This window comes from Adiantum capillus-veneris, chromosome 3 (assembly GCF_014529385.1).
Source record: "Adiantum capillus-veneris isolate H3 chromosome 3, ASM1452938v2, whole genome shotgun sequence".
Lineage (NCBI taxonomy): Eukaryota > Viridiplantae > Streptophyta > Polypodiopsida > Polypodiales > Pteridaceae > Adiantum > Adiantum capillus-veneris.
This window is the reverse complement of record NC_140933.1, coordinates 85,870,837-86,015,015: the sequence shown is the minus strand read 5'-3', so window position 1 is coordinate 86,015,015 and position 144,179 is coordinate 85,870,837. Positions and strand designations below refer to the sequence as shown.

Sequence of the window (144,179 nt, the reverse complement as noted above, 5' to 3'; positions counted from 1 at the left end):
TTAGCTTTACAATAATGGCAATGCATCTTCTTTTTGCCCTTATCACCAGAATTGCCAGATGTAGTGCTGCCAGCAGAAGCATTTGGAACATAAGTTCTGCCACTCGCAGAAGAACCATAAGAAGTGGCTGCATTGTTGTTACCACCCTTTCTTTGAGAAGCAATAAAAGTCTGTTCAACTGCATGCTGTCTAGTCATGTTTTTTCTAGAAAGCGACTCTTGCAACAGCAATGTGCATAATGCACCAAACTTGACAACTTCTGGATTTCCTTGGGTCATAAGTCTCCAAGTACGAGCAAAAGTCTGGTAAGAATCTGGTAAGACATTAAGAACAGTCTGCACAAGGGAACTGTTTGAAATAACTTCACCTGTAGAAATAAGTTGCTCATTGATATCCTTGACACTAGCAAGGAAAGTGTCCATATCATCTTCCTCATGCATAATCTTCGACTCTAGCTCTTTACGCAGCAAAGCAATTTTAGCCTCATTGCGACTTGCATAAAGACCAGCCAATATATCCCAAGCCTGTTTTGCAGATTTTGCTAAACGAATGTGAGGAACTGTTAACCCTCAGGGCTCACGGACACCCTATCACCTACGATGGACATTGTATTATTTACTTGGTAGAGTCACGTACCGGGCTTGTCGGTCCAATAGGAAAAGGGTAAGAGTGATCGTCGATGAGAGGCGCACTCTAACTGGAACATTCAAGGGATTAGTTGGCTAAGCATGGGTGCCCAAGTGTGAATGGGACGAGCTCATATAAAAGTCAACTAAACCTAAAATTCACTCATGCTCTCATTTGTGCAATTGAAGAGTGGTCTTGCTCCATCTCCATCTTCTTCTTCTTCACCTCCTTGTGTGTGTGTGTGTGTGTGTGCGTGAGAGAGAGAGAGAGAGAGAGAGATAGCATTGCGGCGGCACGACGGCGGCGAGGTGGTTGAGCGCGGTGTAGCAGCATCTCCCTCTTCTTCGCGGCGAGGAATCCTCCACGAAGAAAGCGTAGAGCGGTGAGTGACACACCAACGCCATCTTTGAGCTTACTAGTTTAGGCTTATTGTGTGCTTAGAGCCATTTTTGGCTCGCACACAGTGTATCGGTAAGGTCCTTGCATTGACACATGCGACATACGCGCACATTTTTGGCGCCGCTGTTGGGGAATGCCATACACTAAGCTTGAATGGCACTCTGTGCTTCTTTTGTGGTGCAATTTTAATTGTAGGAAAGGTAAGGAAGGAGGGTGTGTGTGTTGAGAAGAAGGATTTTGTGTTATACTGTGTATTTCTTTTGTTAATGGAGTGTTCAAAGGTACTGTGTTTATTCTCTGTGTATTAAGGTTGTTAGTTTTCTTTGTCAATGGAGTTTTCAAAGGTACTGTGTTTATTCTCTGTGTATTAAGATTGTTAGTTTTCTGTGTAATGTAATGTACAGTAAGTAGGAAGTAGATGTGTGAGAGCTAATAGAGTGTGTTAGTGTGTAACAGCAGGTGTATTAGTTAGAAGTAGGTAGATAGAGTGTGTGTGTGCTCTCACGCAGGCCTCGGCGACCTTATCCTTAAAATTAAAAAAAATATTAAAAAATTAAAAAAATAAAATAAAGGTAGAACCGGGATCGGGAATATCTCCCAGACCCAATCCCAAGCTCACGCTCAAGCCTAGGCCTCAGTCGCCTTTTAAAATTACAAATTTTAGCTTCACACGTAGCTAAAAATTGATTTTTGGAGGACCAACGGAACTTCAGATGCCCGAAAATTGTGTTGTAAAGCACACAGCGAGCCTCTAAGTGATACGCTTGTTTCGAGCTATCACACACTTTAATCAAAAAAATCAAACATTAAAAAACATTAAAAACGTAAAAAACACGAGTGAAAACGAACGCTTAAAAAAGGTAAGCGGTTAACCTTCGAGGTTATTCGTCGATGCTTGTAGGGTCCCAAAGGCACATGCATCTGCGCTCTGGTCGTGTGCTAGAGACGGAGCAACTAGAGAGAATTTTCACTTACGCGAGTTCTCAATATCCACCTACTTTAGGTTCCAGGCCCTCGGCGGGGACCCAAGGTAGTACAAACCAAGAACCGAACATAGCCACTAGTGACTCTTCCTCTGACTACGACTTCATGGAGGGTTTCCCAATGCCTAATATCGATAGCTCAAGCCAAGACATGCATGCCATCGGCCTGCGGTCTAGGCCGAGCGTGCTTAGCTGCCTGAAGGAAACCTTTAGTAGAGCCACTCGCTCCGAACATGGAGCTAATGATGTAAATGAGGGGGGTGGGGAAGTAAATTCTCCATTCGTGACCAACGTAGACCCTATACCGTTAGAGAATGTGCACGTGAATACTTCATTCACTGCACCTCCTGACTCTTCAGAGTTATTTCCCTCCGAGGTCATATTACCCGATGGTAGAAGCCTTGCCGAAGTGCAAGAGGTTGAGCGATATATCCTTGCAGCGAGGGAAAAGGAAGTCAACAGCTTACGTAAGGCAGAGCAACAAAGAGAGTTAAAAGTGAAAGACCCTATGACAATATCCTTGCTAAGAGAGCAATCGAGTGCTCCTGACTTAGCAACTGCTAAGGGCCAACCCCTAGAAAGCAACATTGCATCTAGCTCAAAGGACACCCCTAGCACCTCAATCCTAGATGGAGTGTTCTTAAATGAGAACTGGGAGTACGAACTACAAACGGAAACTCTGACCGACCTATACACAGGTCACACCTATCACGTGGGTTGGTTAGATGTCCTACAATCCACAATGGGCGCTACTAGTGTGGAGGATCAACAACAAAGAGTTTGTGAGGTCATCCATAGGGTCATTGAGTTAGAGAGACAGAACAAGGGGATCAACATGCCTTCAACGGGTCTCATGAGATTCTTGGATACAGGAAACGCTAAACAACCAACCTTATCGCAAATGGACACTCCCTCGGTAAGTCTGATGGATCCTCCATATGTTGTTTTTCCAGGGGTAGCAGTGCAATCTGATCCCACAAGTGATAGCTTTACCTTTCCAAGTCTAGCTCATCTTTCCCTTGATGACACCACAGCTACCATGCCTACCCCAATGATGGGCATGTCGAGAAACATGCCATGGACCTCATTTGTTAGTAAAGCACCGCTACATGGTAGCTCAATGCCTGCAACAATACCTACAAGTGTGTACCAATCGTATACACCCATGGGTCCTCGTACTCATGTAGTCCCTACCCCTCCCATTGTTTCCACAACCACAACACCCAAGTTCTTATTTCCATGGGACCATACCGGCTAGCATTAGCATGTCACATCCGACGTCTGCTATGCCTAGGGCCACCCATATGAACTATGAACCACCACATGGCACAACATCATACCCAACGTGGAACCCAAGGGCTTCCTATGTGCCAAGCCCAATGCCAATACCTACTCCACATGTAGTCCACCCACGGTGCCTGCTCACTTAGGTGACTTGGCAACATTTTCTCAAGCTATCGGTCGATCTATTGTTGAGCATATGCGTAACGCACCTGATAGAGAGCCTAGAAGTAAGGCAGTACAAATAGCCAAGCTCACACAAAAATTTAGTGGAAACGGGGATGTGAGGAATCATATCGAAGTGTTTGAACAAATATGCGATTCTCTAGGAGAACACAATGACCTACATAAGAGCAATGCTTTAAGCTTAACCTTAAGTGGAAAGGCTGGGGATTGGTATAGAATCCTAAGGGTGGAGGAAAAAACGATTTACCCTACTCTTAGGAGACTATTCTTAAAAGAATACTTACGAGAGGGAGTACTTTGGGGTGTAGCCTCTCAGCTCCAGAAAGCCCAACGAGAGGAAGGAGAGTCGGTGAGAGACTTTATTAGTCGCTTGAAGCATTTGAATTCTCGTTGTAATACAAATGAACACTTCAATAATAATCAATTGCTTGATAGATTCATAAGGGGATTACGACATGAGGATATCTACAATGGCTTAGTCATTAGAGGTATCACCACTTGGGAAGCAGTCACCACCAATGCGATCCAATTGGAGGATAATTTAATGATTCAAGGAGAAAGAGTGTCTGTTGAGTCTAAATCTATTAGCTCACAAGCATCGGGGCATCAGCCCATGATCCTAAAGCCTATTGCTAAGGAGCCAAAGATATCTGAGATGACTTTAGCAGATCTCACCAAAGCTATTCAAGAGATTCTTAGAGACAATCGTGCTCTGCAGAACAATCATATGTATCCAAGAAGGGAGCAACAATGGTGTTCAGTATGCTATGGACCGCATAGTACCAGTGAATGCCTTACTTTTAGAGTAAAATTCAATGGGAATTGCAATGTGGGAGGTATGGTCATCAAGCTAAGGATTGCATAGTATTTAAGCGCGTGATGGCCAATAGACCAACCTTAGCATGGATAGACACACCTCGAGTGCCTGCATTGATGCCGGCCCCACCTCTTGAACAAACAGCACAACACATGGTCCCTAGGGCCCAAAATGTTGTTCAAACAACACCCTTACCACCTCCAGTGCTAGGACCGCAACCACCACATCCGAGAATCACTTCTGTGAATCAAGTGGGTTGTGAGTCATCTATTTTTTGTTTGGAAGGCTGTGAGGAAGATATAGATCCTAATATTGCCTATGGGATGGATGTGCTTGAAGAAAGTCCACAATACTATATGGAGGACTATTGGGGACAAGTCAAACCTGTATATCAACTAGCTGCTCTTGCGGCAAGAGGCCAAAATATCAATTACACTGCTAAGCGACCACCTCTTCAATGCTATGAGTGTGGAGGTCCACATCGTGTAGCCGAGTGTCCTATTAGGCTACAAAAGAATGCCACACTAATGCAAACCAATCAAGCGAGCACGTCTACAATGCCAATACTCATGTGTAATCGATGTGGCCTAGATCATTTGATTGCCCAATGTCCAAATAATCCAAATGCAATGAAGATCACACCATTAAACTTGATTGAAGTTACCGAGGAGCCATCACAAAGTACACCTGTGGTACCAGTAAACGTACTCACATGATCGATGCTCCAAAAACAAAATTATATTCTTGAGGAAAGAGACACGACATCAATTGCCCAATCTCAGAAAAATAAGAAAACACGAAGGAAGATATCGCAAACAGTAGCGAAGTCAGACCCCAGTTCAAAGACCAACATAGGGACTGGTGACGACCCCGTATATATGAACGACGCTGAAGAGGATTCTGATTCAGGTGAAACCATGGAGACCAAAACGACCACTACGATAGAAACCAATAAGGAAGATCTTCATGAGCCACAATGGCCAGGATCCAAGAAGAAGGTAGGAACTTATCCAAACCCTACAGAGGAGATTGAGCGAGTCAAGCAATTAAGGAGTTTGGTAGAAGATACCCAAAGGGATCTAGAACCAGCACCTAGGAAGATCCAGATTACAGACACAATGTTCCCTACGCAACAAGAACCTCACCAAGACCATAGAACCTTAGCCATACCTAGTGTCATCCAAGAAGAGAGTTACTTAAAGTCATGGGAAAGTGGGTGTACTCACTTCTTGATGGAAAGAATGTTTACAGAGGGACTACTTGATCCTATTAAAGAAATGGAGATCCCATCTTCCCCACGTCAAGGGACTCAAGGCCAAAAGGTGCCGTTAAACATTGCCAAATTGATGGATTTCATGTCTTCAGAAGTTAGAACCATCATCATGTCCAAACTATATAAAGACCCTGAGCTAGTCTCAGCTCTTCGAGTCTTCCTCAATGGAGAACTGAAGTTTGGGCTACCACAATTTGCACAGATGGATGGAGCTAGGAAGATGCCAATAGAGGAGGAACACTTAGATCCACAACCCAACTTAGATGAGAACCTTGTTATAGAAATACATATTAACAAGTTGGGACAATACTTTGAGGGTGATGAATCCAATGCGACCATACCAATCACTACTAAGGGATTAACTGTGAAGGGAATCCTTGATGGTGGCGTTGGGGTTAGCATTGTGACTAAAAATTGCTGGGAAACTATGGGAAGACCTCACCTTGCGACCACAACCATAGTAGTGAAGATGGACAATGGGTCTATTGTTAAACCTATTGGGATGCTAGAAGATCTCAAGATCAAGATCTTTGGACATAAAATAAGAGTTACCTTCATTGTTATGGATTTTTCCAAACACACTATGGCATCAGAGATGATCTTAGGACGTCCTTTCATGAGGGAAGCAAAAATGGTGCATGATTGGTCTACAAACCATGTCTACTTGCAGTTCCAAGATTCTGTCACTGGTCGAGCACTGGTCGAGCACATCTTGTTACTGGTCGAGCACATCCTCTAGGAAACAGGTTTGTAATTGATCATAGATCTGATACCACATTTCACTCGGCCCCATTACAGTATTGTTACATGTGTAAAGCGGACACTGATGTTGGGGAAGATTCTCCTTATATGGATGTACTACTTGGGATGATTGAGTCGGACAATGTGGATTGGGTCCACCTAGAAACAACCATAGACACGTGGGGAAATAAGGGGACAACCTGGGTAACACCTGAGGCCCGATGAAATGCCCGTACCGTTAAATATGCTACAAGCAATGCATATAGCTTCTAACAAGACTCATCCTAATATAACAAAGAAAACATACAAGTGGGTCCCTAAAGCTTCTTTAGCGACCATAGCTAGTGCTAAAAAACAGAAGCCTTGTAAGAAACGTCCCACTCGCTCCAAGAAATGTAAGGACACATTGCGTTGGATACCTAAACGACTATTGGAAGCGCAAGGCTACTATCAAGGAAATGATCAAATCTGGGTGCCAAAACGTAGATTGTGTTCTTACTTGTCACCTGGTGACCCATGTGAGCCCAATCTTGTAGCTCCAAAACGAATCAACGATCACGGAAAGACAAAAATCACAGAATGCTACACACCCGCTCCAGAGCTAGTTTGGGTACCAAAGAAAGAACAATTTGTTCCACCTAGCTGAGGAAGGGGGGAGTCCGATGAAGCTTCTAGCTCCGCATGTAATGCATCCATAGAGGTAAAAGCTTCTCCACAGCCTCCACCCACAATAATGGACCTCCATGAAGCTACAAAGGAATCCACACCTCCCAGTGTTCAAGAATCACCTGATGAACCACTTCAAGTTCGATCCTAGGAGAGTACCTTACCACCCTTGCAACTCGATGAGGCACCTAAGGTAATAGAAAACTACTGGCACCTATTACCGACTGGAACAATTGGTTTCAAAGGGTGGCAAGCACATTTCAAACGGTATGATCTACCCAAGGAAGGGGGGAGTGTTTGCTGACAGTCATCATTCACTCACTCCCCTCTCCACCTTCCTCCCTGACCTCTCAATCTCCCAATCTTAGGGAATGTATATATAAAGCCTTATACTCACAGAAAACATCAATAATAAAGAAGAAGAGCAATTAGCAAACGAGTATGCACAACAAAAGTCAAAACATTGACCCAGACCTACACATTCCATCCGGTACACTGAAACAGAAACCTATGTCATAAAACACCTTTGATCCACATCACTCGAGTGATGGAGGGTAGGTAGGATTAGTACGATAGGAGTGTTTCTATTTGAGAGTTTAATGATTAGAAAAGTTCTTTCTTCCCACTGACTTGCCTCCTAGAGGTATTCTTTGTGTTTCCTAGTGTGTACAGGAAGGTGTTGTTGTGGTTAGGATTTGGACCTTAATGGGATCTTTCTCTCGTTCACACTTCAAATCAAGCGCGACCATCAACACAAACAGGTGTTTCTTGTCCATTAGCATTGTCCCTTATCTTTTTTGCATCCATGTTTGTCTGCCTTGATTGTGATTGGTAGCATAATATTCAGCGCATTTGCTTAGTACCAAACATTAAATTCAATGTAATTTTTTGTCATAATCACTTGTCTAGGTTTAAAAATCAAGCAGTCCGACTAAACTAGTTTGACCAAGCTAGGTGTTAGAGATCTTCTCTCAATACCATGGGGAATGCCTTCCTAATAATCAACGGTTACTTAGGTTCTTAATCCGATTTAGGCAGCTTACCCATGGTATTAATAGTCGATCTTTAGTGCCTTTCGATCGTTAAATTCCCAACGAGCTTGTTCTGCCGTAGGCAAAACAACTCTAATAGAAGCAATCCTTGCAGCAAGACCTGCAACATCCTCAACATCGCCTACATCCTCAGAACCAGGACGTACATCAATGCCCTGATTAATATTCCAGACGCCCTTTGACACAAGAACGTGTTGCATTAGATAAGCCCACATAGGGTAATTGTCCCCATCCAGCCTATCCTCAGCAACAAACATCTTGAAGACATCTGTGTTGTTGTCAGCCATGGTAAATGCCGCACCTGATGTGAAAACTGCTCGAAAATAGGAGAAACGGAGCGAGAACAACACGTGCTATATAGCACAACCCGTAGAAGACTATGAGGCACCTGTTATGAAAAAAACGGCACTGACAGAAATTTTGCACAAAATGACGAAATAGCCTACGTTGTACTGCCTGTAGTGGAAACGGAGGCCAAAATGACCCCGAATCAAAAATCTGAGCAGACTAGGCTCTACGAGTACCCCCGAAATTTTTGTCGACCTGCGAACGCTTGCCAAAGCTCACTGAAATCGGAGAAAGTGAGCAGGCGTGTGCTGGAGCAGCTGGCGACTAAGCCCGGGAGGACGCAACCTGCTCTGATATCAATTACTCGAATTAGGGTTGCAGAGAAACGCACACAGCTAGGAGAAGCCGAAGGAAGCTCAAGGCATACAAAAGAGAGTGTGTTACTTAGTGTGCAACAGAGCGATGGGTGTATATACAATTCTCGGGGGAAAAAACCTCCTAAAGAGGGAAAAAATGCCCCGGTGGTCCTAGTGTTTTCACACACATCACTACCACATGTATATGGTAACAACAATCTCTCAAACTGCTGGGCCTAGGGCTTAAATACATTCCGTCCCCTTCCCCTTCTCCTCCTCCCCTCTTCTCCCTTCTACACTCCTCTGATTTAGAAAGAAGCTACCAACTCTTTTTTTAAAAAGTTTCCCCCTCCTCTCCTTTCTCTCTAACCAACTCCTCTTGGTACCCTCCATCTCCCTCACCTAACCTCAAAAATATTTTCGTCTCTCTCTCATCACATCTTAACGCTCTTTGGGATACTTCTCTAACTTCTACAAATAATCCTTGTGACATGAGCAAAAGAATTTCCTCAAACTCCAACTCTAGTGATCATTTTCCTGAGTCGTGTTTCACATATGCTAGCTTGCGTGTAAGGGGGGGTCGATGATCCAATAAAACAAAGGTTTCATATTGTGTACATTATCAACACAATAAATGGACAAGTGGGCCAAACACTCTCTCTCTCTCTCTCTCTCTCTCTCTCTCTCTCTCTCTCTCTCTCTCTCTCTCTCTCTCTCTCTCTCTCTCTATCTATATATATATATATATACACAAATAATCCTTGTGGCATGAGCAAAAAAATTTCCTCAAAACTCCAACTCTACTGATTTTGGCAAAGCTGGAAAAGCCCCTCCTTGACCTCCACCTTCAGAGATTACCTAAGCATTCATGCTTAACTCCTTATAATAGGAAATGAATATTTTTTTGATTTTTGTTAGAGGTTAACCCCAGCATGTGTGAAACCACCCTAAGTCTTAGAGGTTAACCCCAGCATGTGTGAATCCATCCAGGTTGCCCCGAGGCAATCATCCGAGTTGTGACATTTACCTATCACATATTTAAGCTCCTCACTTTCTTGTATAATCACTGAGGAACTAGCCACAGAAAGGTCATTATTAAAGACATGGCAATTCCTTGCCTTCCAAATATTATGGAAGAAGAAAAATCTTACAGTTTGAGTACAAACAAGAGGGGTAGGACTTTGAAATTTTTGCCCCCTTACACACAAATCATTCTTGAAGAAGCCTACCTTCCACGTTTTTGGTATCCATTTGCACACATTCCCCACCATGGCTATTAGCACCATGTCTCTAATAGCCGGACATACGAGAAAAGGTGTGAGATCTTTGCGAGTCCCTTGGCACCCTAAGCACCTATCGAATCCAATGCCTTGTGCTTGAATCTTGACGCCCGTCGGCAAGGCCCCCCATAGCACCTTCCATAGAAACACCTTTCATATACTTTAACCTTTAAGACTTAGCCCACACGTATATAATCTTAGCCCATAACATTAGGAAAGCGGAAAATTTGCACACTTGAATATGCAGTCCAATCCTACACAAGCGCCCCTCTTCTTTTTCCTCGCCGGCCTTGCCTACAATTGGGGTCTGCATAGGGAAGTTACAAGAACTTAAAGGTTTTTTGAGGGTCGGATATGTAGTTTCAGGATTGGCTTTGGAATGTGTGCATGAGTGGTTGATTTCAGCTTGCTATGGTTTTGATTGATAGCCTCTTATATGAGCTTTGAGATGTGCTTTACAACGTTCAAATTGGGCTTCAATCGGTCAATTTACGCTCATTATAGTCATGGTTGAACTACTTAGTGGGGTTTCATTGGATGAGGAACAATCAATGCATTAGGGATATTTTTCAATTTGTGGGTTAATACTGGTGCCTTGGTGATGTATGACAAGCTCTAGATCAAGTCCTACTTTTTAGGGATTAGTTTTGGCTTTAAGGAGGAAAAATGAGTCAATTTTTGGTTGCATTTGGTGCCATTTTGGAAAGCACGAGCATGCGAGAGTTGCAAAAGAGTTTGCCGGCTATATATAGAGAGGGATGACATATTACATAGTGTCTGAATGGGAGCGATAGAGTGTTGCTCTCCCCATGGCCATGATGACCCATTGCAAGCGATGTTGTGAGCCAACCGGTGTTGTTGCCTTGCTACCATGGCTATCGCTAGCTATCACTACACATTGCACTCCATTGGTGATGTGTTTACATGTGGCTCATGGGACCTTCACCTCCCCTTGATGTTAGAGGCAATACACACAAAGTATTCAAGTGGTAACCCTTGGTGAGAGCTAGGAGTCGAGAGGCATAAAAAAAATAAAGAAACCCTACTTTTTGGCTATTTTTGAAAAGTGATGGCAGGGCATGCAAAATGGAAAAAAAGGGGTTTTCAGGTAGTTTTCGAAAGTTCTTTTTGCTACAAGCAAGATTTGCAAAGGAAGCAACGAGAAAGGGCACGTTTTCGTGCATAAGTTTTTGGCAAGCAAGCTTCAAGCAACAGGAAGAGGAAGTTCTTTTTGTGGTGTGCTTTAAAAGAGCATGTGTCAAGCAAGGGCAAAGGGGCACACATCGAGTAAGGGAAGGGAAACAGAAGAAGAAGCTTCTTGGTTTTTTTTCTCTCTTGAACAAGAAGAAGATGAAGAAGATCAAGGATCGATGATTTCCATCACCTTGTTCCTCTTCTCTAGTGTATGCCGCGTATTGTGAGCTGCATAGAGGGAGAGCTAACCCTAGTGTTTGCCACTTGAAAGGAACATACATAGGGTCTCGTTTGTGGCAATTTCTTGTGGCTAGTTTGTAATCTCGATTAGCAATTTAATTATTGGTTTCAATTTTCACTCTGTCTAGCAACTCTTCTGTTTTGATTTGTCCCAATCACTTTCTCACAAATTTAAGCCCGGTACTTTCCCCCTAATTGCTTAGTTCCCGACAGTGTCGTTCGTGCCAATAGTAATGGCACTTGTAAGTTGTGATATGGTGTATCAGAGAGATCAGTCGATAGGTTGGCTTGGACCGCTAGTATTTACTCTATGTCAGCCATACAAATAAAAGTTTCACAACGGGATAATTACAAGGATCAAGGGATTGTAAAATTCGCATGTGCAAGCTTGTGTGTAGGGGGGGGGATCGATGATCAATGATGGAAAACTTGAAAAGAAGATTTGGGGACGAGGGTCATCTAAAAATGACCGCTCACAATTTTATAGAAAAGCTTTTTGAGGCAAGAGTATGTGACGACAATTATGAGAAAAGCTTATTGAGACACGGAATCCTGACAAAGGCTGTGCAAGATTGAAGAGGAAAAGGGCATGTGCAGAGTAGGTGGTGCGAAGTGGAGATGAGCTAAGATTGGCTCTTTTTTAATGAAAAAAGGATACACAATAGGCAGCCACATAACACAAACTCATTAGGTGAGTTGGGCAGCAAAGTGTGGGTTGTGGAACAAAATGAGTCTACAAAGATTTTGTCCAATAAAAATTGAAAAAGAGCCTAAAATAAGGGGAGCAAAACGTTTTCTTGGGATGCCGTGTTTCATTAATCTATGCTCGGAGGATTCAATTATCTCCATGCTTATAAAAAATGATTATGTAATCAATTTTTTATTTGGACACAATCTCGCCCAAAGCACAAGTATATAACTCAAAGCAATTATGCCCAAAGCAGCACAAGTGCACAGTTGAATATGCAGTCCCTCTTCTTCTTCCTCATCGGCCTCGCCTACATGGGCTATCTGCAACCCCCCAAAGGCTTCGACACCTACGGCAATTTCTACTCTACTTGGCCCGTCGGCCTCTCTCTCACACACACACACACACACACATGTACACATATATGTGTACATCATTACCTGCAACTATGCTTGCTTCTGTCTTGCGCTATGTGGCATCATCCTCCACTTCGAGATGAGCATCCACCATGACAATGCCGCCGCTACCGCTGCCACCGCCAATAATATAGTGGTTCTGCTCGCCCGGTTCGCCATGATGACCTTGCTTATTGGCTTTCACATTCGCAAGCATAGCCGCCTCTCCGCCCTCCATGCTCCCTTTCCTTTGCTCACTCTCGATCGCAGGAGGCGCTGCATATTGCATAATCCAAGTAACTGCTTTCTCTTTGCTTTCAGCTGGACGCGCTCCTTTGGTGGTGGCCACCGAACCATAAATGGTCAAATTACATTCAATCACAAGGTTGTCTTGCAGCCTTGTGAATCTGTGATGTCTTGTTTTTGTCTCAAGACAAGCTTGTGATGTCTTGTTTTGTACTCTTGTTATCCATATGTTTCCTTTTTCAAGTAGAGTCCTCTCACAAGTTTCCTTTGTCTCCACTTCTCCATGATATAAATACAATCAATCAATCATAATTCCACAACCACATAGAAAAAGATTCATAACTTGGTGTATGTGTGAAAAGTGATGTGAAAAAACGCCTTTTTTTTCACTCAAAAGAATAGTTCCAAAACTTCTTGTGACACATAACATTCTAGAGATTGGCAATCTAAAGGGTTCACATTGGCAATCTAAAAGAATAAGATGAAAGAAAAGTCAACTTATCTAAGGCCCCTTAAAGACGGCAGTTTTTAAAGACATCTATAGAGGATGCTTAATATGCTTATAGAGCCAAAAATCATCTCTTTTGTTCATCTAATAAAGGAGATACATCAACTCTAAGTGAAGGTGCTAGTTCAGTACGTGCTCTTTCTACCCCGTGTTCGAAGCTGTGAGGCAGCCAATTAGGGTTTTCTCTCTTCAAATTAGCTAATTTGTTTGTATAATGAAGTGTCTAATCTTCCATGATGGACTTAGTGAAGAATTAAAGTGAAAACGTAGGGTTTTTAACTTGGCAAACAAGCATTGTATATATGCAATTGGGAGCCAGGCTACACAAATAAGAGTTTTAAGTTGATCTTGGTTCTTCTAAAGAACGAAGCTTTCATGGCTGGAGTTTTGTTCTTTTCAAATCTGTCTTTAGCTTCGAAGGTTCTACAATTCGATTGATTTTGCAGCAATCTTTAAAGATATCTATAGCGGATACTTAATATGATTATAGAGCCAAAAATCATCTCTTTTGTCCATCTAATAAAGGAGATACATCAGCTCTAAGTGAAGGTGCTAGTTCAGTCCGTGCTCTTTCTATCCCGTGTTCGATGCTTTGAGGCAGCCAATTAGGGTTTTCTCTCTTCAAATTAGCTATTTTGTTTGTATAATGAAGTGTCTAAGCTTCCATGATTGACTCAATGAAGAATTGGAAGTGAAAACTTAGGGTTTTTGACTTGACGAACAAGCATTGTATATATGCAATTGGGAGCGAGGCAACACAAATTATCACACATATAAGAGTTTTGAGTTGCTCTTGGTTCTTTTTTAGAATGAGGCTTTCATGGCTGGAGTTTTGTTCTTTTCAAATGTGTCTTTAGCTTCGAAGGTTCTACAATTCGATTGATTTTGTAGCACTCTTTAAAGACATCTTTAGAGGATGCTTAATATGCTTATAGAGCAAAAAATCGTCTCTTTTGTCCATCTAATAAAGGAGATACATCAGCTCTAAGTGAAGGTGCTAGTTCAGTCCGTGCTCTTTCTACCCCGTGTTCAAAGCTGCGAGGCAGCCAATTAGGGTTTTCTCTATTCAAATTAGCTATTTTTTTTGTACAATTCAATTGATTATGCTCTTAACTTTCAGTATTAGAGGCCTGACGCTTTCCTCTCTGCACTAGGTAGTTTGCGACATAGTTTTTGGTGAACCCGATGCGAAGTAGGCAAGGGTGAGGGTTAAAAATCTTTATTAAATGTTATAAACTTTCAAAGGTATGGAGCAACAAGAGCAATAGGGGATGTGGTTCTATCCGATCTCAATGCAAATGTTTCACGCCTTTGTTGTGTTTATGCAACAACAACAAACTCCTGAAAGAAGGAAATTTCTAAATCTATTCAATTAGTGGTGAACAAAATGGACCAATTTGATGGTTCATATGTAACAAAGTTCCTTTTAATGTGTATGTAAAGGAGATGGAGCTACATCGAGTACCAAAAAAGTAGAGATGGTACAAAGTTTTGAGAGAGCAATGGTTCCTTAGTGAGATCAGAGAGCATGTAAGGGGAATTAGAAACAAACATGGGGGAACTTGGGAATCATTCAAGTTATCCTTGAATGAAGAGTATTTCATGCAGGACTCTAAAAGGGTGACAAAGAGAACATTCTAGAGTAGGGACTTAGGTCAAAAGAGAGACATTCACCTACGAAACTTCTACAAAACAGTGCTATGATCAATGAGTGACCAATTATCAAGGAATGAAATGGCTACCCTGAAATGAAAAAAGATGAAACTCTTTTTTCAGGCTAGAGAGAAAGAGACACAAGAAAAGTTATAGATACTTCTTGAAGACAAAGATGTGGAATAGGTCCTAAAGTTCAACTAGAATGAGGTCAAGTATACAATATCACTACTAGCTAAGCAACAATGACAATGAGACAAGATGTTGGCCAACACTATTCAAGCACCAAGCGTTCCCGAGAGTTTCATAAGACATGTTATTGTGGTTTCAAATAGTCACAAATCCATCCTAGATGATATTGGTTAAGGAATGCAAAGAATTGTTAGTTGAGACTTGCAAGTCTAGAAGAGAAGGGGCAATGAAAGAGAAACCATCGTTTGCAAGTCTGGTGGTTTTAGCAGCTTTAGGGACAATTCATACCTTATAATCCTCAAAGTGATTGTTGGGCCAAATATTTTGCTATCGTATGTACAGAACCCCGTATAGAAAGCTTCTTCAAAAGGTTGCATGTGATAGCTGGGCAGAAACATGATTATCTGATATAGTAAATGTAAAACCTCTAGAGATGATGTTTTGAAAAATCATATGTCATTGCAGTGACAGTGTCGCCCATTGATAGGTGTGTAGAATCCATGGCTTTGGAAGGCGCAAACACCTCAATGCAACCCAACAAAGTTTTACAGATTTTCCTGATCATGACACACGTCAAGTCTGGAGAGCCTGTGAAGATCTTAATGGTGCCCTTCAAGGTTTTCATCATATAAGAGACACATATTCTCTCTCCTTCCGTGTGTGCAGGCATAGATGGGTAGTTAAGCCAATTTGGATGTGACCTTTATGATTCTGAAATGATTTGCCCAAGTGTGGACACGAGGGACTAGGAAAAATAAGAGGTCATCTCGGATGGCCTCCACAAGGTATTTCAAAAATCTTGGGTACTTTAGGAGCCAAGATTTTCTCCATCTTGGTTGAGAGTCCACCACTTTACCTGCAACCTCTGTATTCTTGACATCTCCTTGATAGATCGGCTCTGTGGATTTTGCTTCGACTCTCTTTCTTATTATTATCACCTCATACTTTAGGAGAGGATATGGGAGTGTGGGTTGCACCCATTCCTCCCTAAGCACATTTGCGACCAGCCCCTGGACTCCTACAGAATGGAGCATCCTTGATTTCCATTCCAAGGCTGCCTTATGGTCTTCTACTGTGGTCTTTTCTATCAGAAGCTGGAGGCGTGTATCCTCCTCTACAGTCAGTGGTTGTGTTTTTTCTACCACTGTCTCCTCCTGTTCTTCTTGATGTTGTATATCTTCACCACCCTCAGGAATTTTCATGGGCTCATCTCTAGCATTTGTCTGCGTTTCACTCGGCCTTGGTTCTGATTCCTATGTCCTAAGTCCGTGATCTGTCGTTGGACAAGTCTCGTTGAGTAGCTTTCTCTGCCATGTCAACCATTGCCTCTTGCAGTGTTGCCAAATTCTTTTGAAGTTCTTCATGTTCTTTCAGGAGAGCTTGGTGTTCGGCTCTCATACTTTCTTCGGCGGCTAGAGACCCTTCTGCCATATGCATTTGTTTTATTTTCTCTAGCCACAATTCCTTCTGTAGGGTGGTGATTTGTGCTTCCAAGGCTTGTATAACTTGACATCTACCCCTGCACTTGCCCACACCGCCCTTGGTGTTGCCCTCAGTATTTTGATTGTCAAGTCTTGGAGCTCTAATTTTTCTTTCGGCTCTAGGACTTCGTCTTTTGCTGCTTCTAATTCATCTTCGACCTTATCTTTTTGCTCTTGGAGAGTCTTTATTACTCTCGAGGCTTCAGTTATCTCTAGTGAGAGTGTCTCATTTGCTCTCAACCTCCCTTAGTGTTGCAGTAAGAGTTTCAAACTCCTTCTCTGCTTCTTTGGCCTTCAGGTGGGTATCTTATACCAGGTTTGAGAGGTTATCATGTTCCATTTGCATGTTATCATCCGTGGTATGCAACATGTTGTTCTCTTCAGCAATGGTAAGAGACCGTGTCCTGACTCTGTCCAGTATTGGATAGGCGGCTCTTATGTCATCTTCATTTGCTGCTACCAGGTTTCTAGTTGTTGGCCTATTTATCGGGCCAGTCAATGGAACCTAATAACCTGTACTGATCATTACTCCTGCAGGTGGTGCTCGGCATGGTTAGCCAAAGGTCTGCATTGAGGCACTTGAGAGACTTGAATCAACCCTGGCACTCCATGTTGTGGGGAGTATATTTTTGGAGTTATTCTTTGAGACTCTTGGTCTACCCTCCTCTCTTCAGATTCATCATCTCTGTCCTGGCCCCCAGGGAGCTCTTGTCTCTCTTTTTCTTCCTTTGCATCCATGGTGGGTTAGGAGTTTCGTAAACAACTCTCGAAGCCTCTGCCATTGTATATCCGGCTTGAATGAGGTCTTCATACCTTTCATCTTTTTCCTGATCCCCATGTGCAGATGTGGCCTCTTCTGTTGCTTTTGGTGATGATTGGGATTCGGGTGTAGATGTTTTTGGACTTGGAGGAGGAGTGGGAGAACTTGGTGGTGAAGGTGGTTTTTCAACTTTTGTCCGCTCTTTCTCTTGATCCTTATTCACTGGTGTTTGCAACGTTTCCTTCAGCTTCTTCTTGATATCTTGCACTTCCTCCATTGTGAAAGGCTCTAAGTTTTGCTGATCAATCACTCTTTCCATCTCTTCATAAGCTCGGATGTAATGATCAAACTGGTCCTCTAGTGGTTTAGAGGAGCTTCCTCCAACTTTGGTCAGGTCTGGCACCCAATACTCTTCAAAATATCCCTTTAGTGCTCTTTCTGCTTTGAATTGTTCTATTAGCCTCTCAATCTGAGCAGCTTTTTGCCTATGCGTTCGCTTGGGTCTGGATTCCCTGGTCAATGCTGCTTTTCCTTTCTTACTTGGTGGCTCTACAAGCTCTTCTTCACGCAAGGTTTCCAACTTTCTTCTTAGCCTTGTGGTGATTGGTGGAGCCATTTCTTTCACTGGCTCATCTTCGATATCAGGCTTTAGCTTGAACCACTCGTTCTGTGTTGGTGGCTCTGGCCAATGTCCTCTAGTGCCGATTGCCTCATACGCAATCTTTGTCAAGGTTTCCTCTCCTCCAATGTACTTGGGCTTTTCCATGCCCATGCCAACCACTTCCTCATGCAAAATATTGGACGTAGTTCATTTCTTTGGATATGCTGCTTTTCAATTCCCAGGTTATAGTTGTTGCAACTGCATGGGGAGGAGTGGTGTATTTTTGTGGCTGCATGTTACATACGTGGAAGAATTTGTTGTAGAGCTTACATATCTTTGTAGCTCTTGGGTCCACCAGGTCTTTGAATGTTTGATTAAACTTCTTTTGTGCATAGACCTTTACCTGGTCTCTCCTTTCCCGAACTGAGCTTCCTCTATTGTGGAGCCAAAGTGCATCTTCTATGGTTTGAAGTGTGATCACAGTTTCAATCTTCTAGCCATCCAAGGCTGTGATCACTACCTAGCCATCTTTTTGAATCGAGCTAACTAGCTCATATACTCTCTGAACATCCACACCTGATGGTGGTGCTGTGTACAAGTTATGAAGTTCCGCTCTTTCTAGCCGATGGAGGGTTTCTTCTTGGTTTGCCATTTCTAACATCTCCCGTGGATTCATTGGGATATCCATTGTGTTGCCTTGTGGGTCTCTAAAAGTGCCCTAACATACCGCAACTCCTTCCTTTTCTAATGTGGCCTCGTCTACCCACGCCTTAGCTGGCTTGAGTGTCTCCTTTGGTAGTGTATAGGGTTCATTGGCCGCAATAAGTCTTTTATGGACATCCTTTTCTTCTTTGTTGGTGATTTACTAGACTCCATAGATCCTCTCATATAGTCAATCAAGAAAAATCAAGATCCGATCGCTCTAGGTCTCTCAAGCTCTCTCTCACTTGTGAATAAATAGTGAAAATGAGCTATTAAGTGGGTCCAAAAGAACTTATATCGGGGTTCTTGGACCACTTTTTACCAAATTTGACATGTGCTCCTATCTTGTTGTGAAATGTACTTTAGGCTCAGAAATTTCTTCACTTGGACTCTGGTTACTCTATGTTTGAAAGATTTGTCAATTGGGCCAAAGATCGGCCAATTTTGCTTTCCGCAACTTTTCACATATTTGCACCCCGTCTTCACCATAAGCTTTCGATCACTTGTTGATCACTCCTATATTTTTCTTTTGTCCCCATGTTGTCATTTCACCTACTTTTTGTATTTTTCTTTGTTTTTGGTTGAACAAATAATCAAAAATAAAGGAAAATATCCAACTTGACCCATAAATTATCAAAAATCCATATAATTAGGCAATAGCATAACAAACCATCCTATATATCTATCCGTAGTATTTTTGGCCAGAGTGCTCCATTTTCTCACTTCTTCTGCATGAAAACTGTAATTTTTAGATATATACACACACCTAGAGGCTCATCTTGGTGTTTGTCATCTGTCATCTCTTATTACACAATATTTAATGACATATATACTCAGGTTTACCAAAATACTCACAATCAAACACAAAAATCCATAAAATCAAGAAAAAAAATCCCTTTGTTTACACTTTTAGCGTGTCGGTTCCTGCCCCCTCCTAGTCAAAGTCCTCCTAAATGATAGTGTTGCGTCCTCGGACATGTGTTGTGTATGAGGCTTAAAAACTGCTAATGTTGGCCATGTAATGTGGCCCTATATGCATACTCAAGCTATGCATGGAAAAATTAATGTTGTGCAAGATGAAGGTACAAGCCTAATGCTTATTGGCATTCAATGTTGAAGCTTTGTATGGAAGTATGCTCCTGGGGAAGTTGTTTGAACAATAAGCTCTCCAGTATTCTTGCTCTTTCTTTGATGGTCAATAGAGTTTGTAAAATCGTGCTGCTCAGTGTTTTGGTATCTGTGATTGTTCTTTGCTTAGGTCTCCACATTTGAACCTTGGGTGTGCGTCGATTGGAACTTGCCATTTGTTGTTTGTAGAAATTGTGTACTGGCAGTTCTTGAGGTTGTTGCTTTCGAATCCATATTTTGGTATGGTGATTTTGAGCTCTGAGTAGCTTCTTTGGTACCCATATTTGTTTTTGGAAAGGGTTTGGTTTTGGCTTCCTGTTTGAGATGTCGTTGGAGAGTTAATTGCAATTTCTGATTGCTCCTTCTTGGTCATTTGATCCTCCCTGACCCAAATCTGCTTGATAGTGTTGTTGTACAGACCATGTTGTTTTTGTTGGGGTGCGCTTTGGTGACTTCTGTGCTTCGGATTATGATATATCATGCTCCCATTGTATACTAGGGTCTTTGCCTTACAGACTTGCTCTTCCTACCTTGAATTGGTCTTTAAAATCCATTGTGGGTCAATGGGTGCTTGTAAGGGCTGCTTTCCTTTGTCCACCAGTTGTAGTACTGATTGTTTCTTTTCCGCCCTTGTAGCAAAAGGAACGCTGTTTTTTCGAATCAGATTGTATACTCACAGTGGTTTTGTACATTATATCTTCAATGCCAAGGTTGTCCTAGCAATAAGGCGTGTTGTGTGCATGTATCTTCTACCACATAAATTTATACAGATAGACATGTTGGTTGACTTGTACTATGAGCACTGTGCATTCCAGAACCTTACTCAAATGTTCTAAATAACTTTGGAGCTTGTTTTTCGTCTCCCGTAATTGGTCGTCAAGTTGAAGTTGCTTGTAGAGGGTGTAGGAGATAAGTTGCCTTGAGCTCCTGGATCAAGTATCACTGTTGTCTTCACTTGATTGTGTCCAATTTTGACATCAATTTCAGGCTCCTATATGGTCTCCTTGTCAAATTCTATGACTTGAATTGCATTTATCTTCAGAGGTGGTCCATGTTGTTATTGTCGTCGAAGAAGCTTCTTTTTTGCTATCCTTTCCTTAGCCTCTGCTTGAGCTTCTGCAACAATGTTCTGTTTTTCTTGCATCCATTTCTTTGCGTGATGGATTTGTTGAAGCATATGTGGGGTTAGTGGTAGGTGAAATCTTTTTAGTCAGCAACCTCTAATCCAGTTAGGAATTTCCTCCCCATCCAATGTAGCAAGCTTGATAGTCCCACTTGGTGATAAGCTTTTAATCACAAAGGGTCCCATCGCTCGCTTTTTAAGTTTCTTTGCATGTTGTTTTAACGTGTAAACCAAGACATAATGGCCTGTTTGAATTTTTTTGGAGCGTACATGCTTATCAAAGAATTCTTTTTGCCTTCGTTTTTGTGCGTAGATAGAAGCTACTGCTTTCAAGCGAAGCTCATCTAGCTTTTGAAGGTCATCTATACGTGAAAATATTTCATGACCTCTCCACTCTAGACATTTTGATGCTCTAAGGGTTGGGATTAAGAATTCTATAGGCATTATAGCATTAAGTCCAAACACCATGTTCTATGGTGTTGTGCCTATCGAGGTTTTGTAAGCAATCCTATACGCCCATGAAGTTGAATGTAGTTTCTAATCCCAATCCGTTCTAGACTCTGATACTATCTTAGTTAATATTGTGTATAGAGTCTTACTTGTAGCTTCTGCTTGGCCATTAGCCTGTGGGTGGTAGGGAGCTGACTTCTTATGAACTATCATGAAGTATTCAAGAAGATTTTCAATTATCTCATTTATGAAATGTGTGCCTCGATCACGGACAATTTCTATAGATAGTCCATATCTAACAAAGACATTTTTGTATAGAAATTGTGCAGTAGTCCTGGCATTAGCCGTTTGTGTAGCTTTAGCTTAGACCCATTTTGTGAGATAATCTGTGACTACAATGATGTACTGGGCATGCGTTTTGTAAGTAGGGGGTGATATTGGTCCTACAAAGTCTATTCGCCACTTGAAAAAGGCTCTGGCTCCGATCATTGGCCGTAAGAGCATCTCATCCCGTTTTATTGGTACGTTGGTTCGGTGACAAGACTCACATCGTTTTGTATACTCGTTTGTGTCCATATGTAATGTTGGCCACCATATTCCCGAGGTGTGGACAATTTTTGTTGTTTCCCCTGAGAAATGGCCCCCACTAATCCCTCCATGTGCTTGTTCCAGGATTGGAACGTACATGTTCTCTGTTGCACACAGCCTAAGATGGTTATCCTTTCCCCTTTTATAAAGCTGCTTTTCAATAAGAGTGAAATCACGAGCTTCTATATTTATCGTTCTCTGTCGTGCTTTGGTGATATTTTCAAGAAACGTTTGTCTTTCCAAAAAGTCAACAATGTATTGACTCCATTCTAGCGTAAGTGTTATCTGAAACAATGTCGCATGTTCAATGGGTGGGCTTCATCTGCATTTGATGCAACTAGTGACATATTCATGAACATCACTGTGCATAGTCCGCCAATAAACTCCTAATTGTCACAGTCGTTGGAAAGTTTTTGTGGCTGAACAATAAATGTTAATGCCTGAATATGTGCTTCTCGCAAATATGTTTCATATTCCTTAGGGTTTATGCACACTCTTACGATGCCGTCAGAGCCTAAATTATATAAACATCCTCCGACCAACTGAAACTTCTTAGCTTGGCAAATCGTTCTTCTTTTAAGGTCTAGGTCTGTTTTGTCGAACTCCCCACCCTGTGATAGTAGCTTGACGATCTCTTGGGACCACTTAGGTACCATTTCTATATTGAAGAGATATGCATCCGATAGATCATCATCCACATCCTCTGGATCGTCTTCATTAGGTAATCAAGAGAGGTGGTCTACTCGAAGATGTGTCTTCCCCTTCGTAACCACTACGATAAAGTCAAACTCCAGCAATATGATGAACCATCTTACGATTCGTCCTGTGTTGCATGGTTTGTTGACAAGTTATTAAAGGGCTTGACGGTCTGTGAAAAACACAAACTTATTTGCGAGAAGATAATGCCGAAATGTCTTAACATCATAAATCATTCCAAGCCCCTCTCTCTCAGTGGTTGTGTAATTCCTTTCAGCATTATTTAGTTGTCGGCTTGAATATATGAGTAGGAAATCCATGGTTCCCTCTCTTGGTTGAGCAAGAATATATCCGATAGCAAATGCAGATGCATCTACATGGACGTGAAAGATTTTTTTCCAATCAGGTGCTCGTAGCACTGGAGCGGATACAAGGGCATCTTTTAATTTCTTAAAGGATTCCTCGCACTTATCTGTCCATTCAAATATCACGATAATTCTATACAGTGGTTGTGCAATAATTTCATATATGTGTATGAACCTTCGGTAATAACCACAATGCCCCATGAAGCACTGTACTTGCTTTGCATTGATCGGCTTAGGCATTTCGATAATCACCTTAATCTTATCCAAATCTGTGGAAATTCCATGTTCCGAGACAATATGCCCCAAGATTCGTCCTTATCTTACCATGAAAACGTATTTTTCTGGATTAAGGCAAATCCTATATGTCTTGCATATCTCGAATACCTTTTTGAGGTGTTCCACATGTTCCTCTCTTTGCAGAGAGTGTACACATAGGTCATCCATATAGGTTTCCAAGAAATTCCTCAAGTACTCCTTGAAGGCATGTACCATCAATATTTGAAATGTGGCAGGTGCATTTGTTAACCCAAATGGCATGACCCGATATGCAAATATGTCCCATTATGTGGCAAATGCCATTTTATATTGGTCCTTGAGTGCATTGCAAGTTGATTGTAGCCAGAGAACCCATCCAAGAGAGAACCCATCCAAGAAGAAATATGCATGGTTTCCTGCCACTCGTTCAAGGACATGGTCCGTAATTGGCAAGGGATAGTTATCCCTTATTATGACTGCATTGACTTTTTTTAGGTTGACACACACTCAGAGTTTGCCATTATTTTTGGGTACAACAACGATTGGGGATACCCAACCAGTGTGTTCTATCTCATAGATAAACTCCACGTCTTTCAATTTATCAATCTCTTCCTTGATACACTTTTTTTTTTCGAGAAAAAGATCCTTCTATTAGTTAATGAAAACTGCCCATAGGGCTACATCCACCTCTGCGAGAGAGGGCTACAACAAGCATGATGGGGAGACTCTCCCAATGAAAAAAAAATGGCATATATACAATGAGGCTAAATCAAGAGATGGGAGGAGGGAAGAGCCACACAGGTGGACAGTAGTGCCATCTGAGCACCCCCTGGACTATGGTGTAGAAAGGCCTAGGGCGCCAGAGTCAAAGAAAAGCCTCGCGGAGCTCCCGCATGCGGTCGGAGCTGCCCTGTAGTCCCTCAAGCTGTCCTCTGAGAGTATGGATCAGCTCTAGTCAAAAGTCACAAACAGTCTCTGCTGGTGGCACAGGACGAGCCTCAAAGATGCGGAAACAGTGGGCCCGCCAGATGAACCAGAGAACTAGGCCGCTGATGAGCTCCCAACACTCCTCTCTCTCACTGCACCACTCCTGTGGAGTAATCTCTGTAGCAGGCTAGAGTGTAGGTCGCCCCCCCTGTATCACTACTATCGTGCTGGTGGAAGATAGCTCAAATTGAAGTGCTGGGCTCGTGAGGGTGTACCAAGCCACTGCCCCCCAAGTGTAATGTCGAGCCGTGGAGAGGTCAGGCATCAGCCGAAGAACACGTAGCCACACCTGCTGGGCCGAGGGACAGTCCCAAAGACAGTGACGCTGACTCTCCACCAACTGGTCACAGGCTGCACATGCCGCCGAGAGACCACTATGCACCAGCCAGCTCCCTACTATTGTGGCTCTATGTGCAACTAGCCACTGGAACAAGGTGACTCGCCTCGGCTGTCTGGAGTCCCACAGCCTCTGCCAAAAAGCTGCCAAGAACTCGACTGTGAGGCCCTCCTCCTGCCAATGACGTGCTGCAGCGAGGCGGGTCTCTCTCTGTGCTGCGAGTATATGACGTCCGAGATGAACAGTGTACTGAAAGAAGGGGACTCCTGGGTGGTCGGCAGAAGAGAAGGGGTCCCTCCATAGCCACTCACCAAGATCCCATTGTACTCGTGTCAGTGGACAACACTCCCAATCCCATAGCCTCCAGTGTCCAGTCTCAAGAGCTGCTGGGACAGGGTCTATGATGCAAGTCCTCCCACAGATGCCCACAACTCAGATCCTCTGGAAACAGCACTCTGCTACCTGCGGGGCCTCTACTGCGACTCGCTGTAATCGTCCCCTACCCTGAAGCTCGAAGAACAGGGCTGGGACAGTCTCTGAGCAAGCCCTGACTGAAATGAGAACCTCCAGTCGTGTGAAGGCTCCCATCCACCGGGGTGCTACTGGCTCGAGAGGCGTGAGCCACTCAGCTGGAACTGACTCTGAGATGTCCTTACACATGCTCTGCACCCCTCTCATGCCCTGCAGCTGGACAACCTGCACCTCCTCTGACAAACCTGTGAACTCTATCCAGTCACCTAGAGAACGCGTTGGACCTGCCGCCATGGGACCCCATGAAACATGAGGCCGACTCCCAACCAAGTGGCCTCTCTGAGTGCACGTCGGCTGTCTCTGCTCTAGGCCATGCCGTAAGAGCTCCCAAGATCGAAGCAAACTCACAGCGAATCTGTCCTCCAGTCTCCTGCTCAAACCAACTCGTCGCAGCTCTGAAAAGATCCATCTGGTCGAAGGTTGCCAAGGACCTCCTGACTGAGGCACCCTGGCACGAAGCCTCTGCAACAAGAATTCCTTCCAAGGCTCCTCTCCTGGAAGAAGTCCTCTGACGAAAAACTTCCCAAGAAGGGCTCTGCTTTGCTGTGCAGGATCAATGATCCCAAGCCCTCCCTGAGAACAAGGAAGTGTGATGACTGACCAAGCCACCTTGGCTCGGGCAATCTGAGTATCGCGACCTGACCAAAGGAAGTTCTTGATCAGCCTCTCCACCTGGCTGATACAAGAACTCGAGAAGATCCAGCAAGAAGTGATGTACCACATAGTCGCCAACAACACCTGGTTGGCAACTACTACTCTACTAGCCAGCGAAAGTCGTGCTGAGCTCCAATGTAACAACTTTCTCCTGATGGACAGGAGAAGAGGAGCAATCTTCTGCTCGGGGGACAAGTCCAGACCAACTTGACAACCCAAGTACCGAACTGCAGTCCCTGGAGGAATCCACTTGAAACCCTCTCCTGGCATCCAATCTGGCACAGGAGCACTGCCAACCGAGAAAGCCACTGTCTTTCTCCAGTTGATCAATGCGCCAGATGCACAGCAGAAGGTCTCCAAAGCCTTCTCACATCTGTGTAGATTGTCCTCCTGGCCCTCTAAGTACAAGGCTGAGTCGTCGGCAAACTCAGCGTCCAGAAGCTCATCTCCCCGTATAGGGAGTGCTAAGCCTCTCAAACCAACCTGCTGTGACACCAAAAAGCTACTCATCGCCTCCGCATAGAATAGAAAGAGAAAAGGGGCAAGAGGACAGCCCTATCTGACCGAACGTGTGAGCATGAAGCGCTCAACTCTACCTCCTGCCAACAACACCTGACTGTGAGCCTGTCTGTACAAAGCTGACACCCCTCTGATCCAAGCAGCTGAGAAGCCCATCCTGCGTAGCGTGCCCTCTAGAAAGTCCCAGTCAACTCTGTCGTATGCATTCTCAAAATTGAGAAGAAGAATCACAAGGTCCTCCCCACGCAGCCGTGCAAGGGTAGAAGCCTCCCAAAAAGTGAAGATGTTGTCAAGGATACTGCGTTCCTTGACAAAACTTGTCTGAGTCCCATGTATAAGGCTCTCCAAAAGTGGCTGAATCCTCAAACTCAGAGCCTTGGCAAGAATTTTGTAGGCTGAGTTGAGAATGGTGATGGGGCGCCACTGTCGAATCTCATCCAAGGAGCCACCCTCCTTTGGAATGAGGTAAATCAGGCCCTCACTCATGCTATCTGGCATCACTCCTGTGTGCAGAATGTACTGAAAGGCACTACAAAGATCTGGGCCAAGCAGGTCCCAGTACTCTAAGAAGAAGCTGGGAGTCAGCCCATCCTCACCTGGACAGCTACCACGAGGGAGGGCCCTAAGAGCCGTGTGCAGTTTCTCAAGCTGAAGAGGTATCTCTAGCCTCTGGCGCATCTCCTCAGTCACAAGACAAGGCATCTGTGCCCAAACCTGCTCCCTGCATGCAACCTGTCTCTCTGACTCGGGCTCAGCCGACAGTAGCTCACGGTAAAAGTCAGTAGCAACTGCACGCATATCCTCTGGCTCACAAACAACCGACCCATCTGGTCTCCTCAACTGATTGACCTTGGCATGCGAGTGCCGAGGTCCCACTATCTCAAAAAAAGCAGCTGTCATTCTGTCACCCACCTGAGTCCACGGAGATGCCTGTCGATGAAAGGCAAACTCATGGCGCCTCTCCTCTTTGCAAGCAAGCTCCTGTCGAGCCTGCTGTAACTGCTCCTCCAACCATGGACTGTCAGGATGCTACTCCTCCATACTCTGTAGTGAAGCAATGCCTCGTCTAAGACGCTGCTCTTGCTCTCTCGCTGTAGCTCGTCGAGCCAGAGACTCTAGGAGAAAGAAGTGGCTAGGCCGAGCTAGGCCTGAGGCCACTCTGTCTGCAGGTGGAGCCTGGCTGTCCTTGCCCTCTGTCCATAGAGCCTCTGTCTGCAGGTGGATGCGAAGCATTGTGCTCCCACTCCTCTGCCTGTTTGCCACTGTAAGGATCACTGGTGCATGGTCCGAGAAGGATGTCCCTGCCAGGATGCCCACTGATGCCCCCAAGTCACTGAAGTGGTCACTAGTGTAGAAGCGATCTATGTGCGATAGATTCACTCCTCCCACTTTGCGGTCCGATCTACAAAAGGCAAGACTCTCTGGAGGCCTCATAAAGCCAGAATGCTGCTATGTATCCGAGACCCTCAAAGTCATACACAACCTCTCCCAAGCTGCTAACTCGACTCCATGCACAGTAGCATGGCTGCCTCCGATCCTGTCAGAAGGGTCCTCCAACATGTTGAAGTCCCCTCCTACACACCAGTGGTCAGCCTGTGGCAAAGACTCAACAATCTGTGACCAAAACTCTGCACGAGCACTCGCCACATTGGGCGCATAGATGTTCAGGAAACCCACATGGCCACCCTGAACCTGCATAGTAATCCACTGAGCCCTGCCTGGCACAATAATCCCTCTGCCCACAATGGCCTGCTGCAATGAGTCCGCAATAGTCATACATACCCCTCCCTGGATGCCTCCAGGTCCAAAGCAGCTGACCAAAAGGTATCATAGCGTCCACGCAAAATCTAACCACATCGCCGAATGCGGCTCTTAGACAAATGGTGCTCCTGAAGCATAAGGAGATCAATCTCTCCTCCCACAAGGCAACGCTGAAGCTCCTGACGCAATCGGCCCCACTGTCGCTGAAATTGGGGCCCACCTAGTCCCTGCAGGTTCCACGAGACGATCCTCATGGGGAGCGAGAGAGAACAGATGCTGCCGCAGCAGCAAGACGAGCTATCTTTGAGGCTGGCTTGGATGGGGAGTAATCCGCATCCGAGCGTCCTCTAGATAGGCGAGATTGCAGTGAGTGCCTGGTCCAAGCCCAAGCAGAGCGAGCCGTGCGTAAAGCAACCTCCTCTGTCCAGAAGTCCTCATGGATGTATACATAGCAAGGCAAACACTGCGTATCAGCAAAAAAGTACACCACAATGTGTCTACATCCTGGTGAGTCTGGGGGTGTCACCGCAAACTTGGCCAGTGGCCACAAAGTCTGCAGCAAGTCTGTAACGCCAAGTTCTCCCATGTGGTGAGAGAACTCAAGAACCTGTGTATGCAACCATCCCACCACTGAGTCGAGGGACCACTCTGTCTTAGTCCTACCACAGAGGGGGAAGGAGAAACCAACTGCTGAGTCCAAGGCCTCTATCCCCCTAGTGGCGAGGAACAAAGCGTGGACTCTGAAGCAGGCTGCCTCGTGGTCTACTGCGGAATCGTCGAGAAAGCGAGTGAACCCGTAATCGAAAAAATCCCAACGGCGTCGGAGGTCAATGCTCGTCAAACCACGAGGGATAGTTGCAAGAGAAGATGTCTGAATATGCAGAGGGGGCCGCATGAAGGGCTGACCCTCTCTCGCTAGGCGACTCGTGGCAAAGGCGCTGCCAAGAGATCTCCTAGCCGCTGGCGAGGGACCAGTCTCCTGAGCCGACTGTGGTACTGAAGCAGGAGGAGGGGGAGAAGGGGCTGGGGGGGGGGGGGGGGGGGGGAGAAGAGAAACGGGGTGGGGCGACAGAGACATGGGGGGGGGGGCGAGGTGGGGAGTGGACGGGAGCAGAGGGCGGGGGAGGGGATGAGGAGGAGGAGGGAAGATCGGAAGGCGAAGCGGCTGGCGAGGGTGAAGCGGAGGTGGAGGCTGGCGTAGGGGGCTCCTCTTGCTCAAGAGGACCAAAGCGGTTCCCCGTGGGAACCCACTACTACTGTGTAGGCACGTGAGGGCCACTCTGAGTGCCAGGCTGTCGCTGTGGCCCCTGGCATCGACGGCCACGGGCCTGCTGCCACCCCTCCTCCGCTGGATCCCCAGGCTCAGAGGGTGGCACTGAATCTGTGCGCTGTGTCGCTGGCTGTGGCTGCGGCCCAGCCTTGGCAGGCTGGGGCTGAGGCGGAGGTGCGGGTCCTGGTCTCCTCCGTGGACAGGCCTTCGCTAGGTGGCCCATCTGCCTGCAAATGAAGCACTGGTTCGGGAGACCCGAGTACTCCACACTCTGTCTAAACCAACCCCCACTCACCCAAGGTAGAAGGATCACCTTCGGGAGCGTGTGGGTATCTCCGACCAAAACTCGAACTGAAGGGATGCCAGCCACCTTGGTAGCTACTGATGTTGCCGTACGAGGTGTCTCCAGGACAGTCCCGATGGCGGAGCCAATCCTGGAGAGAAGTGGAAGGTACTCCCTCCGTAAACCCGGAAAGCAAACTGAGATGGGGATGTCCGCCTCCTCTACTAGCACATCCGAAGTGGGGGTCAAAACCATGTCGCCACTGTCGAAAGTGGGCACGTGATGCTCGGATGGCCAATGGACTCATAGCTATGACCTTGGATGCCATCTCGAAAGTCTCGAACTCAATCTGGTAGTACCCCCGTCCGAGAATCTGGACATCCAAGATCTTGCCCACCTTTGCGAGGAGGCGGTCCTGGAGAAGGTCTCGCAGCTCTCCTCAGCTAGGACGAGTGCCGAGAACCTTGCAGATGACAGAAGTTGCCTGCAAGCGTTCTACCTCTGCGGAAAGGCTCGCTTGCTTTGTCGGCAAAAGAGCAAGTCGAATGGTGGGCTCAGCGGGGTCGGGCGAGGGGGCTTCAGGCGAGTCCCTCTGTGGTGAAGCTGGAGCCTCCATCTGTGTCTACTGCTAAGTCGAATAAGCGGGCGGTGAAGAAAAAACCTGCAAACAAGTCAGCCAGGCACTTTTTCCGAAGAGAAAGTGCTGCCGAGCCAGGTGCAGAGGGCCTTCGGGAGCGAAGAGGATATGGGGGGGGGGGGGGGGGGGGGGGGGTAATGGGGGGACGGCGAGGACAAAGAGGGCAGCCGTGCAATGTATGGGTGCACAAGCAGTAGCGAACGGGGGGAAGGAAAAGCGAGAGGAGGGCAGCGGGCTGCGGGCAGCCTTTGGGGCAACGCGCAGATAGGGGGGGGCAGCGGGTGGGCTGAGGGGCAACGTGCAGGGGCTGAAGGGGGATGGGGGACAATGTAGGGGCAGCGGGTTGGGGGGGGGGGGGGAAGGTAGCGATGGCGCAGCAAGGGGGGGGGCGAGCAACAGTAGCGAGCCGGATTCCTCTTTTCTCAGCTCTACAAGTCAATGATCTCCCTTACTTTTCTTCCTTGATACACTTAGCAAAGGTATCATTGTACGTGTAAGACCTTTGTCTGCTTGGTTTCGCATCAGGTTTTAAAGGGATAGTATGGTGACATATTGTTGGATCCACTCCCTTTAAGTCCTTGTAAGACCATGCAAACACATCCTTGTATTTTCGAAGAAGCCTGAGAAGCTTCTCTTCCTCGTCTCGGCTCAAGGTCGGTGGCTATATATATGGGTTGCGATATCTCTTCAGATTGTGCTAGGTCTACTTTCTTTGCATCTTCCAGCCCATCATAAGACTCTTTCTCCCATCGCTCTCTTATGGGCTGTGTCAGCACTATCTTCCGGTCTTGAATAGTGAACTTTCTATAATAGGATGGTACACTCCTATGCTTTCTGCTATTGTCTTTCTCATCCTCTCTGTTGTCAGTTTCGGTTGTCCATACTTCCCTCAGAGTCTTCTTGAGCTCTTGGTACCTTTTCTTACATTCAAGTTTTGTCAATTTCGGTTCTTCTAATTTCGATTCTGTTTCTATTCTTTTGGATTTAGCTTCTGCCTTCAACCTCTGTGTTTGTTTTTTTAGATCCCTAGGACTGTCTTTTGTCCTAAGGTTTTGATCTTGAGAGAACTGAGCTGATATTTCATTTTTAATGCAGTATTTTGCCTTTACCAGAGATAAGAATTCCATTCTGTTTTTTATGTTTGGCAATGGGTTATCTCTGGCCTTTGAGCTTCCTTCCATTTTCTATAATGTGCTTGACGTCTCGGTTTTTGTTTGGAAAGTCGTAAAACCTTACATCATGTATTATTTCCTCTAGCTCACTAGGGTTGTCAGAACATTCATTATCTGTATCATCATCTCGTTCAAGATGGTCTGTAGAATCGTGGAACAGCTTCCTATTCGTTTTTTGCTTAGTTTCAATTTTTCTTGATTGACGTGAGATTTGGTAATCATCATCTTCTATTAGCGCAACCATGTAATATGGAACTACAACATACCCATCCTGGTCACAAAACTTAGTCGTGGGTCCCTCCGCAATAGCACACACATCTAAGGTTGTTAGAATATGTGTCCATTCTAAAGGTTCTAAGGACTCTTCTGGAAAAGGTTCTGGAATGTATTCCATATCCTTGATCGCTCTATCTAGAATACATTCTTTTCGTTTTAGGCTTCCAAAATTGGATGCCCCACACATCCATAACTCCTTTGGTTTACCTAGCCAGTTGGGGAGTTATGACCCTACTATCGTGGAAGAATTGAACTCTTCTACCGGAATTTTGTCAACATCTTTGTAGCTATTGTCTTTAAGGTTTATTCTGTAGTAGTCTCCATGTGTCTGAGGTATATGTGATTGTAGCCCCAATCTTGGACCATCTTTAATTGTCGCATGAAAGATCATCTAAGTATTATGTCATAGTTATTTTTCTTGCCAAAATCCACGATTGCAAAGGTATGCTCGTACTCGATTCCACAAGGCTTAACTATTTTCTCCAAAAGCCCTATGGGCCTCTCCATGTAACCGTTGCAGCTTCATTCTAGTGGTTTTCAAAGCTGGTTTTCACCATTTCTTCCATATATCCTTTGTCGCGATGGCTACACCAGCTCCACTGTCAAGAATTGACATGGTGGTAACACCTTCTAATTCAACCGGGAGCGTGGTATTGCCATCTTCCCCTTCAAAGTATTCTCTTACCTTGTTTAAAGGCACTGGTGGCATGTTTGTTTTTCTAATTCCTTGATTCCTTCCTGCATTCGTGAATTCAGATCCCTTACTCCAAAAATTTTAGACATTTTCCTACCGTATTTCACATATTAGGTCTCAATCTGAGAAGCTCTGCTAGAGTAATGGTACAAGGTACCGGAGTTGATAAGAGTGTTATCAACCCTTGGGAGTCCATACCCTTCCTTGTAGCGATTTGCTGTGATGGTACAAATTTCACATATGATTTTGCTCCATACTCTCCCATATATGAGGGTAACATTTTCAGCGATACAGGTTGGCTATCCCAAAATTTCACAGATCCCTTGTCTCCCCAATAAGAGTGCATCTCAAGATCTCCTTGAGGTCCTGCTTCAAATTCTTCAATAGGAGGAAGGAAATCATTTTCTCCCATGCTGGTTTTGTTAACCCTTTGTCTTAGTTTATTAGCTTCATTGGCTTCCCTTATCTGTCTCCAAAGATCATTTAAGCCCTCGTTGCTTTTATACAATTCAGGTGTGATAGGTTGGAACCATTCTAATGTTGAGTCTGTTGTGTTTAACACTATCCCTAGTTTTTCTATTGAATGTTCAGGTTTTAATTCAATTTCTGGACTAACAGTTAGTCTTTCTGATCCGTGTGTTGGAGGGTTCCTCAAAATTCGTACTAAAAGTTCTACCTCCTCCACCTATTTCCTTGAAGTTGGTTCTAGTAAGATTTATGCAGTTTGGATCATCTTTTGACACGTTTCCAGTCTCTGTTTTTCTAACTGAGCATAGGGATATGTCATCCATTTTTGTTCCTGAGTTTTCTGTCGAGGGGCCTGATGTGTCTCAGAGTAGAAGATGATGTCTCTCCCACTAAAACTTTCCTCAAAAGCACCCACATCAAGACGCATAGATCCATTACAATTCCAAAACAAGTTGAGCCTTATGGCGATCGATCTCACCATCCGGCTTGCGTTTCAATTTGTAAACCCACTTCATACCAATGGCCTTCTTGCCAGGAGGAAAATCACATAAAGTCCGTATGTCATTTTCTATAAGTGCATCATATTCTGATTGCATGGAAGCCATCCAATTTTCTGAATTTTTTGCTTTATCAAAAGATAGAGGTTCCTCAATATCATGTAAGCTAGACACAGGCAAAGCATAACAATCTGATGCATAAGATGCATGGCGAGAGCCTGAACGAGTACGACTAGACAAAGGTGCATCCTGTTTACTGTCATGCAAAGTGTGCTCCAACGATTTTGGCATACCTCTAGCCTGCTCATTTTCAGCCCTTTCCTCATCAAGTACATCATGTACATCTGCATCAGTAATAGGCTAATCTGTAACATTTTCAGAAACCCCTATAGGCTGTACGTTTGCCTCATTGAAACTTACATTCGTATTTCCACCACTAAAAGGAGGCAACAAAGTGTCATAAATGTCCTGTGAGCTTACATTATTGTCTCTAGTACATGACAGCAAGGGTTGAACAAAATCTTCCACAAGCACTATATCCCGTGAAACCAAAATACGCTTTGTTTGTGGATGATATAACATGTAACCTTTGCTTTCAGCACTATAACCAACAAAAATACATTTGACAAACTTATCATCTAATTTTCTACTCTATGTTTGTGGCACCAAAGCATATGCCAAACAACCAAAAACACGCATGTGCTCAATAGAAGGCTTTCTATCATGCCATGCTTCATATGGAGAAATAGACTTGCAAAGCTTTCGTAGAACACCTATTTCGTACATAAGTGGCACACATGATGGCCTCAAGCCAAAAAGAATGCGGCAAAGCTTGACTTTTGACCATACATCGTGCCATTTCCATAAGTGACCTGTTTTTCCTCTCAGCAACACCATTTTGCTGAGGTGTATAAGGCACTCTACATTGGTGTTTTATCCCACGACTAGCTAGAAATGCATTTAATTCATGAAACATATACTCCCCCCCTCAATCGGAACGGAGGGTGCTCATTGTACATTTCGAGAAATTTTCAGCCATAGCCAGAAATTGTTTGAAGCACATAAAAACTTCGGACTTCGCTTTAAGCGGAAATACCCATGCATGCCCGGAGTAATAATCAATGAAAGTCACGAAGTACAGGTGATTGCCCAAGGACGGAGTCTCTATGGGCCCACAAACATCACTATGCACAAGCTGCAACCTGCATGTGGCCCGAACTGAACCATCCTTTGGAAACTTAGAACGCTGCATCTTACCTAAAATACAGCCTTCACAAACATGTTTGACAGGTGCTTCAAGAGGCGGCAAAGAAGAAACCATATCAGATTTCTGCAAACGCAACAAACTGGCAAAATTCAAATGACCAAAACGTGCATGCAAAAGCTTTGCATCTGAATTAGCCCTTGAATCTGCAACAACATTTGCAAAATTTTGTCCACACTTGTCATACAAAGTGAGCTTATACAACCCACGGCACAAAAGGCCATATGCAACAATTTCATCACCAAAACTGAGATCATGAACTGTACATCTGTCATCCACAAATTTGACTACAAGTCCAAGTCTATCAAGTGCAGATATAGACAAGAGATTCTTCTTGATCTTAGGTACATAAAGTGCATCTACAAGTGTGAAGGAACTGCCATTTGCAGTAGTAAGCACAATCTTCCCAACTCCCCGAACCGGATAAGAGGCATTGTTGGCACAAGTGATTGAATTCCCATAAGGGACAGACTCGAGAGAGGTAAACAATTCACGATGTGAGGTAATGTACTTTGTAGCACCACTATCAAAATACCACACATGTGAATCTGCAACAAACTGACAAGCATGCATCATGGACAACAGGATTGTAAGTGACTCTGCGCTAAAAGCCCATTCTGCATCAACATCAGCAACACAGTCTCCTTTCACAGAAGACTCAACAATGGCTGCATTTGTAGTGGAACCAACATTTGCAGTGGAACCACCCTCTTTCTTCTTAGCCTCTTTGGCCTTCAACTTAGGACACGACTTGATCAAGTGATCATTAGGTTTACAATTATGGCAACGCATCTTCTTTTTGCCCTTATCACCAGAATTTCCAGACGAAGTGCTGCCAGCAGAAGCATTAGGAACATAAGTTTTGCCACTTGCAGCAGAACCATAAGAAGTGGCTGCATTGCTGTTACCACCCTTTCTTTGAGAAGCAATAAAAGTCTGTTCAACTGTACGCTGTCTAGTCCTGTTTTTTTCTAGAAAGTGACTCTTGCAACAACAATGTGCATAATGCATCAAACTTGACAACTTCTGGATTTCCTTGGGTCATAAGTCTCCAAGTACTAGCAAAAGTCTGGTAAGAATCTGGTAAGGAATTAAGAACAGTCTGCACAAGGGAACTGTTTGAAATAACTTCACCTACAAAAATAAGTTGCTCATTGATATCCTTGACACTAGCAAGGAAAGTGTCCATATCATCTTCCTCATGCATAATCTTCGACTCCAGCTCTTTATGCAACAAAGCAATTTTAGCTTCATTGCGACTTGCATAAAGGCCAGCCAATATATCCCAAGCCTGTTTTGCATATTTTGCTGAACGGATGTGAGGAACAATGGTGCGCTTCACAAACAACGCAATTAATGCATGAGCCTGTGCATCCTTTACATCCCAACGAGCTTGTTGGTAAAAAAACTCTAATAGCAGCAATCCTTGCAGCAAGACCTGCAACATCCTCAACATCGCCTACATCCTCAGACCCAGGACGTACATCAATGCCCTGCACAATATTCTAGACGCCCTTTAACACAAGAACGTGTTGCATCATATAAGCCCACATAGGGTAATTTTCCCCATCCAACCTGTCCTCAGCAGCAAATATCTTGAAGACATTTTTGTTGTTGTCAGCCATGGTAAATGCTACACCTGATGTGAAAACTGCTCGAAAATAGGAGAAACCGAGCGGGAACAACACGTGCTAAATAGCACAAACTGTAGAAGACTATGAGGCACCTGTTATGAAAAAAACGGCACTGACAAAAATTTTGCACAAAATGACGAAATAGCCTACGCAGTACTGCCTGTAGTGGAAACGGAGGCCGAAATGATCCCGAATCAAAAATCTGAGCAGACTAGCCTTCTACGAGCACCCCCTAAATTTTTGTCGACCTACGAACGCTTGCCAAAGCTCATTGAAATTGGAGAAAGTGAGCAGTCATGTGTTGGAGCAGCTGACGACTAAGCCCAGGAGGACGCAACCTGCTGTGATACCAATTGTTGGAATTAGGGTTGTAGAGAAACGCACACGGCTTGGAGAAGACGAAGGAAGCTCAAGGCATACAAAAGAGAGTGTGTTACTTAGTGTGCAATGGAAAGATAGATAGCCCTAGAGTGATGGGCGTATATACAATGCTCGGGGGAAAAAACCTCCTAAAGAGGGAAAAAATGCCCCGGCGATCCTAGTGTGTTCACACACATCACTACCACATGTATATGGTCACAACAATCTCTCAAACTGCTGGGCCTAGGGCTTAAATACATTCCGTCCCCTTCCCCTCCTCCTCCTCCCCTCTTCTCCCTTCTACACTCCTTCTCTAATTTAGAAAGAAGCTACCAACTCTTTTTTTTTAAAGTTTCCCCCTCCTCTCCTTTCTCTCTCACCAACTCCTCTTCGTACCCTCCATCTCCCTCACCTAACCTCATAAATATTTTCTTCTCTCTCTCATCACATCTTAACGCTCTTTGGCATACTTCTCTAGCTTCTACAAATAATCCTTGTGACATGAGCAAAAAAATTTCCTCAAACTCCAACTCTACTGATCATTTTCCTGAGTCGTGTTTCACATATGCTAGCTTGCGTGTAAGGGGGGGGTCGATGATGCAATAAAACAAAGGTTTCATATTGTGTACATTATCAAGACAATAAATGGACAAGTGGGCCAAACTCTCTCTCTCTCTCTCTCTCTCTCTCTCTCTCTCTCTCTCTCTCTCTCTCTCTCTCTCTCTCTCTCTCTCTCTCTATCTATCTATATATATATATATATATATATATATATATATATCTACAAATAATCCTTGTGGTATGAGCAAAAAAATTTCCTCAAACTCCAACTCTACTGATTTTGGCAAAGCTGGAAAAGCCCCTTCTTGACCTCCACCTTCAAAAGATTACCTAAGCATTCATGCTTAACTCCTTATAATAGGAAATGAATATTTTTTTGATGCTTGGTAGAGGTTAACCCCAGCATGTGCGAAACCACCCTAAGTCTTATATTACACCACCTCTTAATGTTTTGGGTTACCTTGTGATGAAACTGGGTTCCATTTAGGAAACCCACATTTTGCTTTCTGTGCACCTTTAACCTTTTGTTTTTCCCAAAACTCACAATTGTGAGTGATTGTATTAGAATGTCATAGAGAAAATTACACCTTTCAACCTCAAGCTCCTGTTGAGCCTTGAGGTTCTGAAATTACATCAGATTCAAGTTGACAAGCTATTATCGAGAACTCATCCGAATGGCTCGGGTGCCCTGAGCCAGTCATCCGAGTTGTGACGTTTACCTATCACATATATAAGCTCCTCACTTTCTTGTATAATCACTGAGAAACTAGCCACAGAAAGGTCGTTATCAAAGACGCGGCAATTCCTTGCCTTCCAAATATTATGGAAGAAGCAAAATCTTATAGTTTGAGTACAAACAAGAAGGGCAAGACTTTGAAATCGTTTCCCCCCTAGACACAAATCATTCTTGAAGAATCCTACCTTCCACGTTTGTGGTATCCATTTGCACACCTTCCCCACCATGCCTCTAATACCCTGACATACGAGAACAGGTGTGAGATCTTTGCGAGTCCCTTGGCACCCTGAGCACCTATCGAATCCAATGCCCTGTGCTTGAATCTTGACGCCCGTCGGCAAAACCCCCCATAGCACCTTCCCTAGAAACACCTTCATATACTTTAACCTTTAAAACTTAGCCCACACGTATATAATCTTAGCCCATAACATTAGAAAAGCGAAAAATTTGCACACTTGAATATGCAGTCCAATCCTACACAAGCGCCCCTCTTCTTTTTCCTCTCCGGCCTTGCCTACAATTGGGTTATGCATAGGGAAGTTACAAGAACTTAAAGGTTTTTTGAGGGTCGGATATGTAGTTTCAGGATTGGCTTTGGAATGTGTGCATTAGTGGTTGATTTCAGCTTGCCATGGTTTTGATTGATAGCCTCTTATATGAGCTCTGAGATGTGGTTTACAACGTTCAAATTGGGCTTCAATCGGTCAATTTACGCTCATTATAGTCATGGTTGAACTACATTGTGGGGTTTCATTGGATGAGGAACAATCAATGCATTAGGGATATTTTTCAATTTTTGGGTTAAGACTGGTGCCTCGGTGATGTATGACAAGCTCTAGATCAAGTCCGACTTTTTAGGGATTAGTTTTGGCTTTAAGGAGGAAAAATGAGTCAATTTTTGGTTGCATTTGGTGCAATTTTGGAAAGCACGAGCATGCGATAGTTGCAAAAGAGTTTGCGGGCTATATATATAGAGGGATGACATATTACATAGTGTCTGAATGGGAGCGATAGAGTGTTGCTCTCCCCATGGCCATGATGACCCATTGCAAGCGATGTTGTGAGCCAACCGGTGTTGTTGCCTTGCTACCATGGCTATCGCTAGCTATCACTACACATTGCAGTCCATTGGTGATGTGTTTACATGTGGCTCATGGGACCTTCACCTCCCCTTGATGTTAGAGGCAATACACACAAAGTATTTAAGTGGTAACCCTTGGTGAGAACTAGGAGTCGAGAGGCATAAAAAAAATAAAGAAACCCTACTTTTTGGCTATTTTTGAAAAGTGATGGCAGGGCATGCAAAATGGAAAAAAAGGGGTTTTCAGGTAGTTTTCGAAAGTTCTTTTTGCTAAAAGCAAGATTTGCAAAGGAAGCAACCAGAAAGGGCACGTTTTCGTGCATAAGTTTTTGGCAAGCAAGCTTCAAGCAACGGGAAGAGGAAGTTCTTTTTGTGGTGTGCTTTAAAAGAGCATGTGTCAAGCAAGGGCAAAGGGGCACACATCGAGTAAGAGAAGGGAAACAGAAGAAGAAGCTTCTTGGTTTTTTTTCTCTCTTGACCAAGAAGAAGATGAAGAAGATCAAGGATCGATGATTTCCATCACCTTGTTCCTCTTCTCTAGTGTATGCTGCCTATTGCGAGCTGCATAGAGGGAGAGTTAACCTTGGTGTTTGCTGCTTGAATGGAACATACATAGGGTCTCGTTTGTGGCAATTTCTTGTGGCTAGTTTGTAATCTCGATTAGCAATTTATTTATGGGTTTCAATTTGCATTCTGTCTAACCTCTCTTGTGTTTTGATTCGTCCCAATCACTTTCTCACAACCTTAAGCCCGGTACTTTCCCCCTAATTGCTTAGTTCCCGACAATGTCGTTCGTGCCAATAGTAATGACACTTGTAAGTTGTGATATGGTGTAGTGGAGAGATCGATCGATAGGTTGGCTTGGACCACTAGTATTTACCCTATGTCAGCCATACAAATAAAAGTTTCACAACGGGATAATTACAAGGATCAAGGGATTGTAAAATTCGTATGTGCAAGCTTGCGTGTAAGGGGGGGATCGATGATCAATGATGGGAAACCTGAAAAGAAAATTTGGGGACGAGGGTCATTTAAACATGCCCGCTCACAATTTTTTAAGAAAAACTTTTTGAGGCAAGAGTATGTGACCACAATTTTGAGAAAAGCTTATTGAGGCACGGAATCCTGACAAAGGTTGTGCAAGATTGAAGAGGAAAAGGGCACAATAGGTGGTGCGAAGTGGAGATGAGCTAAGATTGGCTCTTTTTTAATGAAAAAAGGATACACAATAGGCAGCCACATAACAGAAAGGATACACAATATGCAGTACCAATGCGTGTGAATCAACTAGTATGCCTTGATCGATTTGCTCAAACAAGAAGATCAGTGTTGTACCTTTCACCTCATCATGTCTCTTATTCTAAAGGCTTTGTAGCATCTCTCCTCGAAGCTTTCACCAAAAACTCTATGACCTCGTATCATAAACGAGATTTTGCATTAAAGATGTATGAAGGTGAAAATATACATAGTACAATAAAGATGGAGAGAGATGCATTTCGTGCATTTGTGATGATTGTGCCCATAAACAAAAAAAGAAAAAACCATACGTATGTATGGTGTGGAGTTGGCACCATTCTCCACATTTATAATAATACCATAGGGAAAGTGCCCTTCCCCCGCCACTTTTATCCCCTCCAGTGTAGAAGGGGGACTTATTCTTCTCCTTCAGTGTTAGAAGGACGTTCTTATTGCAAAAATAATACAACTGTACAAGGAAGAACTCATTACCGATGTTTTATGAAGACATGTATCATTCCACATTGCCATGCCGTGGTGTATCGTCTATGTGTCTCTTTGTTGGGCATTCCCAAAAATTCTTCAGCCCTTGTCACCTTCATCTACAACCTTTAGAATGGAAATGATGTAAATTAATTGCTTTAATGAGTACATGATGTAATCTTATTTTTGAGATCACATAGAGGAAAAAAAGTCAAAATATAAGTTTACCTTTGGTATTGGTCGTGTGGATCAACGCACAATTCTGGATGGCTCGGCTCCTAGATCTTCCTTACATTGTTCCGTCACCTTGCCTCCAGTATAAAGTTCTGCCATCGTCATCCAGTATGTGACTTCTGCAAAGATATCAACTGTCGCATTCACTTTTGCTATCATGCCTACCGGTACCTACACTACTTCTGATGTTCTTGGTTTCCGGGTATGTTGAATCTTCCTTACTGTCTGTTGTAGGCTCACACACATACATACACAAAGTTGTAGACTTTGGGGCACCCCATTTGGCATACATATTGATCAAGACACGGCGAAGCACAAGATCTTTCTCCAAGAGCCCTTGCTTGGCATCTGCTAAAAATATCCAAGTGTTTTTTGGTGCTGCCCTTTTGGAGCAAATCCTGCAATCAAGAGAGAGGCCATCGCTTTGCATCTGTGAAGATAGACTAGAGCTTTCTAGCCCTGCCCTTATGGGGAAAATCCTGCAATCAATGCGTTCCAAGAGTCCACACTTTGGACAGGAATCTTTTTTAGAAGTTCTGGTGGTCTTTGAAGTGCACCATATTTAGCATCTTGCGTAAATCCACATGCCTTCAAAATGCACGTGATTGTGTTTGGAGATAGGTCCTCCCTTCGCATCTCCTCAAAGAGTTTCCTCGCGATACCCCTTTTGAGCATATCCTGCAATCAGACACAACATCTTGCACAAGAATCTCCTCCAAAAATCTCGTCAAAGATTTGTTGTGCCATGACAACTGCACTGCACTTGACACACATACTGACCAATATGTTCCCCAAGTATGTGTTCATGTCAAGTAACCCAATATCGCAAATATCTACATGAATATCATTGCCTTGGTACAAATCCTTTTTCTCAGCATAGTCTTTAAGTGAGATCATAAAAGAAATACTTGTTTCCTAGTCCTACCCCTATTGGGCATATCCTGCAATCAAAGATACATCCCACATAGAAGTCGCGTCAAAGACTTCTTGCACCATGATAGGTGCAATGACCAACATGTTCCCCAATTATGTGTTCATTTCAAGTAATCCACTATCGCAAATATTAGCATGAATTTTACTGCCTTGGTACAAATCCTTCTTCTCAGCACAATCTTTAAGTGATCTCACAAAAGAAATACTTGTTTCCTGGATCTACCTCTGTTGGGCATATCCTGCAATCAGAGACAACATCTCGCACAGGAATCTTGTCAAAGACTTGTTGCACCATGATAGGTGCACCGCACTTGACATACATACTGACGAACATGTTCCCCAAGAATGTGTTCGTTTCAAGTAACCCACTATCGCAAATATCAGCATGAATCCTACTTCCTTCACTATCAGCCTGAATTTTACTACCTTGGTATCAATCCTTCTTCTCAGCATATCCTGTAATCAGAAAACATCCCGCACAAGGCTTGCTGCACCATGACAGGTGCACCGCACATACTGACCAACATGTTCCCCAAGAAAGCGTTATTTTCAAGTAACCTGCAATCAGTGCATTCTAAGAAACGCCACTCCAAACTATAAGCTCCCTCACGACATCTTTGTTTGATAGCCCCTGACTAAGAGTATCAACGTGAATTTAATGCCCATATCAGCATTTGCGTAGAGCCACGTGCCTTCAAGATGCACGCACATGTGATTGGATTAGGAGAGGAGTGTAAGCGATTGCATCAGGAGAGAGGTGTGTAAGCGATTTCATCATAAGAGAGGTGTGTAAGTGATTACATCAAGGGAGAGGCCCTAAATTTGCATCTGCAAAAAACAGCCTAGAGATTTTTGGACGTGCTCCTATTGCGCAAATCCCGCAATCAGTGAACTCCAAGATAGGACATTCCGGTCAGGAAGCTCCTCAAGCACTTTCTATGCTTTCAGAAGTGCACCACATTTGGCATACATATCAACCAAGGCATTTCCAATCACGGCATTTTTTTGCAACAACCCTGGACTAACAATATAAGAGTGAATTTTTAAAGTGCACCACATTTGGCATACATATTGACCAAGGCAGTGCCAAGAGACCCTCACTTCGCATCTGCTCAAAACAGACAAGAGCATTGTGCCCTGCCCCTCTGGGGAAAATCCTGCAAGCAGTGCATTCCAAGAGTCCATACTCTGGACAGGAAGCTCCTTGAGCACTTTTTGTGCTCTCTGAAGTGAACCACATTTAGCAAACATGCCAACCAAGGCATTACCAAGAACATATTTTTTCAGCAGCATCTGGCTAACAATATCAGCATGATTGTTTAAGCTCATATCAACATCCCGCGTAGAGCCACATGCCTTCAAGATGCACTCGTATGTGATTGCATCTAGAGAGATACCCTTGCTTTGCATCTGTTGAAAACAGCCTAAAGATTTCTGGCCTGCTCCTATTGCATGTATCCCAAAATCAATGAACTCTAAAAGACAACATTAGACAATAGCCCGTGACTAACAATATTAAAATGAAATTTGAAGCCCATATCGGCATCTTGCACGGAGTCACATGCATTCAAGAGGCATGCGTAGGTGATTGCATCAAGACAGAGGCCCTCACCTTGCATTTGTTGAAATCATCTTAGAGCTTTCTGACCCTGCTCTTGTTGTGCGTATTTCGCAATTAGTGCACGCTGTTCCAAAAAGTAAGCTCCTCTAGCCTTTGTACTTTGTGAAGTGCAGTACATTTGACATTCATATTGACAAAGGCAGTGCCAAGCACGATTTCTCTTTTCAATAGCTTGACGTACATACTAAGTAACGTGTTGGCTAAGTATGTGTTTTTTTCAAGTAACCCACTATCACAAATATCAGCATGTATCCTGCTGCCTTGGTACAAATCCTTGTTCTTAGCACAGTCTTTAAGTGAGCTCACAAAAGAAAGACTCATCTCTTCCTCTCCATGTTTGCTTGTGTAGTGGATATTGCGTGAAAATGAAACTAGTGCTGCATATAGAGAATCGAGTGTGTGTGTGTGTGTGTGTGTGTGTGTGTGTGTGTGTGTGTGTGTGTGTGTGTGTGTGTGTAAGTGTATGTGCGCATACAAAGAGTGCTTTATAAACTACAACACATCTAGCATACATGTCAACCAAGGTAGTGCCAAGTAACAACGTTTCTTTTCTACAACCCCTGGCTAACAATATCATCGTGAACTTCTTTGCCCATATAAACATCTTGCCTAATGTCACATGCCTTCAAAATACAAGAGTACGCGATTGCATTTGGATAGCTGCACTCTCTTTTACATGTGTTGAAAACAACCCATAGCTTCTTGGCCTTGCCTCTCTTGGGAATATCCCACGATCAGTGCCTTCCAATAGACAACATTCCAGAAAGCAAGCACTTTTTGTGCTTTATTAAGTACACCACCTTTGGCATACATGTCGACCAAGGTAGTGCCAAGCACAAAGTTTTCTATCAACAACCCCTGAATAACAATATCATCGTAAACTCTTTTACCGATACCAACATCTTGCATGATTCCAGATTCCTTCAAGTTGCACGTGTAGGTGATTGCATTTTCTCTCTTTGCAGCTGCTAAAAACAGCTCAGAGCTACCTGGCCCTGCATACCTTCAAGATGCACGCGTAGGTGATGTCATCTAGACAAAGGCCAACAATTTGCATCTGCTGAAAATAGCCTACAACTCTTTGTCCCTGCTCCTATTGTGGGTATACCACAATCAGTGCATTTGAAGAGACGTCGTTTCAAACAATAAGCTCCACAAGCTGCTTTTGAAGTGCACCACATTTGGCATGCATATCGAGCAGTGCCAAGAACAAAAACCACGCTTGTTGTGCTCGGATAAGTACACCACGCTTGTTGTGCTCGGATAAGTACACCACGCTTGACATACATACTGACTAACGTGTTGGCTAAGTATGTGTTATTTTCAAGTAACTCACTATCACAAATGTATCCTGCTTCCTTGGTAAGATTTGTGGCCCTGCTTCTCTTGTGCATATCCCACAATCAATGCACTCCAAAAGACGACGTTCCGGATAGGAAGCTCCTTAAACACTTTCTCAGCTTTTTGAAGTGCACCACATTTGGCATACACATCGACCACACACAGGGCAATGGCGATGGTGGAAGGAGCTGCAGCTTATGTGATTGCATCAAGAGAGGTTTGAGCATATCCCACAATCAATGCACTCCAAAAGATGACGTTCCGGATAGCAAGCTCTTTAAACACTTTCTCTGCTTTTTGACGTGCACCACATTTGGCATACACATCGACCACACACAGGCAATGGCGATGGCGGAAGGAACTGCAGCTTATGTGATTGCATCAAGGGAGGTTTGAGGCATTGCCAAGCACAACAACAGCCCCTGACTAACAATAATAGAATGAATTTTTAAGCCCATATCGACATCTTGCATCATAGAGTCACATGCCTTCAAGATGCATGTGTAGGATGCGTAGGTGATAGCATCGGACAGAGACTCTCACCTTGCATTTGTTGAAATCAGCCTAGAGCGTTTTGGCCTCGCTCCTGATGTGCATATCCTGCAAGAAGTGCATGCGTAAGTGATAGCATCCGGTCAGAGGCCCTCACCTTGCATTGAGTGAAATCAGCCTGGAGCTTTCTGGCGGAAGGGAAGAAGCGATTGCTGCAGCTCTCTTGCATCGGGACAAAGGCCCTCACCCTGCATTAGCTGAAATGAACCTGGACCTTTCTGGCGGAAGGGGCTGAAGCGATTGTTACAGCTCTCCTCTCCTCTCTCTCTCTCTCTCTCTCTCTCTCTCTCTCTCTCGCTTGCGTGCTCTCTTTTCTTTTTGCCTTTAATACAAACCCGAATGAGCTGTTGCCAAGTGGCATTGCTCTTCTTGCAGGGTTTCGCAAAATGCTTCTACATAATCAAGGTAAAAATTTTGCTTGGGATTTTTTAGTAGGCATTCACAAGTGTGGCTTGTGGGACAATTAATGATTCTACAAATTGAAAAAGAGCCAAAAATAAGGGGAGCAAATTTCTGGGAGGTCTCTTGTGGGAGGTCTCTATCCGTGAATTGTCTTCGCAGAACAACGGCTTTGTGGGAGGTCTCTATCCCTGAGTTTTTGGGACTTCCCACGAAGCTTTTTTGGGAGTCCATTCTTCATTTCTTAATCGCCACGAGGCAGCACAAGCACGAGTATATAACTCAAAGCAATTACGCCCAAAGCAGCACAAGTGCACAGTTGAACATGCCATTAAGCACGAGTATATAACTCAAAGCAATTACGCCCAAAGCAGCACAAGTGCACAGTTGAATATGCAGTCCCTCTTCTTCTTCCTCGCCGGCCTCGCCTACATGGGCTATCTGCAACCCCCCAGAGGCTTCGACACCTACGGCAATTTCTACTCTACTTGGCCCATCGGCCTCTTCTTTACCTGCAACTCTGCTTGCTTCTGTCTTGCGCTCTGTGGCATCATCCTGCACTTCGAGATGAGCATCCACCACGACAATGCCGCCACCGCCACCGCCACCGCCACCGTCAATAATATAGTGGTCCTGCTCGCCCGGCTCGCCGTGATGTCCTTGCTATTGGCTTTCACATTCGCCAGCATAGCCGCCTCTCCACCCTCCATGCTCCCTTTCCTTCTCTCGCTCTCGATCGCAGGAGGCGCTGCCTGTTGCATAATCCAGGTAACTGCTTTCTCTCTGCTTTCAGCTGGACGCGCTCCTTTGGTGGTGGCCACAGAACCATAAATGGTCAAATCACATTCAATCACAAGGTTGTCTTGCAGCCTTGTGAATCTGTGATGTCTTGTTTTTGTCTCAAGACAAGCTTGTGATGTCTTGTTTTGTACTCTTGTTATCCATATGTTTCCTTTTTCAAGTAGAGTCCTCTCACAAGTATCTAATAAAGGAGATACATCAGCTCTAAGTGAAGGTGCTAGTTCAGTTCGTGCTCTTTCTACCCCGTGTTAGAAGCTGTGAGGCAGCCAATTAGGGTTTTCTCTCTTCAAATTAGCTACTTTGTTTGAATAATGAAGTGTCTAAGCTTCCGTGATGGACTCAATAAAGAATTGGAAGTGAAAACTTAGGGTTTTTAACTTGGCGAACAAGCATTGTATATATGCAATTGGGAGCGAGGCAACACACATTATCCTACATATAAGAGTTTTGAGTTGATCTTGGTTTTTTTTTAGAACAAAGCTTTCATGGCTGGAGTTTTGTTCTTTTCAAATGTGTCTTTATCTTCGAAGGTTCTACAATTCAAGTGATTTTACAGCAGTCTTTAAAGACATCTATAGAGGATGCTTAATATGCTTATAGAGCCAAAAATCATCTCTTTTGTCCATCTAATAAAGGAGATACATCAGCTCGAAGTGAAGGTGCTAGTTCAGTCCGTGCAATTTCTACCCTGTGTTCGAAGCTGTGAGGCATGCAATTAGGCTTTTCTCTCTTCAAATTAGCTATTTTGTTTGTATAATGAAGTGTCTAAGCTTCTGTGATGGACTCAATGAAGAATTGGAAGTGAAAACTTAGGGTTTTTAACTTGGCAAAAAAGCATTGTGTATATGCAATTGGGAGAGAGGCTACACAAATTTTCACACATATAAGAGTTTCTAGTTGATCTTGGTTTTTTTAGAACGAGGCTTTCATGGCTCGAGTTTTGTGGTTTCAAATGTGTCTTTAGCTTTTAAGGTTCTACAATTTAATTGATTTTGCAGCAGTCTTTAAAGACATCTATAGAGGATTCTTAATATGCTTATAGAGCCAAAAATCATCTCTTTTGTCCATCTAATAAAGGAGTTACATCAGCTCTAACTAAAGGTGCTACTTCAATCCATGCTTTTTCTACCCCGTGTTCGAAGCTGTGAGGCAGCCAATTAGGGTTTTCTCTCTTCAAATTAGCTATTTTGTTTGTATAATGAAGTGTCTAAGCTTCCATGATTGACTCAATGAAGAATTGAAGTGAAAACTTAGGGTTTTTAACTTGGAGAACAAGCATTGTATATATGCAATTGGGAGCGAGGCTACACAAATTATCACACATATAAGAGTTTTGAGTTGATCTTGGTTCTTTTTTAGAACGAGGCTTTCATGGCTGGAGTTTTGTTCTTTTCAAATGTGTCTTTAGCTTCGAAGGTTCTACAATTCAATTGATTTTGCAGCAGTCTTTAAAGACATCGGATGCTTAATATGCTTATAGAGCCAAAAATCATCTCTTTTGTCCATCTAATAGAGGAGATACATCAGCTCTAAGTGAAGGTGCTAGTTCAGTGCGTGCTCTTTCTACCCCGTGTTCAAAGCTGTGAGGCAGCCAATTACGGTCTTCTCTTTTCAAATTAGCTATTTTTTTTGTAAAATTCAATTGATTATGCTCTTAACTTTCACAATCGGAGGCCTGACGCTTTCCTATCTGCACTAGGTACTTCGCGACATAGTTTTTGGTGAACCCGATGCGAAGTAGGCAAGCGTGAGGGTTAGAAATCTATATTAAATGTTTGAATATAAACTTTCAAAGCTATGGAGCAACAAGAGCAATAGGGGATGTGGTTCTATCCGATCACAATGCAAATGTTTCACGCCTTTGTTGTGTTTATGCAGCAACAACAAACTCCTGAAAGAAGGAAATTTCTAAATCTATTCAATCAATGGTGAACAAAATGGACCAATTTGATGGTTCATATGTAACAAAGTTCCTTTTAATGTGTATGTAAAGGAGATAGAGCTACATCGAGTACCAAAAGTAGAGATGGTACAAAGTTTTGAGTGAGCAATGGTTCCTTAGTGAGATCAGAGAGCATGTAAGGGGAATTAGAAACAAACATGGGGGAACTTGGGAATCATTCAAGTTATCCTTGAATGAAGAGTATTTCATGCAGGACTCTAAAAGGGTGACAAAGAGAACATTCTAGAGTAGGGACTTAGGTCAAAAGAGAGACTTTCACCTACGAAACTTCTACAGAATAGTGCTATGATCAATGAGTGACCAATTATCAAGGACTGAAACGGCTACCCTGAAATGAGAAAAGACGAAACTCTTTTTTCAGGCTACAGAGAAAGAAATACAAGAAAAGTTACAGATAGTTCTTGAAGACAAAGATGTTGAATAGGTCCTAAAGTTCAACTAGAATGAGGTCAAGTAAACAATATTACTAGCTAAGAAACAATGAAAATGAGACAAGATGTTAGCCAACACTAGTCAAGCACCAAGCGTTTCCGAGAGTTTCATAAGACATGTTATTGTGGTTTCAAATAGTCACAAATCCATCCTAGATGATATTGTTAAAGGAATGCAAAGAATTGCTAGTTGAGACTTGCAAGTCTAGAAGAGAAGGGGCAATGAGAGAGAAACCATCGTGCAAAGCTACATGGCAAAGACCTTAAAATAGAGAAGGCTTTGTACATTGTTGGCGGATACGCCGCGCGGACGCTAGCATAGTGAGAACAGAACCAACAACTCTATGTCATCCAAGGGCAAAGCTTAACCCGTAGGTGCATGGAAATAAGAAGATGGGTGTCAAACTACTTCTCGACCTTCTAAGACAAAATCTAATCGAGGAGATCGAATCCAAGCGTTCTTATGCACTAGTGAAAGCAATCCAATCTATGATGATAATGCTATCCGAATCTAAGCCAAATGCAAATGTCACGAAACTAGCAAGGTATACTCTCCTTATCATAAGATCAATACCCTATGGACTGTGACTTGATAACCGACCTCTAACTACCTCTTGCGACAATCGTGTATAAAGATATGCAACAAAATACAGGTTGCCATTTTTCGTGGCATACGATCCTAATGCGTAGTCCTACTCTCCTTGAATCCATAGGTGCAAAGAACTCACCAAACGGACACCTGGTTTGCAAGAAAACTCACACAAAAGCTCATAGGAGCTCACTTTGTGTCATAGTCGAAATTGCACACTCTTGGTATTGAATGAAAGCGCCTCCCGTTGCTAACATGGTGGTGATGTTTCTTTAGCAATGTATCTTCCGTAGCGCGCGTAGGAAAGAGAAGAAATCAGACTCTCTCTCTCTCTCTCTCTCTCTCTCTCTCTCTCTCTCTTAAACACCACGCACAGTGATAACCGGATTTGATTAATTCAAAAGTTGGGTTTAGGTTTACAAAAATTGACTTATATACATTCCTTCATAGAGGCTCATTTGCACAAAGTCTAATGGGTGCTCAAATATTACAAAAAGTATCATTCCGCTTCAAAAAATAATGGTACAACATATTGGGGAAACTTATTCTATGTTCCGCCGTCAACACTCCTCCCTTCCGTGTCCATGTCGTCCCTGACATGAACGGTCTTACTCTTTTGCTTTAATAAAAGCCGTTCTGCTGTCAGTGGAAGCCTGGTGGTTTTAGCAGCTTTAGGTACAATTCGTACCTTATATTCCCCAAAGTGACTGTTGGGCCGAATATTTTGCTATCGTATGTACAGAACCCCGTATAGAAAGCTTCTTCAAAAGCTTGCATGTGATAGCTGGGCAGAAACATGATTCTGTGATACAGTAAATGTAAAACCTCTAGAGATGATGTTTTGAAAAGTCATATGTCATTGCAGTGACAGTGTTGCCCGTTGATAGGAGTGTAGTATCCGTGGCTTTGGAAGGCGCGAACACTTCAATGCAACCCAACAAAGTTTTACAGATTTTCCTGATCACGACACACGTAAAGTCTGGAGAGCCTGTGAAGATCTTAATGGTGCCCTTCAAGGTTTTCATCATATAAGAGACAGATATTCTCTCTCCTTCCGTGTGTGCAGGCATAGATGGGTAGTTAAGCCAGTTTGGATGTGACCTTTATGATTCTGAAATGATTTGCCCAAGTGTGGACACGAGGGACTAGGCAAAATAAGAGGTCATCTCGGATGGCCTCCACAAGGTATTTCAAAAATCTTGGGTACTTTAGGAGCCAAGCTTTTCTCCATCTTGGTTGAGAGTCCACCACTTTACCTGCAACCTCTGTATTCTTCACATCTCCTTGATAGATCGGCTCTGTGGATTTTTCTTCGACTCTCTTTCTTATTATTATCACCTCATACTTTAGGAGAGGATATGGGAGTGTGGGTTGCATCCATTCCTCCCTAAGCACATTTGCGACCAGCCCCTGGACTCCTACAGAATGGAGCATCCTTGATTTCCATTCCAAGGCTGCCTTATGGTCTTCTACTGTGGTCTTTTCTATCAGAAGTTGGAGGCGTGTATCCTCCTCTACAGTCAGTGGTTGTGTTTGTTCTACCACTGTCTCCTCCTGTTCTTCTTGATGATGTATATCTTTGCCACCCTCAGGAATTTCCATGGGTTCATCTCTGGCATTTGTCTCCATTTCACTCGGCCTTGGTTCTGATTCCTATGTCCTAAGTCCGTGATCTGTCGTTGGACAAGTCTCATTGAGTAGATTTCTCTGCCATGTCAACCATTGCCTCTTGCAGTGTTGCCAAATTCTTTTGAAGTTCTTCATGTTCTTTCAGGAGAGCTTGGTGTTCGGCTCTCATTCTTTCTTCGGCGGCTAGAGACCCTTCTGCCATATGCATTCGTTGTCTTTGATCTAGCCGCAATTCCCTCTGCAGGGTGGTGATTTGTGCTTCCAAGGCTTGTATAACTTGACATCTGTCCCTGCACTTGCCCGCACTGCCCTTGGTGTTGCCCTCAGTATTTTGATTGTCAAGTCTTGGAGCTCTAATTTTTCTTTCAGCTCTAGGACTTCGTCTTTTGCTGCTTTTAATTCATCTTCGACCTTATCTTTTTGCTCTTGCAGACTCTTTATTACTCTCGAGGCTTCAGTTCTCTCTAGTGTGAGAGTGTCTCATTTGCTCTCAGCCTCCCTTAGTGTTGCAGTAAGAGTGTCGAGCTCCTTCTCTGCTTCTTTGGCCTTCAGGTGGGTATCTTATACCAGGTTTGAGAGGTTATCATGTTCCATTTGCATGTTATCATCCCTGGTACGTAGCATGCTGTTCTCTTCAGCAATGGTAAGAGACCGTGTCCTGACTCTGTCCAGTATTTGATAGGCGGCTGTTATGTCATCTTCATTTGCTGCTACCAGGTTTCTAGTTGTTGGCCTATTTATCGGGCCAGTCAATGGAACCTAATACCCTGTATTGATCATTACTGCTGTAGGTGGTGCTCGGCATGGGTTAGCCAAAGGTCTGCATTGAGGCACTTGAGAGACTTGAATCAACCCTGGCACTCCAAAATATTGTGGTTCTTGTGGTTCTTTCCTTGAGTGATATAGAACACTGCCAAAGCTCTGATACCAACGTAAGGTGCAGCGGAATGAATGTTGTATTTTCTCAAGATTAGTGATCTATATTTTCTCAAGGTTCCTTTTAGTTCTTAGGGAAGGAGAGAGTCTTCTGTCTTATGGAGAGTGCTATGATCACGAACAAAGTGAGTGGATATTGTGCATGCAAGTGTATGAGACTGAGAGAAGGAGAGAGAAGAGATACGACACCCGAGAGGTTGTAAAACCCTCCTCCGAAGGCCCCACTCTCGTCGGCGAGAGTGGTCTACTTTTGATTGCACAAAGGTGTACAATGATGATGCATGGACTGATGCAAACGGGGACTATGCCGATGATGACTTTAGGGCTGAATTCGGTTCTCTTCTGTCTGTTGTCCACAAAGGGGTAATGGCTGAGAATCTGGACCACTTTGGGGGGCTGAAAATGACTGGTTTGCTGCTGTTTTTATGGCTGAAAATCCCTGATTTGTCGAGGCTCATACGGTGATGAAAAATGTTGAGGTTCTGGAACTATCAAGCTGTGTTTTTATGGCTGATGTCGAGGGCTGAAAACGTTGTCTTGCTGCAGGTCTTAGGCTGCGTTTTATGGCTGAAAAACGCTACCTCTTGCAAGGGTTGCTAGCGTTAGGAGAACGCTGAAGTTGGGTTGCCGGTAGTGGAGGAAACGCCAAGAGGGGAGCACTTGCTGGCGATGGCTGTTGAAGGGAAAAACGCCAAGGATGGAGGCTTGCTGGCGATCCCAAAACGCTGGGGCTGATGGTGGTGGTCTCACCAAGGCATGCTTGACGAGGTTCTTGTTGAGAGAGGGAGGGAGTACATGTTGCTTGAAAGCCTGTTGTGCTCCTTGCTCATCTGCCCAATTGTGCTAGCTTGGGTTTGCTTATATATTAACTTAGCAAAATTACCCTACCTACTTTTGTTGGGAAGTCACTAAAAAATAATGAGTGAAAAATACCAAAAATAGGCTAAATGCAATGGAAAATTCCCCTGACTGAATCTGATGGATTCTGAAGGAAATACTGATGATCATACTATGTGCAACCAGAGGATATGCATCTACACTAAGTGACTGGGCATGCACGGTCTACCAATAGACTCACAAAAGTGCCAGATCACTTCTAAATCTAGACTGACTGGACTGACTGAACCCTGATCATGCTGTAGCTTGTCCACACGGACACATAGGGTTGGATGTGTCACGTGACATGTGACGTTCGCAACCATGGGCGTTCCAGTAGCATGCCATATGCACCCTGCACATCCAATACTAGGAAATTGGTCTTAAACTTTTACTTTCCTACTCTTATCTGCATACTTTCTATCATCCCAGATGCCTGTACTACTCTGTGATCTACCATTCGAACTTTGAACGGTGGTGGCTTCAAATTCGTAATGCCCATTCTCTGCTGAAGGTGTGCCCCTAGGATGTTTACTCCTGCCCCTCCATCCAGTATGACACCAAATAGTGGCTCCCACTGTTTTCTGACTTTGTAGTCCACCTAGATCATCGACACTTCATCATCTCTGACATTTGCCAAGTCGACTGCTCTGGCATCTGCCTCAGCCTTCCTTCGCTCTCTGATGAATTTCGTTGCTTCAGGTAGAGTTTTTCTGATGTCTTCAAGTTCAATTGTCAATTTTTGAATTCTGTCATAGATTTTGACATGAATTTCCTCTTGTTCTTGATTAGAGTTGTTATCGGAACTGGAAGAATCGTGACTGTCTGCACAATGCCACTCTCTTAAGTCTCTGTGCCTTCATTACTCCCGGATGCAATTAGATCTGTCATATTTTCCTCCAGTCCTTGAACTGCCGCTAGCAAAGTCTCAAAAACCCCAGATCCTGACTGATCTGGCTTTCCATTCTGGCAAGGCTGGGCGAGTATCTTCTGAATGACCCGGGAATTAGAACTTTCTGGCTGCTCTGGAAGCTTCTTGGCTAAATCCTCAGTGATTTTAGCCGCCAATTCTGTTTGCTCCTGCCACTCATCGACTACCTTTTCCTTGCCGTTTGCCTTCCATACCTCTTGTTGTTGAGCCCATTTGCTAGTTTCAGGATTAACTGGTTTTGTTGGCTCTTTTGGAATTTCTTCAATAATTACCCCCTTGCTACGAGTTACTGCTCGTACTGGTGCTGGCTCTGGGGCTTTCGCCTCAGTAGCCGCAGTAGTCGGTGCCTCTGGACACTGAGCCGCGAAGTGTCCATACTTGTCACAAGTGTAGCAATTCAGGCTTCTGTTCTGAAAATTTTCCCTACCCCGGCCTCGGCAAGTACCTCCGTGGTATCTACCCCGCCTAGTATCAATGCCATTGGTACCTGATTTGTCATCTTGGGGTAAGCTGGTTGCCTCTGTCTTAGCTGGTTCAGCGTTGGTAAATGCTACTAAAGACAAATCTTTTCCCTTCTTAAAGTGGTGAATACGAATGCCACAATTATTTCATAAGTGACCAAATGCTTTACAATAAGTACATTGTGGACATTCATTGGAAACATGATCTTTAGACTTACATTTTGAGCACTAGGTTTTTATTTTTCTGACCCATTTTTCTGATTGGCTATCTGGTCTGGCTGATCTCAGCAATTTTCCTGGCCATTTCATTTCTGGACCAAGACCCCTTCCTGGCCTTGTCCTTGCTCTTCTCATTTGAGCTGCTTTCAGAGCTACTAGAGGTCGCACTGGAATCAGAATTTTCAGTAGAAGAACTCCTACTACTGGACCTCCTTTTCTTGTGGCTTCTCTCCTTCTTGGCCTATTGTTCCAGCTTCAGAGCTCGCTGCAACAAATCATTAAATTTCTTCGTTGGTGCTAGCACTTCCTGTTCTCTGAGCTTCTTGATACAGAACCCATTGAGAAACCATGCTCGGAGCCTCTTTTCTGATGGCGGCTCCTGCAATTGCCTGGGTAACTCCTTAATTTTCTCCACATAACTCCTTATTGACAGCTTCCCTTGTTTAATCTAATCCAGTTCACAGAGGATGTCCTCATCACCCCTGTTGTCTGAATATTCCAATCTGAAAGCTTTGAGCAACTTGTTGTGTGATCTGAGTTGGCAGGCTGGGTAATGGTAATACCATTTCCTCGCTGCATCTTTTAATATCTGAGGAAAATACTCTCTCTAATCATCTTCATCAATATTCTTTAGCTCAGCATACTGCTCAAAAGCCTGAATATGAACATCGGGGTCATCCTTCTTCCCTCCCTTGAACATTGGAAAAGAAATCTTCAATGAAGAAGTATAATCATGCTTGTCAACAATATTTCTGCCTCTTCTTTCCTTAGGAACCTGACTGCGTCTGGACGATTTCTGATAATGATCAGTATCAGCATCCCAGTCAACCTCTGCATCAGTTTCTGTCTCCGCCTCCTCTCTGGCTTTTCTACTAGAACTGGGGCGACTATTCTTACTGCCCTTGGCCCCAACGTCCTTGTGCGCTAATCGGGAACTCCTGGTTTTGCGTTCTTCTCGCTCAGCCCTTCTCCTCCTGGAATAACTGGAGTGCTGACTGTGCTCTTCTTCAGCATGACTGTGTTCCTCCTGAACCTCAGTCTCAGACTCCGGGTCTCTCGGGGGGATCAGACTCTCTTTCTGATTCTTCAGGAATAGGGTCGACGCGAGTGAAATCCATGCGTACCCGAGTTGACGGTTTGCGCCCACGACTGGCTTTGGGTGCCATGTGTACAACTGCAAATTCTAAATGGGAGAAGAGTTTTCTGGTCGAAGAGCAGGCAGCTCGTCCCACCGTGATCGCCAAAATGGAATTGGAGCTGATCTCTTCACATAGCTGATTCCAGTGTTAGAATTTATAGCTACTGGTAAGTCGTCAGTTCAGTCAGTAAAACTGGAATAGAGTGGAGATTGGACTAAGATAGTTATCTGAACTGACTAGTATACTGAAATGAGACACATAATGGGATAACATACTAGGCAACTGGAAAAGTATTTGTAGTTCAGATTCATAGTTCAAGTACAACCAGTACAAGGTGTAACAGTTGAAGCTCAAGTAGTTACAGCAATAATGATTACAAGGTGAAGCTCAAGTCAAGCGAACTAAGGGATGAAGAACAAGAAGCAAGTAAATAGCCCACAAGTGACAACTAGTAGGTAACCCGATTACAAAGTAATGGGTCCTATTTATAGCCTTCCAGAAGTTACTGTAGTAACTGTCGTGGTAATTATTGACGTGTTACTGGTCCACTGTTCGGCTTCCCAGGAGACAGTTCCCGCCTGCTAGGACTGTCTTCGCCTTCTACAACGATGCTCTTCAACGACCAATGTAGTACATCGTTGGACGACGCCCGATGTCGGGCATCCTCGGACATTGATGTTCATTTTAGCTTTAATCTTACTTCATTTTATTTTCTACCCACACGTTGTATTAGATCCACCAAGATTGTATCAATTTGGTCTCATAGGTCATTTTGGCCTTTTGAAGACGTTTAATGCAACATTCATTTCATCTCTCTCTCTCTCTCTCTCTCTCTCTCTCTCTCTCTCTCTCTAGTAGACAACAGTTCACTCTTTTGACCATAACTTGCTGATCCGAACTTCGATTTAGGTGATCTATAGCCTCAATCGAAGAGCACGAAGCCCTCTACGCATTGATGTAAAGACAGAATTTTTCTGTGTAATGGAAGGCTTTGCTGTAACAGCATCTCAGAACTGAAAAAACTGTCAAAACTTTGCGTTTTTGTTGCCGACTTGAAGGCAATGTCATACAAAACTCGCAAGGGTGGAAAAGCCACACTCGCCATGGAGAATGATGCAAAATCTCCAAGGAATGTGGATGCTAATCCAACCACATCGTCTACAACAACGGAAGCAATGATCATGGCTTACTTGATCTCGTTACAAGAAACCGTCAACAAGCAAGGTGAAGAGTTATGCGCACTTGCAATGGAGAATGGTACTTTAAGAGTTCTCGTTGTGGAGAATGAGCACCTCAAGAAGGTTCTTGAAATGCAAACAACACGCTTGATGCATCTTGAGAATGAAGTTCAAGAATGTAAACGCTCTCTTGTTGACATGAATGTAGTGAAAGAGTGCTTGAGCAAAGTTGAGAGTGATCATGTATTGAAAGAGGAAACGATAGATACAATACGACATGATGTACGTGAGATGAGAAATGCATCCAAATCATGGGCTGATATATGTAAGAATAATGTGGTTTCTACATCTCCTATCACGCAAGCCGTTGTCCAAGCAAAGAATGTAGAGAATGTGGACACTCAAGAATTGCAAGAACGACAAAAACGCTCAAAGAACATCGTCATTCATGGAATCAAGGAGGAAAGCATGGAAACACCCCAATCTCTTGCGGTTGCTATTGAAGAGTTTTTTGCTACACACTTTGGCATGCCAGGAATCATGGCTTATGGTGCACATCGAGTTGGAAAACAAGGAGTCTCTCGCTCGGGAGAAAGACCTATTGTATGTACCATGGCTGATGAGGTAAAGAGAAAGATCATCCTTGACAATGGTTGGATCTACCTCAAAGGAACGGGTTGTAATGTATATGAGGATCGCACTCTTATGCAACAAAATGTACGTCGCAAAGCATACGAGGAAAGAAGCAAGAAGGTTAAGGTATCATCTCAAGAAGAAAAGGCACTTGAGGAGGATGCAAGTCCACCCAACAAATAGGGACACATGATCTATGAGACCAACTCACGCTTGCGAATAAGCTTTTGGAATTGTAACGGGTATCCATGGAATGCGGGAATTGGCATTGATGAGCTTACCAATGACTCCGATGTGATACTTCTTGTCGAAACATGGGAGCATGATGCGCAACGAATTCTTGGATTTGACAAATACGATGTGCATTCTTTGATGTGGGCCAAAAATGCAAAGCAACGGAGAGGCCAAGGAGGCGTAGCATGTATGACCAAAAAGGGTTTGAAAGATGTTTCCATTGTCAAAGAAGATAAGTATAAACGCTACTTATGGCTGAAAATCAGCCCACCAAATGGTCAAGTCATGTTTGTGGCCGGCTGCTACATTCCTCACTATGACTCCAACTTTTATGCTCGCTTGAATATGGATAGAGATCAGCCCTTTGTTGAACTAGAGGAAGACATTGCTCATTACAAGGATCAAAGTGAAGTCATTGTTTTTGGAGACATGAATGCTCGCACAAATATGTTACAACACGACACACAACAAGTCGACATGCCGCATGTATCAAGAAGAGTGGATGACTCATATATGTATAATCGAAGTTCTAATGATGCAAAAGAAGTGGATCACTATGGAAAGTCACTTCTACATATGTGCAATAGTACCGGAATGCTCATTGCAAATGGTGTATCTCTATGGCAAGGCACCAATGACTTTACATGTAGAAAGCACAATGGTGCTAGCGTGATTGACTATATGTTGTTCTCAGAAGCCACTCTAGAATGCATACAAAGCTGTACACTTGGTGAATGGAATCCGGAATCGGATCATAGGATGTTATGTATTGACCTCAAGTGTGGTAAACGGCCCGAGCATGTAGCCTCCAATCATGATGTGAATCATTTGTACCTACGTCTAGACTTCAAACGAGCACTTATATATGCTGATATGGTGGACCAAATGTTAAGCATGATAGAGCATCAAGGGAGCCCAACATTAGAATGCAAGTGGAAAGTTTTCAAAGAAGTAATTTTCTCTTGTGCGAAGGAATGCTTTTCGGCGAAACACATGTCTTGCAAAAGGTCTAAGAAGGGTAGCACCAAGAAGAAATGGTTTGACATGGAATGTAGTCAAGCCCGAAAACACTTGCTAAGATTGGATGCAATCAAAGACAAGGAAGTTTACTTGGAATGTTCACACACATACAAAGCACTTGTTCAAAAGAAGAGGAGAAGGTGGGAAGTCGAAAAACAACTTCTTTTAGCACAAGAGAAAGCACATGCATGTGGCAAGTTTTGGCAAAATCTAAAAGGCAAGCGCGTTGAGAGCTTTGGTGACTTGAATCTTGAGGATATGTATATGCATTGTAAGAACCTCTATGAGCAACCCAATGTTGATAAGATGGAGGGTTGTAGCTCCCTTCCATTTATGTCTCCCTTCTTTACCATTGAAGATGTATGTCGCGCGCTTGAGAAACTTGCTACTCGCAAGGCAGGTGACCTTCAAGGTGTCAAGGCTGAAATGATTAAATGGACAAGCAAGAAAACACGATATTGGATATGCGATATGTTTAACCTTGCACTTCAGTATGGCATGCCTCATGATTGGAGTGCAAATTGGATCAAACCTTTGCACAAAGGAGGAGATGTAAACAATGTGAACAACTATCGCACTATAATGGTTGGTTCTTTGATGGCAAAGTTATTTGGATGTATCATGGAGATGAAGATAAGTGAATGGGCTGAAAAGAATGGCAAACGTGCGCTTGGCCAAGCAGGTTTTCGAAAGCATCATAGCACTATTGATCACCTTGTCACTCTTCGAGTTCTTATGGAAGCGTCTCGATTGAAAGGAAAAAAGTTGTATTGTTGCTTTGTGGATTTCAAGAAAGCTTTTGACATGGTACCGCGAGGAAATCTTTGGAGACGTATGCAAAGCCTTCAAGTGCCGAGAGAATTTATGCATGCAGTCTTTCGCATCTACCAAAAAGTGATATGTCGATTACGTATGGGAGATGGAATTTCAGAATTTTTTGCAAGCACTATTGGTGTCAAACAAGGATGCCCACTTTCCCCAACCCTCTTTGGGCTACTCATTGATGAATTGGAATACATGGTTCTTGATTTTATGCAGCAAGAAGGCATAGAAGAGGTTAAGATTGGAAATGCGGTGATCATGCTTTTGCTTTATGCCGATGATGTAGTGCTCTTGGCACATACCTTAGAAGATGCACAAAAGCTTATGAGTGTCTTGGAACGCTTTTGCCTACATAGCGGACTGATCGTGAATGGATCCAAAACCAAGGTTATGCTTGTAAAGACCCTCAATGACGAAAATCCATGCATTGTATACAACAATGAGAAACTTGAAGTGGTAGATCACTTCAAGTACCTTGGCCTTGAGGTTCCATCCAATCATAAATGGAAGGATTGTGCAATGCGTCGCTTGGAAGCCGGAAAGAGGGCTTATTATGCATTTGAGAACATGTGCAATGCAGGAGAGATCAAGTGTTGGGCTCTCAAAAAGTACCTCTTTGACACATTGGTGACACCGGTGCTTCTTTATGGAGTGGAGGTGTGGGGTGGAAGCATCGAGAAGTCTACTTGGAAAGAGTTTGAGAATGTCCAAAAGCGTTTTCTCACCAACTTTCTCCAAGTCAAGACACAAACACCCTACATGCTCTTACTTCTTGAGTCCGGATCGCTTCCCATTGAGGTCTTGGGCATGGAAAGGGTTGTGGAGTACATGCGTAAGACACAATGTAGCCCTTTGCATCGACTTCCTAGAATCGCATATGAAGCAAGTCAAAAGGTTCAAAAGACATGCAAGAGCAAAATACTAAGTTCGGGGTGGATGCTTGATATCAAGAAATGGTTTGGAAGATGGGATGCATGTCACTTGGTCAAGGATGCGTCGATCGACTCCCAAGTTAATGAGGCCTTCTTACAACACCAATGTATCATGGCTTGGGAGAAATCCGGAGGTTCTCGCTTCAGCCATTACACCACACACGTTGCCCCAAACTACAAATCTCTCTTCTTCTCGGAACGAGGTAACCGAACCCATTCCTACATCCTTGAGCCCATCCCATTGAGTGCGATCCGCACCATTGCCTCCATTCGTCTTAGCTCCCATTCTCTACGCTACGAGACAGGACGTTGGGGCACTGGCGAGGAGTGTCATCGACTTTGCACCTTATGCCCTCGTCAAGTGCGAGAGAGTGAGTACCACACACTGCTTGAGTGCTCAGCTTTTGACCACATTAGGTCCTCTTTTCCCCATATATTCAGCCATGAGCTCTTCCTACATACCTTCCTCTCCCAACCACGATGTGGACTCTCTATTGCGACGCTCATTTCAACCATTTTTGAGCATCGAGAGTCACTTATGAACTCCACTCACACCACGTGACATGTTCATTTGGTCCCATAGGTCATATTTGACCTCCCAGGACGATAATAGAACTATCTATCTATCTATCTATCTCTCTCTCTCTCTCTCTCTCTCTCTCTCTCTCTCTCTCTCGGCACAAAGAGCAAGTCCTGCTGAAGTGCTGAAGGTGTGTGAGGTGCTAAAGGTGTGCAGGTGCAATTGTGCGCGCAACACACAGACAGCAGGTCGCACAGGGCTCAGAGGTGCAACAGGTCACACAAGGTTCTCAGATGCAGCAAGATGCGCACAATGCAATAGGGTCATTTGGATGAGGTAGCAGATGTCGTGTCCGATAGGTCTAGCCGGTTTCTACACACAACTCTTCTCGCTAAGGTCCAGTTACACCTAGAGTTTGTTTTAATTTTTCTAGAAACAAAGGGTTGGCTTGAAGCAGACCCCTTGCTTACTGCAAGCAAAGGGGGTGCTTGGTTATTGCAAGCAAGAGGGGAGCTTGGTTTGGGAGGCGTCAAGATTGTGAGGGCTCGTCACATGCAACAAGGGAATTGTTTCGAGCTGGATTTACTTGTCTGAGGATTTGGCATCATCCTCTTGATGTACATCAAAGGGAATATTCACATCAGTTTTGGAAGGGCTGTTCCCGAGTTTCAACAGTGAGGACATCCCCTTTTCTTCGGCACTGCTTTTAGGGTGCTACCACCCAAGGAGAGGGGTATAGGTACTTTATGCGAAGCCTCACACGAGGTGCTTGAGGATGGATCAATCAGTTGACCTTGGAGATGACAATATTTATGGAACTTCATCTAAATCGAAAGCGACAATTAGGCGGAGGATTCAAGAGAGCACACTATCGCGAGGTTCTCTGAGAGCAAAGAAACTTTCTAGAGTCAAAGGTGACTTATTGTATGAGAAGGTACATGTGATGATTAAGGCGGAGCTGAGCCTTTTGAGGGGTGACATTGAAAAAGAGATGTATGAAAATGCGAAGACTTACAAAAAAGCTATGTATGTAGATATGAGGAAAGAGTTGGACAAAGAGATGCTTGGTAAGTGTGATGAGATGTACACAATTGAAGGTCGAAATGTAGACTATAGTGAGGGTAGCAATGAATGTAATGGAATGTGATTTGAGGATGCACTTGCTACTTTTGAATCTTGGAAATAAAAAATGGAAGAACGCATGAATGAAAAGGATGCATTGATCGAAGCACTTAAGGGAGAACTCGCAGCTTGTAAAAATAACCCTGTAAAGCACGGAGAAAATCAACCCTCAATGATAAAAGAGCTTGAAAACATTAAGGAGCATGTGAAAACTCTACGTGAAGAGGAAGAGGAGAAGGAATGAACAACCTCTTCATGGGCGGAGCACCTATTTAAAACACAAGAGAAGGTTGATAAAGTTGAAAAGTGGATCGAGGACGCAAAGAAAGGAAAAGATAAGATGCATGAAGCCACACCGACATCCACTATCATCAATATGACAATCGAGGAGGAGCAAGAGGAAGACTAGAGCCCTTCATGTGCGTGCTACAGGTCGCAAAGACACTGGAAAAGTAGAAGAAGAAGTTAAAGAACTCTTGAAACGCATGGACCCACACACACAAATCCTTGGAGAGTGGGAAAGAAGGGAAGTGATGAGAAAGGAAAGTTCCAAGGAAAGAGCACTCATTATACGTTTCCCTATGTTGGAAGCTAGGAAGGAATTTCTAAAGAAGAGACCAGCACTCAAGCAAACTGGGATATTTTTGGGTGATGACCTCACTCTAACTGTAACCAGCTTGGACACTTCAAGCGAGAAATCACCAGCAACACATGAACAGAAACTTCATAATCACTGAATTTTAATGGAGAGGGACTTGACACGGCCCGACGGAGGTCCGTGCGCAGAGGTATTGGCTCCAAAGACTGGCGTCCCTTTCGGTATTTCTTTTATATTAATCTTTGAGCAAAGTACAACTTCCCCCGGGTCCTCGCTCTCAGACTCTGCGTCCAGATGCTCTAAGAAGTGAGCCCCCTTAGGCCACGTATAAAGATTACAAGGGTTGCTAAAAGCAGAGCCCCAAAAGCATTAAACTCAAAAGCAATGAGTTCCATAAACAACTTGGCCAAAATCTACTAGCAAAAAGCACCAGCGTTTTGATGAAGTCCATAAACACTGCCACGTCAGTAATGTCAGTGCAATTCTCCGAAATCCTTACAGACTGCCACGTCAGCATTGTGAGCGCAAAATTAGGGGCGTTCGTATAATTATCCACGTCATTGTCCGTATTGTTCTGCCACATCATCATCCCCGTGGACATGCCACGTCATCAGTTTGTGACATACCCCCCTCTTGAAAGAATTGTAATCGCCCTCGATTACGCCTGCAAAACAGACAAAGGCCTTAAACCATTTCAGTAGACTCTAAGTACTGACGCACTAGACACGACACCCCTAGTACTTGTACAAGGACAATAATCACATCACTGCACATGACATCATAGGACATCACATGAGAAATCACATAAAAATTCATTCCAAATCTCAGACCATGACTGCCAACAACGTATTTTAGTAATCGTAGCTAGATCCATCCCGGACCTCACTGATGCCCGATTAACTAATCCTTATTGCGATTATGTCTATAGAGATTTATGAGACCGAAATGTTGCAGTCATTTCGTCTTTCAGTTCCTGCATTCAAACACTTTAAATGAGAGAGTACAAATCAATCATATTCAATTTCGGGAATTCCGTTTCATAAAGTCATTCAGTAGAATAATGTCACACCATCAATATTCATGAAACCCAAAGGGGACATTAGTGACCTTATTCAATCGAGGTAATTTGTTGACAAAGGAGCAGAGTGACTCCCCTCTTGTGCAAGCCCATTGCACCAGATTCAACCTTGCTGAGTTCGGGGTTCTATCGGAGTAGACGATGATAAACCGAATGCTTCAACGTAAAGTTTCAAAATCTGAGGAGTATCTTTTAGGTCCTCCTCCTCCATCCACTTCGCATCTAATGCTGGGTAGCTCTTGCATTTAACCAAGAACCACCAAATCACTTTACCTTTCATCTTTCTTTTCTCGTGTGTCAAAATCTGTTCAGGAACGAGTATCTCCTCGCTCTCTTCCACTACGGGTTTCTCATCAGGCTCCCCATTACTGACACCTTAGCTTTAAAAGGTTTCAAGAGACTCACATGGAGCATTGTGAATCTTCCAAGTATCGGGCAACTTGAGTCGAAAGGAGACATCATTTATCTTTTCTTTAATGTGGAAAGGGCCATAATACCTCATGCTAAGCTTTGGAAAAAGCCTTTCCTTTCCCTTTCGTTTCCTTAGGCGTGCCTTCTCCTTTAATTTCAAGGCTCGACGATGCCGATCTGCTGCCTTCTTATGTCGTTCTTGAGATTTCTCTAAAGCCTCCCGGACCTTGGCAAAAGTAGTGTCCAAGTCCCTCGTGTACAGGTCGGCTCAAAAATCTTATCCAGGGTCAGGGGAATGTTCTGATCTACTAGCTGATTTCCTTTTTCCTTTCTTTCCTTGTGCCCTTGGACCTGCGGGTAGCGTCTTTCGCTTTCCTTGACATATATATTTTGATCATGAGGATTGTATCCAACAAAGTTTCCTCCATGTCTGCCATAACCTCGGCCTCTTCCACCACGATCACGATTTTGATTTAGCCTTGTGTAACATTCTCTTTCAAAGTGACCATAAATGCCACATCTGTTACAATATCCATCTCTTTGAGGATGTACAAATCGTCCACCTCCACATCCACGAGTTCGGGCTCTCCCCCTGCCTCTTTGGCTATAATCGTTGTAACTTTGACTTTGTTGGTTTTGCCATTGACCTCTTCCAACATTGTTTCCACGACCATAGTTTCCTCTTCCACCTCTATTGTTTCCACGACCTCTAGGGTAAAAAACCCGATCTCTGGAATTGTTATTTGATGTAGAAGGACCTGACTTGCCTAACTTCACCTCTTCTTGCAAACAAAGATTTACTAACTCTTCAATATCAGGCATGTGTCCTCGAACAGATATAGATGTATCCAATGACTTGTATTCCGGTCCCAAACCATTCAATGTCACTGAAACTAAGTCATCATCTGGAACTTCAACATTAATGCTCGCAAGATCTTCCTGTATTTGCTTTATCTCTGTCACATAGTCTGATATGGATCTATTTTCTCGCCATACACAATGTAACCTTTGCTTCAAGTGAACTTTTCGTGGTTCTGTATTGGAGCTGTTCATTCTTGCTAGTATCTCCCATGCTTCGTTTGGAGATTGAGCCTTCTTCACATGTGGTATAAAGAAGTCACTAATGCATAGTGAAATCCAATGCATCACTTTCCTTGAATTCTCGATCCACTTCTTGTAAGCTTCTACTCTTGCTTGCCATGTTTTATGTGCTTCAACATTCTCTCTATTTGGTTCCAAACCAACCTCGGGACACTCTTGTTCACCTGTAATATAATCCCATAAACCTTTGCCCATGATAAAGTTCTCCATCCTGTAAGACCATATGCTGTAGTTCTCTCTGGTCAGCTTCTCTCCAACAATCTGTGTGACTTGAGTTGAACTTTCTGCCATCTTCACTCTCTCAATTTCTTCCAAAGGATTTTGACAAAATTTCGGCAGAGTTTCTATTGTATTTGGACAATATCTCAAGTGACAATCTCAACCAAAGTGCTCATAAACACTGACAGAAAATCTCTCACTGCCAAGGGAAAATCCACTGACTCACTTTGCCACAGACTGACTCAGTACTATGCATAAATACTCTAAAACAATGTCCACATGGACCTGTATGCAAATGCAATCCATACGCTGTCCTGTACCACATATCCATACATCCACCTTCTTCCCATAGTCGTAAATGACATATGAGGTCTTTCGCGGGGCTAGTCGAGGGTTCGCTCCAGTACCTAATCCACCTTGCCAAGGTACCAAAGCTCCCAAGGCAAGGCTTCAAAAAACCTCACTCGACCGTCACAAAGGCTGCAGTTTTCCAAAATACATTGACCGCATATCCATGCATAACCACAAAGTACTCAATCTGACAATATAACCGCCTCAACTTCTTTCCACAACCTTTCTTACATAGGCGGCTGTCCATAACAGACCCACAACAACCAAACATAATCTTCGATAACACAATATCATGATGTAAAAGATCTATGTCGCTCTCCAAAACCTGTGTAAATGCTGAATTCTTCATCTGTAACCTGTAAATCTACTGCCGAGTGCAAAACTGGACATCTCCTATGCTTGTGTGAACTGGCTGTTTGTTGCAGAAAGTTGCAGATTTTGGCAAATCTGAGTATGCCAATGCGTCCAGAACGCCCAAAAACATAAAGATAGACTCCTGGATCACTGTATTCTGAGTTCGGGTGAGAGAGTTATGACCAAAAAACCTCTCTTTTTTGCTGTTTTCCAGAGGTGCGGAAACCTGTGTATTGACTGTAGCTCCTCAAACTGAGCTCTGATACCACTTTGTAGAGTGGGCAGGTGATGGAGAAGGATTTTAAAGAAGACTACACACACACACACCAACACACATCGAGAGAGACACACACAATCGTTACCCTGTAGCAGCCATTCAACGAGCTGCTCTTCTCTTCTTCTCTTTTGAACTATTATCCAAAGTATATTTACAACATAGTATAGTCAGTGTCCAGCCGCCCATAGCACAATGGACATATTCTTTAACATCATATTCTTTAACACCATGGTCTAACGAATAAGCAAAGCAAATCCTCCCTCCACCTAGGGAAGATTGACCACTACAAAATCCAAGCTAAATGTGAAGTATTGTACCTTCAGAGGCACCTTATCTACTATGCCCACTGGATAGACTATCCTCTGGTTCACCAATGTAGCTATGAATGGAGTAGCGTAGGTAGGCTATAGACCTTAATCCAACATTGTAAACTCTGGCATCAGATTGATCCCAGATTCACCATCCACTATGACGCCTGAGACTTGATGCCCAAAAATAGACACAGTGAGGTGAGGGCTTTTGTAGTCGGTGAGAGGAGCAGTTGGATGAGAAATCATGTAGGAATCCAACAGCTACATAGGTAGGTGCTTGTCACTAGGCCCTGCACCAAGATACAAAGGCTGGATGATTGAATGGGTGTCACTTCTAAATTTGCATCATTTTGAAGCATGTCGTATAGTGACACTTACTGAAAGGTGTTTTTCAAGATAGTCTCTATTGTAGGCTTCTCTCTTGTGATCAGTGCTTGCTCTAGTATCTTAAGCTTTTGCAAGTCCTCTACTGCTTCTATGAAAGCACCATCAATATTTGATAGAAGAGAGGTAGGTTGGCTCTTGTCACTACATGCTGGTTTGTCAGCTACAAGGAGAGTTTTATTCATTTGTGTGACTGGAGACGGAAAAAATTGGACGCCAGGGACGTTGAGACCAAGAGCAACTCTCTGTGCCCATGTGAGCACACCAGTCGGCTCTTCCACCTGCTTCAACCCATCTTGAGAGGCAACTACAAGAGTGGAAGGCGGGGCCTATGGAACGGTGCTTACTGTGATGAGGTTAACCTTTGGGAATGTAAAATCGTGCTAGTTCTGTCTTGTGCTTGTAGATGTGGATGCACGTTGTTTTGGGAAGTCCTTACTACAGTGATCCTTAGCTTCAGTCCATACTCTCCGCACCTATAGCACAAAATTGGCCTATTGGAGGGGCAAGGTTGTCTCGACCCTTGCTGCATGGGGACGGATGCTGACGTGTAGAATCTTTGGGGAACTGAAGGAGCATTAGCATGATAAAAGCTGGGGGATGCAAAGTTTGTGTGCATACCTTGCATTGGAGGTGTTGTCACAACAGAGGTGGCATCGGGTTTTGATGGCCATAGGGTGAAACCATGTTGGATGTAGGTGCTAGCCCTTGTTGGAGAGAAGGACCTAGACTTTGTTGTATTTTCTGCAATCCCTTGATATAGTAGCAATCCTTGTCTTCATGCCCAGACTTTTCGCAAAAGTGGCAATAAGCCCGAAGGGGACAGTCCTGTGGAGGGAGTCTTGGAGAGCAACACGAGCTGCACCATACCATAGCCTTTGTCTCCTGCTAAGACCAAATCCCTTCTAGCTCTCTCTTGATTTGATCGAAAGCCTTGAGATGTGGGGGTTTCTCCCGTCTAAGAGAGATTGATTTCTCCTCTTGAAGAGCGCGTTGTAGTTTTAGGTCTTCAAGTTCCCTACATAAAGAAGTTAATGGATCCGAAGGACTTTCCGAAAACACTGAGGGGGTCTCTACCTGAGGGGAGTTGGTGAACAACTTCCTAGCTCCCTCTATCCTAGTAGCAACCGCGACAAACTCCTCCAGAGTGGCGTCAGGTCGGAGACTCTCTCGGAGTTTTTGCTGGGAAGTTTCGAGAAGAGCCTTCTCCACCCACTTCTTAACCATAAATTCCCCTGGTTGCTGAGGAAGCTTGGCAACCAGAGACTTGGTTTTAGTCATGAGTTCTGCAAAAGTCTCCTCTGGCTGGAGCACCATGTTGGCCAACTCATCCAAAACCTTTTCCTGGTAGTCACCTGGTCTGAATGCCGCATAGAACTGTTGTCGTAAAGATATACAAGTTGCAAAGTGGTTCTCTGCAAACTGACTGTACCACTTGTCTGCTAAGACATCCAATGTTGATGGAAACAACACCAAATAAGCATTTGCTCTATTAAGACCACGACCTCTACAAAGAGATACAACCTCCTTGCATGGTCGTCTGCATCTTCTGAGGAAAGTCCCTTGAAAGTAGAAAACTTGATGTTTACCTTGGCCAAAACACTGGTCAACGCCTCCATGACCTCTTGCTCAGGAGCCTGCTGTAGCAAAATAGGAGAGAGCTTTACTGGGGAAGGTGACATGGAAGATGTGAATCTGGATGGAGGAATGGGTAATGCCATATGTGGAGGTATTTGTTGATGAGGTTGGTGGACTTCTACTAGGTACCAAGGGTCATCTTCTGTTGTAGTACTTCAAAGGACTCAGTAATGTGCTTTGACGCTCTAATGACCGCCTTGTATGTGTCATGCAACAACCACAAACCCAACCAAGCTTTGGGCAAGAAGACCTTACACTGGCTGAACACAGGTCTAGACTCTACTAGATCAGGGTAAGTGACTAGACCCTAGGCTGGGACTAGGGACAAGGAAGGACTAGACCACGGACGAGGAAGGCCTAGACCAAGATGATAGATGGTTGGACCAGGGAGAGAGAGGACCAGACCAACAGTAGGCAAATCTAGGTGAAAACCAGCTAGCTTCCTCGCTTTGCACCTCATCAGAGAGTGAGACTTTAGTTAAGGTCCCACAGGGCGTCCCAAAAAATGAGAGCACCTATAGCGCGGATAGTGTGTTGTGCTCTCTAGAGTGGGTGCTCCTCAGTGCAATGTGCGTGATATCTCACTCAAAACAGAATGAAAACACAAGAAACAATAGATAACAACTAATCAACACAGAGACCCGAACATGTGGACTCGACTATCTCAAAGAATCGATACAGACTCTCGCGTGGCATCACACTCAGCTCCAACCCAAGACTCATGGGTACAATGGGGGTGTCGAGGCTCATATGTGCAGGGATGGTGTAGACGTGGTGTGTGTATAGACTCGCTACTCAAGACGAAGACGCTTGACCATATATGAAAAAGATGATAATCATGACCCAATAACTACTACTCATATGAACAACCATAAAGAGCCACCAATGGCTCATAAATGTCAGCCATCTAAGTCTATCCCCAAATGAGTGGTGGTGACTTGACCATGATGTCCACTAGACCACCGTTCGTATCCTTGCCACGTGTCACTACCTGGCCCAAAGAGTACGTCCAATGTAAACCAAACTAGACCAACTGTACTAACGTGTGTCCTGTGAAAGTGGCATTGTAGCTTGCTACACTAGTACACAATGGCCTTTTGGCAACCTGTACATCTAGTGGCCATCCTTTAGAGAGTCAGCATCACTTTCTATGGGACTGCCCCATGGCACAATAGGTTTGGCTTTGGGTTCTTCCATTGATGCCAACGAGATGCCAGATCTTTCCACAGCAAGAGAGTTGGCTTTGGGTGTTGCAACCTGGTCCACTCTCACGATCTTTGCGCTCCATTTTGAGTTGGCTTTCACCAGTAGGATGATAGTGATCTAGGGGGGTCAACCAACACTCCAACTTGCCAGAGAGATTACCCCAGGAGTGGTGCAATGAGAGAGATGTGTGGTAGGAGGTCCTTTGTGGCCTGACACTTTGGTTCATCTGGCGGGCTTGCTGTTGCTTTCTCATCTTCAAGGCTCTCCCTATGTCCCACTGGTAGAGACTATTTGCACCTTTTGGCTGGAGCTGATTCAAACTCTCAAGGATCAGTTTGAGAGACTTTAGGGTAGTTCAACCGCATGTAGGAGTGTAAAGAGGCTTTCCTGCAACTTTGGCACCCAAGGCCTTTCTTCACCATGGTCTAGGGTGTGCCTACATGGCACTATCGACCACCACTGGGACTTTTTTTCTCCTCCCATTTTGTGATTAGGCCCTCATTGTACATATTTTGTTTACTCACTCGCAGAGTCTCCTCATTATTTTGATGTAGCCCTCTCTAGTAAAGGTGGTTTGTAGCCCTATGGGCAGTTTTATTAACTAATGGAAGGATCTTTTAAATTCTAGTAATCCGTTAAATATCTCCTTGGATTGGGTGAAACCATCCGTAAGCCTATGTAGCATAGAGAAACATTATTTCTAACTCAATTAAGTATCAAACAATTGTTCTCTACTAAAAGAAAACATTTCATTCTCTTGTAATTACTAAACCGTATTGTGAGGTCTAGCATTAAACTCAAAAGCAATGAGTTCACAAGCGTAATTTGCGGAAGTCCCTACAGGCTGCCACGTCAGCACTGTCAGTGCAAATCTCGGAACTCCTTACAAACTACCACGTCAGCATTATCAACGCAAAATCAAGGGCGACCGTACAATCATCCACGTCATTGTCCGTAATGTTTTGCCACGTCATCATCCCCGTGGACATGCCACGTCATCAGTTTGTGACATACCCCCCTCTTGAAAGAATTGTAATCGCCCTCGATTACGCTTGCAAAACAGACAGAGACCATAAACCAGTTCAGTAGACATTGACTCTAAGTACCGACGCACTAACACGACACCTGAGTACTTGTACAAAGACGACAGTCACATCACTGCACATGACATCACATGACAAATCACATTAAAATTCATTCCAAATCTCAAACCATGACTGCCAACAATGTATTTAGTAATCGCAGCTAGATCTATCCCGGACCTCACTGATGCCCGATTAACTAATCCTTATTGCGATCATGTCTATAGATATTTATGAGACCGAAATGTTGCAGTCATTTCGTCTTTCAGTTCTTGCATTCAAACACGTCAAATGACAGAGTACAAATCAATCATATTCAATTTCGGGAATTCCGTTTCATAAAGTCATTCAATAGAATACTGTCAAACCATCAATATTCGTGAAACCCAAAGGGGACATTAGTGACCTTATTCAATCGAGGTAATTTGTTGACAAAGGAGCGGAGTGACTCTCCTCTTGTGCAAGTCCGATGCACCAGATTCAACCTTGCTGAGTTCGGGGTTCTATCGGAGTAGACGATGATAAACCGAATGCTTCAAGGTAAAGTTTCAAAATCTGAGGAGTATCTGCTAGGTCCTCGTCCTCCATCCACTTTGCATCTAATGTCGGGTAGCTCTTGAATTTAAGCAGGAACCGCCGAATCACTTTACCTTTCATCTTTCTTTTCTTGTGTGCCAAAATCTGTTAAGGAACGAGTATTTTCTCGCTCTCTTCCACTTCGGGTTGCTCATCAGGCTCCCCATCACTGGCACCTCACCTTTAAAAGGTTTCAAGAGACTCACATGGAGCATTGTGAATATTCCAAGTATCGGGCAACTTCAATCGAAAGGAGACATCATTTATCTTTTCTTTAATCTGGAAAGGGCCATAATACCTCATGCTAAGCTTTGGAAAAAGCCTCTCCTTTCCCTTTCGTTTCCTTAGGCGTGCCTTCTCAAAACGTAAGAGCACCCAATTAATTATCTTCCTTTAATTTCAAGTCTCGACGATGCCGATCTGTTGCCTTCTTATGTCGTTCTTGAGATTTCTCTAAAGCCTCCCGGACCTTGGCAAAAGCAGTGTCCAAGTCCCTCGTGTACAGGTAGGCTTCAAAAATCTTATCTAGGGTAAGGGGAATGTTCAGATCTGCCAGTCGATTTCCTTTTTCCTTTCTTTTCTTGTGCCTAGGGACCTGCGGGTAGCGTCTTTCGCTCCCCTGTCCATTGCAGAGTCAATCATTAGAATCCTAAGACGCACTATCATCTGATACCTCTTTGTCTGGAATCCTTTGATGAACTTGCATCTGGTTCCCTTAGTTCGTCGAAACCCTCTGATTTTCCAGAATCCTGTGATGAGATGTTATTTGGTTCCCTTGATGTATTCTCTTCACTGGCAGACTCTTGCCTTTTTGAGGTGGATACTATCCTGCTTGTCGCATAAGTCAATGAGTCGGCATGCATTTCAAATCGTTGCTTAGTCATGTCCCATAAGTCTCTGAATGGAGTCAGACTTTTGGTTTAAAGCATAGTCTTGAATCTCTTTAGCAAATCATAGCAAAACCGCTCAATCTGGTCGTCAAAAGAATCTTACACAAGTATCCCAAAACCTCTGGCAAGAGTCATCCAATGTATCTTTCTTAGTCATTTTCAAGTGATGCCAAGGCGTGATGACATCTCTTGCATATTCATCTAATATCCAAGTTGACGTGTAAAAAAAGAAGAATTTTAACCACGTCGCATGTGTTTCTCTGCGTAACAACAAAGTAAGATGCTGCTTTTCGCTCCCTAAAATGTTCTGAGAACCGCTCTCCAGAGAATGCGACGTCAAACTGTTGTACAAACTCAAGGACTTGATTGGTGTCGTGGCCTGACTCCCTTCCTTGAACTCCTTGGTTTCTTGTTGATCTGGTTATTCTCAAAAGAGGACGAGCTCTCCGTATTGCTATGAATTTCATTTTTGATCTCCCGAAGACACAGAGTGGGCACGATGGTATCTAGACTGTTATTGACAGATTTAGCAAGCAAGTTCATTTCATTCCCGTAAGAAGACAGTCAAGCGGGATTACTTAGCAAGACTGTTCATTGCCCAGATATTCAGATTACATGGCATGCTTGAGAAAATCAATTGTCTCCGATAGAGATCCCCGATTCATGAGTTTGTTTTGCAAGGCTATTTGGGAGAACATTGGCACACAATTGCAGTTCTCGTCATCTTTCCACCTGCAGACAGATGGGCAATCTGAGATTGCAAATTTAGTCGTACTGGATTTGTTGAAGTCTTCTTCTTTGGATCAGAAGACTACATCGGAAAAGTATTTTGCCCTTGGTGGAATTTGCCTATGATGGGAAAGGCGCCATTTGAGAAGGTGCTACGAAGGTTCCACCCTTCCTAAGCACGAAAGATAAGAATTTTGAAGCCGACCAGTTCATGAGGGACTTGGACTTGGTCAGGGAGGCTTTAGAAGACATCTCAAGAAAGACATAAGAAGGCAGCAGATCGACATGGTCGCGATTTGAAATTATAGGAGAACGATTGGGTGCTCTTATGTTTTGAGAAGGCACGCCTGAGAACGAAAAAGGGAAAGGAGCGGCTTTTTCAAAAGCTTAACATGAGATACTATGAACCTTTCCAGATAAAAGAAAAGATAAATGATGTCTCCTTTAGACTGAAGCTGCCCGATACTGGGAGAATTCACAATGCTTTTCATGTGAGTCTCTTGAAGCCTTTTAAAGGCGATGTGCCCAATGATGGGGAGCCAGATGAGCAACCCGAAGTGGAGGAAGGCGAGGAGATACTCGTTTCAGAACAGATATTGGCACATAAAGATAGAAAGATAAAAGGTAAAGCGATAAGGCGGTTCTTGGTTAAATTCAAGAACTATCCCGCATTGGATGCGAAGTTGATGGAGGAGGAGGACCTGACACATAGTTTTCAGATTGTGAATCTTTACCTTGAAGCATTCGGTTTAGCATAGTCTACTCCGATAGAACCCCAGTTTTAGCTTGGGAGGAAATTGGTGCAGCGGGCTTGCACAAGAGGGGAGTCACTCTGTTCTTTGTCAACAGATTGCCCCGATTTTTGATAATAGAGTTATTGATGTCCCTATTGGGTTTCAGGGATACTGTGAGCTGATAGTATTCTACTAGAATGACTAAGATTTGGAATTCCCGATAATATGATACTGATTTGTACTTGACTTGTTTAAGTGCAGGAACTGATAGATGAAATGAGTGCAACATTTCGATATGATAAAATCTCTATAGACATGATTGCAATAAGGATTAGTTAATTGGGCATTTGTGAGGTCCCGACTGGATCTAGATGCGATTGCTCAATACGTTGCCGATTAATCATGGTCTGAGATTTGGAATGATTTTTGAATGTGATTTGTCATGTGATGTCTTGTGATGTGACTGTCGATTGGTACATGTGCTAGATGTGTTGTTCCTAGTGCGTCCGTACTAATAGTCAGTGTCTGCTAAGACAGTTTATGCCCTCTGTCTGTTTTGCAGGAGTAATCGAGGGCGATTACAATGCTTTCAAGAGGAGGTATGTCACAAATTGATGACGGGGCTAACCCCGGACACACTCACATTTTGGTGGCAAAAATGCCACGCGGCAGCAATGTACAAACCCGTAACATACGTTGAAAGGTTGACGTGGCAGTAACGTACGGACATCCCGTAAAATCCGTTGACATGCTGTACAGATTTTCCTAGCGCTGACAGTTTTACTGGCAGATTTTGAAACAGTTGCTTTTTGGGAACTATTGCTTTTGATTTTGAAGCTTTTGGGGCTCTGCTTTTAGCATCCTTGTAACCTTTATAATGAACCCAAGGGGGGCTCCCTCTACAAAGCATCTGGACGCAGAGTCTGAGAGCGAGCACCCGCGGGAGTTGTACTTTGCTCAAAGATTAATATAAAAAGAAATACCGAAAGGGCGCTAGTCTTTGGGGCCAATACCTCTTGGCACGGAACTACATCGGGCAGCGTCGACTCATTTTTGAACTGTGACTTGAAGTGTGAAGTATTTTTGAAGTGAATCTCTGCTGTGTCGCGGTAGAATCTTGACTTGGGGTGTCCAAGTTTGTACACCCACTCTGTGTCTTCTGGAGATCAAAGATAAAATCCATTGCAATACTTTCCTAGGGGCAGGTGTAATGGGTAAATGCTGTAGTAATCCTTGTGTCTTATGCCTGTCAAACTTGACTTTCTGGCATACGAAACAATTGCAAACAAAGTCGTCCACATCCTTCTTGAGTCTCGGTCTAAAGAAAATAATGCTCCACACCTTTAAAGGTGGTATCAATGCCACGATGACCGGTAAAAGGTGGACAATGACACTCGATCAAAACCTTTTCCCTCAATGGTTGTGTAACACAGAGCATTGTTTTCTTCATCAAGTAGCCATCCTGTATGGAATATCCTGGCACTATCTCCTCGTTCTATATCCGAGTAAACATATTGGGAAAATCCGGATCGGTGCCATACTGGTCAACCATATCCTTGAAGCTTCTATGGTGGATCGTAGAAAATAGCCAAGACGAGGGGCTTCCGAGACAAAGCATTTGCCACTAAGTTTTTTTGTCCCTGAAATGGACAATTTGAAAGTGAAACTGTGACAAGATGTTAGTCCACCGTATCTACTTTTCCCGAAAGCTGCTTCTGTGACAAGAAGTAGCGTAGACTCTGATGATCAATCGCACTTAGAGGGGATTTTTGATTTGGTTCACTCCACTATTGGGGTGAAACAGGGTTACCGGCTGTGTCCTACACTATTTGACATGTATGTGGATGAGGTTGCTGACTACATTGAGAGGGATGGTGATAGAGGAGCACAATTGGTAGGGACATGGATCCCACTGTTGTTATATGCTAATGATATTGTGTTGATTTCTGTCTCTCTGGAGGGGATGTAACGTCACTTAGATGCTTTATACACATTTGCTTATGATAGTGGACTGCGTGTTAACCTAGGGAAAACCAAGGGTATGGTGTTTATCACCACACCACAGTGGGTCAGGAGGTTAGCATCCACATTTACATATGGCCTAGAGGTGGTGGAGTATACAAATGCATACACCTATCTTGGGATAGTCTTCAGTGGACCGGTGTTTTCATTGAGGAGAGCAAGAGAGACTAAACTGACGAGAGCTTATGCAGCCTTGGGAGGATTGGAGAGGATGTGTTTGGAAGTTCAATTTCAGGAACCTCGAACAAAGCTGTGGCTTTTTGACATCCTAGTGGCTTGAATTATGCTTTATGGAGTTCAGATATGGGGACCTTGAGTGGATCACCATGGCAGGTATGGTAGCACTGATGGATGGAGATGTATGGAGAGGCCTTTAATCTTTATGATCTCTCGGATGATTCGGGCTAAGGCCTCAATGCCATATGAGATTGTTCGAGCCGTGCTAGCTGCCCCCCCTCTCGTGGTCGAGGCACTTACTAGATCAGTTTCCTTCATGCACAGTTTATGGGACCTTCCTAGAGACAAATATGATCGGCTAGCCCTTGAGGCATCCTGATAGCTAGCGCTATAGTGGGATACAACATGCTAGTATAGGCAGATGACATCATGGTTTCAATCACATGGTTTCAACACGGATAGATTGCCTCCGTTCCAATACTCCTGGGATGTACCCTCCCTATCTCACGGATAGAGATCACTAGACTTATACTTGAGGATCTGATTTAGCTAGATACCAAAAGCACATAGATACAGCGAACACAGGAGTTGGATACGAAGATGGCTTTCTATAGAGAGCATCTTCTCCAACTAACAGAGGATGGATATGTGATTAGACTTGCCTATATGGACACTCATTTATCCCATGGGAAAAGATGTGCGATTGGTCGGATGCGCACATCATCGCATCAGTTAGAGATTGAGACTGACAGATTTAGGAGAGTATCAACAGAGGCCAAGATTTTCTAGCTGTCATATAGAGCCAGAGATAGAGCTACATCACATATGTCATTGTCCGATATACTATGAGATACGAGGCTGCTTTCATTGTCTATTCAGAGAGGCTTTGGACAGCTGGCTAGAGTCATGAGATATTAGGATCAAAGATGCCGCGGGTTTTTGCTAGAGCTGTGCAGACACAAGGAGAGTCTCTTGAGGAGATCAGGCAGTGGGAGACACTCACAGAGGGGGATCATTCATCATTGACTTCTTTAGAGCAGGGACTCTACAGTCGGATGAGCAAGCTTCACAGCAGACTTGAGTGCCCGCCTGTACCGGAGGTATATTAGTTGACAGTGCCATTGAACTTGGCAGAGCTAGACGTCCACGCCTACGAGGGTAACCACGAGATCAATGGGGGCTTTGTCAGAGGATGAGGACTATTCTAGCACGACATGGGAGACGTCCTGTACGATTGTTTACAGAGGAGGACATTGACGATGCTATTTAGTGATCGATGCAATACTTTTTCGGACAACGCCCGATGCCAGACATCCTCGTAAATTGATGATGATGATGATTTTAGGTTTTCACTTTACTTCATTTTCATTTTGTACCTAGACATTGTATTAGATCCACCAAGATTGTATCATTATGGTCTCATAGGTCATTTTGGCCTTTTGAAGACGTTTAATATAACATTTCATTTCATTTCATCTCTCTCTCTCTCTCTCTCTCTCTCTCTCTCTCATTTATCCCATGGGATACGATATGCTATTGGTCAGATGTGTACTTCATCGCATCAACTAGAGATTGAGAGACTGTCAGATTTAGGAGAGTACCAACAAAGGCCGAGATTTACGAGTTGTGTCATATAGAGCGAGAGACAGAATTATATCACATAGTCCTTGTCGTGTATATTATGAGATATGAAGCCGCTTTCACTGTCTATTCAGAGAGGGCTTTGGACCATTGGCTAGAGTCATGAGGTATCAAAATCGAGATGCCTTGGGTTGTTTTTGCTAAAGCTGCGCAAACACAACATAGGGAGTCTCTTGAGGTGATTAGATAGTGGGAGACATTAATAGAGGGAGGTCACTGACTTCTCTAGAGCAGAGACTCGGTAGTTAGATGAGCAAGCTTCATAGTAGACTTCAAAGTTCACCTATACCAGAGGCATATTAACTGACAGAGCCATTGAGCTTGGGAGAGCTAGACGCCGATGTGTACGAGGGCCATCGCAACGTCGACGGAGGCTCCATCAGAGGATCGGGACTGATGTTTACTGTAGCTTAATTTTATTTTGTATCCGGACATTCTATTAGATCCATCACGATTCTATCAGTTTGGTCTCATAGGTCATTTTGGCCTTTTGAAGACCTTTAATATAACATTTCATTTCATTTCACTTGTGTGTGTGTGTGTGTGTGTGTATGTGTGTGTGTGTGTGTGTGTGTGTGTGTGTGTGTGTGTGACGTGAGCATGGATTACGCCTTGCAGTTGTTGGATCATTACTCTGTTTTGTTGACTTTGAGCTTTGGGCAGTCTCTTTGTGATCGGCCTCTTTCTAGGAAATGTTTGTTGCATATTAACAATGCTTATCTCACCCATGAGGTTTTTCGAGACATGATTTTTGATATTATTCCCCCTTTGCTTGCTCACAAGCTGCCTGGTATCACTTTGTTATGAGGGTGCAAAGTGTTATTCATGACTATGGTACGCATTACATGCAGTGTACTCGGGGGGATGTCAAAGTTGCGAAACAAGCTTGTTAACGGCTGCAAGTATTAGCGGATTTGCAACCTTTGTTTAACTCTAAGATGTCGGAGTTGTGTGAAGCTTGTGTGTGTAGTCGGCATAATGATAAGCTAAAAATTGCTAAATGGCAGACGCGTGCTCGTCAACAGGCTTTTATGGATAAAGGTTGCGCTTCGAAGCAATTCTTTAAGCATTTGCATCATACAAGGGTCACACAAGCAATCAAGCGGGTTCTTCTTCCCTCAGGTGTTTGGACTTCTTCGAAGCAGGAACTTGCTGATGCCATGGTTTCACATTATCAATAGGTGTTTGCTGCTCCTTCCCAGACATCTTCGGTTGCTTGCCAAGCACGTCAATTGATGCTCTCTTATGTTCATCCGATCATATCCTCGCAAGATGCACGTTGCCTTGAGGATCCGTTCACTGAATCAGAATTGCATAGTGCGTTGCTTGCATTGGGTCATTGGTAGTCTCTCGGTTGGGAGGGGCTTACTGTGGAAATTTTCCTCTCCTTTTGGGAGGCTCTCGGACAACCACTGCTTTTCATGATAAATGTAGCATGGGAGAAACAGGATTTGCCTCTTTCTTGAAAGTAGGTTTACTTAAATTGTTGCCTAAGCAAGCGTTTTGTGAGCAATTCTCTCACTAGCACCCTATTACTTTGATGTCGGTGGCTTACAAGATATTGGCTAAGATGCTGATGCACCGCATTAAGGACCATCTATTTGCAAGGCTCCATCAGGCTCAGTATGGTTTCATTCCACGTCGCCAGATTATGGAAAATCTGGCTAATGTTATGATTGGCATGGAGTATGCTAAGTACACTCATCAAGATGTGCTGGTTATGCCAGTTGATATTGAAAAGGCCTTTGACATTGTACACCTGAGCTTTGGTGAGCGTCTTCATGGATCGCGATTACCCTCGGGTCGTACCTTCACTGGCCAGGCTTATGCGGATAACTCGTTGTTTATGCCTCGTAATCAGCAGGCTGATGTCGAAGTGATTATGGAAGCTTTGGAATTGTTTGGCATTGCGGCTAGACTTAAAGTCAACTTTTGTAAATCAAAGCTTCTGCCACTTCGTTCTTGTGACTGGCATAGTCTATTGTGGCCATGTGAGATTGTTTCTCCAAATGTAATTACCAAGCATTTGGGATATCCAATTGGATGGAATGTCATTCACTCTCAGAAAGTGGATTGGGTTAGGCAACGCTTGAATGTCAAATTGCATTATTGGAGTTTTTCGTCTGCGAATTGTTTAGAGTATCCTGATGGCATATGTTGAGTTCTTTTTGCCACTGATGCATTCGCCTTGTCATTGCCTTGATTCTCTTATGTCAGCCATTTTGTCCCATTTGTGGCGGAACCATGCTCACAAAAAAAGGCTTGCGCTTGTGTTAGGTACAGCAGAATGAATGTTTGAACTTTGCTCAAGATGAGTGCTCCGAACTGTGCTCAAGGTTCCTTTTTATTCTTATGGAAGGGAGAGCCTTCCGTTCTTAGTGAGAGAGTGCAATGATCACAAACAAGTGAATGGACACTGTGCATGAAAGTGTATGAGACTGAGAGATAGAGAAGAGAATACGACACCGGAGACGTTGTAAAACCCTCCTCCGAAGGTCCCACTCTCTATGGCGAGAGCGGTCTACTTATGATTGCACAAATCTCTACAATGCTTGGACTTGCCGACGATGAGGACGACGACGAGACAGGCTGAAATCTGAAAACGCGAAGGGCTGAAATCTGCAAATCTTGTATCTGCTGAATTCTGACTCTATGTCGATGACGATATCGATGGCGACTATGCGATGACGATGTGCTGAAAACGCAGATGTTGAAATCTGCGTTTTTCGTGCTGAAATTGTAAACCTTGTGGAAATTGACCGTGCGGCGAGGAACTGTAGCGGGGAGGTGAGATCTGCGAGGTTCGGGACTTGATCTGCGGTGTCTAAAGGCTGAAAACTGAAAACGCTGGTGGTTCTTGATGTTCCTTCGCGATGATCTGCAGAAACGTTGAGGTTGTGTTGCAAACCAGAAACGCTAGGGCTGAAAATGATCTTCTGTGGTGGAAAACTGCTAACTGCTGTAGAAACTTCTAACACTAGGGCTTCTGCTTCTTGCTATCACTAGGAATCTGCAAGATCCAAAAATGCTAGGCTTATGCTGTGGAGCAAAAACGCTAGGCCTCTTGGGGGTTCTGCTGAGAAGTTGCTTGTTGAGCGTGTGCTCCTGCTGCCTCTTGTGCCAATTAGTGCCAGCTTTGGTTTGCTTATATACAAACTTAGCAAAATTGCCCTACCTACTTTCCAACAAAAGTCACTTAAATTAATAAGTGAAAAATTTCAAAAATAGGGAAAATAGGCTAAATGCACTGGAAAATTCCCATAAAGGATTCTGATGGATTCTGATGGGAATGCTTATGATCATGCTATATGCAACTAGAGGATATGCATCTACATTAAGTGCTTGGGCGTGCACGGTCTGCGAACAAACTCACAAAAGGGCCAAAACACTTCTAAATCTAGACTGACTGGACTGACTGAACCCTTGTCGTGCTGTAGCTTGTCCACGGACACACGGGGTTGGATGTGTCACGTGACATCCCCTCCTTTTCAAAGTGAGGTACTGGTATCGAACTGTATGGCGTCGAGGGAGATCGCCAATAGCATCCGGAATCCTGGAAGGGACTCTTCGCCCGCTCACTCTGATGTGTGGGTCGTGCGGTACTTGAACTTCATAAAGGTTTGCAACGCTTGCTTCTTTGGGCCGTGTCGAAAGCGACACAAAGTCTTCTGTGGCTCCTTCGATGCTTCAACTTCTTCTAGAGTCATGCTTCTTTCTTCTTCAAGAATCTCCATGGTTGAAAATTCCTGAAACCATTTCCAACACAAAACCATGAACATACCTATTTCATGTAAAGTGATTGGAAAAATTCTTGTCTTCCTTAAAGACTGTGCATGCAATGTAGATGAACAAAGAGACGGAGTGCCAAACCGTTCACCACACACACACACACAATGAGATCGAATCTTATCTTTCTGATCCAAATCAATCAATTGTCGCAATTCACAACGGAAATGCCCATGCTTGGTGCTCATACTTTCATGTGCTCTTTCTACAACTGTGTCGTGCCAAGGAAGAGACATGGAATGTGACTTCCGTGAATGCATAGTTTTCAGATTTTCATGAGAAATCCGCATACATTCGTGCTCATTCATGAGTGAAACGTGCTCAACGTACAATATGTCATGCCTAGGAAAAGGGATCACATAAAGACGCTGACGAAAATACAGGAAACGATCACGAATGAAACACTCGAACAATGCGTGCTGACGAATCATTTGAACATATAGTACTTCCTGTAAGGTTTCTTTGGACCTAGGCTCGAGAGCCAAGATCGGTTCTTCCTGAACGGGTGCTTTGGACCTAGGCTCGAGAGCCGAGATCGATCCTTCGTGATTGATCGAATCTGCAACGAGGTTAGCTTCGCTAGAAAAAGCATCAACTAACTCATCATCCTTGTGAACAATCACGTCATCTTCATGCAAATCATCATGCTTGTGAGAAATCACATCTTGATCATGCAAATCATCATGCTTGTCATTGTCATCCAAATCATCATGCTTATCATCATGCAAATCTTGTGTATCATGCTTTGGAAAAGAAGACGAGACTGAGAGAGTCTCCTTTTCCTAAATCTCTTTAAGTTGCGCCTGCTCATTAGAAAAAAATAGGACCAATGCGGCTTTCCTTTCGTTGTGCTCACGCTCCATTTCGGCTCTTCTTGCTTTGGCCTCCAAGCGTGCTTGCTCGCGCTCACGCTCACGCTCTATGGCTGCCCTTCTTTCTTCACGTTCACGTGCTATGGCTGCCATTCTTTCTTCTCGTTCTAACTTCCTTTCCATAAACAATTGCTCCAACTCCTCCATAGGAGTTAGTGCAATCCTTGGCGTAGATGGGGAAGGGGGAGGGTCGGAAAAACCTCCTGGTGGGGAAAATTCTTCTTTGCCTCTCTCATGCTCATCACCTCCAAGCGAAGTATCCATTACGCTTCGAGTGATGACCATCCACTGAAGTTGTGGGTTCTTGTGGTCTTGGGTTCTTAAGTTCACGAGGAATTTGGGTTCTTGGGCGTCTTGAGTTCTTGAGGTTCTTCTTTCGCTTGCAATCTGTGTTAGAGAAGGATCTTCTCTTCACCTGAGTTCTGCTCTTTTCCGCGGGCGCACCCCTTGGCGGCCTTGCGCTCACACCAAGGTTGCTTTTTCCCACCTCACATCGATTGGCCGGCTGCTAAGTGCACGGTCCGCTCTCAATTAGTGAAGAGAGGCACAAGGGGAGGTTGGACAAGCCCTTCTTTCCTGGGATTCCTGTCACTCTTCAAAAACATGATTAGGAGTCGACACGCCCAAGCGAACTTGGGTTTGTGCGACGTCAACAAGCAAAAACAATTCTGTGGTTCTTGTGGTTCTTTCCTTGAGTGATACAGAACACTGCCAAAGCTGTGATACCAATGTAAGGTGCAGCGGAATGAATGTTTGAACTTTGCTCAAGATGAGTGCTCCGAACTGTTCTCAAGGTTTCTTTTTATTCTTATGGAAGGGAGAGCCTTCCATTCTTAGTGAGAGAGTGCAATGATCACAAACAATTGAATGGACACTGTGCATGAAAGTGTATGAGACTGAGAGATAGAGAAGAGAATACGACACCAAAGACGTTGTAAAACCCTCCTCCGAAGGCCCCACTCTCTATGGTGAGAGCTGTCTACTTATGATTGCACAAATCTCTACAATGCTTGGATTTGCCGACGATGAGGACGACGACGAGACGGGCTGAAATCTGAAAACGCTAAGGGCTGAAATCTGCAAATCTTGTATCTGCTGAATTCTGACTCTATGTTGAAGACGATGTCGATGGCGACAATGCGACGATGATTCGCCGAAAACGCAGATGCTGAAATCTGCGTTTTCCGGGCTGAAACTGTAAACCTTGCGGAAACTGACCATGCGGCGAGGAACTGTTGCGGGGAGGTTCGGGACTTGATCTGCGACGTTTGGGACTTGATCTGCGGTGTCTAAAGGCTGAAAACTGAAAACGCTGGTGGTTCTTGATGTTCCGTCGCGATGATTTGCAGAAACGCTGAGATTGTGCTGCAAACCAAAAACGCTATGGCTGAAAATGATCTTCTACGGGGGAAAACTGCTAACTGCTGTAGAAACTGATAACGCTGGGGCTTCTGCTTCTTGCTATCGCCAAGAATGTGCAAGATCCAAAAATGCTGGCTGATTTGGTCCAAAAACGCTAGGCTTATGCTGTGGAGCAAAAATGCTAGGCCTCTTGGGGGTTCTGCTGAGAAGTTGCCTGTTAAGCGTGTGCTCCTGCTGCCTCTTCTGCCAATTAGTGCTAGCTTTGGTTTGCTTATATACAAACTTAGCAAAATTGCCCTACCTACTTTCTAACAAAAGTCACTTAAATTAATAAGTGAAAAATGTCAAAAATAGGGAAAATAGGCTAAATGCACTGGAAAATTCCCATGAAGGATTCTGATGGATTCTGATGAGAATGCTTATGATCATGCTGTGTGCAACCAGAGGATATGCATCTACATTAAGTGCCTGGGCATGCACGGTCTGCGAACAGACTTACAAAAGGGCCAGAACACTTCTAAATCTAGACTGACTGGGCTGACTGAATCCTTGTCGTGCTGTAGCTTGTCCACGGACACATAGTGTTGGATGTGTCACGTGACAGTTTGATGTCGATGGAGAAGCTTTGCACTCCGAAACGTCTTGGTGGTCTTAATATCTTGGACTTGCGTAGGCATGTTCTTGCTAGGAAAGCTATGCTGTTGCCTACACGTGCGCAACAAATTCAGCCTTGGACTCTTATGTTTGCACACTTGAGTCAGCATGTTGGTACTTCCTCATTTTGCCATTGGAAATCATCTATCTGGGAGGTGGTATTTGGCAAGATGAAAGGGCACATTCGTGGATGTCCTCTTGCTTCCACTTTGGTATCTGCTTGGAAAGAGGTTACAATTCATCTATCATGTAATGCTCGGCAGGAAGGTGATTAGCTTTGTTTGGAGAGTCTCCATTGGAGCCGGGCATTCTCTCTTACTTTGGTCTACCGCTCGCCTCACCAGACTTGCTCTCTCTCGTTGTGGCATTTGTGTGGTTGAGGATGTAGTCGATGCGGCCAGATACACTTTTGAGTGTCCCTTCGCCGCTTGTTGTTTTGGATTGGGCATGCATTACTGTCAGTTTTGGAGAGAGCTTCAACACATGTTGCTTGTTTTTTTACCTGTTACACCTTTGTCTGACGGTGATGGCATGTTTGATTGGAATCTTTGAGAAACGTCTTTTCGAGATATTTTTGCCAGCCAAATTTGTGCTCTTCTTCTACCGCAACCTTGGTTTGCTGATCATTGTAATGCCCTTTGGCACATGCACAAAGCTGATCTCTGGTGGAGGAAGCTTCTCTCTGCATTGTGGAAAAGCCACTTGCCTTTGAAGGATCGAATTATTCTTTGGCGCTGTTTGCTTGAAGTGCTCCCGGTCGGCACTTTTCTTAGGGCACGTCATATTCGCCCTTCTTCTTGTGTCCGTTGCTCAACTACAAAAGAGAATGTCTGCCACTTGTTGTGGGATTGCTGCATTACTAGAGAATTTCTTCTCCGTGTATTGGCCTGCATGCGGCTCCGTTTTCCAAGGATAGTCTTCCACAAAAGGTTCTAGGCATTTGGCATTTTCTCACCAACATTACATCGTTCCATGGTCTTCTTTATGTGGGTCAGATACTCGGCTTATTGGACCCTGTGGCGTCAACGTAATGCTTATATGTTCCATCGCATTCATGCAGACCCCTTCCCACTCTTCAAGCTTTCTCTTAGGCAATCATTACGGTTTGCCTTGGAAGTTGGGTGATATCACCGCAGAGATACATCAACTTTCCTATGAATGTTTCTAGCTATATTGTACAGCTGAACAGTTATGTGTTCTTCCCCTTGTATATGATCCTTTCGGTGGGTTTTCCTCGCTTTGAGGTTTCCTACTAGTAAATTAATCAAACTGATTTACAAAAAAAAGAGAGTGTGTGTGTGTGTGTGTGTGTGTGTGTTTGCAGGCAGTGCCGCAGTCAGCGGAGCAGTGATGGCCTTGTTTTTTCTATAGCAGCCCTTCTTTTTGGTTGTACTCCATGATGAACACATAGAAACTTGTACTTTGTTTTGGGTTACAAGTGATTGCTATCTTTTTTATGAGCATACACTCTCTATGTATTGTATTTTTCTGTTTTGAGTAACATACGGCCATCGTGAATAACAGCCTAATTTATTTTTGTTTTTCTCTTGTTGCTCCGCATGAATTAGACACTGATGCTCCTTGCCTCCTACCAATTCGTTTGTCAAAAGATGTCAGAGCTGTAGTCCGTAGCATGGATTGGTCTCCCCATGGCTTAGCTCCAACTGGAGGGTAACCTGTTTTTATGTTTGGTTTTACAGTCCCACTTATTTTATTGCATTTGTACAGAGAAGGAAGCATCAGTCTTATACTTTGCCTTTCGTAAACATGTTTGCATGTGTATTGTGTGTTTCTGTATGTATATTAGGTAGTTAAAGCATGCATAACGTTTTTTTGCATTTTGTGTGTGTGTGTGTGTGTGTGTGTGTGTGTGTGTGTGTGTGTGTGTGTGATATTACATACTCGCAAGTCAGCCATTGAGAGAGTAAGTAAATAACAACTAATGTGTATATTTATGTGAATTGGGAACATGCACAATCAGCTATAAAAAGTCCAAGCTATACAATGGTATGCTAGTGCAGCAGCCTGGCAATAGTTGATTGCTGCTTTGGATTACTGACAGGTGCTTGCTGGTTGTGTGCACAAGAGATCATCGTGTCAAGCTATATCATGCACCTCATTGTGAATACCAATGTGAATGGATTCAGGTAATGCAAATGCTCCATCATTTTTATTTTGGTTCCGGTTCTATTGTCAACAGGAGTCACGACAATGAAATTGCGGTGTGAGTTTTAGCTTTTTGGGTGTGCCTGCAAAAAAGGTTCCAATCAATTTCCTTTTTTTTTTTTTGAGGATCATCTGTGGCTTTTTCATGGTTTCCTCTTTTTGTCTACTTCTTAATAAGTGCTATGGGAGCAGGTTCAATTTTTCCATAATACAGTGCGCTTGTGGATTAAATCAATTTAATTTGAGAAAATTGACTCTTTTTTAATCCCTACCTCTCCTTCTCCATCTGAACCTTGTATAAGATCACCCCTCTCCCCACCAGTTTAGGAGTGTCTTTCGTAATTTTCTGAAGGATTTTGCATCCATTTGATTTCAGTAGAGACATGATGGTTTGTAGATACATGTTCACTACAGAATGTTCTTGTGCAGATTTCAGATGTGTCGGAAATATTGTATGGGCATCACCTCTCAAGCGGATGTAAACCGACGACACAAGGAGACACAAGGCTAGGTAAATCTAAACATGCTTGAAAGACTATCCATTTATGTTCCTTTGAAGCAGTTATGGGTGCTTTGAAGCCTTAATCAAAGTAATAAGCAGACAAACTTGAGGTTTTATTTTCTTGTATTTGCGATTGAGTTAACCCTGCATACATGAATGTAGTTACTTACATAGGTTGAGTGTATGGCTGCTATACTTTCAGGCGGGGAGGGCTATCCGCAATTCTTTTCAATTTCTTATTACACTTCAAAAACCATGTTTTCTTGCTTTGAGATATGTGTTATTTTCCAAAAGGTGCTGCTCTTTAGCATCCTTTGGAGCACTTACTGAAAGTGTCTCGTGAATAGGTCGAAAATAACACGTGTGGCAAGCTTTTCATTTTAGTGACCACTCCAAGTGAATGATTTATGAGAGTTTGCCAAAGGTTTCTTGGGGCATAAGTTCTACAAGGGGAATGCCAATGGTGATTGTTGTCATAGTCTAAGTACACCAAATGCAAGTGTCACTAACCTTTGATATTTCTGGAGTGATTGCAACAGGTGATCATTTCAATTTAGTGCATGAAAGTAACCAGTCAAGCCTTGTAGGAGCAACATCAAAGAACCTTGCTATGGTGCGGTATGATTTTAGTGCTACATTATTTTAATGAGTTGGCTTGTTTGTGTTTTGCATGATGTGATTGAGAATGTTCATGTAGGTACGATTTGGTTCGAGCCTGACATCAAGTATCCAGCCAAGGTGTGTGATGGATTCAAAGTGCTTCGTGAACTTCACCAATGTGCTCGCTTATGTTTCTGTTGCATGGTCTCCTGCAATGCGAGTAGAGAGCCTCACAAAGGATTCTCTGAAGATCACAACTCTGACCATGGCACTCGTAGCTTTAGGCGCCAAGTCTGGGGATGTCTCTATACTGAAATGTATTTAACCAGTAAATTACTCTGTAGAGACGATGACTACAACTCCTGCTGTCAGTCTGGTCACTATTGTCAAGGCTCATGAATCTTGGGTTTCTGCTTTGGCATGGAGTAAAAGCTACAAAACTATGGACAGTGGGGATTCTAGTGAGACAACTGGTGTAGAAGAGATGATTCTGGCAACTGGGTGCTCTGATGGCAGGTAAAGCTCATCTATAATCCTAATTTCATGGATGTGTTTGTTTCATGCATGTTCACAGAGATTGCAAAGGAATTTGTTTGCACGTGCTAGTTCTGGAAGCATTTCTTATTTACATAAGAATTTTGAGATTGTGCTGCATTGGAGTTGCCAAGTCTTGGTTTTGGTGGCACTAGGTTTTTGTTTTCTTTGATGACATTTGTTTTTTGATTTTTCCCCTTTGTTGAATTTCTGTGTTTTTCCTTAGCATTTTGTCACAAAGAAAGCAAACAGTTTGTGTCATGTTTTAGAGAAGCTCAAAATGGCTTCTAAATTTAACTAAAGAAAGGTATGAACATTTGGGTAGAACATATAGATTTCGTATAGAAAACGTGCACAGAAGGCAAAACCACAAAATGAGCTGCTAAGTAGGAGGTAAGCCTAGGGTAATAGGGTCTTGATGTGATACACTCTTTACAAAAAAAGCAAGAAAGGGGGGAGTTTAAATTGGACCTGTCATAATACGTGCCACCTGATAGGAACTCCCTTTCTCCCAATGATATAGTATGGTTATTGGGGCAGTGAAGCATTTGTATATAACAGCATATATGGGTGATTTCAAATATCAGCCCTTGGGGGTGGCAGAAGAGTTTAAAATTGTATAGTCATGTCAGCGATACATCCTTTGGGGGGGTGGTTAGTGGACTTGTTATGATATGGTGTCGAGAAGCTGCAGTACGTTTGGGAAGGCACCGGACCTTTTATTAGAGTTTTGGCATCTCAAGTGAACCGTCCAATGAGGTCCTATTATTTATTTTGGCTTTTAGGTATTTATCTTACTTATTTGTTAAAGTCTGGGTAGGGCACTTTACTGAGATTGCTATATAAGCAACCCCTTGCCTCCATTGTATACACATTCAGTTATTCGTTGCCAAGGTTGATTGGTTCAGAAGACTTTCTCTCTCTCTCTCTCTCTCTCTCTCTCTCTCTCTCTCTCTCTCTCTCTCTCTCTCAGTACATGCAAAGGTTTTTAAGCTTTAAGATAAATATTTAAGTTTGCCTTATTCTCAGTCCCTCACCCTAGTACCCTACCCCACATTTGGGCTCGGGTTCAATGGATCCGCCTACCGAAGGGGAAGGGCCGGGTGTAGATAGCTACACCACCCCAAAAAAAACAATGGCTACTTTCAAACGGAGAAACAGAGATACTGTACTATCACCAAGATCCTTACGAGTTGGGAAAACCTCCAGGATACATGATGAGTTGCTGATGGAGAAGGTCCAGGTGATGCTCAAATCAGAGCTAAACTATATGAGGGATGACATCAGGAAGGAAATGCACGCGAACACTGAGAGCTACAGGAACTCCATGTATGGAGACATGATGAGAGAACTAAGGAAAGAGATCCGGGGGATACAGAATGAGGAAATTCAGATCGTGAAAACGGAATTACGAAACCTAATCAAGTGTAACAGAATCCGTTATGCAAAAGAAACTCGATGAGGCAGTAGCAAGTTTTGAAGCATGAAGAACAAATATGGAAAAGCGCATGGGGGAAAAAGATGCAATAATCGAGGAGCTAAAAGGAGAACTTGCGGCTTGCAAATCTGCAACTAAGGAGAAGGGAGACGACCAACCTTCGGTGCTGAAGGAGCTCGAGGACATGAAGGATCATATGAAAGCTCTACGGGAAGGAGATGAACAGAAATTGAAAACGGCATCTTCATGGGCGGAACGTCTTGTTAAGACACAAGAAAAGGTTGATGAAGCAGAGAAATGGATTGAGGATGCGAAGAAAGGGAAGGCCCAGATGCTTGAGACCACACCTACCTCCACCATTATTAATATGACCATTGAGGAAGAGCAGAAAAGGAAGAATCGGGCTCTGCATGTGTGGGTCACAGGAGTCAAAGACAAAGAGAATGTAGATGAAGAAGTGAGGGAACTGCTACAACGCATGGGCATCACAGAGCCTACTCACACAAGTGCATGGAGAGTGGGCAAGAAAGGAATCGACGAGAAGGGAAACGTAAAGGATAGGGCACTAATCCTCCGCTTCCCGAATATAGAAATAAGGAAAGAATGTCTAAAGAAGAGGCCAACTCTTAAGAAAACCGGTATTTTCCTGGGGAGATGACCTTACATTGGCACAAGTGGCACACATGCAAGAGTTGATGCCAGAGATCAGGGCATCAAGAGAAAAGGGGAAAATCGCCTTTTATAGAGGAGGGAAAGTAGTGGTTATGGAAAAGCGCTCATCATGACGGTGCGAGACCTATGGGGCGACGCTCCGGATAGCGGCGTGGAATTGTAATGGATCATATAGGCTAGATGTAGGTGCCTTTGAAGACAACTTTAGGGACAGATTCATAGTTTTCTACTCAAAGACACACGAGATACCAGGACAGCTTATGCCACATGTGAAGGGGTATTTATGGGAAACAGCTGGTCGACCAAACAAGAGATCTCTACGAGGTAGCCGGGGTTCAGGAGGAGTAGCAGTCTTATTTAAAGAGGAGCTGAAACCACTACTACAGATTATCAGGAAAGATGAACAAGCAAGGTATATGTGGGTGAGAAGGAGAGCCGAGATAGGTAGATTTCTATATATTGCTATATGCTACTTTCCTCCCAAGTACATCGGTCTACTCCTCACCTAAAGGACAGTCCCCTTTCTCTATATTAAATAATGACATATGGGAGTTCTCTAGAGATGGAGACATCGTTCTCTTAGGAGACTTTAATGCTAGAATGGCCAACTCTCAAGCAGTATTCTATGATACTTCGGAGGAAATGCTCAGAGAAGTGGATTTGTCACAGGAGGGGCTTACTAGAAACTCACAGGATAAAGAACACACTGAATATGGGAGACATCTCATGGAAATGACAACTACACATGGTTTGGCCATACTTAATGGTCTAGAGAATTTCCCTTGATCTGAGGGATTCACATGCTTCCGGCACAGGCATGGGGCCAGTATAGTGGATTATGTGATGACTTCACCAAGCTTTATTTCTAGTATTGAGGACTTTAAGGTGGGACCCAGACCGGTTGGGATTGAAGTGGATCATGCTCTCTTGACCTTATCAATCTCCTTCCAATACAATGCCTCTCAAGTACAAAGGAAGAAGACACACAAGATATACTTTCACGCCAGAGACTGATTCAGTCTATGTGGAAAAGATCTATAATAGGATGTGGGCAGCCGAGCCAGTATATATTGTAGAGGAGATTACTTCTCAGCTAACAGAGATACTACATGGAGCAGCACAAGAGGCATACCCACATACTCAGCCTGATCAGAAGAGAGGATCTGGGAACATGCCTCAAAACAGTTGGTACGACGAGGAATGCAGAGAGACGAGAACCCAGGTCCAGAAAGAGCTTACACTTGGGATCATCACATATAAGCAGTCTCGGATTGCTCTTCGGCGTATAGTACGTCGCAAGAAAAGAACATTTTTAGCCAAACTGGAGAAGGATTTATATCAGCTCTTCTTGAGTTAGGACTCACATGAGGCCTGACGTTTATTTCACGAGCACTCATCGCCTCCGACAATTACTTCTCCTGAGATTTGGGGTCAATATGTAACATCATTATATACGGTATCTAGACAGCCTCCATTACCAGATCCGCTAGAGCCATGCCTTGCTACCAGTACTTTCTTTACTACGGAAATGGTGGAAAAAGGCATTGATAAGATGAAGACAAGAAGAGCATATGATCATGAGGGTTTAGTAGCAGAACATCTGCTCCATGCAAGGGATCTACTTTCAGAAGTCCTTGCTCGTCTGTTTAATCGGGTCATGTGTGAAGGATTACCTGAATCTTGGAAATTATCTACTATCGTTGTCACCAGCGTGTGACTACTATCTATCCTTTTTGTTGATTTCTTTCTTATTATCTATTTACTTTCACTTTTTGGAAACACCCCTCGGGAAATCTAACTGCCCTGCATTGCATAGCTAGTGTGGAACTGTCCAGAGGGAGTCCAGGCTTGAGGGCAAGAGAGCACTAAGGTTGGACAAGGACTATGGTTAGCCAAGTGGGGTCATTGACTAGCCAAAGTGGAATCCTTTGCTACAGAGGCTACATTTCAGTTCTGGATGTGGCCGCAGTGTACAAAGAGGGTCGGATGACCTAGAAAGATACAATGGCAGCATCTCCTAAAATTTAGGGAACTGCTATTTTGGGACCTGAAAATGTGTTGACGTCATTACCTCCGGAATGACAAAGGGAACATTTTCTTGCTCTGCCGTGAAGTCAACTGGGCAACCGGTTGGGAGATTTTTAGGCGGCAACCCCGAAACGGGAAAATGCTTGTAAATGTGCCAAGTGGCACATTCTGGTGCACTTGCCTCATGCAACAAGAAGTGGCGCTGAATTTGAAGGAGGGAGAGCCTCATTTTCAGTTTTGTCACAGGTTAAGAGCTATGGAGTGCTTGCTTTCCCTCTTATGCACAGTGCGGTGCCAGGAGTGATGCCCTGCACGCTACGCACTGCCCTCTCTCTCCCCTTTGGCAGTATGTTATGCCCCTCTAGTGGGCTCTTCATTTGACCAATGTACAGTTGTGTGGGTTCATGCGCGATTGCCGAGGCAAGAGCCTCTTGCACAGGTACTGGATTAGCTAGCGGCTAATCCCCCCGCAGGTACAGGTGAATTCGGAGAGGTTTCACGCCAGAAATCTCGTCCGATTCAAAGGGCAAGTAGCCCTACAGGTGCAGGAGCTCGAGGACTTGCTACGGATGCGACCGGCATGCGAAACGGAGCCCGAAACAGTGAATTACAGCCTGCTGTGTATTTTTGCAGGTTTAGGGTTTTGGCCCTAAATGGACCCTAATACCCCCAGGAGGTTCGGGGACACAAGGGGACCGTTGTACAGGTGATCTGGAGCATTTTCGGGGCTGAAAACAGAGAATTCAGCGTGCTGCAGATTCTCGCCAGGTTTTGCAAAGTGCCCGTATGCGTCGGGAAAATCATTTAATGCGTGGGAATACTGACCGTGAAGGGTTCTAGTACAGTTATGTTGCCGAAATCAAGCTAGAACAGTCAAAATTTAGCCAAGGTTGTGCGGGGCAGCTTGTAAAGAACCACAACGTATATTCCCTCTTTTGAACAATAAAGAAAAACCGAAAGGGGCGCCTAAGTTAGGGGCCAATCTGGTGTCCGTCTACCCATACAGGTGCAATCTAGCAGCCTGTATCCCTCTCCCCTTTGTTGTGTCTTGAAAGTACAGGTAAAATAGACGACTAATAATGGGTGAAAGCTAAATCAAGGTTTGAAGTAAAGTCTACCGCCCTTTTTGGATTGAACAGGCCGGTTTCATGGTTCCATCGACGGGATTAAATCACTTTTTCCCATAGAAGTGAGCCTTGGTCAGTTTTAGGCTTGAAGACACAGGGGATCATAGACCAGACACAGGGAATTGCAATTATGGCTGACAGACCAGATGATGTGACTAAAGAGGTTTCCTCTTCACAGGGTCAACAGACACATGAAGTGGGTGAGTCCTCAAGACCACCACAGACGGATGATGATATATTCAGGACCCAGTTGGCTACTGCTGTGGCTATGTTTACACAAGTAATGCAGAACCCAAGGTTTTTAGCCTTTCTGCAACCTCCTGTTCTATCTCAGCAAGTTGGGTCACTGGATCATATTCAAAAGCCTGTTAAGGCTCGAGCACAGGTGATTCATACCGCACAGTCAATGGAAACACCTGTACACTTGACGGAGAACATGCAGTCTCCACAACCTATGCCTAAGGTGCAAGAACAGGTGGCTGAGATGCCAGTTTTTCAAGCTGTAACAATTCAGCCCGCCACCTTTCAGCAGCCTATAGCTGGTTCTAATGGGCAGGGAAGCAACCTACAGGCTATGCAACAGGTCTTCCCACCACCTTCAGTACACCCTGGCTATTTTGGAGGTGGATCCGTATTCCAGAGCATGGCTGGTCATGCACCTGGAAATCAGTTTTATACGCCAGGAACAGTGTTCAGGGGTGCTCAAACGATGATGCCTAACCCCATGTACAGTGTCATGGGTATGCAACCAGGGTTTCAGAGCGCTCAGGGCCAATTCGTGATACCACAAGCAAATTTTGGTATGGCTGGAATTACAAATCAGCAGCCAAATATGGCATTTCCAGGTCAAGTTAATAGCGGCCAAGGAACACAGATGAACCCTAATAGTGTTCCCATGTTTCAGTCACTTCCATATGACAATTTAACGCCGCTGGGGAGGCCAACTCCGTACAAAGAAGGTGGCAAAGGTGTGTCATTCACGACCTTTACAGGGTTTGATGACAGGAAGAAGGCTCTTTCATTCCTCCAGCAGTTTGACAAGGCCTATGCAGGGGGAAACTTTACAAAGGCTTCAAAGGTCCGCAAGGCAGCCAGTTTCTTGACAGGGAATGCGAGACAATGGTGGACAACTTTATTGCTTCAAGGGCAAGCTCCGTCCACATGGATTTACTTTAAGCAGATTTTTGCAGCAACATGGTTATTTGATGACTTTGAAGCAGATGTCATGACAGAATGGCACCAGCTTAATGCTGCCACTTGTAGGAATCTGGATGATTACAATCGGAAGTTTTGGAAAGCTCTACTTCCAGTAACTTCCTATAGGTTTGTGCCATTGACATAACAGATTGAAAAATACTGTTGTGGCCTACCCAAAGGATTGAGAAAGTACTGCACGAAGACAAAAGTCACTACTTTGACGCAGCTCATCGAGGTAGCAAACACTGGCAATGGTTTGCTCAAGGGAGAAGATTGTGAATTTAACACTGGCGTCAAGGCAGGATCATGCAAGAAAAATTCAGCCAAGAAGCATGTTCCCAATGAGGCTCCTAAAGGGACTCAGGAGTCAGCCAACGCAGGGAAAGATAAAGCTACGGCTGAATCAGAAAAAGGACCAGCGAAGAAATGGAAAAGACGTTTTCCTCGCAAGTCAGAAGAGCAAAAGAAGGTCCCGAGGACAGAGAACAAATGCTTTATATGTGAGCAGCCTGGCCACATTGCTTACAACTGTCCTACAAAGAAAAGGCCAGCTGATTCTGAAGACAAGGAGGACAGGAAAGGAAAGAAGCCCATGGCTGGTCTAGTGCCAGATATGGTGGGCGACAAGCCAAATTCAGATGCAAGTGAGCTTTGCCGAGCATGGGGAAAGGTCAGGGATCAAACAGTGCTTATCTTCTTTGATCCAGGTGTCAAAGCCAACTTCATTTCCCCAGAATTGGCTTCAAAGTTGGGAATCAGACCTGAAGAGATGGGGTATACAGCAGAGGCAGGTTTGGCATGTCCTGGCCATACAGAGGCTGTGACACCCATCATTGGAAAGTTGCGTCTACATATCCAGTCCTATGTAGATGCTGAAGAATTTTACATCATGCCACTGGACGGATGTGATGTGTTGTTAGGTATTCCTTGGTTATTTCGTGTACATGGAATCATGGATGCCTACAACAAAAAGATCACTGTACAGAGCAGGGGAAAGACTCATATTCTGGATGTAAAGCTTAAAGGGGAGTCTATTCCTACTGTATCAGCTTCTGCTATTACTTCTGTAATGAAAAAGCATCTTTCTGCGTACTTGGTTTTTGCACGTGAAGTGTCAGATTGTGATGAATCAAATTTATTTGTGCTAGATAAAGAAAGGTCAATGTTTTTACAACAGTACAGTGACTGTTTTTCCGATTCATTACCGTCTCAATTACCGCCAGAGAGACCCGAGGACCATGCGATAGATTTGGTGCCAGGCAGTAGCCCACCAAATAAGCCTCCGTATAGGGTTAGTGCGGCTCAGCAGAAAGAGATAATGGGCCAAGTACAGGAGCTGTTAGAAAAGGGGCTGATTCAGCCCAGTTCATCTCCATTCTGTTCTCCAGTGTTGTTGGTGCAGAAAAAGGATGGCTCATGGCGTATGTGCATCGACTACCGTGCACTGAACAAGAATACCATCAAGAATAGGTTCCCTATACCTAGAATTGATGATATTATGGACAAATTAGAAGGAACAACTATGTTTAGCAGGATAGATCTAAAGAGTGGGTACCATCAGATCCGCATTAGATCAGAGGATGTGCACAAGACTGCTTTTAGAACGACGTTTGGCCTTTATGAATTTTTAGTGATGCCCTTTGGTCTCACAAATGCTCCTGCTACGTTCAATAGGATGATGGACAGAATTTTCCGTCCACACCAGCAGTTTGTTGGTACATTCTTTGATGACATGATAGTCTACTCAAAGAATGAAGAGGAGCATAGGCATCACTTGGCCATTGTGTTCAAAGAGCTACGCAGTCATAGGTTGCTCATCAATGCAAAGAAAAGTGAGTTTTTTCTGGAAGAGATTCACTTTCTGGGACACATTGTCTCAAAGGATGGTGTCAGAATGGATCCTGCAAAAGTTGAAGCGATCAAGTCATGGCCAAATTTGAAGACGGTGCATGATGTCCGAAGCTTTTTGGGACTATGCTCCTATTACAGAAGGTTTATCCGAAATTTCGCTGAGATTGCTTCACCTTTACATGCTCTTCAAAAGAAGGCAGTCACCTTTAGATGGACACAAAAAGAGATTTCAGCTTTTAATCTCTTAAAGGAAAAGATGACTTCAGATCCAGTCATTGTGTTGCCAGATCTTAGGAAGTCATTTGTGGTCCAGTGTGATGCCTGCGGTAGTAGCATTGGTGCAGTGCTAATGCAAGATGGCAGGGTAGTAGCCTATGAGAGCAGAATTTTGCAAGGGCCAGAGATGACCATGCAGGTCTATGAGAAAGAGTTACTGGCTGTGATTCATGCGCTCTTAAGTTGGAAACACTACCTGCAAGGTGCAGACTTTGTTGTCCAAACGGACCATCAGGCCTTGCGATACTTCTTGACACAAACAAAGTTATCTGAGAAGCATATGCGATGGGCAAATATCTTGTCCATGTTCCATTTTCAGATTGTGCATGTGGAAGGCAAGAAGAATGTTGTGGCTGATGCCTTGTCAAGGAAGCGACAAATTTCAGCTGTGTCAATTCCTTATCATCATGAACTTGATGATATGAGAGAACATTATGCAAATGATGAAGATTTTGCAAGGGTCTTCGAGCAACTAATGGATGGACAACGTCATGAACACTATCTTCTTAAAGACGGGTTCATGATGATGCATGACAGATTGTGTGTCACAAAGCCATTGCGACGCAAAGTTATGGAAGAGAGTCATGTCCCACCGTATGCAGGGCATCGTGGTATTGATGCTACAGTTAAAGCGGTTGAGACATTCTTCTACTGGTCTACATTGAGAAGGGATGTGGATGCTTTTGTGCGAGAATGCCTAATATGCCAAAAGGTCAAGTTTGACAGGCAAAAGGCACCAGGGTTATTGCAACCACTACCTATTCTAGATAAACCATGGGAAAGTATTGCTATGGATTTTATCTTTGATCTTCCGAGAACGCAGACAGGAAACGATGGTATTTGGACCATTATTTGCAGATTCAGCAAACAGGCTCATTTTATTCCTGTCAGGAAGAAGATAAAGCCAGATCGGATGGCACGCTTGTTTATGAGCAATATTTTCAAGTATCATGGCATGCCACAGTCGATTGTTAGCGACCGTGATCTACGCATGACAAGTTTGTTCTGGAGAGGTTTGTTTGAGAATATGGGCACCACGCTCAAATTCTCTTCGTCATTTCATCCTCAAACAGATGGGCAGTCAGAAGAGGCAAATTCTACTGTCCTAGATCTGCTGAAGTGCTATGTGTCAGAGCATAAAGGAAAGTGGGAGCAGTATTTGCCATTGGTGGAGTATGCATACAATAATACAGTGCATTCATCAACTGGCAAGGCACCCTTTGAGATAGTTGAAGGTGGCAAGAAAGTTCCTCCCATACTGCATACAAAGGACAAGATATTTGAAGCAGATAAGTATGTTCAGGACATGGATGAAATGTACAAGAAGGTCAAAGTGGCCTTAGAAAGGACTCAGGCAAAGCAAAAGAAAGCAGCTGATCGTCACCGTCGTGAAGTGGTATATTCACTTGGTGATTGGGTGCTTTTACGCTTTGAAAAGGCAAGGTTAAAGAAGATGAAGGGCAAGGAAAGATTGTTTCCAAAGCTCAGCATGCGTTACTATGGGCCTTTTCAAGTGTGCGACATAATCAGTGATGTTGCATATAGGCTGAAATTGCCTGACAGCTGGAAGATTCACAATGCGTTTCATGTGAGTCTTCTCAGACCCTATGTGGGTGATGTGCCAGAAGATATGCCAGCTGAAGATCAGCCGGAAGTCGAGGAACTTGACGAGATCTTGGTCCCTGAACAGGTTTTGGCACACAAAGAAAGGAAAGTGAAAGGCAAGGTTGATAGGCGTTACTTGGTAAAGTTCAGAAACTATCCATCAATGGATGCTAAGTGGATGGAAGAAGGTGAACTTGCAGAGTCACCAACTGTGTTATCACTTTACTTGGAAGCCTTCGATTTGCAACCTACCTTGACCCCTTGAGTTTCAAAGCTACATGGATTGTCAGTGTGACAATGGCTTCTGAAACAAATGATGTACAAGGTATTTAAAGTGAGCTCAAATGAAATACCTGTTACATGAATGTTAGAGCTGTACAGATTGTCAGTTTGGCAATTGCTCTTATGGAATGTCCAAAAGTTTGGTTAGTGCTATAGAAGTGAGTATTTCTTGTCAGTTTGTCAAGGATACAGTGATTGCTTCTATTGAAGAGTGCATGTGTAACTGCATTCTTAAACTGTCGGTTTGGGTATGCTCGAAAGTGTTACGGGATCCAACGTGTACTATAAGACAGTGGCAAAATGTGCAGCTACCATTTTGTCATTGGAAAGTTAGTGACTCAAAGCAATGGCACAGTGCGAAGCTACCACTATGTCATTGGGACAAGGTTCACACGCAGGCAATACATGAGTCGACGAGGTGTTGAATACACTAGGGTTGACAATGAGCATGTATGTGTCGTATATGTGTCGACAGGTGTTGAATACATCAGTGTTGACAGTAAGCATGTACGACATAGATGCAAACGAGGACGTTTGAGATTTCAAGAGGGGGGTATGTCACCAGCGTGTGACTACTATCTATCCTTTTTGTTGATTTCTTTCTTATTATCTATTTACTTTCACTTTTTGGAAACACCCCTCGGGAAATCTAACTGCCTTGCATTGCATAGCTAGTGTGGAACTGTCCAGAGGGAGTCCAGGCCTGAGGGCAAGAGAGCACTAAGGTTGGACAAGGACTATGGTTAGCCAAGTGGGGTCATTGACTAGCCAAAGTGGAATCCTTTGCTATAGAGGCTACATTTCAGTTCTGGATGTGGCCGCAGTGTACAAAGAGGGTCGGATGACCTAGAAAGATACAATGGCAGCATCTCCTAAAATTTAGGGAACTGCTATTTTGGGACCTGAAAATGTGTTGACGTCATTACCTCCGGAATGACAAAGGGAACATTTTCTTGCTCTGCCGTGAAGTCAACTGGGCAACCGGTTGGGAGATTTTTAGGCGGCAACCCCGAAACGGGAAAATGCTTGTAAATGTGCCAAGTGGCACATTCTGGTGCACTTGCCTCATGCAACAAGAAGTGGCGCTGAATTTGAAGGAGGGAGAGCCTCATTTTCAGTTTTGTCACAGGTTAAGAGCTATGGAGTGCTTGCTTTCCCTCTTATGCACAGTGCGGTGCCAGGAGTGATGCCCTGCACGCTACGCACTGCCCTCTCTCTCCCCTTTGGCAGTATGTTATGCCCCTCTAGTGGGCTCTTCATTTGACCAATGTACAATTGTGTGGGTTCATGCGCGATTGCCGAGGCAAGAGCCTCTTGCACAGGTACTGGATTAGCTAGCGGCTAATCCCCCCGCAGGTACAGGTGAATTCGGAGAGGTTTCACGCCAGAAATCTCGTCCGATTCAAAGGGCAAGTAGCCCTACAGGTGCGGGAGCTCGAGGACTTGCTACGGATGCGACCGGCACGCGAAACGGAGCCCGAAACAGTGAATTACAGCCTGCTGTGTATTTTTGCAGGTTTAGGGTTTTGGCCCTAAACGGACCCTAATACCCCCAGGAGGTTCGGGGACGCAAGGGGACCGCTGTACTAGTGATCTGGAGCATTTTCGAGGCTGAAAACAGAGAATTCAGCGTGCTGCAGATTCTCGCCAGGTTTTGCAAAGTGCCCGTATGCGTCGGGAAAATCATTTAATGCGTGGGAATACTGACCGTGAAGGGTTCTAGTACAGTTATGTTGCCGAAATCAAGCCAGAACAGTCAAAATTTAGCCAAGGTTGTGCGGGGCAGCTTGTAAAGAACCACAACGGATATTCCCTCTTTTGAACAATAAAGAAATACCGAAAGGGGCGCCTAAGTTAGGGGCCAATTTGGTGTCTGTCTACCCATACAGGTGCAATCTAGCAGCCTGTATCCCTCTCCCCTTTGTTGTGTCTTGAAAGTACAGGTAAAATAGACGACTAATAATGGGTGAAAGCTAAATCAAGGTTTGAAGTAAAGTCTACCGCCCTTTTTGGATTGAACAGGCCGGTTTCAATCGTACCTATTTTCAAGTCAGGGGATCCTATGATACCCGGGAACTACCGTACCATTATGGTGGGTCACACATTGACCCGACTGTACGCATTCATTCTGGAACAAAAGTTGAGTAGATGGGCAGAGAATGAGGGCATAAGGGCAACAGGGCAAGCTGGATTCAAGAGGGGTTATTCCACTTTAGATCATATTCTTACGCTCAGAGCCATTATTGAGGAAGGAAGAGCAAGCGGGTGTTGCTTTGTGGATTTTCGGAAAGCTTTTGATACAGTACCAAGGGCCAGATTGATGCGTAGAATGCAAGAGTTAGGGGTCCCCAAAGAGATTATCTGGGGGATCATGGCCTTATACGGGTCAGTAACTGGTTATGCACGTACTCCAGAAGGGGATTCCGACATTGTTCATTCCACCGTTGGAGTAAAGCAGGGATGCCCACTGTCCCCTACTTTATTTGGTATGTATATAGATGAGGTATCAGATTACATTGATAGTGAGGGTGACAGAGGTGCTCAACTTGCAGGGTCATGGATCCCTCTGTTGTTGTATGCAGATGATATTGTATTGATAGCAGAATCGCCAGATGGAATGCAGAGGCAGTTAGATGCATTACATAAATTCGCGGAGGACAGCGGACTATCGGTAAATTTGGGTAAAACCAAAGTTATGGTGTTTAACACCACACCGCAGTGGGTTAGGAGATCGGCACCTACATTTGCATATGGCCAGGATACAGTAGAGTACACAGATGCATACACATACCTTGGAGTGGTATTTACAGGACCAAAGTTTACTCTTAAGAAAGTAGCGGATGCTAGATTGTCCAGAGCCTCTGCGGCCTTGGGAGGGTTGGAGAGAATGTGTTCACAAGTGCAGTTTCAGGAACCACGAACAAAACTTTGGCTCTTTGATACTGTGGTGGCTTCGGCTATGCTTTATGGGGTCCAGATTTGGGGACCATCTGTGGATCAGGATAATTGGAAGTCAATGGAGAGACCTTTGGTATCTATGATTTCCCGAATGATTAGAGCCAAGGCCTCCATACCACACGCGATTACCCGAGCGGAACTAGCTGCCCCTTCGATAGAAATTGAAGCTCTTACCAGATCAGTGTCCTTCATACATGGTTTATGGGATACAAATAATTGCCGATATACTAGATTAGCCCTCGAATCCTCTCGACAATTAGCAATGAAAGGAGATACATCATGCTGGTATGCGCAATTGTCCTCGTGGTTTCAGAGACACGAGTTCAGTATGGAAAGATTACCCCCCTTCCAATACTCTCTTGAGGCTCCATCACTGGCAATCACACGAACGGAGATTAATAAAATCATCCGCCAGGATCTTATACAATTGGACACTAAGAGGACTTGGGTAGACCCTACACTACACAAGAATTGGGCACGAAGATGGCCGACTACAAAGAAAACTTCCTACAGCTATCTGAAGATGGTTTTGTGATTTGCCCGAGCTACATGGATACCCACCTGTCTCATGGTTTGAGATGTGCTATTGGTCAGATTCGTACATCCTCACACCAGCTAGAACTTGAATTTGGAAGATTTTGGGGAATCCCACCTGAGAGCAGAATTTGCAAGTTATGCGGAATGGAGCCGGAGACAGAATTACACTACATATGCCATTGCACCGTATACTATGAGATACGTGGGCGTTTCCATTGCCTATTTAAAGAAGGCTTTGGACCTCTAGATAGAGTCATGCAATACCAAGATCAAAGATGCTTAGGCCTGTACCTACTGGAACTACATCGGCACAGGGATAATCTAATGAGAAGACAAAGAGCACTACAGCCTTAGAGGCAGATCACAGATTTCTTCGGATCGAGAGAAGCAGGAATGGCAAGAGAAGCAAGAGGCCAGGAATGGAAGGAGAAGCAAGAGGCCAGCAGCGAGCACAAAGGAGTACCCACATTCATACTAAAGGCACCCTCATTGACAGGGCGATTGAGCTTAGGAAATCGAGACGACCACGACCGAGATGGAGAAGCACACTTCACCGGAGGAGACTACAACAAAGGATTAGAAGCATTCTAGCCAGACACCCAGAATGCTCCTAAGAAGTTTATCTAATACTTTGTATTTAGTTTTTTCGCATTTATTTTCACACTTTCACACTTTTCAGACATTGTAACGGATTCACCACTTTGTATCAGTTTGGTCTCCTAGGTCACTCTGGCCTTTTGAAGACGTTAATATAACATTTCATTTCATCTCTCTCTCTCTCTCTCTCTCTCTCTCTCTCTCTCTCTCTCTCTCTCTCTCTCTCTCTCTCTCGTGCTCACTCTCCTTGGTCTCTACGCTTCCGCATCGTCGACTTTGACATGGTATCAAAGCCCTTGGTGGAGCTCCATGCTTGAAGAGCCTTGGTGGAGGAGCAGCAGTAGTCGAGAGCAGTTGTGAAGTGAAGAGCCTCATCTCCATTGTTGCCGGCGTCATCTTCCCCTTTCATTGTCTCTTGCGTTGCAAAACGTTGTCTACCGGAGCCAAATTGAAGCCCTTTGGGCGGTGCCACTGTCCCTTGGGTTGTGAAATGCTGCAGAAGAGAGAAGAGTGGAACAGTCGATGCTAGCGTTCCAAAATGCTATCGTTTTCTAGCATCTCCATTGGGTGGTGTCGGATCCTCCCCCCACTTCTACAAGCATGTGGAAACGGTGCCCGACCGGTGGCAAGGAGCGTCGTGGTCCCTGCGGGCGTTTTAAAACGCCGCTAGAAGAAGGTGCTCCTCCTCGGCAAAGGCAAGTGCAAAGCGTTTTAAAGCGTTGTCTTATGGAGTCCCGCCCCCCTTGGCAACGGCCCCAACCCATCCTCCCCCTCCCTCCCCCCTTGCTAGTGTTTCAGAACGCCTCTCTTGAGACGGCATTGAACCCTCCCGCTTGCCTTGGGCACTGCCAGCGTTTTGAAACACTCTAGCTAGCTTGCCTTGGTGACTCGGTGCCTGTGAGAGAGTTCTTTCCCTCTATAGCGGAAATTGCACCAGGGGTCGAGCGGGCAAGGCGGGGTTGCTGAGCGCGCACACCGCAGGGGTTGTAGGGATTCTGCAAGGGGAGACTTGACGACGACTGACTGGTTCGGCGAAAGCAAGGTGCAACACGACACCGCTTTGTAGAGCCAGCAAGCCACATGAGGCAACAAAAGCAACAGTAGGGCGGAAGCCTTACGCGAGGTGCCGGAAGATGGACCAACCAGCCGACCTCGGAGATGATGATATCTATGAAACCCTGCCTAAATCGAAAGCGACATTTAGGCGGAGGATTCGAGAGAGCACACTATCGCCAGGTTCTGTGAGAGCAGAGAAACTTTCTAGAGTCAAAGATGACTTAATATATGAGAAGGTACAGGTGATGATTAAGGTGGAGCTGAGCCTCTTGAGGGGTGACATTGAAAAAGAGATGTATGCAAATGCGGAAAGTTACAAAAAAGCTATGTATGTAGATATGAGGAAAGAATTGGACAAAGAGATTCTTAAAAAGCGTGATGAGATGTACGCATCATTGAAGGCCGAAATGCAGACGATTATGAGGGCAGAAATGAATGTAATAGAATGTATGACGTAGGAAAGATTAGAGGATGCACTCGCTATGTTTGAATCTTGGAAATAAAAAATGGAAGAGCGCATGAATGAAAAGGATGCATTGATCGAAGCATTAAGGGAGACCTTGCAGCTTACAAAAATACCCCCGCAAAGGGGGCAAAAAATCAACCCTCAATGATCAAGGAGCTCAAAAGCATTAAGGAGCAGGTGCAAATTCTACGAGAAGAGGAAGAGCAAAAGGCACAAACAACCTCTTCGTGGGCGGAGCACCTATTCAAAACACAAGATAAGGTTGATAAAGCTAGAAAGTGGATCGAGGACGCATAGAAAGGAAAAGATAAGATGCCTGAAGCCACACCGACATTGACTATCATCAATATGACAATTGAGGAGGAGCAAAAGAGAGAGACTAGAGCCCTTCATGTGTGTGTTACAGGTCTCAAAGACACTAGAAAAGTAGAAGAAGTGCAAGAGCTCTTGAAGCACATGGGAATTTTTGAACCCACACACACAAGTGCTTGGAGAGTTGGCAAGAAGGGAAGTGATGAGAAAGGAAGTTCCAAGGAAAGAGCACTCATTATACGTTTCCCTATGTTGGAAGCTAGGAAGGAATTTCTGAAGAAGAGACCAACACTCAAGCAAACTGGGATATTTTTGGGTGATGACCTCACTCGAACACAGGTAGCACACATGCAAGGATTGATGCCAGAGATCAAGGCGGCGAGGTAGAAAGGGAAGATAGCTTTCTATAGGGGAGGGAGAGTAGTGGTGTTGGAAAAATGCACCGCATGACCGTGCGAGACGTATGGGACCAACCTTTAAATGGCAGCATGGAATTGTAACGGATCAATGAAGCTAGATGTAGGCACATTTGAGGATAGCTTTAAGGGAAGAGACATTATTTTTTACTCGGAAACGCATCAGACTCCCGGCGGCACATTACCTAGAGTGACGGGATACCATTGGGAGACTACTTGTAGGCAAGAAATGAGATCAACGCATAGAGGACGGGGGTCAGGAGATGTGGCAGTCCTATTGAGGGAGGAGCTGCAACCCCTCATTCGTATTGTTCGGAGGGATGAGCAGACCAGATATATGTGGGTCAGAGTGAGAGCAAAGACAGGGGGCCACCCAACATTGCAATATGCTATTTCCCCCCCAGCACATCTCATTATGCATCGCCCAAGGGGGAGTCACCCTACATGATATCGGATGAGGACATATGGGAGTTCTCTGCACATGGACTGGCCTCCACAGATTTTAGCGTCGAGTGGGTTCACTTGCTTTCCTCATAGACATGGGGCTTGCACAGTGGATTATGTTTTGGCTCACCCCAGTTTCATACCCTCTATCCAGGACTTTATAGTTGGGCCCATGCCTATTGAGGTAGCAGTAGATCATGCTCTCCTCACGGCTACCGTCTTATTCCAATTTAGCACAGCTCGCTCGACTGGCACAGACACCTATGTATACCCGATACACTTTTACTTCAGAGATGGTATCTACAGACGTCTATGCACAGAGGATCCGGGGAGACCTTTAGGGGAGCTCACTTATATATTGACAGAGATACTATAGGATGCAGCAGCAAAGGCATACCCCCATACTGAGCCTGGGCAACACCGACGTTTTGGGAGCACAACCCAAAATAGCTGGTATAATGAGGAGTGCAGAGAGATGAGAGCCCGACTTCAGAGGGAGGTACCTCTAGGTGTCATTACTCACAGGCAGCCACGGATTGCTTCTCGGTGTTTAGTACGACGAAAGAAGAGGGTGTTTCGAGCTCGGCTAGAGCAAGATTTATATCAATTGTTTTTTAGTTAGGATTCAGGCGAGGCATGACGACTCTTCCATGAGCACTCCCCCCCACCGGTCATCACTTCTACAGAGGTATGGGGTTAGTATGCATCATTTCTCTACACTGTCTCGGGGCAACCACCTCTTCCAGATCCGCTAGAGCCATGTCCACACACACGTGCTTTCTTTACTGCCGAGATGGTAAAGAAAGCCATTGACAGGATGAAGACTACGAGAGCATATGATCACAATGGCCCGGTAGCAGAGCATTTTATACATGCCAAAGATTTGCTTGCAAAGCTTTTGCAGTGATGCTCAACCATGCCATGTGCGAGGGCCTACCTGATACTTGGAGTTTGTCCACGATTGTAGCTATCTTGAAGTCAAGGGACCCTATGGAGCTTGGGAACTACCGCACTATCATGATTGGACACACATTGGCACGGTTGTACGCATCCATCCTTGAGCAACAGTTGAGTAGATGGGCAAAGAGAGAGAGAGAGGGTGTACGGGCAGCATGACATGCTTGTTTCAGGAGAGGTCTCTCTACTCTTGATCATATTCTGACACTCAGAGCCATTATTGAGGAGGGGAGATCACGTGGGAGACGGCTCTATGTTGCGTTGGACTTCCGCAAAGCCTTCGATACAGTACCCAGAGCTAGATTGATGTGCATACTGCAAGAGATGGGGGTTCCAAAAGAGTTGATTTGGGGGATCATGGCTCTATACAAGTCAGCGGTGGAGCATGTACGCACTCTAGAGGGGATTTCTGATTTGGTTCACTCCACTATTGGGGTGAAACAGGGCTGCCCACTATCTCCTACCCTATTTGGCATGTATGTGGATAAGGTTGCTGACTACAGTGAAAGGGATGGTGATAGAGGAGCACAGTTGGCAGGGACATGGATCCCACTATTGTTATATGCTGATGATATTAAGCTGATTTCCGACTCCCCGGAGGAGATGCAACGTCATTTAGATGCCTTGTACACATATAGTGGATTGTCTGTTAACATGGGGAAAACCAAGGTTATGGTGTTTAACACCACACCACAGTGGGTCAGGAGATCAGTACCTACTTTTACATATGGCCAAGAGATGGTGGAGTATACAGATGCATACACCTATCTTGGGGTAGTCTTCAGTGGACCGGCATTTTCATTGAGGAGAGCAGTAGAGACTAGATTGACGAGAGCTTATGCAGCCTTGGAAGGTTTGGAGAAGATGTGTTCGCAGGTTCAGTTTCAAGAACCTCAAACAAAGCTGTGGCTTTTTGACACTCTAGTGGCTTCAACTATGCTCTATGATGTTCAGATTTGGGGGCCCTCAGTGGACCACCAAGGTAGATCTGGTAGCATTGATGGATGGAGATGTATGGAGAGGCTCATAGTCTCTATGATCTCTCGGATGATTCAGGCTAAGGCCTCTGTGCCACATGAGATTATTCGGGCAGAGCTAGCTGCCCCTCCTCTCGTAGTTGAGGCCCTTACTAAATCAGTTTCCTTCATGCATAATTTATGGGACCTTCCCAGAGACAGATATGCTCAGCTAGCACTCGAGTCATCCCGACAGCTAGCGCTACAAGGGGACACATCATGTTGGTATGGGCAGATGACATCATGGTTTCAGTCACATGGCTTCAACATGGATAGATTGCCTCCATTCTAGTACTCCTTGGATGCACCCTCCCTTTCTCTCACACGGATGGAGACCACTAGACTTATACGTCAGGATCTGATTCAACTAGATACCAGAAGCACATGGATACAGCCGGTACAAGAGTTGGCCACGAAGATGGCTTTCTATAGAGAGCATCTTCTCCAACCAACAAAGGATGGATATGTGATCAGACTGGCCTATATGGACACTCCTAAGGATACGATGTGCTATTGGTCAGATGCACACATCAACGCAGCAGCTAGAGATTGAGATTGACAGATTTTAGGAGAGTACCAGCAGAAGCTAGGATATGCCAGTTATGTCATATAGAGCCAGAGACAGAGTTACATCATATTTGTCATGGTCCGGTATACTACGAGATACAAGGCCGCTTTCATTGTCTATTCAGAGAGGGCTTTGGACCGTTGGCTAGAGTCATGAGATATCAGGATCAGAGATGCCTCAGGTTGTTTTTGCTAGAGTTGCGCAGACACATGGAAAGTCTCTTGAGGAGACCAGGTAGTGGGAGACGGTCACAGTGGGAGATCACTGACTTCTTTAGAGCAGGGACTCGGCAGCCGGATGAGCGTGCTTCGTAGAAGACTTCGGAGCCCACTTCTACCAGAGGTATATTAGTGGACAGAGCCATTGAGCTTGGGAGAGCTAGATGCCCGCGGCTACGGGGGCGACCATGACATCGATGGAGGCTCCACCAAAGAATCATGACTATTCTAGCACGACATGGGAGACGCCCAATACGAGTATTTACAAAGGCGGACATTGATGAAGCTCTTCAGCAACCGTTGCAATACTTTCTCAGACAACGCTCGACGCCGGGCATGGATGATGACGATGATGATTTTCAGGCTGACGATTTGAGTCTTTTAGTCTTAGTCTTTCACTTTACTTCATTTTATTTTTGTACCCAGACATTGGATTAGATCCATAAGGATTGTATCAGTCTGGTCTTATACAGCCTTTTGAAGACGTTTAATATAACATTTCATTTCATTCTCTCTCTCTCTCTCTCTCTCTCTCTCTCTCTCTCTCTCTCTCTCTCTCTCTCTCTCTCTCTCTCTGTCTTTCTCGTTCTCACTCTCTCGTGCTCACTCTCCTTGGTCTCTACGCTTTCGCATTGTCGACTTTGATACCTTTGACCATGAGAGTTCAAGACTTAATTGATAACACACAAGACTTACTCAAGAGAGAAACACAAAGAAAACCTTTAGTTTAACCATGAAAGCTCCTCTCATACACAAGCACGCAAAATCAACGGAAAACTCACGTGTGCACTATTTCATGTAGCTTCGCCTCCGATTGCTTAGATACAACACTAGTTTGCTCTCTAAAAAACCCTAGCTTCCTTCTCAATTCTTTGTCGACACACATTCATGGACGCTTTAGCATGTTCATAGAGAAGAGTACACACTAGTTTGAGGAGAGAGAACCCTAATTGGGACCCTCACACATTCGACAACAAGAAAGAAGCAAGGTGGGATGGTAGTAGTGCACCATAGGAAAACCTTGAGGGTCCTTCATCAAAGAGGGAGAAAGAGTTGGTATTCAGCCATAAGTATGCAACCCCCTTGCTTACAATCACCCCCTTAAAATGATCCCCTTTTTGAGCACAAAAAAACCAAACGAGCTTAGAAATTTCCCTAATTTTGTGGAAATCTTTCTCTGAGCTCAAATTTTATGTTGAACATCATATTTGCATTTGTCATGATCTCTAGACATATCTATGATGGCAGTGCTCGCCACTCACTATTTTTGGAGATTGATTGTCTGCATCAAACTTTCTAGGTGAGACGAGCATGCACCCATAATGCATTTCACATATTTACATTCTATAAGAAAAACAAGCATAATCTAGAATTAGAAAACACCACCGACACCACAATTAGGGCCACGACTCCCCGTTAAGAATGTATACGACAATAACCGCTTGCAAACACATCACACTATGTACTTTGGAGCATCTGCTTCCATACATTAAAACACCCAAAAAGTGTGGCAAAAATGTTTGCATGAGAGACGATAACGTGCTATTATGGTAGAAATTCCCGCATCTCTAATGATTAAGTATGGCTATCAGGTCAGTTTTATGGATTAAATATATAGATATAAGATGGCAAGCAGGAGGCTGGAGCTCAGGATGCACTGCCATAGGCTATGCACGCTCAATAACAACAGCAATGGTGAGGTGAGGGAAGAGGTCGTCGGCTGCATGTGCATGAGATGTGGCAGCAGGGAGTGGATGGTGAGGGGGGCAGATGGGCAGGGGCAAGGTAGTGAGACTGATATGCTTGTATCACTGTGGGTGCAGTCTCTAATACATTGTACTGGCTATGTTCGTAGTACATAGATAGCTTTTCTTGCTAAATGAATGAAGCACCCAAATTGATTAATATTGAATGAGGTGGCATCAAAAGAGATTTGATCAAAAGCTTCCCATTTGTGAAAAGGAAGCTAGATCTAATGGCCTATCACATAATTGAGTGTTAATACTTATTGAAACGCTGGTGATGAGAGAATTTGACACTGCATTGCCTGTGAAAGCTCTCAAAGGATTTTGTCAATGATACAGTGTGAAATTGTGGGTTGTAGACGTTGGCAGTTTCACAAGTGCAACCACAAACTCAGATCCACTGATGTTGCTAAGAAAGGTTCTGCAAATATTTCTTAAAACAACAAAGATCAATGTAAAGGATTGCATTACTCATGACTGTTTTTATTCTCTTTAGGTTGTTTTAGAAGACCATGCACTGGTCACATCTCTTGCCTTGACGGTCTCAGTTCAATCATTTGGGTGTATTCAGATAGCTATTGGAAAAGTTTCAGGTAGCATCGTAGTCACAGAAGCATTTAGGGAAGAAGACGCTGAAAAAGAAGCTTTCAAAGTTGATGCACATTCACAAACAGTAAGTGTTAGGAAGTTAAAAAGTCGGTTTGGTCGCTTTGAGTCAGCACCCCAAGTTGGACGCTTTGTTTTATTGGCTTTATCAGTGATTTTAACAAGTGCAGGTAACAGGATTGTTATGGGCATTTGATGGCCGTTGTTTATACAGCTGCAGCCAGGTATGTGTTTGTAAACTCTCTTTTTTCTGACACTATGACGATTACCCCCCTTTCATTTGATTCCAGTAAAAGATACATAGTCATTAGAGTCCTTGATTTGGAAAAACTATTTTAATGATGCAGCAACCAATTGCAGGACTGCCTTGTATCTGATCTTGAACTTCTGGAGGGAAATCCATTTAGGCAGTGGACATTGTCCATCTAGGCTGTCCATCGTCATCTTACCAAAACTAGGATAAAGTATGATATAAGAGTGAATTAGGTGGTGCATACTCCCATTAGGCTTATTGAACATTTCTCATCTTAGCAAGCCATCGTAAGAGTCAATTAGGTGGCGCTTATACCCATCAAGGCTTACTGACCATTTCTCATCTTAGCAAAATAATTATTTGGCATTGGCTCTCGCGGCCTGTGTGTGTGATGGGAAGAGGGAATCTTGGACCTTGGTTTGTAGCTGAAGGGGAAAATTGTAATTGGTATTCTCTTTCTTAATTTGGAAATTCTGTTTGTAAAAATTTTGCAAGTTCTGTATCTCTTCACAGAAAAGCATTCAAAATACAGTCTTTCATTGTTGATAAAGGATAACAGCCTGCATGCTTGGAAGCTTAGTAGAGGTGGTTTACTGGCCTTGCCTTTTCCTGAAGATGCGAGACGCAAGACCAAAAAAAACTTTTGGTAAGTAGGACATGAAAGGTTAACTAGAAATATCATCTAGAATGTGTCATTCTTTTTAACATTACTCATGCAGTTACCAGATTCTGTACTCGATGATTACTATGGCTTGTGCCTATCTGAAGGAAGCCTTGCTCTTGCTACGGTACGTGAATTCTCATTTATGTAGAATGAAAATCAGCCTTACCCTATAAGCGTTTTTTTGGTGATATAAAACCAGCTGAAGCCAATGGGTGTTTTGACAGAGTTATTGGACCAGATGTATGAATCAAGGCAAGTTACCGTTCCTCGTTTCCCTTTGCAAACTTAAGCTTTTAGCACTCTAATAAAAACTACAATATATAGACCTTTGAGAAGAACACAAAGCTAAATGACAATCATGGCTGTGAGTGATGTCACCTGAAAGCTACACTGCCGGTAATCACCTTCTAAATACAGAGGTACATTTTACACACGGTCACCTTGATGATTGTCAACTCTGGCTTTTTCTGCGGCATGTATTTAGGGTGCCAGCATGGATGAACCTGCTGAACTTATATTTCTAACGAGATCAGCTAATCCTATTATAGTGTGTATGACTGAAACGAGCGGTAGCCACTTAAATATTGAACCCCTCTGCTTGTGAAGTGCTGAAAATAATGTATAAAATAAAATAATTGTTAATGCTCTGCAATGTGATTTTGATTTTTTCTGTAAAGTAACTTGACTTACAATTAGATCTATCATCATTCAGGGCTGTAAAAGCGACTGCTCAAATTTTCTGGACTGGGAGCCAACAATTATGGACAGATTGAGTTTCAAAAATACTGTAGAGAGCTGCTTCGAAAGCTTTGGAAACAGCTGGCGAAGTTTTGCTTTGGATGTAGAGCATGAACTAAAGGAGCACCTGGTACAACTGATGACATTAGTTGGGATGTCATAGTATTTAGTCAATACTATGCATGATGGAGCTGATGTTTATACGGCCTTATGGGTGACTGCCGTGAGTCTATTGCTTGCACTTTTCGTCAAAGGCTTATCCTGAATTCATCTAGGTATATCATTTATTTGCATAGTGGACATGTAGACTTCCACCCTTGTGAAATGTTCGTCCGAGTTACGACCAATAGATATTGTTGCATGCTCTATCAACTACTTTTAATGTGCCAGAGTTCCTATCTAGTGCCTCTTTTAGTGCTCCACTTCATTATGACTGAGTACCCGGCATCACTACCCATTGGCATCAACATCTCAACATTTAGACATTGCATCAACATTCTACAAGAATAAAGAAAGTACTTGCTCTGGCAACAGAACAAGGACGCCCTTGAGGGTTTGGGACCCGACATTCAGTGTCGTCTCTTTTCTCTCTCTCTCTCTCTCTCTCTCTCTCTCTCTCTCTCTCTCTCTCTCTCGTGTCCCTCTTTCTTTCAATTTGGTTCAACTCTTTCAAGTGAAATAAAGTGTCCCTTGTGTTTGTGCAAAGTACTAGATCCGAGCTAAATGCATAAACACTTCCGTTGCACTTGGCAAATTAGCAGAAACCAATGGAGATTCCAAAGGGAGCCGACCTCCTTCCGAGGAATCAGGAAAAGAGCATTGCCCGTTCCCGCTAGGAGATCTTGACAGAATGGAGTAGCGTCATCAATTTCAACTTGAAATCTGTGCCAAAGAATAATCAAGTACTCCAAGGACTTGAAATATGCGAAGTATGTGAAGAACCACCTGCCTGATTTCCATGTACGATGGCATGATGCCAGCCATTCACCTCTCAAGTTGGCTATGAAGAATGACTACAACATTTCATCTATTCACTTGACGCATGACGTGGATGTGATAGTAACGAGATTTAGTAGATCAGGACAGTTGTGAAAAGATCGCCGCAGTCTGCATGTGATTGCTTAATAAGTTGCAATGATCATGATTCTCATATGAGATCTCGATGGGGATAATGATGTCAATGTGGGATGTGAATGTTTAGTGACTATCGTCTTTATGCAAATGTTGGATGTGTGCATAAGTACATAAGAGTTAGTTTCTATATAGCTAGTTTTTGCTCTTTGTTAGTAAAGGAATTCTATTTTTTGTCCAAGAAAAATATCATACGTAGGTGGCCAGTAGTGCCATCTAGGAACGGCATGGACCATGGGTGTAGAAAGGCCTTGGACACCAAAGTGGTAGGAATGCTTCGTGATGTTCTCGCATACGTTCAGACGTGCCCTATAGCCTCTTGAACTGACCTCGAGTTGTATGGATCAGATCCAACCATATATCTCGTACAATCTCCATTGGTCGAATGGGGCGGGGCTCTAAGATGCGAAAGCAACGGGCTCTCCATATGAACCAGAGAGTCATGTTGCAGATAAGCTCCCAACAAAGCTCTCTATCACTGTTGCACTCTTGAGGCGTTAACTCTGTGGTAGGCTAGAGTGTAGGCTGGCCCTCTTGTATCACAATCATCCTGCTATCCATACAATTCGAGGTCAATTCAAGAGGCTCCAGGGCATGTGTGACCGTATGCGAGAATGTCACGAAGCATGCCTACCGCTTTGGTGTCTAAGGCCTTCCTACACCCATGGTCCAAATCCAACCATATATCTCGTACAATCTCCATTGGTAGGATGGGGCGGGGCTCTATATGCGAAAGCAACAGGCTCTCCATATGAACGAGAGAGTCAGGCTGCAGATAAGCTCCCAACAAAGCTCTCTTATCACTGTTGCACTCTTGAGGCGTTAACTCTGTGGTAGGCTAGAGTGTCGGCTGGCCCTCTTGTATCACAATCATCCTGCTAGTTGAGGAGGGTGGACCACGCAGCAACACCCCAAGTGTACTACCTAGCTAACGACAAGGTTGGCATTAGCCATAGAATCCGAAGCGTGCCATGTGGCAGTCCCATAGACAATGCCTCTGTGACTTAACTGGGTGGTCATTGTAGACCAACCAACTCTCAATTGCAGTAGCTTGATGGGCGACTAGCCATTGGAACATGGTGACTCTCCTCGACTGATTGTTGTACCACAAGCGCTCCCAAGAGTTTGTCAGGAACTAAGATGTGAGACCACCCTCCTGCTAGTGACCTACTGTAGCAAGGCGGGTCTCTCTCCGAGCAGCCATTATGTGATTCCCTAGTCGTGCTATGTAGCGGAAGAAAGGGATTCCTAGGTGATTAGCTGAAGGAAAAGGGTCCTACCAAAACCACTCCCCGGGGTCCCACTACACTTGCGCTAAAGGGCAACTCTCACAAGCGCAAATATTTCAATGTTGAGTGTCAAGTTTTGCCCGGTCAGGATCAAGCACATAGATCCTACAAAAGAGCCCCACCGAAACTACTCCCCAGGGTCCCTCTGCACTTGTGCTAAAGGGCGACTCTCCCAAGCCCAAAGCCTCCAATTTTGAGTCTCACGATCTACCGCGTCAGGATCAAGCACATAGATCCTCCCTCTGATGCCCACAACTCAAATCTATTGGAAACATCACCCTGCTACCTTCGGTGTCTTATTAGTAACTTTGTGGAGGCGACCCTCTCATTGAACCTCAAAGAACATGCAATGGCCTGAGTCTGAGCAGGCCCTAACTACGTGTTGGATGTAGCGAAATTTAAATGGTGAATCTCATGTATGATACTCTGAAACCATACATAGTTATCTATGGGATTATCCGGGGGTACACCTCTTAGACATTTAAGTAACCACGTGAGATCAAATGAATGGGTTTTTAAATTGTCAAAAAATTTAAAATTTAAATAGAATTATAATAATAGAAGGGTTTTTTAAATTGGTTTTAGAGAAAAACCCGTAAGTTCTTGAAAAAAAAAAGGTCATTTTATTACCTTAAGCATGCAAATAAAAGGAGGTTTTTAATATCCTTTGAGCGCACATTATATGAATAATATCTTAAAGGTGCACCCCCCAAGATGTGATTCGTATATAGGCTCTAGCTTGGATATGCACGTTTGCCTATCACTAGAGCCAATATAGCAACATGTAGATCAAGCAAGCAAGCCACTGGGTGTAGGTTAAGAGAGTCTTTCACCTACATTCTTGTACATACTAGTAGTTTAGCTAGTAGCACTCACTTATTGACACATTCAATTTTAAGTGGGAGATTGTTGAGGTAAAGGAAACATGCCTTTGCTCGGGACTAGACATAAAATGTTTGGCCATCCACACTTACCCTTATTCGTTATACACTACATGAATAAGGAGCACTCTTACTTCTTTTGAGAGGCTTGCTCTACCCACACACAAATCGTTCTCTTCCCCTTCCTTGCACACATGCACACATGTATCTATGCACCGCACACTCATCAAGCCGATAAACCTATTATCATTATTAACATATATAGCCCTTGCATTGCCAAGGAAAGAGACTAATTGTCAGTGCACCTCAGATTCTATGATTAAAGGGGAATGGCTCCTCATAGGAGACTTTTATATGATAGAGAAGAGAAATGACAAGATGGGCTTATCAAGTCTACTGTAGGATTGGAAAAACCAAAATGACAGAGTTTGTGTGAGAAATGAGCTCTAATGGACATGTGGGAGGTTGGGTCATGGAATAGCATGCCTAGCCTTACATACACCAGTTTGTAATATGTCCACATGGCATATCGACTTGATAGGAGCATCTCAAAGAGCAATGTCCATCTAATGGAGCTTAAAAGACCTTAGGGTTAGCTTCATTAAAAACCTCCAATAGTTAGTATTAAAAGTCTTTTGACCTTAGGGAAGCTAAGGTTGAGCTTGAGGTGGGAACCCGACCTAGCTGACTAAAGTGCTTGAGGTGCTTGTCGTGCTTGCTGACCAAGATGCTTGAGGTGCTTGATGACTAAGGTGCTTAAGGTCCTTGTCGTGCTTGATGACTAAGGTGCTTGAGAAGCTTCCTATGCATGGGGGGTAAGGTGCTTGAGTCAAAAAGAGACCCTAAAAAGAAGGGGGAAAGTCCCAAAGTTAGGGGAATCTTTGACTTAACCTCCCACTTACCCAAAGGGCACCCTTTTCTCAAGGGGCACATGGGACACATGTCAGACTCTTCCTATGCTTAGCCACATGGTGTGCTTGAATGCTATTGGCTGGGCTAAAGAGAGGTCCAATGAGCTTCTAGTTTCATCCAACAAATATCTAATATTTTCAAGCTCTCTCTCTCTCTCTCTAAAAGGTAAGGAGGACACTTGTCCAAAGACTACCCATGTACTTGAAATGCATGCTGCATGTGATTGGCTAGGGGGAGAGGTGTCCAATGAGCTTGAGGCATGAGAAAAAGGTAGAACTCGCCCCAAGCAAGCAAGGGGTGTGCTCGGGTGGTAGACACCACACACACTAACTCATTTTGGAGATTCATTTTCACTTGAACACATATTTAGGAATTTTGGAAAAAATGCATAATTTTGGGACGAATGTTTTTGAACTAAGTTCTTGAGTGGTGGTTGCATTCTGCTATGTTGTGGTGCTATCGACCATTGCTGTCAAGTTCTAGAATAGAGTTTTCAAGTACTAGGTTACATTATTGTCAATCTTTGGTGTCAACTTTGCTAGGTTGCATCATTGTCACTAGTTGGGTGTCCAATTCTACTAATTCACAGAAGTTGCATTGTGCTAGGAATTAAGATTATGTAGAGAACTTGGAAAATATTGATGTTTAGATGAGGATCAAGAGTATCCAGAAATGGAAAAGGTTTATGTTTTATTTGTAAAGTGAAAGTAGCTTTGCCTTGTTCTAGATGTAGAAGTAGAATTTGAAGAAACTTGGAGGGATTGTGGTCCCTTTCCCTCCACTTGTATTTGCCATGTTCAACGCCACTTCTTTCAAGGCTTGGTGTGGTTGTCTAAAAAACTCAAAGTTTTGGAACGTGTTAGTTTGTGATAGAGAACTCATTGCTATTTTATGTTTGACAACGAAAGAACATAGCTTTTTTCTTTATTTGTAGATCCCAAGGAATAATTATTCTACAACCACAAATGCTAGAATTTGAGTTGTATTCAAGCTGAAATGTTGAAATTGGAGCTAGCTAGAACACTCATTACAAGAGCAAACAACCCAAAACCCAAAAGCAAGTTTCATTTACAAATTGACAAGAGATAGCGGACACTTGCAGGAAATAGGGTACTGTTATCACGTTTTTCCATTTAGTGCTCAACAATAGGAGCTTTTTGGGAGAAACCATATACTAGCTATTAGCATTGGAGGGAAAGGGGCCATTGACTCCCCATCTTCTCCAAGGTTAACTGCCCCAATAGCACCTAGTTAGGTACGTGGTTCCTCTCTCACAAAAGTTTTTAAGAAATAACAAGGATTAAAATGAATATTTTGATCTAAAAACTTTCGTAGCACTTCTCTTGTACAGTCTTCCGGTAAGACTCAAACTAGAGATTGAGGCTTCAAGTTCCACCCACAATTTGAGGATTTCACTTGGTACTTGAGTTTTAGCTTAAACATCAAAAGTCGCAAACTATAAGAGCAACAAAATCAAAACAAAAAACAAGAAGAAATTTGCAAGAGGTTTTAGACATTTTTTTATGTAAGTAACGTGGACTCACAATTTTCCACTTTGGAGGCATTGCATCATTTACAAGTGGAGGGAAAGGGACCACAAGCCCCTCCATCACCATGGTCATTCGTTGCCCCAACAACAGCTACCTAGGTATGCAATGCACCTTTCACAAAAGCTCATGACTCATGAGATTGTTTTAAATCACAGTTTAGGGTGTATGATGAGAAATTGTATAGTGTAAACCCCCCAATAAAAGTACGCCCTCTTTTCTCAAGGACTGATGAGATCCTTCAATAGCTTTGTAATCTTATCAGCTTGAATCTTTCCAGATTCTTCCTGGCGGCATCGTCTCACATGCAATTTATAATACAAGAAGAAATTTGTTGCACTCCCAACGAGTGGGAATTGAACTCTCATGGGATCGAGAAAGAGAATGCATCCTGACCATCCCACCATCAAGCACTTGTTGTCCATTGATCAAATCTTTCGTTAAAAAAAGTAAACATGTTCATCCTGGGCATTACACGTAGGAGGCTGGCCGCTGCATCCCTTCTTCGATTAAAACTGTGTAAGCCCTTGTGACCCCTCATGGATACAAATGCGGGCAAGCCTACTAGTTGACGTCCAACTGTCGCCCCGCGCCCCCCCCCCCCCCCCCCCCCCACCCCCCCCCACACACACACACACACACGTGCACACGCCTTGTCCTCGTGTCAATTGACGTCTGACAACCCTTACAAAGTTTGGCGTAGATTGTCACTTGTTCGTCACTTTCCAAAGATCGTAGGCACATACTAATAAAATTACAAACAAAAATGTCAATAGTTGTATACGTGTCCATGGTTACATGAGCTGGGGTGAGGTCTATTGTTGGACATAAATTCCAAGATCGAGCCTTGCTAGAGAAATCTCTCGAGTTACATGCCCCTAAGGTGTGTCTCACAATAACCTTTTTGTTTTGTTGCACAACATTTTTGAAAATTGACGTGCGTTTTCTCCATCCTTCGTTGGAGAGTGCCACACTGTTTTTGGAGCATCTCATAGCTCACAACTATGGGATGCTATCGATCACATTCCTTAGGGCACGAAATGAGCCACTCGCACCTGTGATCCATAACCCCCATATTCACTGTCCTAAATTTGGGGTGTATATCTTAAACACTCTTGGGATGATATGGGATGCTATTGATTACGTTCCTCAGGGCATGAAATAAGCCACTTGCATTTTCAATCCATAGCCACCATACGATTTGTGCACGGCTCGAGCTAGAGTTCGAGCAAAGCTTGAGAAATCACCCACCAACTACACACACCCTTAGTCATTAACTAGGTCCGCCTAAGTTGACAACATCGTTAGTTTCCTCGTCACCGTTAGTTTTGAAATTTGAAAGTGACGATGTGTCAGCCATGCGTCTCGCCACCACTGACCTGACGTAAGCTCGCCCTGTCTCTTGTTGTGGTGCTTACCATGCTGTGTAAGCCATGCCTCTTGTTGCAGAGTCATGAGCTTGCCATATCTCTCAATGCGGTGTTGTGTAAGCCATGCCTCTCGCTGCAGAGTCGTGAGCTCTCCATGTCTATCGCTGCGGTGCTGTGTAAGACATGCCTCTTGTTGCAGAGTAGTGAGCTCGCCATGAACTAGGCACCGCAAATTGCTATGCCTTGAGCCGTGATCTAGAAAGCTATGCACAGGGAGCTCACCATGAACTTCAAGCCGCAGTAGCACCAACTGCAGTTTCCACCTCTGGCGTCATGAGCGCAACTGCAAATTGCTATGGCTTGAGCCGTGAAAAAGCTATCCACAGGAGCTCACCATGAACTTCAAGCCGCAGCAGCACGAACTGCAGTTTCTGCCTCTGGCGCCATGGGCGCAACTGCAAAGGCCTCTGATGACAAAAAGCTTCTTGGTTTTCTTGTCGCGCATAGCAGCACAAACTGTAGTCGTCCTTGAGGAGCCAGAATTTTCCTCCTCTGGTGCCATGAGCGCAACTACAAAGACCTTCGTCATGACGTTCTCTTCTCTTGAGCTTTGTAGCAACGCCTGCAATTTTGGTTGCTGCCCGCCTATTGCCGATTTCCGACCCCTTGATCCTTCTTTTGCAACCATTCGTCGAAGGTAGAAAGGTAACCAGTTGACTCCCTTGGTCTCCCTTAAAAAAGTATTTGCACGGCTTCGACTACTCTGCTTCCTTCATCTCTTACCCCACACGTCCCTTGGACCTCTCCCCTCTCTGATCCCTCTCTTCACTGTTTGTGGCTGCCAAATCACATCGCGGATCTCCTCTAACCCTAAATTTATTCTTTTTTCATTCTTTTCATTGTGTTCTCATCGATGTGTATTAGCTCGAATGGATGATCTGAGTTTTTGTTATCATTATTATGTTGCAATTGTTAAACCTGTAGAAGTAGAAAAAGGGGAAATCATATTTGAAAAATGCTTTTGTCTTTGAACCAAGCCCATCTTATGTGTACATAACTGACAATAATGTGCGGAGATCATGTTGCTACCCATAAATGATATGTGTAGGTGTGCAAAAGCAACAGATACCTCTCTTGCAGTTCTCATCCAAGGTCGCCACATCCTACAAAGGCAATGGTACTCACACCCTCTTTGCCGATGAAGCGACACTCTATTTTATTGCCCTTTTGTTTGTGGGTATAAGTAGCTCAAGGTATGCTAGCTCTTTCTTCCCTCCCCTCCATCTCTCTCTCTCTCTCTCTCTCTCTCTCTCTCTCTCTCTCTCTCTCTCTCTCTCTCTCTCCTTCCTTGAAAAGAAGACTCTTGCAAATCTATTTCTAGTTCAACATTTATTCTATTTCTTTTGGGCTCGAACTTAAGTTCGAGCCTCATGACTTGGATGCTTAGTTTTAAAAGCCTCATGAGCACTCAAATATAACTTGATTTAGTTGAGCATTAAGTCTTTGGCTTCGAGGCTCGAACTTAAGTTTGAGCGACATGACATGGACACACTCTATTTTGTTGCCCTTTTGTTTGTGGGGTAGATGTAGCTCAAGGTATGCTCCCCCCCCCCAATGTGCGGAGATGTTGCTACCCATAAATGATATGTGTAGGTGTGCAGAAGCAACACATACCTCCCTTGCAGTCCTCGTCCAAGGTCGCCACATCCTACAAAGGCAATGGTACTCACACTCTCTTTGCCGACAAAGCGACACTCTATTTTATTGCCCTTTTGTTTGTGGGTATAAGTAGCTCAAGGTATGCTAGCTCTTTCTTCCCTCCCCCCCACCTCTCCCTCTCTCTCTCTCTCTCTCTCTCTCTCTCTCCTTCCTTGAAAAAAAGACTCTTGCAAATCTATTTCTGGTTCAGCGTTTATTCTATTTCTCTTAAGTTCAAGCCTCATGACTTGGATGCTTAGTTTTAAAAGCCTCATGAGCACTAGAATATAACTTGTTTTAGTTGAGCATTAAGTCTCTGGATTCGAGGCTTGAACTTAAGTTCGAGCGACAAGACATGGACACACTATTTTGTTGCCCTTTTGTTTGTGGGGTAGATGTAGCTCAAGGTATGCTTAACGCACCCCCCCCCCCCCCCCCCCCCCCCCCCCCCCCCATGTGCGGAGATCATGTTGCTACCCATAAATGATATGTGTAGGTGTGCAGAAGCAACACATACCTCCCTTGCAGTCCTCATCCAAGGTCGCCACATCCTACAAAGGCAATGGTACTCACACTCTCTTTGCCGACAAAGCGACACTCTATTTTATTGCCCTTTTGTTTGTGGGTATAAGTAGCTCAAGGTATGCTAGCTCTTTCTTCCCTCCCCCCCACCTCTCTCTCTCTCTCTCTCTCTCTCTCTCTCTCCTTCCTTGAAAAAAAGACTCTTGCAAATCTATTTCTAGTTCAACATTTATTCTATTTCTCTTAAGTTCGAGCCTCATGACTTGGATGCTTAGTTTTAAAAGCCTCATGAGCACTAGAATATAACTTGTTTTAGTTGAGCATTAAGTCTCTGGCTTCAAGGCTCGAACTTATGTTCGAGCAACATGACATGGACACACTCTATTTTTTTGCCCTTTTGTTTGTGGGGTAGATGTAGCTCAAGGTATGCTTAACCCCCCCCCCCCCCCCCCCCCCCCCCCCCTCTCTCTCTCTCTCTCTCTCTCTCTCTTTCATGAGCTTCTTAAAACAAAGACTCTTACAAAACTATTTCTCATTGATAATTTATTCTTTTGCTCTTAAGTTCAAGCCTCATAACTTGGATGCTTAGTTTTCAAAGCCTCGTGAGCACTTACATATAGCTTGTTTTAGTTGAGCATTGAGTCTCTAGCTTTGAAGCTCAAGCCACATGACATGGCCACACTCTATTTTGCTGCCCTTTTGTTTATGGGTAGATGTAGCTCAATTCGGTATGCTTACCCCCCCCCCCCCCCCCCGGCTTCTCTCTCTCTCTCTCTCTCTCTCTCTCTCTCTCTCTCTCTCTCTCTCTTTCATGAGATTTTGAAACAAAGACTCTTCCAAAACCATCCCTAGTTGAGAGTTAATTCTATTTCTCTTGGGCTCGAACTTAAGTTCGAGCCTCATGACTTGGGTGCTTAGTTTTCAAAGCCTCATGAGCACTTGAATATAACTTGTATTAGTTGAGCATTCAATCTCTAGCTTTGAGGCTCGAACTTAGTTGCGAGCCACATGACATGGACACACTCCCCCCCCCCCCCTCCCTCTCTCTCTCTCTCTCTCTCTCTCATGAGCGTCTTGAAACAAAGACTCTTGCAAAACTATTTCTAGTTTAACATTTATTCTATTGCTCTTGAAGTTTGAGCCTCATGACTTGGATGCTTAGTTTTCAAAGCCTCATTAGCACTCGAATATAGCTTGTTTTAGTTGAGCATTCAATCTCTAGCTTTGAGGCTCGAACCCACATGACATGGACACACTCTATTCTGTTGCTCTTTTGTTTGTGGATAGATGTAGCTCAAGGTATGCTAGTCCCCCCCCACCTTTGTCTCTCTCTCTCTCTCTCTCTCTCTCTCTCTCTCTCTCTCTCTCTCAGCCGTTTTTTGACCTAGTAGGCAGCAGCTCACTCTTTTGACCATAACTTGCTCATCCGAACTCCGATTTAGGTGATCTATAGCCTCAATCGAAGAGCACGAAGCCCTCTACGCATTGATGTAAAGACAAAATTTTTCTGTGTAATGAAAGGCTTTGCTGTAACAGCATCTCAGAACTGAAAAAACTGTCAAAACTTTGCGTTTTTGTTGCCGACTTGAAGGCAATGTCAGACAAAACTCGCAAGGGTGGAAAAGCCACACTTGCCATGGAGAATGATGCAAAATCTCCAAGGAATTTGGATGCTAATCCAACCACATCGTCTACAACAACGGAAGCAATGATCATGGCTTACTTGATCTCGTTACAAGAAACCGTCAACAAGCAAGGTGAAGAGTTGCGTGCACTTGCAATGGAGAATGGTACTTTAAGAGTTCTCGTTGTGGAGAATGAGCACCTCAAGAAGGTTCTTGAAATGCAAACAACACGCTTGATGCATCTTGAGAATGAAGTTCAAGAATGTAAACGCTCTCTTGTGGACATGAATGTAGTGAAAGAGCGCTTGAACAAAGTTGAGAGTGATCATGTATTGAAAGAGGAAACGATAGATACAATACGACATGATGTATGTGAGATTAGAAATGCATCCAAATCATGGGCTGATATATGTAAGGATAATGTGGTTTCTACATCTCCTATCACGCAAGCCGTTGTCCAAGCAAAGAATGTAGAGAATGTGGACACTCAAGAATTGCAAGAACGACAAAAACGCTCAAAGAACATCGTTATTCGTGGAATCAAGGAGGAAAGCATGGAAACACCCCAATCTCTTGCGGTTGCTATTGAAGAGTTTTTTGCTACACACTTTGGCATGTCAGGAATCATGGCTTATGGTGCACATCGAGTTGGAAAACAAGGAGTCCCTCGCTCGGGAGAAAGACCTATTGTATGTACCATGGATGATGAGGTAAAGAGAAAGATCATCCTTGACAATGGTTGGATCTACCTCAAAGGAACGGGTTGTAATGTATATGAGGATCGCACTCTTATGCAATAAAATGTACGTCGCAAAGCATACGAGGAAAGAAGCAAGAAGGTTAAGGTATCATCTCAAGAAGAAAAGTCACTTGAGGAGGATGCAAGTCCACCCAACAAATAGGGACACATGATCTATGAGACCAACTCACGCTTGCGAATAAGCTTTTGGAATTGTAACGGGTATCCATGGAATGCGGGAATTGGCATTGATGAGCTTACCAATGACTCCGATGTGATACTTCTTGTCAAAACATGGGAGCATGATGCGCAACGAATTCTTGGATTTGACAAATACGATGTACATTCTTTGATGTGGGCCAAAAATGCAAAGCAACGAAGAGGCCAAGGAGGCGTAGCATGTATGACCAAAAAGGGTTTGAAAGATGTTTCCATTGTCAAAGAAGATAAGTATAAACGCTACTTATGGTTGAAAATCAGCCCACCAAATGGTCAAGTCATGTTTGTGGCCGGCTGCTACATTCCTCACTATGACTCCAACTTTTATGCTCGCTTGAATATGGATAGAGATCAGCCCTTTGTTGAACTAGAGGAAGACATTGCTCATTACAAGGATCAAGGTGAAGTCATTGTTTTTGGAGACATGAATGCTCGCACAAATATGTTACAACACGACACACAACAAGTCGACATGCCGCATGTATCAAGAAGAGTGGATGACTCATACATGTATAATCGAAGTTCTAATGATGCAAAAGAAGTGGATCACTATGGAAAGTCACTTCTACATATGTGCAATAGTACCGGAATGCTCATTGCAAATGGTGTATCTCTATGGCAAGGAACCAATGACTTTACATGTAGAAAGCACAATGGTGCTAGCGTGATTGACTATATGTTGTTCTCAGAAGCCACTCTAGAATGCATACAAAGCTTTACACTTGGTGAATGGAATCCGGAATCGGATCATAGGATGTTATGTATTGACCTCAAGTGTGGTAAAGGGCCCGAGCATGTAGCCTCCAATCATGATGTGAATCATTTGTACCTACGTCTAGACTTCAAACGAGCACTTATATATGCTGATATGGTGGACCAAATGTTAAGCATGATAGAGCATCAAGGGAGCCCAACATTAGAATGCAAGTGGAAAGTTTTCAAAGAAGTAATTTTCTCTTGTGCGAAGGAATGCTTTTCGGTGAAACACATGTCTTGCAAAAGGTCTAAGAAGGGTAGCACCAAGAAGAAATGGTTTGACATGGAATGTAGTCAAGCCCGAAAACACTTGCTAAGATTGGATGCAATCAAAGACAAAGAAGTTTACTTGGAATGTTCACACACATACAAAGCACTTGTTCAAAAGAAGAGGAGAAGGTGGGAAGTCGAAAAACAACTTCTTTTAGCACAAGAGAAAGCACATGCATGTGGCAAGTTTTGGCAAAATCTAAAAGGCAAGCGCGTTGAGAGCTTTGGTGACTTGACTCTTGAGGATATGTATATGCATTGTAAGAACCTCTATGAGCAACCCAATGTTGATAAGATGGAGGGTTGTAGCTCCCTTCCATTTATGTCTCCCTTCTTTACCATTGAAGATGTATGCCGCGCGCTTGAGAAACTTGCTACTCGCAAGGCAGGTGACCTTCAAGGTGTCAAGGCTGAAATGATTAAATGGACAAGCAAGAAAACACGATATTGGATATGCGATATGTTTAACCTTGCACTTCAGTATGGTATGCCTCATGATTGGAGTGCAAATTGGATCAAACCTTTGCACAAAGGAGGAGATGTAAACAATGTGAACAACTATCGCACTATAATGGTTGGTTCTTTGATGGCAAAGTTATTTGGATGTATCATGGAGATGAAGATAAGTGAATGGGCTGAAAAGAATGGCAAACGTGCGCTTGGCCAAGCAGGTTTTCGAAAGCATCATAGCACTATTGATCACCTTGTCACTCTTCGAGTTCTTATGGAAGCGTCTCGATTGAAAGGAAAAAAGTTGTATTGTTGCTTTGTGGATTTCAAGAAAGCTTTTGACATGGTACCGCAAGGAAATCTTTGGAGACGTATGCAAAGCCTTCAAGTGCCGAGAGAATTTATGCATGCAGTCTTTCGCATCTACCAAAAAGTGATATGTCGATTACGTATGGGAGATGGAATTTCAGAATTTTTTGCAAGCACTATTGGTGTCAAACAAGGATGCCCACTTTCCCCAACCCTCTTTGGGCTACTCATTGATGAATTGGAATACATGGTTCTTGATTTTATGCAGCAAGAAGGCATAGAAGAGGTTAAGATTGGAAATGCGGTGATCATGCTTTTGCTTTATGCAGATGATGTAGTGCTCTTGGCACATACCTTAGAAGATGCACAAAAGCTTATGAGTGTTTTGGAACGCTTTTGCCTACATAGCGGGCTGATCGTGAATGGATCCAAAACCAAGGTTATGCTTGTAAAGACCCTCAATGACGAAAATCCATGCATTGTATACAACAATGAGAAACTTGAAGTGGTAGATCACTTCAAGTACCTTGGCCTTGAGGTTCCATCCAATCATAAATGGAAGGATTGTGCAATGCGTCGCTTGGAAGCCGGAAAGAGGGCTTATTATGCATTTGAGAACATGTGCAATGCAGGAGAGATCAAGTGTTGGGCTCTCAAAAAGTACCTCTTTGACACATTGGTGACACCGGTGCTTCTTTATGGAGTGGAGGTGTGGGGTGGAAGCATCGGGAAGTCTACTTGGAAAGAGTTTGAGAATGTCCAAAAGCGTTTTCTCACCAACTTTCTCCAAGTCAAGACACAAACACCCTACATGCTCTTACTTCTTGAGTCCGGATCGCTTCCCATTGAGGTCTTGGGCATGGAAAGGGTTGTGGAGTACATGCGTAAGACACAACGTAGCCCTTTGCATCGACTTCCTAGAATCGCATATGAAGCAAGTCAAAAGGTTCAAAAGACATGCAAGAGCAAAATACTAAGTTCGGGGTGGATGCTTGATATCAAGAAATGGTTTGGAAGATGGGATGCATGTCACTTGGTCAAGGATGCGTCGATCGACTCCCAAGTTAATGAGGCCTTCTTACAACGCCAATGTATCATGGCTTGGGAGAAATCCGGAGGTTCTCGCTTCAGCCATTACACCACACACGTTGCCCCAAACTACAAATCTCTCTTCTTCTCGGAACGAGGTAACCGAACCCATTTCTACATCCTTGAGCCCATCCCGTTGAGTGCGATCCGCACCATTGCCTCCATTCGTCTTAGCTCCCATTCTCTACGCTGCGAGACAGGACGTTGGGGCACTGGCGAGGAGTGTCATCGACTTTGCACCTTATGCCCTCGTCAAGTGCGAGAGAGTGAGTACCACACACTACTTGAGTGCTCAGCTTTTGACCACATTAGGTCCTCTTTTCCCCATATATTCAGCCATGAGCTCTCCCTACATACCTTCCTCTCCCAACCACGATGTGGACTCTCTATTGCGACGCTCATTTCAGCCATTTTTGAGCATCGAGAGTCACTTCTGAACTCCACTCACACCACGTGACATGTTCATTTGGTCCCATAGGTCATATTTGACCTCCCAGGACGATAATAGAACTATCTATCTATCTATCTATCTCTCTCTCTCTCTCATGAGCTTCTTGAAACAAAGAATCTTGCTAAACTATTTCTCGCTGAGCATTTATTCTATTGCTATTGGAACCGAACTTAAGTTCGAGGCTCGTGACTTGGATGCTTAGTTTTCAAAACCTCATGAACATTGCTAATATAGTTTGTTTTAGTTGAGAATTTTGTCTCTAGCTTCCAGGCTCAAACTTAAGTTCAAGCCAGATGACATGGACACACGCTATTTTTTTGCCCTTTTGATTGTGGGTATATGTAGCTCAAGGTATGCCCCCCCCCCCCCCCCCCCCCCCCCCCCCTCTCTCTCTCTCTCTTTTGGGAAGTTTATTATTTACATAAATTACATCATCTCATCTTTGAGAGATGTCTACAGTTCATGAGTCTCTCTCTCTCTCTCTCTCTCTCTCTCTCTCTCTCTCTCTATCATGAGCTTCTTCAAACAAAGACTCTTGCAAATTATTTCTAGTTGAGCATTTACTTTATTTCTCTTAGGCGAGCCTCATGACTTGGATGCTTAGTTTTCAAAGGCTCATGAGTAGTCAAATATATCTTGTTTTAGTTGAGCTTCCAGTCTCTAGCTTTGAGGGTCAAACTTAAGCTCGAGCCACATGAAATGGACACTCAATTTTCAAGCCTCATAAGCACTGTAGTAGAACTCTTTCTACCTAAAACTATTTGGAAGAGTTTGTATCTCAGAAGGCTTGAATTGAGTCTTTACCTCATGCATCCCGAACTTATATTTGAGTCTTATGACCTAAAAACTCAGTTTCTAAGCATTATAAACACTCTAATAGGACTCTTCCAAGCTAGAGTCCATCTACAAGGGTCCTATGTCATGAGATAGGAACTTAGGTTTGAGCCTAATGGACCACAAACTCTTCTATAACTCTTCTTAGTTGATCATCTTCTTGAGTCTCTAGCTCATGAGGCTCGAACTTAAGTTTGAGCCTCATGATCAGAAGACTCACTTTTCAAGCCTCATGAGAACTATAGTAGGACTATTTCTAGACATGACTCATATGCAAGAGTGTTAGTTGTGTTAAGCTCAAGAGGCTGGTGATCTGGAGACTTATGAAAAATTCTTTCAAGTTGAAACTTATTTTCAAACATCTCTGGCTCATGAGGCTCTTAACCTTCATGACCTCGAGACTCAATTATCAATCCTCATGATAACTCTAAGAGGATTGTTTTTATTTAGAAACTATTTGCAAGTCTATTATAGCACTAAGCATGAGAACCTTGCGAGCTAGAGACTCTTGGAAATGTTCTAAATTGAAAGCTATCTGCCAAAGAATGCTACAGAAGCTCTTTTTGACTAGAAACCAGTCCCAAGAGTTGTATCAAATGAGGCTCAAACTATAATTTGAGTGTCATGATCTAGAAATGCTTGAAGAACTAGTTCTAGCTGAAAGTTATCTATCGATTTTAAACTTCACCTTTCACCTCGTTATTCTCTAAACTTTTTTGATAGCTTGACTCAATATTTTGTACCTATTCAATATATTAAACCCGATTGTAATTTGTAGGGATTTATCCCTTGCTCATTTTTCAACAATCTTATGAGATTTATGCTATTCTCATGAGAAGGATATGGACATGTGAAAACTCGCAACTTTCTTTATCCTAAAGCCTCTTCATATTATTTTGGAAGATTGAGAAAAGAGAAGATTTAGAACTTTTAGTTTAACAATATGAGTATGTGCAAACGATTCTAAAACATCCAGATAAAGAAAGTATCTAGAACCGATTCTTATTATTTGAAGGAGAAAGGATTTATTTTTTGAGGCTCCTTAGATTTTAATGAGAAGTTTCTAGATGCGTAGTGCTCATAGTCATTTCTTTCAATTTGACACCTCGCTATACTTCTTTCCTTAGTGAATATCACTCTTTGTCCCATAGAACATGTCTCACACTCTTTCTTCCATTAGAATCTCTTTCTCTGTCTTGCAGAACATCTCTCTGTGTGTGTGTGTGTGTGTGTGTGTGTGTGTGTGTGTGTGTGTGTGTGTGTGTGTGTGTGTGTGTGTGTGTGTGTGTGTGTGTGCACGTTAGAATGCGTAGTAGATATGTTGATTTTGTAAGTGCATACAAGCGATAAGCCCGAAGTGTAGGGTGAAAAGAAAATCAGGCATGCGTGTGTTGTGTAGGCTAAAGATGTTTCCATGGGTGAGAATTCAGGATGAGATTTCAAGTTAGGTGCTCTTTAATAAACACTGATGCTTTACAGGTGAAGTGGTTGAGAGGAGCACTGAACGGCAAGCGATGGGCTCTAGAAGAAATTTGTCAAATGTGATGTGTTTTTTGTGATAGGGGCTTCTATTGCCACACAATCCACATATACAGTGTGGTAGATGCCACTAAACCTCTCTGACGTGCCGATGCATCTACTGTAATGGCCACGCCACAACTGTGTGTGTGTGTGTGTGTGTGTGTGAGAGAGAGAGAGAGAGAGAGAGAGAGAGAGAGAGAGAGAGAGAGAGAGAGAGAGAGGATAATGATTGCACAAGAAAAAAGGATAGAGGCTTGAGGCAGGGTACCAACCAAACAATAATGAAGATAAATTTTTTTAAGGAATCTTTAAACTTTTGATTGCATAAGCAAAAAGTACAGAGGATGAGGCAAGGTACCAACCAAAAAGGAGGGAAGAGAAAAAATTCCTAGGAATCTTTAAACTTTTGATTTTTAATGATTGAGTGAGTCAATTGACTATAATAGGTAGAATTGATATTTTATATTTAAGATGTGGTTTAAGTAGAGACACGGACATCAAGAATTCCACTTGGAACAGTTTTATGAAAAAGACTTGCCAAGTGTATTAGTATGGTATTCTTAGATCATAGCATGATTTAAATGAGGTAAATGAATTTTTTTAATGTGATGTTTGAGTTTTTTCTTAACAATCGAGCACATCTTATAGACAGAGGCTAACTTTGTGAAGATAAGCCAACTGAGTAGAAAACAAGATAAGGTTCATTGTGAACAATATAAGTAATTGTAGATGCATTCAAGTGCCACATTATCAAGATCATAGGACACATTAAATATCTTTATCTTTGCCTTTAGAAGGTTCATCTTTGCAATATACACAAAGATGCCAGCAAGAAAAAGGCATAAAAGTATGCCCATAGTTGAAGTCTTTCAGGGAAAAGTTACATGTATTTTACAAGAGGTAGCTTGAAGAAAAACACCTTCTTCCAAAAGAATAAACCTTAGTTATCTACTTCATGTTATGTCACCTTATCACACATATTTTAGCATTTTTGTAAGCTATATGCCAATGTATTCATGTCCTCACCAAGTGCTAATGAAATTTGCACAACTATGTCTAGCACTAAAAAACAACTGAAACATAAAAATACTATTAGTGATGCTTTTAAAGCTGCACTACTTGAATAAGTGCCAAGTATTGACCATATCTAAAATTCAATGTAATATTTATTTATCTTGGTGTAAACTTTTTCATGTTTTCATGAGTTTTCATCATAATAGATTCTATTTTATTCTAATTTTTTAGTATATGTGGTACACATTTGGAGTTTTATTAATATCTCAAAACTTGCTTGTACGTGCTATTCAATTGATCAATATAAACAAATAGAGGATTCTCCATGGAAGTATCTCATGGAATTAGATTCCATAATAGTACTAATCTTTCCCAAATGTAAGCACGATTATGCTCATCATTAAGAGATAATTGTAGCATCCGGGCTTAAAGAGATGTCCTCCATCAATCAAGCATGTGAGAATATTGTACATTTGAGTGATGAACCACACTCCTCTCCTCTTTGATGTTAATTGATATTGATGCTTTTGGTTTTTTTAGATACTCTTGAAGCTTTTGAAGATAAAAAAAGAGCACCACCCCCATGAAATTGTCTCATGGATATATCCTTCATATATGTGTTATTTAGGTGCTAAAAGAGGCATGCTTGTGCTCTTCATAAGAGAGAATTCGTACATTTTCTCTGAAAGAGATTCCTTTCACAATCTAGTATGTGCCAAGTAGTGATTGGGAGTCATGAAGTTCTATTAATATTTAAGACATACAACGTAATCAAAAGGTTTAAAATTTTATGAGAATGATCTCATGGAAGCAACCTATATTTGTTCTATTTTTTTAATAATATTGTGAACTCTTTGATCTATTCATAGTGATGTGTTAGTATTGTTCTAGGTATTAATATTTAAGACATACAACATAACCAAAAGGTACAAAATTTATGAGAATGATCTCATGGAGTAGCCTATATCTACATATTACTCATTGGAATACTAAGCATGTGCTTGCTCTCCGTAAGGGAGAGTCACTGCCTTTGTGATTAAAGAGATAATTCATTGATGGGCTCCACAATTCTGCAAAGATGAAGTACGTTTGTGTATATTCCACTTACATAAGAATAGAGATTATAACTTTCTAAGGTGAACGTTGCATGGTTATTTAGATTGATACATATAAAGACAAGCATGGATATGCTTTTAGTACTCTAGTAAATGAATTGGTTTGTAATAGAGAAACCGAGTATGTACAAGAGGAAACACAATGTTTAAGGACACATATGTATAAAGTTAGCCCCTTGATATTGGTTCTAAGCTCACATTTATCTTATTGTAAATATGAATTTTCTACATAAGTAAGAGCATTTGTTCATATCTTTATGTTCTTCATTTGTTGTCTGGGTGTTTCTAAACACCATCCACATTTGAGATCCCCTCAACATGAAAATTCCTTTAGTAAGGGTTGTGAACAAGTCCATTTTTGTTTCTCATTTTTTATCTTAGTTTCTTAACTGTACTCTTTGATGATGCTTTAGACTCCAATTGCCTCTCTTTCAAATGTCTTGAATTTGCAGACATTATAGTGTTTTGATTAGTGCAATGTTTGATAAAAGTGTTATTCATAAAGAAGTTATCCTTACATATCAACAATGTTAAAGTTATGTTTTCAAGTTTGTCATTGTATATACACAAACACAACAATATACCTATGTGATGAGGCTATCACTATGTGTTAAGGTTAAATTTATCATACCAACCTCTAGTCACATATAGTTGTCTTAATCTAGATTTGAGCCTCATGCCCACTTTCTAGTTTAAGTAAGCATGTGATGCTTGAACTTAGGTTCAACCATCATCTTAACATCCTATAGATAAAAATAAGTGAGAATTGCATTTACATTTGAGCCTCACATCCATGTGCTAGTGCCTTGAACTAAGTTTGGGTATGGCCACTTGCTAGTTCAAGAGAGGTACGTGAGGCTCAAACTCAAATTAGATACTCTTCTTAATATCCCACATAGTAGCAACAAGTGAGGATTGAACTTAAGTTTGAGCTCTTGGTTCATGTGCTAGTGCTTCAATATACATGGCACAAAGGGTCCTCACAAACAACCATGAGGTCAAAACTAACAATAAATACTGCAATTTCAAATATCATTTAAAAAAATGGGACTCGAATAATTCCCAAAATTCTTAAATATGTCTTCTTGGTGAAAGTAGAGGAACTCTACCTCTTTCTCCAAGCTTGTGAGAAGTGAGAGCCTACACCAACACTCTTGGCTATGGAATGCAAATTCAACCAAGAGCCATGCTTCAATGCTTAAGCTTGCCATCTTCTCCATCTTCATTACTATGATATTATGTATGCTAGCAAGAAGAGTGATGATAAGTGAGGAACTATTACTTTCTTCTATGAAATATTTCTTCTTCCTCTTCCCTACTCTCATTCCCCGCTAACTCTCTCCACCTTCAAAGGTGTTTGAGGCCTTGGGACTGAGGCTTGGGATAATTAATGCTTTCTACAAAGTTTATGTTATGCTTGTGATGCATGAAGCTTTCCATCTTCATTGCACCACATTAGAGAGAGAGAATGCTTTGCTTCATTTTCTAAAGCTCAAGAGAGCTTGAGAGAGGAAAGAGCCATTGCTTTTACTTTTAGGCTTTTTTGGATTGGAAGCTTTTGGGGCTCTGCTTTTGGCATCCCTTGTAATTTAAATATGTGGTTTGGGCTCCCACTCTGCAGAGCATCTAGACGCAGAGTCTGAGAGTGAGACCTGAACCACTTGTACTTTGAACACTGATTAATACATAAAGAAATACCGAAAGAAGCGCCAATCTTTTGGGCCAATATCTCTAGGCACGGAACTCCGCCGGGCCAATGCAACTCTATTGTGAACTGTGAACTGTGAACTATTTTGAAGTAGTTATTTGGTGTTTTTGTGATTGATTCTTGACTTGGAGTGTCCAAGTCTGTTACAATGGTATTAGAGCACGACCAATTTCTCTTCTACGGAAATCCGACCCCTTTTTTTTTTCCGCGGCCCCTATGGCTTCACGGAAGGATCAGTTGACTCCCTCTGCATCCGAAGATGTGGGCAGGGATCACAATGAAGATTCCGGCAGAGAGCATGGCCCGCCTCAGCCTACTCAGATGGAGCCACGAGAGATGAAGCGTCGTCAATTGATCGGCGATGCAACAAAGATGATGCTCAGTTTTGCGAAGGACCCAAAATTGGCAAAATATATGAGCGAGACTTTATTTTCAGGAAGTGCATGAGCAGTGGCAGAAAACCACAACACCACCCCCGAAACCCACTCTCAAGAAACCTTCTTCTCACAAGACATATTCAGAGAAGGAATTAGAAGAGGTGGTTGATGCACAGATTTCTCAGCTTTCTGATGCACAGAACAAAGCCAAAAAGCACGGCAGAAAGTAGAAGAAAGGCCCTGACTTCCCGAGTTATTTGGGTCGTCAATCGAAATTTGATAAAGCAAAGAAACAGAAGAAGTGTGTTCGATTTGAAGGAGTACCCAGTTCTTGTTCTTCTTCTTCTTCTTTTGACAGTTCTTCTAGCTCTTCGGATTCGAGCGAAGAAGACAAAAAAGGCAAAAAGAGAAGCAAGAAACAACGCTTTGAAAAGGGCAAGAAAAAGGCAAAGAAGTCTAAATCTCGCCCAGTGAGTGACAGTTCTACAGAGGACTCATCTACAGATAGTTCAGACTCTAATGATGGCACATTTTATGCGAACAAAAAGAATTTTTATAAAGCCAATCAGTATGACTTTCTCGAAGATAAAAGCAAGAAAGTCTGAGAGTTTAAGGAAGGTGGACAGTCGATCAAATGTGACACTTTTTTAGGATATAAAGATGCTTCGAAGGCTTTGTCTTTTATACAGCAGTTTGACATCGCTTTCGCGGGAGGACGCTATTCAGAGCACTCCAAGATTCGGAGAGCAGGGGAATGCTCGAACTCGGTGGTCCACACTTCTTTTAAACAAGACTGCGCCAATTAAATGGCTGAAATTTAAGAAGCTTTTTATTTCTCCTTGGCTGACGCAAGAGTATGAACATGATATACAAGCTGCTTAGAACGATCTTCGAATGACCAAGAGAGACACAGTGGATGCTGATTGCGAGAGATTCTGGAGCTCTTTTCTACCCGCCTCTTCATTCAAGAAGATCTGGTTCAAATAACAGATTGAGCGGTTCACCTTGGGTCTACCTACAGAGATCCGAGATCATTGCTCAGAACAGAAGTTAGCTTTATTTAGGAGTTGATGAGTCATGTGAAGCGGGGTTTTGCCATTCACTCTGGCAGTCTGACCTACCCCACCGATGAGGCCATGACACAACGAGCCGAACAGACTTCAGTGAATGAAAGTAGAAAGAAAAAATGCAACCCAAAAAACAAGGATGCATGAACCAAGCTTACTCCTTAGGAGAGAGCTCGCTTCATCAGGGAGGGGAAGCGTTTTGGATGCGGGGAACATGTACATATCTCCATGAAGTGCCCTAAAAAGGCACAAAAAGAACAGAATGACAAGGACGACGACAGGCATGAGAGTTCGAGAGTAGCTGAGGAACCTGGAAGAAAAGGAAAGATGAAAACAACACTCGTTCCAGATTGTGTGGGTACCGATTCCAACACCATGGACGAGAGTACAGACCTTTGCCAAGCTTGGGTCAAAGGGAAAGATCAAGAGGCCTTGATCTTCTTTGATGGAGGAGCCAAGGCCAAACTTCATTTCATTGGAATTGGCGCTGCGGCTCGAGATCACTCCCGATTGGATGGGACCACTTGCGGAGGCTGTTCTAGTGGCACTCGGCAGGGACGTAGCCATTACACCTGTCATTGGCAAACTTTGGTTGCATTGTCAGGGGTATTTGGGGCATGAGGACTTTTTCATAATGCGTTTGGAAGGTTGTGATGTTCTCTTAGGGATTCCCTGGTACCACAAGAACAACGCCGTGGTCGATATCGGGTGAGGAAAGCGACCTTGACTACAGAGAAGGGCAAAACCATTGTACTTGATATTAAACTGAAGGGCGAGTCTGTCCCAATTGTATTGGCTTCGGCCATTTCTAAATTAATGAAATTCAGTCTGTTGTTTTACTCGATCTTTATGAAAGAATTGAAAGATAAGGATAGGACAAATATGTTTAAACTTGATAAAGAACGCCAAGATTTTCTCCTCTCTCACACCGATTGCTTCTCAGAGGGCGTACCAGGCGAGTTACCACCTGCTTGTCCTGAAGATCATACCATTGATCTGATACCTAGAAGCACACCACCGAACCGGCCACCTTACCGTGTGAGCCGAGCACAGAATGAAGAGATTATGAACCAAGTGAAAGACCTCTTGGAAAAGGGTCTTGTCCAGCCTAGTACTTCACCGTATTGCTCTCCAGTGTTGTTGGTTTTGAAGAAAGACGGATCTTGGAGAATGTGCATCGATTATAGAGCTCTCAACAAAATCACCATCAAGAACAGATTTCTGATTCCTAGGATCGATGATATACTCGACAGATTACAGGCATCCTCGTGCTTTAGCAGGATTAATTTGAAGAGTGGATATCATCAGATTAGAATCGCGTCGGGAGACGTCTACAAGACAGCTTTTCGGATGACTTTTGGGTTATTTGAGTTTTTGGTAATGCCTTTTGGCTTAACCAACGCTCCTGCGACATTTAACTGGATGATGGACATGATTTTTTGAGAGTACAGGGTATTTGTTGGCACTTTATTTGATGATATCATTGTTTTCTCCAAGAATGAGACAGAACACAGAGATCATCTGTTTCAGGTCTTTCATGCATTACGAGATAACAAGGTAGTGATTAATGCAAAGAAAAGTGAAATTTTCCTACCACAGATACACTTTTTGGGACACATTGTCTCAGTAGTTGGGGTGCAAATGGATCTGGCCAAGATAGAGACTATCCGTGATTGGCCCGATTTAAAGCATATCCATGAAGTTAGAAGCTTCTTGGGACTGTGTTCATACTACAGGAGGTTCATTCGAAAGTTTGTAGAGGTTGCTTCCCCTTTGCATATCTTGACACTGAAAGGAGTCCCTTTCTTGCGGGGACCCACAGAGGTGCCTGCCTTTCAGACATTGAAAGAGAAATTGACTACGGGACCAGTTTTGACTTTGCCGAACTTGTAGAAGTCATTTGAAGTATATTGTGATGCTTGTGGTTGTAGTCTGGGTGCGGTCTTAATGCAAGAAGGCCATGTCATTGCTTACGAGAGCCGATTGTTCTCAAGGCCAGAGATGATAGCACAAATTTATGAGAAAGAGCTTTATCCATGCTCTTACTCGGAGCAGATTTTACTGTCTTTACAGACCATCAGAGTTTGCACTACTTCTTGTCATAGAAGCAGCTTTCGGAAAAGTAGATGCGGTGGGCGAACATCTTGTCATAGTTTCACTTCCAAATTGTCCATGTTTAGGGACAAAAGAATGTGGTGGCAGATGCTTTGTCTTGAAAGTCGTTGGTTAAGGCTATATCCGCGATATATCATAGGAGCTTCGAGGATATGGACAACCAGTATGCCACAGATACAGATTTTGCAGACGTTTTCACACGGATACGGAATAGGGAGACAATAGTGGGATATTCCATTCGGGATGGCTACTTGATGAGAAAAACCATGTTGTGCGTTACACAACCACTGAGAGAAAAGGTTATGACTGAATGCCAGTGTCCATCTTTTACGGGTCACCACGGCATTGCTACCACCATGAAAGGGGTAGAGAGATACTTCTTTTGGCCGAGACTCAAAAAGGATGTGGAAGAGTTTGTGCGCAGTTGCTTAGTATACCAGAAGGTCAAGTTTGATAGGCATAAAGCACAGGGATTGTTACAGCCTTTACCCATACCACCCGCCCCTGGGAAAGTATTGCAATGGATTTCATTTTTGATCTTCCGAGAACACAGAGTGGTCACGATGGTATCTCGACTGTGATTGACAGATTTAGCAAACAGGCTCATTTCATTCCAGTGAAGAAAACAGTCAAGCCGAATCACTTAGCGAGACTGTTTGTGGCCCAGATCTTCAGATTACATGGCATGCATGAGACAATTGTCTCCGATAGGGACCCCAGATTTACGAGTTTGTTTTGGAAGGCAATTTGGGAGAACATTGGCACGCGGTTACAGTTCTCATCATTGTTCCACCCGCAGACTTACGGGCAATCTGAGATTGCCAATTCAGTGGTTCTAGATTTATTGAAGTCTTATATCTCATATAAGAAGACTCAAAGGGAAAAGTACCTACCTACCTTTGGTGGAATTTGCCTACAATAACATGATACACTATTCGATGGGGAAAGCGCCATTTGAGATTGTTGAAGGTGCTGTGAAAATTCCACCCTTCCTAAGCACGAAAGATAAGATTTTTAAAGCGGATGAATATACGCGAGACTTAGATACATATTTTGCCAAGGTTCGCGAGGCTTTGCAAAAATCTCAAGAACGACAAAAAAAGGCAGTGGATCGCCATCGTCGCAACTTGAAATTGAAGGAGGATGATTGGGTGCCTTTACGTTTTGAGAAGGCACGCCTGAGAAAGAAAAAGGGAAAGGAGAGGCTTTTTCCAAATCTTAGTATGTGATACTACGGACCTTTCCAGATCTTTGAAACAATAAATGATGTCTCCTTCTGATTCAAAATGCTTGATACGTGGAGGATTCACAATGCATTTCATGTGAGTCTCTTGAAACCTTTTAAAGGTGATGTGCTTGATGAGCAACCCCAAGTGGAAGAAAACGAGGAGATCCTTGTTCCTGAATAGATTTTGGCACATGTGGATACGAAGAATAAAGGTAAAGTCCGAAGGCAGATCTTGGTTAAGTTCAAGAATTATCTTGCATTGGATGTGAGGTGGATGGAGGAGGAGGACCTAGCAGATACTCCTCCAATTGTGAAACTTTACCTTGAGGCTTTTGGTTTAGCATAGTCTACTTTAAATGGAACCCAGAATTTAGCTTGGCCGGAGATCTGGTGCAGTGGTATGCAGAAGAGGGGAATTACTCCGCTCCTTTGTCAACAGATGCCTTGATTTAGATACTAGAGTCACTGATGTCTCTTCGAGCTTCAGGGATACTGAAAGCTGACAGTATTCTGCTGTATGACTTTATGAAATGGAATTCCTGATTATGATACTGATATGTTCTTGACTTCTTTTAAGTACATGAATTGAAAGACAAAATGACTGCAGCATTCTGGTCTGATTGATCTCGAATAGACATGGTTGCAATAGGGGTTAGTCAATTGGACATCGATGAGGTCCCGATTGGATCTAGATGCGATTGCTAGCTACATTGCCGATAAATGATGGTCTAAGATCTGAATGAATGTTGAATGTCATGTGATGTCCTGTAATGTCTAGTGATGTCGTGTGATGTGACTGTCGATTGGTACATATGCTAGATGTGTGTTCCTAGTACGTAGGTGCTAATAGTCAGTGTCTGCTAAGACGGTTGATGGCCTCTGTCTGTTTTGCAGGCGTAATTGAGGGTGATTACAATGCTTTCAAGAGGGGGGTATGTCACAAAGTGATGACGTGTCTGCCCGAGAGCCGAAACCTGACTGCTGCTGAAAACCCTGATTCTAGAAACCCTAACCCTAAAACGTGCAAACCCTAATATCTACCAAAAACCCTAAAACAATAGAAACCCTAACCCTAACCCTAACACCAACCCCAACACTAAAAGGGCAGCACGGCAGAACCCGTGAAATGCGCAAATATGGTGACGTGGCACTGTACGGCAAGGCCCGAAAATTGCAATGCATGTTGCTTTTGCGTGAGATTGCTTTTGCGGCCTCTGCTTTTGCTCTACACAATTGGAGATAGAGAGAGAGAATGCTTTGCTTTATTTTCTAAATCTCAAGAGAGCTTGAGAGAGGAAAGAGCCATTGATTTTTTTTAAATTCTTTTTGGATTGGAAGCTTTTGGGGCTCTGATTTTGGCATCCCTTGTAATTTAAATATGTGGTTTGGGCTTCCACTATGTAGAGCATCTAGACGCAGAGTATGAGAGTGAGACCCGAACCACTCTTGTACTTTGAACATTGATTAATACATAAAGAATACCGAAAGGGGCGCCAATCTTTGGGGCCAATATCTCTAGGCACGGAACTGCGCCGGGCCAATGCAAATCTATTGTGAATTGTGAACTATTTTGAAGTGGTTATTTGGTGCTGTCGTGATTGATTCTTGACTCGGAGTGTCCAAGTCTGTTACACTTACTACTTAAAGTATATGGGAAGATCTTCGCGTGCTGATGAATATAGTAGAGACTCACAAGAATTTAAAGATTGAAGAGGTTATATCCATCTCAAAGCAAAGACAAAAAGGGTTGCTGCTAATAAGCACAAAAGAGCCTTAACCTCTAAGTAAAATGATTGGGTCTTGCTAAAGTTTCTCAAGGCTCGTCTAAGACATACTACGGGCAAGAATCCTATGGGCCACCAAGAGTATTAGACTAAAGTAGAAAAAAGATACTATGTTCCTTTTTAAATTCTTAAGCCAATCAATGAGATGGCTTATCAATTAAAGTTTCCCCAACCATTGGCTCATGCACCATGTTTTCCATGAGAGCCTATGTAAGCATTACAAAAGAGCGCCATCAAAAGAAGCAGTAGTTGCAGACCCTCCAAAAATCGAAGATCAAGAACAAGTACTTCAACCTGAGTCCATCCTATGACATGAAGACAAGGTATTAAGAAACAATAAGATTGTCTGATGATATCTTATTAAGTTAAAGAATTATCCTTTTAAAGATGCAAAATGGATGCAAGGAACCTAGCTTAAGGATAATATGAACCTTGTCAATGCTTACAATGATGCCTTAAAATAAGCATATGAAAATGCATTTTAAATGAACAATGTTTTTGTTTTATAAGACTAGTTCTCTTTTTATTGTGCACAAATTTAAGAAGTATGCATGCAAAGAATCATGTTTGTGGTGACGACAACTCCCAAACATGAAGTAGAACTTGTCAGTCTACTTTGGAAGTATGATATGGACTAAAGAGCAGACATGCTTGAGGCAGCTACGTCTCCCAAGCACCAAATGGATTAATCATCCATCTTGGAATGATGTCGTAGGGTAAAAAGGGATCCTCTACCTGCTAAGAAACATGGACTAATGACTAGGATTTATCTTCTCTACCTCATAGTCGAGGACGACTATGATTTCAAGAGAGAGGTAATGTCATAAAATCTAATATCTAGCTTACCCAAATTATTTTCTCATATTAAACTGATCATTTAATGTGGAAGAATAAACGGGAACAAGAGTTAGAATAGAGACATGTGCTTCTAGACCTATCTCAACAGGGGACCAAAAGGAAATATGGTTGCATCTCAATACGGATCCAAACGGAGATGGTCTACCAAAGAGCAATGTGCAATAAGTGCTTCTAGACTTATCTCAGCAGGGAACCAAGAGGAGTACGGGTCCAAAAGGAGGTAGTCTATCAAAGAGCACGTGCACCTAATGGAGCTTAAAAGACCTTAGGTTTAGATTCATTAAAGACCTCCAATAGTTAGTGTTAAAAGTCCTTTGCAAGCTAGGGCTGAGCTTGAGGTGGGAACCCGACCTAAGCTTGAGGTGCTTGTCATGCTTGCTGACTAAGGTGCTTGAGGTGCTTGTCGTGGTTGATGACTAAGATGCTTAAGGTCCTTGTCGTGCTTGATGATTAAGGTGCTTGAGGTTCTTGTCATGCTTAATGAGGAGGGTGCTTGAGAAGCTTCCTATGCATGGGGGGTAAGGTTCTTGAGTAAAAAAGAGACCCTACAAAGGAGGGGGAAGGCCCAAAAGTTAGGGGAATCTTTGACTTAACCTCCCACTCACCCAAAGGGCACCCTTTTCTCAAGGGGCACATGGGACAAATGTCAGACTCTCCCTATGCTTAGCCACATGGTGTAGCTTCTAGTTCCATCCAACAAATATCTAGATATTTTCAAGCTCTCTCTCTCTCTCTCTCTCTCTCTCTCTCTCTCTCTCTCTCTCTCTCTCTCTGTAAGGGGTAAGGAGGACACTTGTCCAAACACTACCCATGTACTTGAAATGCATGCTACATGTGATTGGCTAGGGAGAGAGGGGTCCAATGAGCCTGAGGCATGAGAAAAAGGTAGAACTTTCCCCAAGCAAGCAAGGGGTGTGATGGGGGGGTATACACCACACACACACTCACTCATTTTGGGGATTCATTCTCACTTGGTGAAAGTAGAGGAACTCCACCTCCTTCTCCAAGCTTGTGAGAAGTGAGAGCCTACAGTAACACTCTTGGCTATGGAATGCAAATCCAACCAAGAGCCATGCTTCAATGCTTAAGCTTTCCATCTTCTCCATGTTCATTACTATGCTATTATGTATGCTATCAAGAAGAGTGATGATAAGTGAGGAACTATTTCTTTCTCCTATGGAATGTTTCTTCTTCCTCTCCCTACTCTCATTCCTCGCTAGCTCTCTCCACCTTCGAAGGTGTTTGAGGCCTTGGGACTGAGACTTGGGATAGTTAATGATTTCTACAAAGTTTATGTTATGCTTGTGATGCATGAAGCTTTCCATCTTCATTGGATCACCTAGGTCACAAGAAACACAAAGATTGTATTGTACCAAGTCTCTCTTGATGGGAGAAACTATAATACAAATGCCTATTAGAGGGGGGACCGGCTCCGTATGAATTCGATCCTCAACCGTTGTCATGTTCTCTAAACTCTCTCTCTTGCAAAAGTACTGTTCATGCCAAGTTAACTAAGTACCATGTTTATGTTGCTACCATCCATTAAGTTCACCCGCTATTCTCACAAAGTAATCTCACAAAAGTGCTTTATCTAATTTCTTAATTCCACTACTCTCAAAGTTCATAGGCCATTACAATTCAGGCAAAGAAAAGTACCCTGGTTGGGACGGGATGGCTGCAGAGTTCTTCAAAGAATTGTAGGAGGATCTTAAGGCCTTGATCATGTGCATGGCTAACAAAGCCCTACTTAACGGTCATCTAGAATCAAGCATTAAAAGGGGTCTCATTAAACCTATCCCTAAGTAAATATGTTGCTCCCAACTAAAGCTCTGGAGACCCATCACTTTAATGTTAGTGCCTTATAAGATTATTGGCAAATCTATGCCCTCAGACTCTCCCCCCTCCTGGACAAAGCCATTACCCCCAATCAACAAGGATTTATGAAAGAAAGGTCAACATTCAATGGTTGGAAATATACAACCTTCCCATATATAGACTCCTTGGGAGACAAAAAGCAGAGTATTTGTTGCCTCTTTTGTGATGATAAAGAGCTTCATAACTTAGTAAGTCTCTCCACCAAAGTGATGAGTAATTGTACCCATACTGTCAACAACGGTTTTCAAAAGTCTGAAAATCACGTGGTGTAACATATTCTTGTGCTTCAGATAGATTACTATCATCCTCAAGAATACCCAGCGCACTTTGGGGAGGAGGAGTGGGTATATGTGGGGAGAGTTCAAAATAAAAAAAGGCGATTTTTGGAAAGATCCATGTCAAGCGAGAAAAACACGGAATCCATGGAGTAGTTCTTGACTATAAATAATGAAATATACCTTGGATAGAATCTGCCTTGCAAAGCCGTTTCCAAATTGCTAGGATGATTTTCGATAAGCACCTTCCAACCAAACATTGAGAAATTCTTCCAATCACCACTCTGAATAGGAATTTAGATGACGTGCCCTCAAATTGACGCTTGTTCAATTCCAATTTGCCAAAATAATCTTAACAATAAGATCAAGGCAACCTTATCATGCCTTGACTGCAACACCTTATCGGATAGCGAGTAAAAGGTGTCAACTTCTCAATCATGACTACCTTGATGATGGTCAACCCAAGAAATTTTGAAACTTTTAGACTTATGAAAAATCTCTAAAATTTGCGTGCAATTTTTTTGCCTTGTCATCTGCAAATTTTCTAAAGACGATAATGTGGAGCTTCTCTATATAATGGGAGCAATAGAGCTTTGCAGTTTCAAAGGGTGGGAATCGATGCATGGCCACTAACTTTGGCCAAAATTAGTGTGAAATCAAACCTCTCACAAAACGTCCATGGCGGGCTTGCAACAAC

At 43.5% G+C, this 144,179-nt stretch overlaps 1 protein-coding gene and 2 pseudogenes across 2 annotated transcripts; 2 read left to right on the top strand and 1 right to left on the bottom strand.

The window, feature by feature from the left end:
- Positions 1–40,754: 40,754 nt before the first annotated feature.
- On the bottom strand, positions 40,755–41,048 carry LOC147461238 (uncharacterized; annotated as a pseudogene).
- A 4,882-nt stretch (positions 41,049–45,930) lies between these two features.
- Positions 45,931–112,566, top strand: LOC147461236 (uncharacterized; annotated as a pseudogene). Its single transcript, XR_015187574.1, has 13 exons — positions 45,931–46,503; positions 86,193–86,295; positions 86,687–86,771; positions 87,220–87,301; positions 87,832–87,905; positions 87,990–88,408; positions 110,532–110,610; positions 110,689–110,865; positions 110,969–111,022; positions 111,603–111,697; positions 111,771–111,839; positions 111,940–111,967; positions 112,040–112,566. The product of XR_015187574.1 is annotated as an uncharacterized LOC147461236 (transcript).
- On the top strand, positions 79,491–80,111 carry LOC147461237 (uncharacterized). The gene has a single exon (XM_086505190.1). It carries the CDS (start codon positions 79,491–79,493, stop codon positions 80,109–80,111), a length of 621 nt encoding a protein of 206 aa, XP_086361316.1.
- Positions 112,567–144,179: the final 31,613 nt, after the last annotated feature.

What these genes read in the sequence shown, in the direction of transcription:
- LOC147461237 (XM_086505190.1), top strand. Translation starts at nt 79,491, where the DNA reads ATGTCGGTGGCTTACAAGATATTGGCTAAGATGCTGATGCACCGCATT.